The sequence below is a fragment of the Eschrichtius robustus genome, chromosome 3 (genome assembly GCF_028021215.1).
Source record: "Eschrichtius robustus isolate mEscRob2 chromosome 3, mEscRob2.pri, whole genome shotgun sequence".
Classification (NCBI taxonomy): domain Eukaryota; kingdom Metazoa; phylum Chordata; class Mammalia; order Artiodactyla; family Eschrichtiidae; genus Eschrichtius; species Eschrichtius robustus.
Window position 1 is genome coordinate 117,065,330 of NC_090826.1, and position 122,725 is coordinate 117,188,054.

The 122,725-nt window shown below is 44.9% G+C and overlaps 4 protein-coding genes and 1 pseudogene across 10 annotated transcripts; 4 read left to right on the top strand and 1 right to left on the bottom strand.

The window, feature by feature from the left end:
* The first annotated feature begins 8,071 nt into the window (after positions 1 to 8,071).
* On the top strand, positions 8,072 to 40,944 carry LOC137760690 (sodium/potassium-transporting ATPase subunit alpha-4-like). Its single transcript, XM_068537609.1, is given in 23 exon segments — positions 8,072 to 8,215; positions 8,399 to 8,458; positions 9,948 to 10,151; positions 10,747 to 10,860; positions 12,448 to 12,582; positions 12,808 to 12,925; positions 16,050 to 16,319; positions 17,040 to 17,062; positions 17,826 to 18,024; positions 18,261 to 18,370; positions 18,561 to 18,695; positions 22,627 to 22,816; positions 25,266 to 25,438; positions 30,428 to 30,564; positions 30,963 to 31,113; positions 31,425 to 31,593; positions 33,371 to 33,525; positions 33,682 to 33,805; positions 35,069 to 35,214; positions 38,002 to 38,132; positions 38,226 to 38,327; positions 40,542 to 40,633; positions 40,916 to 40,944. Coding segments are annotated over 23 exon segments (3,111 nt in total).
* On the top strand, positions 19,894 to 19,994 carry LOC137763142 (U6 spliceosomal RNA; annotated as a pseudogene).
* Positions 40,945 to 44,913: 3,969 nt separating the features above from the next.
* CASQ1 (calsequestrin 1) lies at positions 44,914 to 53,989 on the top strand. Its single transcript, XM_068538307.1, has 11 exons — positions 44,914 to 45,192; positions 46,961 to 47,045; positions 47,816 to 47,916; positions 48,130 to 48,241; positions 48,594 to 48,667; positions 49,015 to 49,145; positions 50,290 to 50,335; positions 50,749 to 50,803; positions 51,262 to 51,362; positions 52,154 to 52,228; positions 53,461 to 53,989. The coding sequence occupies exons 1-11, from the start codon at positions 44,914 to 44,916 to the stop codon at positions 53,593 to 53,595; spliced, it is 1,194 nt and encodes a 397-aa protein (XP_068394408.1). The 3' UTR covers positions 53,596 to 53,989.
* Positions 53,990 to 57,032: 3,043 nt separating this feature from the next.
* Positions 57,033 to 67,231, top strand: PEA15 (proliferation and apoptosis adaptor protein 15). Its single transcript, XM_068541094.1, has 4 exons — positions 57,033 to 57,189; positions 63,293 to 63,466; positions 64,854 to 65,009; positions 65,163 to 67,231. Exons 2-4 carry the CDS (start codon positions 63,295 to 63,297, stop codon positions 65,225 to 65,227), a joined length of 393 nt encoding a protein of 130 aa, XP_068397195.1. The 5' UTR covers positions 57,033 to 57,189; positions 63,293 to 63,294; the 3' UTR covers positions 65,228 to 67,231.
* Positions 67,232 to 69,076: 1,845 nt separating this feature from the next.
* Positions 69,077 to 111,492, bottom strand: DCAF8 (DDB1 and CUL4 associated factor 8). 7 transcript variants are annotated; one of them, XM_068541099.1, is made up of 15 exons: positions 111,385 to 111,492; positions 110,253 to 110,325; positions 99,251 to 99,399; positions 97,344 to 97,418; positions 93,121 to 93,791; positions 92,012 to 92,152; positions 90,818 to 90,912; positions 85,997 to 86,107; positions 77,179 to 77,251; positions 76,601 to 76,658; positions 75,981 to 76,088; positions 74,468 to 74,598; positions 70,708 to 70,827; positions 70,191 to 70,307; positions 69,077 to 69,566 (listed from the first exon to the last, which is right to left on the bottom strand). In XM_068541099.1, the coding sequence occupies exons 4-15, from the start codon at positions 97,390 to 97,392 to the stop codon at positions 69,450 to 69,452; spliced, it is 1,791 nt and encodes a 596-aa protein (XP_068397200.1). In that variant the 5' UTR covers positions 97,393 to 97,418; positions 99,251 to 99,399; positions 110,253 to 110,325; positions 111,385 to 111,492; the 3' UTR covers positions 69,077 to 69,449. The 7 variants fall into 7 exon arrangements, with proteins under 7 accessions (XP_068397200.1, XP_068397199.1, XP_068397201.1 ...); XM_068541098.1 differs by lacking the exon at positions 111,385 to 111,492 and adding an exon at positions 111,213 to 111,378; XM_068541100.1 differs by lacking the exon at positions 111,385 to 111,492 and adding an exon at positions 111,062 to 111,200.
* Positions 111,493 to 122,725: the final 11,233 nt, after the last annotated feature.

Consider the following 122,725-nt stretch of genomic DNA (forward strand, 5'->3'; position numbering starts at 1 on the left):
GCTTCCCCCTCAGACCTGGAAATCACAAATGGTGCCTCCTGGTGATGGCTAGGGCCTGAGGCCGGAAAGGGAAGCCAGCCCGTTGGAGACGCTGGCCCGTCTCCCGGTCAAAGCCGCTTAGGAAGCGCCAGAGCAGAGCTGGGCGGGCAGGTGGGAGAGTGGGCTGTGGCAGAGCAGGGGGACATGAAAGGAGAAAGAATGTCAATACCGGATGTCTGACATAGATCTCTGGGCTCCAGCTCTGTGACCTGCCCTTCAGAGCAGCGGTCCCCAACCTTTTTGGCGCCAGGGACTGGTTCCGTGGAAGACAATTTTTCCACGGGGAGGGCGTGGTGCAGGGGGATGGTTCAGGAGGTAATGCAAGCGATGGGGAGCGATGGGGAGCTGCAGATGAAGCTTTGGTCGCTCACAACCACTCACCTCCTGCTATGTGGCCCAGTTCCTAACAGGCTGCGGATCTGTATCGGTCGGAGGCCCGGGTGTTGGGGACCCCTGCTTTAGAGCACCCCGCCAGTAGAACCAATTCCAATGTCACCAGAGTAGCAGCAGAGGCAGGACCAGGAGGCAATCTCAGGAGTTTCACTGAGATTCCCATTCCCATGGTGTTCCCCACTGACCCTTGGTTTGTGGTCTGTTGGTCCCCGAGGCCTAGGTGTCACAGATGTTCCAGTTCTCTCCATCACGTGTGCTTGGTAACACACCGCCCTTTAGAATGCTAAGTCCTCAGAAGTTCCATGTGGTGCTGAGAGGGGGAGCTGCCAGCTCATTCCCTGCCCCTCCCCCCTTCTCCTTCATGCCCATCCGGATGAACCTGCGTCACTCCCAGGCACTGCCAAGCCAGCCCTGGAAAAGGAGGTCCCTGGCCATAAGCTGGAATTGGGGCAGAGAAGTTCCCAGAAACTTCCTCTCTTCCAGGGACATGAAGAATCAGCTTAGGTCGTGGATGTGGTTAGAACCTCTGGACAACAAGAGAGAGCGTTAGGAGACCTGCCTTTGACCTTCTTAGACAGCAGGGCTGTTCCTCCCAGACAAACGCCCTTCACGCTGGTGATCATTGTGCCCACTTTCCCCTGAGACGAGGAGTTGGTTTCAGGTTCCTAGAGGAAGATGCTTTTCCCTCCCTAACCCCCTCCCTACCTCCACTTTGCTCTGCAGGCAGCTCTGCCCATTCTCTAAGCCTGGCTTAGAAGGCTTAGGGAATGTCCTGTAGAGAGAATCCTAGATGAACCAAGCAAGTGTGAGAGACACCTAAGGAAAATGGAAGACCTAAGGCAGAAAGGAAGGAAGCAAAAAAGACAAACATCAGGCCCATAAACAACCTCCCAAGGGCTATTACTTCATTACACTGGAATTTTACTTTATCAGAAGTACCTTGAAATAATGAGTCATTGCCTTGGGCTTGGAAAACTAAATGGGAAACCATATTAATTTGGGCCTGATTAATTTGAGATTTATTGACCATGGACAAAAGTTTATCTTTGTACAATCAATAAAATGGCATTTGTTTAGTAAATTAAGAGCATAAACAATATTGCTAGGGTGGCATATGTAGTTTCCTAAAACAATACTTTTGGGGCACTTTAGGACTATCCATTTAGAAATAGTGAATGCATGGGCTAATTGTCATCATTTCTTATGTATTTGTTAAGAAACATCTACAAGACCTATACTTGGTGACCTTTTGTAAGACATTAGTTTGAGGCACTACATATGTACTTGAAAATAATAAAGTTGCATTTCTTTATGAAAGGAGAAATCCCTTCCATAATTCAGATTTCTGTCCTTAATACTTGCCTCCCTCCCAAACTGTGGTATTGAAGTGTGTGCTGTGGCAAGATTTGGCTTGCAGAGGAAGCAATAAAGAGAGGGCAGGAGATAAGGACAGGAGGGAAACAATCTGGGAACAGACGATGTCAGTGGAGCAAGAGAGAGGGGAAGAAATTAGGTTGCAAAACAACCTAGACGAAAATAGAGTGGGGCCTTCCTTCCTCACAGGTGAACCCACCCCAAAAACCATAAAGGTTTTTCTAGGACAGGGAACAGCCCATGAATCTATGGGCCCAAACCCTCAGGGCCACTTCTGCTTTTCTCTGCGCCAGACCAAAATCAGGCCACTCTCAATATGAGCAGGTAGGGGAAGGAGATGGTGGGCTGAGGGGGCCCCGATAGCCAACACCAATTAACAGTCTATACTGTTCTGGGTGCTGTCTTTAGCGGGGGATGGAGGGAAAAGTAGATGCAATCCTTGAAATTCATCTAAGTAGCAGACATCAAAAACCTTCACGGACAGGGTGTGATGGGCAGTAAGGAGGAATGCTTCCATGCTGGGGATGGAGGGGTGGCTGGGTGGTGTGCATTTCTCCCTAATAACTAGAGAAAGGAAGACACCAAACTTACAGCCCTGTGCCAGGATCTTGGAATACCAGTCAGGAGTCAGTTCTTGGCCCCTTTATTACAAGTCTAGCAGCGGTGGTGATGGTGATTGTAATAGGAGTTGTAGGAGAATTAATCTGCAGCTCACTCTGTGCCATAACTACGTCAGACCTTTAGTTGTATAGTCTCATTTAATCCCACCTCAGGACCTTTATTCTTGTTGGTCCCTCTACCAGGAACACTTTTCCCTAGTTACTCACATGCCTGGCTTCCTCGCTTTACACAGATCACTCCTTAAACATTACCTCCTCAGCAAGGCCCTCACAGACCTCACCAAATAAAATAACACTTCTGGCACCTCTTGCCCCATTCTCTTTGTTTCTAGTCATAAACACTAACTTCTGCAAATTTAGATAGATAGGTAGATATAGATAATATATTAAAATATATACATATAATTCATATGTATATAAATATATATATAGTTTTTTGCTTATAATTTATTTGCCTGACTCCTTCTCCAGAATAAGTTCCACGTACACAGGGATTTTTTTCTCTTCACCACCTTTATGTACCACCTAAAACGATGCCTGACATGTATTGGGCAATTAATAAATATTGGTTGGATGACTGAAAGAATCCTCTTAATCCAGTAAGAGGGAGACTATTATTATCTTTAATTTACAGATAAGAAAACTAGGGCTTGGAAAGGCAAAAGTATGCATTCAGTTTCAAAGATGGTAAGCATCAGAATCAGGATTCAAACCCAAGACCAGTCTGGCTACAGGGCAGCCCTCTTCACCACCATGCCATACTTATCGGCAACTGTGGGAACAGAAAACCTGTGGGCACGGAGGGAGCCTGATTAGCACAATGGTTTAGTGAACTGGGGAGGCTGCAAGGGGAGCCAGGAATCTGTGGACAATGAACATTTGACCAGTAAGGGGTGGGCAGACCCAAGTGGTTAGAACCAGAGAAAGGGAGAGGGTGTGACCTTAAGGATGCGGTAGGGGATTAAGAGTCAACCATCTTAGGGGATCTTACTGAAAAGGTGAGAGGGGGCTTCCCTGGTGGCGCAGTGGTTGAGAATCTGCCTGCCAATGCAGGCGACACGGGTTCGAGCCCTGGTCTGGGAAGATCCCACACGTCGCGGAGCAGCTGGGCCCGTGAGCCACAGCTACTGAGCCTGCACGTCTGGAGCCTGTGCTCCGCAAGAAGAGAGGCCGCGGTAGTGAGAGGCCCGCGCACCGCGATGAAGAGTGGCCCCCGCTCGCCGCAACTAGAGAAAGCCCTCGCACAGAAACGAAGACCCAACACAGCCAAAAATAAAATAAATAAATAAATAAAGTAAATTTTAAAAAAAAGAAAAGGTGAGACAATCTTACTATGGGATATAGTGTTAGAGGTTAAGGCCAAGCTCTGACCCAGGCAGACATGCTTTCCATGCCATTTCCTTTTTACCTACAGAATAGGAAATATGGTGATTCATCAGAGACAGGCAACAAGCTAAATATTCATAATGCTAAGAATGCAGGACGAAATAGAACAAATGATTAGATCAATATTCAAGGAAGACATTTAAAATAAAATGAGTCTTTCAAAGACATCCTCAGCTCCAGTGAATTCAGTGGAGAATTTTTTCCAAATACCTCAAAGAACATTCTTATATTATTTCAACTGTCCTACAATGTAGAAGAAAATTTTGTATGGCCCAGCCTATTTAATGAGACAAATAGTTCTGATAAAATTTAATAAAATAAAAACAAATATATATATTTGTTTACATATACATTTGTTTATATATATATATATATATATATATAACTTTATTACCAAATAGTGAAATTCAAGGACAGTATATGATACAGAAAACTAACCACGAATATTCACTAGAAGAAAGATTAAATAATCATTTCAAAAGATGTTAGAAGGTTATCAGCAAAATTTAACATTTATTCCTGATTAAAATGTTGGAGGAAAAAGCATATAGGAAACTGTAATCATGTTCAGAGAAGCAAGGAAGGGATGCATAAGTCTAGAAAACAATAATAACAACAACTATAACAAAAGCAATAGCAGCAACATTTGAAATCTTGGATAAGAAGTTTGTATTTACATGGTCTAAATAAAGAGACAAACTGGAAGAAACAAAAACATATTTTTTTGGTACAGGACATGATTAAATACCTAAAAAATCCACGGAAGTCAACCAAAACAAAGCAACAGCAGCAACAACAAAAAAAAAGTCCTAGAAGTAATGAGTTCAAAGTTACAAGGTACAAGATATCGATTTTTTAAAAATCAAATTTATCCCTAAATATTAGAAAATACAGTACAAAGAGCTTTTATTTACAACAGAACCAGAACAAATTATACTCAAGATTTAGTGTGTGTGACATATGGTACTTATTAAAGAAGATTAAAAGCACAATGAGGGACTTCCCTGGTGGTCCAGTGGTTAAGACTCCACAGTCCCCATGCAGGGGGCCGGGGTTCGATCCCTGGTCAGGAAACTAGATCCCGCAGGCCACAATTAAAGATCCCGTGTGCCGCAACGAAGATCCCGCACGAGGCAACGAAGATCCCACATGCCGCAACTAAAAAAGATCCCGAGTGCTGCAACTAAGACCCAGCGCAGCTAAATAAATAAATAAAATAAAAATATTAGGAAAAAAAAAAAAAAGCACAATGAGAGTACTAAAAAAAAATACAAGAATACATGGAGAGCTAAACTTAACTGCTGTTTGGGAAGACAGAATGTAGTAAAGATAAAAATAAGTTACTATAAAGAGCCAATCCAGTATCAATTAAAAGCCTCATTGTATTTTTATAAAACATGACATGTTGATTGTGACATTCCACAGCAAGTGTGATGACGCAAGAATATCAGAGGTTTTTATAAGTGATTATGAAGCAAATGAGTAGATAACTGTGATGCTAGCATATTTACCCTAATAGGTTTTAAAACATAGCAGACCAAAATGATGGGTATCAAACCTTATAACATTAAGATAAAACCTGAAAATTCATCGTTCAACTTATTTTTAGGAACTATTTGTTGATGAACCACTCTGTGCTATTCTAAGGGCTGGGTGTAAAGCCATGAATAAGCCAGAAAAGGTCCCCACTGTCATGGAGATACAGACAACAAGTCAACAGATAAATGGGCAGGATAATTTCAGAGGGTAAAAAGTGCAGTGAAGCCCACAAGTGATGGATTGAGGGCTGCGTGTGAGAGTGGCTATTTTGGATTTAGCAATTAGAGAAGGCCTCTCTGAAGAGGTAGACTTTTGAGCTAAGAACTGTGGAACAGAACGGGGTTTCCAAAAATAATTTCACTTGATTTTATGTCAATAAAGTTGCCTTGAGGGATCTCTTACGTTCAAGGCTGGGCTAAATGCTGTTGTCACATAGATGATGCATAGATTAACTTAACAATTTTAACTTTAATCCTAACCTTGTTCTTAGGGATTTTATGATCTACATTAAACACAAAGGCTGGGAGAAAATATTTGTAATGTATATGACAAGGCATTGGAACCCCTTCAAACACATCAATAAGGAAAAGAAAACAATGGAAAATTGGGCAAATGATAAGAACAACAATTCAGAAAAAGGAAAATGAAGTCCAGAAAGCCAATAAATATAAGGAAAAAAATGCTACCTAGACAATAAAGAAATGCAAATTAAAACTGTAAGATACCAAATTTCACCAATTATAATAGTAAAAATGAAAACGGTCAAGGTCATCCAATATAATCAAAGGTGTGGGGAGTGGACATTTTTGCATCTTGTTGCTGAGATATGGATAAGAAAAGCTCTTTTGAAGAGCAATTTGGTAGAACATTTTAAGGTTTTAAACAAGAGGATCTTATGATTCAGCAACAGGAATCGATTCTACATAAACTGAAGCTCAAGTGCCGAAAGGTACTATATATAAGGATGCCACTGCAGCAGTGCTTTCAGTGGTTAAAAAAAAAAAAAATGGAAAATATCCTGTAAATCCATCCGTAGTGAGAATAATTGAATAGACCGCCGTCAATACAGAATATGGCATACCTTGTGGCCATTAAAAAGCAAGTCTTTACATAAATGAAAGGGGAGCTGAATGATGCTGTAAAAGGTAAGACTCCACCTCCTTATAGATACTGTTGGTATAAATGTAGAAAAAAGACTGGAAGGATACCCAGCACACTGCCAACAGCAGTAACATCAGTGGTGGGGAATCTGAGTCTGGGAGGAGAGAAAGTGGGACTTTCTGTTTTTATTTGGTACACTTTTAATAGAGAAGAAAAATCTTATCCAATCTATTAAAGAAACAGACTATTATTTGTCCCAGCTGGGAAGGGAAAGTTTCTATTTCTGAATACTGAAGGAGGGTTACATCAGCACCAAGATGGATGTTTTCTGATCCAGTCATATTTTTTAAAAGCATGCCAAGACAAAATGCAATTAAATAAATACCCAAAAATAGAGAGGGAAAATGTATGTGACATGCATAACTGGAAAAAAATGTGTACATTATAGAAATATATAGCTGCTTCAGATCCTTTTTCAGAAGGAGGGAGAGTATAATTTACATGTAAAACGTATAAAGTTAATACAGTCAAACCACTTACTGAGATGTCAAAGAAGGTGAATGGAAGAGAGAAATACGTCATACTAAAGTGAGGAAATTCAGGGTTATTACATGAAAAGCGTAATTTTACTCTCACTGAGAAGAGCTGCACATTAAGCTGCAAGTAAGACTTATAATACTTAATTCAAGCTATATATTGAGCCCATACTATATGAGTCAGACATCGTGTTTTACATGGAGCACCCCGCTTTAATCCTTACTTTTACCACCTTACAATGTAGATGGTATCCCCCTTTACCAATGAAGAAAGAGAGGCACAGAGAGGTTAGGTAACTTGCCCAAAGCCACACAGCCAGTAAGCAGAGGAGTCAGGACCCAAACCCAGGACAGATTCAAAAGTCCAAGATCTGGCCTATTCTGCTATCTGATCTCCTACAACCAAAAGCTCAAAGTCAATGTCTGTGGGAAGGGCACCTCAGCAAAAGCACACACACACACACACAGACTGCCTGCTTTATTTTTTGAGTCAGCTATCTAGGGTACCTCTGAGTCTCAGAAGTCAGCAGGACCAGACTGGGACTTTGTTCTAGCCTTGCCGTCAGACTGCAGTTCTCTCTGTGGCAGAAACTTCTCCAATCATTCTCAGACCCAGAGACTGAGACTCGTGGATTCTCAGTTAGAACTTTCCTGAGGCCTTTGTGACAACAGGCCTGGGTGTTGCCTCGGTGCTGGGGGGCGCTCCCAGCGTGCCCTGAAGCCCACTGCACTTCCCACCTGCTCCGGCCCCTGCGGCATCTTCATCACTTAGGCACACAGTACTCTCCACACTTCATTTCCTCGACTCCCTCTCTTCACCCCTCTCCTTCCTGTACCTCAGGCCCCAGGCTCCTCTCATCCCTCCGTGCCCTCCTTCCTGACACCTCCTCCTCCCCCATCTAGGGCTTCACCGCTGCCCGCCCGCCCGCCCTCCCTCTCTCTCTCCTTCAGTCCTCCCCCCACCCCTCAGCCATTCTTCCTCTCATCCCTCTCCCCCTCCTTCCACCTGATTCCCTCACCCCCCTCACTCTCTTTGCTTTCTTCCCACCAGTTGATCTGGGGCAGCCATATTCAGGGAAAGCCATGGGGCTTGGAGGGAGAAAAGGGACCATGACACCTCATGAGCAGAATCCAAGCCCAAGACCTAAGGGTCCTAAAATGAGTAAAAGAAAGATGAAGAGGAAAAACAAGAGAGAGATGGAGGAGCTGAAGAAGGAACTGGTCATGGTAAGAACACCCGAAATGGGTGCTGACAAACTGCCCTCCAGAAATCTCTCTCAACCCTCAGGCTTCTAACGTCTCACCTTGAAAACTGATCACACAGGCCAGTGCCACCTCTCTTCCCCAAAATGTTTCCCCTAGAAATGATGCGTCACCCCCTGTCCCTCAATGACTCTACTGTCCCCTCAGGATGATCACAAATTAACCTTGGACGAGCTGAGCACCAAATATTCTGTGGACCTAACCAAGGTGAGTGAAGGAACTCCCTGAGGGAGGCAGAGGGCCTCCATTCCCGACCTTGAGGCTGCCAGGACAAAAGCAGGGCTAGAAATCTAACCCCTAAATTCAAGGTCAATGCTCTTACCCTTAACCTGCGCCCAGCCAAGGGCACACACTCAGAAAAAGATGAAATGGTAACTACCCAAAGAGAGTTCAGGATTAGATGAGAGAATGGGGATGGGTTAGGGCAGCACTTCTCAAACCTCTGTCCTCGGGACCCATCAAGGACCCCAAAGAGCTTTTGCTTATGTGGATTACATCTGCTTATATATTTATCATATTAGAAATTAAAATTGAGAAAATTAAAAAGTATTTCCTAACTCATTTATAAACAGCCATTATATATTAGTACAGATAATATTTTTATGACAAATAACTATGTTTTTCAAAACAAAAAAATATTAGTGGCATTTTACATTTTTGCAAATCTCTTTAATGTCTAGCTTTTTAATAGAAGACAGCTAGATTCTCATATATTTTCAGCATTAACTCTATTGTGCTATCATGTGCCCTGTAGCCTTGGGAAAACTCTACCCTGAAAGGGTCTCAGGACCCCATGGGTCCCCAGACCACACTTTGAGAACTGCTGCTTCAACAGCAAAATGATTTATTACTGCAATTATCACTATTACTGCTGCTGCTGCTACTATAACCACTAATACAATGACCACAAATAAACTTAAATAAAAGCCCTCAAAATGTAAGTTCCTCTTAGCTCTGGAATTTCTTCATTGGAGGGGCTTGGGATGACCATCTGGTAACCAAGGAGGAGCATGGGAGACTGGTCCGGTTTTTATTAAAATTGCATGTTTTTCCGGGGGAGGTTGGGGAGTGACTGATGGGAATTAAGGAGCGTTTTGGTTGTTTTTTTTTTTTTACTGTCCTCTGGTAGGTTCTACTCTCATTTTCACTAAGAGGAAAAAGCACACAAGCTTATGCACAAGGCTAGAGCGAGGATCTACACATTCATGTTGGATTTAGTTGGTATTTTTTTCCTATTTCTAAGTTAAAGAGTCAAAGTGTGGAGGTCCATATGTTATCAACATTATGTATCGTATCTCATCATTCCATTAGCCTGGCACATTATATTATAAATCGTTTATATGTATCTCCTCATTAGAGCTGGAGCTCCATAAGGGTAGGGATCATTCTTACTCGCTTTGGTACCCTACCACAGTACCAGGCTCAAGACAGGTGTTCAAAAGATTTGTGAGTCAACCCATAAACTAAAAATTCTTCCTGCGTAAGGAGGCTAAATGAGATCCTTCTATAATGCAAATTTTAGAATCCCACTTATGTAGGAAGAACTTCCAGGATGACCTTCAGAGAACTTCACTGGTCTCTAGACTTATCCTAGCGCAATAAATGGCAGACCTGAGTTTTGAAGCCAGGTTTTCCTTTGTTACAGTTGCTTTTCTTTTCATGGTTCTCCATCCATTCCTATTTCTTTTCCACACAGGGCCATAGCCCTGAAGAGGCACAGGAAATCCTGGCTCGAGATGGACCCAATACACTTAGCCCACCCACTACCACTCCAGAGTGGGTTAAGTTCTGTAAACAACTGTTTGGCGGCTTTTCCCTCCTACTGTGGACTGGTGCCAGTCTCTGCTTCGTGGCCTATGGCATCCAGTTATATTTCCATGAAGACCCTACCAAAGACAATGTGAGTCTGTTCAACTACTACTGCCAAGCCCAGTGTCTGCTTAGCCCTTGAAACTCTTCTGCTCAGCAACCTAGCACTCCTGAAGTCCTCTGACCCAAATCCCTATACTCCCAGGATTTTCTAAGGAAGCTTTGGTCCTTCCTGGTTTCCCTCTTATCTAGATAGCTCCTGATTCAGCTCCCTGAGATATAACGTTCCCCCCAGAAACTTGCTGTCCTTTGGTTATCTTCCCAACTGGTCATCAAAGCACTTTGCTGTCCATTCTCTTTCATAGAATTTTAATCTCTTCCTATCCTTCCTCTCCATCTCCCTCAATAGCCACACTCGACCCCATGAATAGCCTTCCTGGAGAGGAAGATATAGGCTTCCTCGGGCCTGGGATTTTGCTGGCCCCTCACTGTAGCTCCGGGTTCCTTCACAAGGAAGCCCAGAGAACCGGGCCCGTCTCAGACTCTTCTCAGCCCCTGTGCTCTCCCACCAAGTCCCATGGTTTCTTCCACCTGGAAAAACGGCTGTTACCCTTGCAAGCTGACTTTCTGAGGATGAAGAGGAAGAAAAGGACCTACTGATGAGCCCTTTGTTTCCCAACCCCCAGCTGTACCTCGGCATTGTACTAACCGTCGTGGTCATCATCACCGGCTGCTTCTCCTATTACCAGGAGGCCAAGAGCTCCAAGATCATGGAATCTTTTAAGACCATGGTACCTCAGGTAGGATTCATGTGGAAGGATACAGTGGGAGGATGTGTAGAATGTAGCCAAATACATGATTTGTATGTCCCCTGAAGAATTATTTCCTACGGTGAGTGAACTGAGTGAGGCTGGTAATGAGGGTGACATTCACTTAGGTTTTACTCTATCAGGCCTTAAAAGTACCCTGAGAAAAACACAATAACATCCATGAAGTGGTCTGGTCTGGAATGCATGATCTGAATCTAATGAGCATAATCTGACACCTCAAATCTTTTGGGGTTCTATTCCAAAAAGGGGGGGTGGGGGCAAAGGGAGGGTGGATTCTTCAAATGTGGATGGCCTTAAAGACAAAGAACAGCGATGGAAGTCATCCAGATTGAAGGAAGCTAAAGAGACACGACAGCTAAATGTAATATCTGACCCTAGACCAAATCCTGTGCTGGAGCAGGAAATGATGCTGTAAAGGATATATTGGGTCAATTGACAAAACTGGAATGCAGACAGCAGGTGAAAGTATTGTGTCAATGTGAAACTTACTGAATTTGATAACTGTATTATGGTTATTTAATATCCTAATTCTTGGGAAATGCACATTGAAGTATGTACAATAAAAGATCATGATGTGTGTAACTTGCCCTCAAATAGTTCAGGAAAAAGAGTATTTACATACACACATATATAGAGACAGGGAACAAACGACAAAGCAAATGGGGTAAAATGCTAACAGATGAATCTGGGTACAGGTTATATGGGTGTTCTTGGTACAATTTTTATTCTTGCAACTCTTTTGAAAGTTTAGATTTTTTTCAAATAAAACTTTTCTAAAGAACCTGGAAATAATATGACAGTAGAAGGGGGTTCCTAGGCACAGGGCTTGAAAACTTGGAAAGGGATAGGCTCCAAAGTTTCCCAATGACACGATCATGTTCTAGCATTATAGCTCAGGAGCTTCTTCTCCCTTTGGTGTCAACATATCTTAATTCCTTCCCTGGGTAAGAGTTCAGTGGGAAACGTTTTGGTAGAATGAAGTAGGAGTTTGGAGACTATCAGTTTTTGCTGCTAAACAAGCCACCCCGAAACATAGTGGCTCAAAACAATGAACATAGTATTTCTCACAATTCTGTGGCTGGGCTGTTCTTCTGATCTGGGCTGACCTTGGCTGGTGCTGGGTGGCCTTGGAAGACTTCATTCCATTGTCTGGGGCCTCAGCTGAGACGTCATGGACAGCTGGGGCCTCTCTCCTTATCATCTTTCTCCCTCCAGGAGGGTAGCTTGAGCATATTCAATATGGTGGCAGAGGGCAAGCCCCAGTGTGCAAGCACTTTCTATGCGCCTGCTTGCACTACATTTGCTAATGTCCTATGGGCCAAATCAAGCATACAGCCAAGCCCAAGTGTAGGAATGGAAAGATAGACCTCATAGTTTAGTGAGAGGAGCATCAAAGGGCCCTGTAGACAGCGATGGTAAGAATTTGCAATCTACCCAAGAGACCTTTGAGAATGATGTGGTGACAGTGTAAGAAAGGAGAATCAGAGGGAAAGAGACCAGGAACTGGATGAGGGGAGCAAAAAGCTTTGGAAATGACCCTACACTATCTTCCCACAGCAAGCTCTGGTCATCCGAGGCAGAGAGAAGATTCAGATCCCTGTACAAGACCTGGTGGTAGGAGACCTGGTAGAAGTGAAGGGGGGAGACCAGATCCCTGCTGACATCCGGCTTATCTCTTCACAAGGATGTAAGGTGAGGGGATGTGAAACACTATGGAAGGGGGCCAAGTATGGTCTTAGAGCACTGCAGTGACCTGGACTCAGTTCAAAAAAATATGATCTTATTGTTCAGAACCTTGAGAAGTCACAAGTGCAGATTTGAGGTTACAGTGTTGTGTAAGTTTATGCTTCTCTCTGCATGTCAATAATGATGATGCTGGTGCTTTTTTTCCATAACCTGTCCTCTCTCCCATCCCAGGTGGACAACTCATCCTTGGCAGGAGAGTCAGAGCCCCAATCCCGCTCCTCTGATTTCACCAAGGAGAACCCTCTGGAGACCCAAAATATCTGCTTCTTCTCCACCAACTGTGTGGAAGGTGAATATCGCATCATAAGTAGCCTAGATTCAAAAGCAAATATTGAAACAAAGATTTCCAGACCTTTCTATCTTCTAAAGGCAGAAGGGAAGGTAACAGCCAGTAAATAGTCTACGTTCTTCATCCCTCATGAGCTATACAAACTTTGATGAAAGGTCAAAGCCATCATTTCCACATTTGTACACTGATGATACTAAAAGTCACTACTCCATAGATTTTTATGTGGGCTAAAGGAGATAATACATAATAAAATGCTTAGCGCAAGACCTAACACACTGTAAGTGCCCTATAATTGTAGCTATTTTTATTCTATCTAGTGAATGGACTATGCTCTATGAGCTGAAAATAGCACAGAAGGGAGGAAAATTATTCAGCTCTGCTAGGTCACTCTTCTCCTGAAGTAAGCCCTAACTTCTCACTGTCCCAAGAGAGGGTACTGGCATTGGAAATCTGAGTTAGCAGAGGTGCCACTCACACCTTTGGCTTTGTTCCTAGAATCTAGGGCATCCTTGAACTGGGAGGCAGCGCTGGCCAAAGTGGTACCAATGGGCTCAATATCATTATGTCAACCTCTCCTTCATCCTTTCTGCTTAAGAAGGCCTGCAAAACTCTCTGGAACACACATGAAAACCATCATTTATGCTTAAGAATAAATGTTTGGGTGTCTAAGAAATAGCTATTCTTTAATTGAATGCCTAGTATGTGTCAAGTGCCACAGAAATCTCTGATTCTAACAAGACTATACAACAGATATTATTCCTATTTTACACATGAAAGACCAAGGTTCAAAGAAATTAAATGCAGCACCCAAGAGCACAACTCAACAGAAAAAAGGGGGATCAAGGATTCTAATGTAGGTCTGTCTCCAAAGCCCATGCTTTTTCCACAGAACCTCCCCTGGAATAAAGCTTGCTAATGACCCCTCTGGTAATAAAATTATTTAATTTGGAAATAGCTTAAAGGAGTAGAGTACCATTAAGACTGAAGAAGAATCCAACTAGAAAATAAAATATATATTAAAAAAATTTTTTTAACTTCATTGAACAGAAAGATGCAAGTTAGCAAGCTTCCTCCAAAAACATGAGATTCCTATTATTAAATCTGAGGAAGAAATTTGCTCAGATTTGTCCTTCCAATGTAGGCTTTTCATCAACAAATTATATGCTTCAAATAACAGGGAAAGTGGATGATGGAATTCCATCTAAGAAACAGCGATCTGACTAGAATAGAGAAGGCTTTAATAGGAGACTAGAGGGACCCAAGACGTGACCAAGAGGGTGGAGCTAGGTTGAAGGAGCTCTTGACTCTTAAACTGAGGAATCCCTGTGCAATCTGCAAACAGGTAGCGTCACTTTAACCTTTATCCTAGGCCCTTGCCTCTCTGCTTTCATCACTGTGGCCCTTGACGGGGCTGCTGGTACAAACATCTCTCTTTGGGTTCTCATGCATCTTCATGGGGGGTAGGGGGGAGATGGTAAGCTATTTCTCTGGCATTATATAGAAGGCATAGGAAGAAGTTAGTCTAGCCTGGAATATGGGAGGCTTGGCCTTCTTAACCTTCCCCAAAGTTGACATCAACCTTCCCCCTCCCTAGACACATTGGGATTAGTTATTAAATCCTGTCTCTCCAAGCATGGGGAAACCATAGCAGAAGGAAGAAAAATGAAGAACTAGATTAAACCATGGCACAAAATGACTATAAGTGACACCATACCCTAACCACCCCTACCCCCTGCCAAAATAAACCCTCTCAGCACCTCTCAATTATTTTAGTATCTTCCTGCTCACCTGCAGAGTGCCTCATACTGTGAGGCGTTCCAGAACCACTCTTCACATAGCAGTGACCTCACTCGTCTGCTGTCGGTCGGAGCAGAACCTGCTCTCAGACTCATAATGCTGAAGGTGACTTTGAAAGTGGACTGGCCGCTCCATGCTATGATGTTCGTGGGAGCTGCCAGATTAGAGCTACCCTGCAAGGCATATGTGTGATTTTCTAGCCATCCTTCTGGAGACCTTAAATTCATCTAAATGGAGAAAAGAAAGAAACAAATATTTGAGTGCCTACTATGTGTCCAACCCTGTTCTAGGCTCTTTTAAAAACATTTAATTCTCACAGCTTTGTAGATGCTTTTATCCCATTTTAAAGATGAGGAAACCTGAGTCTCAGAGGGTTTAAGTAACTTGCCCCAGGGTGAACAGCTAGTACATTGGAAGTTGAACTTCTAGCCCTGAGTCCTTCTGATACGAAAATAAGTGCTATTTTTATAATATGTTGATTTTCTGGGTGATTCTGACTGTAACTTTAATGGTAGGAATTTCAGCCATTATGGTAAAGCAGGTAGAATTATTTTGAGCAAAGAACCTTGTGGGGCCCCTCATTTCAAGCTACACGAGTGTCCTACATCCTGGGTGTGTCAAGTTCCCCTTCTGATTCAGGGGCCGTGTTATGGCGTGTGCCACCCAGCAGGGGGCAGACTGGCTCCAGCCAGCAAAACAGGGAAGAGGCTCGGTCAGAGCAGAGTTTCTCAACTTCGACACTACTGACAATTGTGCCGTGTTGTTCTTCGTGGTAGCGGGAGAGGAGGGCTGTCCTGTGAGTTGCAGGATGCCTGGCAGCACCCCTGCTCTCTGCCCACTAGGTGCCAGTAGCAACCTCAGTCGTGACAACCAAAAATGCCTCCAGACCTTGCCAGATGTCTCCTGGGGATGGGGGCGGCAAATTGAGTAGCCCTGTGTTAGAGGACGGGGAGATACTGGAACACAGGATTCTAGCAGAAGGGTAACCATCATTCCTGGGGCTCGAGAAGCTCTTCAGCTGCTGAGGACAAAATAAGAAACATATAGGCAATGGAAGAGATTTAAATTAAGTGTAACAAAGACCTTCTTGACAGTGAAGGAAATTAGGCAATAAAATTGGGTATCTCTGGAGAACTGTGAAACCTCTTCAGAGATTTTTCAGATGAGGAGACCTTCACTTGCATAAACGAAATGTAAAGACCGTAGAACATTATAACCTCTCAGAGGACCTTGAGTTTCCACCTTGTTTTTGACTGTTGACAGTTTTCTCTTTGTAGGAACCAAACCCAACAGCCTTTCCAATTCAGACTTCCCCCTTCATCCACAGGGACAGCCCGGGGCATCGTGATTGCCACAGGAGACTCCACGGTGATGGGCCGAATTGCCTCGCTGACCTCCGGCCTGGCAGTGGGCCAGACCCCCATTGCTGCGGAGATCGAACACTTCATCCATCTGATCACAGCAGTGGCCGTCTTCCTCGGTGTCACTTTCTTTGGCCTCTCGCTTATCTTGGGCTACTCCTGGCTGGAGGCTGTTACTTTTCTTATTGGCATCATTGTGGCCAACGTGCCTGAGGGGCTGCTGGCCACCCGTCACTGTGAGTAGCTAGGGTGGAGTGTGGCCCCAGGGCAGACAAACAACCCCAAGGGAATGAAATCACTAGTACCTCTTTCGTGGCTGAAACTCTCCAGCGCAGAGTACTCTGATGCGTATACAAGATGTCAAATCATTGAGCTCCCAAATTACACTGACTTCCTTCACCCCTATTTTCTGGTGCCTTCTCTCTTTAATGAGAAAAGAAGTGAGTTACGATGCAGAAGGCATACATTATCAATCACCAGGAGTGAGTTCCAGTCCTGGGTGTACTGGCTGGAGAACCTGGCCAACTCACTGCACTCCGGGCCTCAATTTATTCATCGGTTCAGAGAAGAAGATTAATTTAGGATTATAGAATCTTACTGGAAAGGACTTCCAAGCCCATGTAAATTCAACCTTTCAACCAATGCCAAATATCCTGTATAAAATCTGTAGGCGATGATGATGATTTCTAGTCATGGGAAGCCCACCCCTTTTTATCTGACCTCATTCCATTGTTGGATTGCTCTAGTTAGATTTCATTATGTTGGGCAGACATATGATTCCCTGTTTGGTTCCAGTTCTCCCATCTGAAGAAATACAAAATAAGTCAAATCTCTCTCTTCTACAAACCTACCCTTTAGATCTTTGACAGTAGCCATTATGTCCCCTCAAACTCTCCAGGGGAGAGGTCATATAATCCCTTTTCCCTTAGCCCTTCTTCCTGTGACACGATCTGCAGACCCCTTGTCTTGCGGATCACCTGTTTGGGGTATGCTTTCCTTTATCAATACCCTTCTTAAAATGGAAATGAGAATAATACCCAGGGTGTGGTTGGACTAGCACAAAAACATTAGTACTCATGATATTGTGTAAATAAATAATAACTCCATGATTAGAATTCTGTACATAACCGCAGCCTAAGAATTCATTCGTTTTTAAAATAACCTTGCCCCACACCTGACTTTCACTGGATTTATGGTCAACAAAAATCTTTTGGTTTAAGTGACTTCTCAAGTCATTTTCAGCGCTGCAACAGTCCTTCTCAGTTTCATCATTCTCTCCTCCCCATTCCTTTTTTAAACTACTGGTACAACCCTCCTCCACACAGAGCAACTTATGCCACAATCAAAGGTTAGCTCTCACCGAGGTCCCTGGAAAGACTGGACTTGAGAAAGAAGTGTGGCTTGAACTTGAGTGGAGAAGAGGCTGCAGAATAGAAAAGATGAAAGGATCGAGGGGGAGAGGAATATTCCAGGAGGAATAGGAGATCATTCTCTATGATACCCTGGTAAAGGAAAGCACTCTTTTTTTGAAACTCTGCCATAAAGTACAAACCGAAATCACTTTCCTAATTTCCTTTCCCATAGCCACAGATGGGGTTTCTAAAGACTAGGTGGTAACAAAAGGGAAATAAATATAAAAAATTAAAAGAGCAGTAAAAACGATCAGATTTCCAAAAACACAAAGTGCTGTGAGCAGCCGAGCTCTCCTCTCCGTGTCCCCTCTCCCCTGTTCACGGCCTTAGGTGTGTCTGACCCTGACAGCCAAGCGCATGGCTCGGAAGAACTGCCTGGTGAAGAACCTGGAGGCGGTGGAGACACTGGGCTCCACCTCCACCATCTGCTCCGACAAGATGGGCGCCCTCACCCAGAACCGCATGACCGTCGCCCACCTGTGGTTCGACAGGACCATCTATGAGGCCGACACCAGCGAAGAACAGACTGGTGACTAGTGGCGTTGGCGGTCGGAGAGTGGAAGGATGTGGGGAATGTGATGAGTAGCTGAGAGGGCGTGGTGAGTCCAGACAGCAAGAAGGTAGCTGCAAAGTGAGAGGAGAGCAGGGGGGCGTGGAGGAGATGGAATGTTGTCTCTGAGAAGCATCTGGGCGCAGAAGGGGTGTGAATAAACTCCTGCTTTAAGCTCTCCTATCCCTGCTCACTGTTCTGTTCTCTCTCCTTAGGGAATTCATTTGCCAAGGGCTCTGATACCTGGTGTATCCTGGCCCGAATTGCTGGCCTCTGCAACTGGGCTGATTTTAAGGCTAATCAGGAGTACCTTCCCATAGCTAAGGTGTCAGGCCCAAGGGAGTAAAGGGTACCTCAGTGTCCAGGGTATAACCAGCCCTCTCCCCTCAATATCTCTTTCCTGGCCCTCGGTGATGCCCCCAGCACCCCTCCCCATTCTGTTCCTCTCCTTGACACCACCGGCAAGCCCAGGTGCCTTGCCTCTCGGGCTCATTATACCAACCCCATCCCTGCAGCGGGCAACAGCAGGGGATGCTTCTGAGTCAGCCCTCCTCAAGTTCATCGAGCAGTCTTACATCTCTGTGAAGGAGATGAGAGAGAAAAGCCCCAAGGTGGCAGACATTCCCTTTAATTCTACCAACAAGTACCAGGTGCAGAACCGACAAAGGTAGGAAAATAGCAGCGGGGGATGGGCTTGTCATCTGGGGAAACGGGAGCTTTGCCTTTGCCTTTATGTCTGAGCTGTAGAACAGATACGGTGGATAATCAGCACCCCAGTTAGGAGGAAGGTTCACCTTAAGGGAAAGTGGCAAACAGGTAAATGCAGGCATAGATGATAAAGGAAGAGGCATTCAGTCGTAAGCAGACTTGAGGCTACGCCACTTGTGCAGAGCGCAAGTCGTAAAGTGCTCTCTGAAATGTCCATAGGCAGCAAAGCCTGGCTGGGGAAAGTCACGTTAAAGGCTAGCTGGGGAAAGTCACGCTAGAGGCGTCTCTGTGGCAACTGTGAAATTTGCTGCTGCGGAGTATGTTGGATTTGCCGGCCACTTCCCTGAGGCATCTTATCTCACTAGTCATCAAATATTTCTTTTCATTCCATGCCTGCAGTTCTAGCAGCTGCCGTCAGGTAGGCGGTCAGGGCTTTCCAGAGTGTTTGCGAAGCTGTTTTCCCAGGGCCATTTTGTCCATGATCCAGGGAGGACTGACAAGGGAAGGAGAAATGCTGAGGGAGGGACAGTGGTGGCCCTAACAGTAAAATCCATGTGAGGGACAAGAAACCCAGTACTTCCCTCCCACGTAAGAACCCTGGCACACTGAGGAAAGTGTGGAAAGGAGGGAACGGTGGCATCACCATGATGGGAGCTCTAGCAGCTAAGCTTTGACTCGTACGGGACAATCATGATTTACTTAGGGTAGTGGAATTCTCCAAATTCATGCACTACCGTAAAGGTCAGACATCATGTGTGGGTAACAGAGAAGAAATTCAACTCCCAAAAGTCAGTTTTGGTTTTGTGTCTTTTTTTTTTTTTTTTAAATTTTATTTATTTATTTATTTATGGCTGTGTTGGGTCTTCGTTTCTGTGCAAGGGCTTTCTCTAGTTGCGGCAAGTGGGGGCCACTCTTCATCGCAGTGCGCGGGCCTCTCGCTATCGTGGCCTCTCTTGTTGTGGAGCACAGGCTCCAGACGCGCAGGCTCAGCAACTGTGGCTCACGGGACTAGTCGCTCCGTGGCATGTGGGATCTTCCCAGACCAGGGCTCGAACCCGTGTCCCCTGCATTGGCAGGCAGATTCTCAACCACTGCGCCACCAGGGAAGCCTTGGTTTTGTGTCTTAAAAAACACATAATAGTGCTCACTTCAGCAGCACATACACTAAAACTAGAACAATACAGAGAAGATCAGCATGGCCCCCGCATGACAGGCAAATTCATGAGGCGGTCCATACCTTTATATTTGAAAGTTGCTTAAGAGAATAGATCTTAAAAGTTTTCGTCACAAGAAAAAACAATTTTTGTAACTAAAAAAAGCCATAATAATAAAAGCTATATAGATCTTTTTAAACGAAATTACCTATATTTTCACCCTGAATGCTGAACGAGTAAAAGTTAAAGAAACAGATTCATAGTTTTTTGTCTCATCTGACTTTTCGTCAGTGTAATAAGATAGGTCCCCTAGGCCCAAACTGCCAACTTATTTCCACTTTTTCCTGACGTCTAGTGACCTCACTAACCAGACAGGAATTTTGTGCTTGGCAGGGCCCAATTAAAGCCTTCGACTGGAAAGAATTAGGTACCTCTCCTTCCACAAGATTCAAAATAAAAGTAAAACATACCCATGACATTTGATGGGACGTCCAACAAAATAGCAACCTTTCCCCCAAATGACAACGTTAGTGCCTTTTCTGAGCTATTGAATATCAAGTTCAAACAGCAAAATCCTCCTCTGCACCAAATGTGCTCGGCCAGCCTGCAAGCTACCCAGCTCTGGCGGGGCTTGCTTAGGGGGCCAAGAAAACCCCTCTGGCTCCTTTTGCTCTGTACCCAAGAGCAACCTGCCTTAATCAGCTTGTTCATGGGGCAGTCAGAGGCTCCGGTCTGCAAGGGACATCTTAGCCTGGCGGTCGTTTGCACGGCCTGGTATCTTTCCGTCTCTGAGATCAAAATGAAAGGAAGAAGTTTCTCTGTTCTGATATTTCCAGATTTCTCCCATCTTTTTCACCTGTAATTTTCTATCAAGATGTGATGTTTCTGTGTCCAAATTACTAGCTTAAGCAGGTCTTGCTGTCATCTCTGATAATCTCCAATAAATAGTCAACAAATAGGTTTTAAGTGCTCAGAAAATTTTTTTAAATTTTTTTTACAGATTTCTGCTTACATGAGTTAAGGTTTTCCCTCTTAACTGCTTAAGCATATTTTGAATATAACAGTTTTGGGAAAGTTTCCAAAGAAGCCGTTTTAACCACATTTTACACCCAGGTTTCCCACCCGGCTTCTCCTTGGGCCAGTACAGTCTGGTCCCCTTGGTACCACAGGCTCCATTCCTCTCAATGTGCTGATTTTGTTACCCAACAGGCTACGTAGCAGGAATTTCCTGTCGATCATAAGAGGAAACCCAGAGACAGTTCCTTTTCCCAGATCAGAGATCACAGGAAAATGAAAAATGAAACTGATCTTATTTCTCTGTCCTCAAGTGGTCTCCTCTGGTTCCCTTCCTGACTACGCCCTCCCCTCCCCAGCTGAGCCACAGGGACCCCCAACTTGCACCGTCGAGCCCCTCTCAGGGGCCGTGCCGTGTTTCCAGGAGACAGGGGGCTAGAATGGCTAACCAATTTTTGCATTGTGCTTCACAGTTTTCGATATATTCTTTTTTTTTTTCTTTTGGTTTTGAGACGTGTTCTGTTTATTGGTAAAAAAAAAAATTCATAAACACAAAATAACAGTACATTCAACATATAAACAAAATCATTAAAGATGTGATTATACAAATTCTACTGGCAACACTTGGAAAACAGTTTATTCATCAGTCCCAAAAATGAACATAAAAATATAAGAGGCAACCACAATTCAGTGTCAAACTAAACAAGTCAGAATGCCTAAAGAGTTTGGTAACTCAAAGTGAATAGATAACTTTATTCTTTTGGGAAAAAATAAAAGACAGTATTAATAAAAACAAAGCAACAATCATAAATTTTAAGTAGACTTCATCACTAAATATGTGATGACAGAGTTAACAAAGAACTTAGAGCATAGGTTGGTTAAGAGAGCGTGTTCTAAAGTGAGTCTATTTGGGTTCTTTCCTTGACAGCCTCTACTTTCTAGCTGTGTGATTCTGATCACAGCTTAACCTTAGTTTTGTCATCGATAAAATAAAGAAATTGATAGTACTACTACAGGGTAGTAGCTGAGAGGATTAAATGACAATTCATGTAAAGCACTTGGAACAGTGGCTGGCACATAGTAAGTGCTCAATAAGTGTTGTTATTACTATTCGTCCTAATCCCATCCTTCAGGCTCAAACAACCATGGTAAAGAACTGTCAGTGTTTTTCAATATATTCTTTACAAATACTGTCTTTCTTTTATAAAAACCCAATGAAGTGGGCAACGCAGAACCTTTTACATTTTATCAAAGGAGCTAAGGTTTGGAGAGGTTAAGTGGACTGACCTGAGGTCATAAAGCTAAGAAAGCATTCCTGCTGGCCCTAGAGAACAGGTGTTTGACTCTAAGTTTTCTTTCCTGTCTACTCTGCTGTCTCTGTGGCCCCATGACTTCTGCTTCTAGCCACCCAGGTAGAGAGGAAGCAGGGATGGGAGAGTGCCTGGGCTGCCCTTAACTTCCAGTCTGGCTGAGAAGATAACGATTCCTGTACAAATAATACCAGGCTGGGGGTTCCTCCAAGGGAGGAGGGGTGGGCTCAACCAAAGGTCAGATTTGGCTGGAGGGAGGGGGGCTGCTCTGGTTTAGGGGACAAAGGAAATGGAGGTATGACACAGCTTGCCTGTCGGCTTTACCCTCAAAAACCTTACCCTTGCTTTTTTGCCCCAACTCTCGCTCTCTCCTCCTTTTCCTCTCCTCTCCCTAGATGTCCATCCACCTTCGGGAGGACGGCTCCCAGACCCACGTACTGATGATGAAGGGGGCGCCTGAGAGGATCTTGGAGTTTTGCTCTACTTACCTTCTGAAAGGGCAGGAGTACCCAATGGATGATGAAATGAAGGAAGCCTTCCAGAATGCCTACTTGGAACTGGGAGGTCTGGGGGAACGCGTGCTAGGTGAGGGGGCTGTGGGAGAAGCCTTTGAAGAGTGGCATCAAAACAGTCATTATTCCAACATTGTCCTCAATGGTGAAAAACTGAAACCATTTCCACTAAGATCAGGAACAAGACAAGGTTGCCCACTCTCACCAGTATTATTCAACATAGTTTTGGAAGTGTTAGCCACAGCAATCAGAGAAGACAAAGAAATAAAAGGAATACAAATCGGAAAAGAAGAAGTAAAGCTGTCACTATTTGCAGATGACATGATACTATACATAGAGAATCCTAAAGATGCTACCAGAAAACTCCTAGAGCTAATCAATGAATTTGGTAAAGTAGCAGGATACAAAATTAATGCACAGAAATCTCTTGCATTTCTATACACTAATGACGAAAAATCTGAAAGTGAAATTAAGAAAACACTCCCGTTTACCATTGCAACAAAAAGAATAAAATATCTAGGAATAAACCTACCTAAGGAGCCAAAAGACCTGTATGCAGAAAATTATAAGACACTGATGAAAGAAATTAAAGAAGATACAAATAGATGGAGAGATATACCATGTTCCTGGATTGGAAGAATCAACATTGTGAAAATGACTCTACTACCCAAAGCAATCTACAGATTCAATGCAATCCCTATCAAACTACCACTGGCATTTTTCACAGAACTAGAACAAAAAATTTCACAATTTGTATGGAAACACAAAAGACCCCGAATAGCCAAAGCAATCTTGAGAACGAAGAATGGAGCTGGGGGAATCAGGCTCCCTGACTTCAGACTATATTACAAAGCTACAGTAATCAAGACAGTTTGGTACTGGCACAAAAACAGAAACATAGATAAATGGAACAGGATAGAAAGCCCAGAGATAAACCCACACACATATGGTCACCTTATCTTTGATAAAGGAGGCAAGAATATACAGTGGAGAAAAGACAGCCTCTCCAATAAGTGGTGCTGGGAAAATTGGATAGATACATGTAAAAGTATGAAATTAGAACACTCCCTGACACCATGCACAAAAATAAACTCAAAATGGATTAAAGACCTAAGTGTAAGGCCAGACACTATCAAACTCTTAGAGGAAAACATAGGCAGAACACTCTATGACATACATCACAGCAAGATTCTTTTTGACCCAGCTCCCAGAGAAATGGAAATAAGAACACAAATAAACAAATGGGACCTAATGAAACTTAAAAGCTTTTGCACAGCAAAGGAAACCATAAACAAGACCAAAAGACAACCCTCAGAATGGGAGAAAATATTTGCAAATGAAGCAACTGACAAAGGATTAATCTCCAAGATTTACAAGCAGCTCATGCAGCTCAATAACAAAAAAACGAACAACCCAATCCAAAAATGGGCAGAAGACCTAAATAGACATTTCTCCAAAGAAGATATACAGATTGCCAACAGACACATGAAAGAATGCTCAACATCATTAATCATTAGAGAAATGCAAATCAAAACTACAATGAGATATCATCTCACACCAGTCAGAATGGCCATCATCAAAAAATCTAGAAACAATAAATGCTGGAGAGGGTGTGGAGGAAAGGGAACACTCTTGCACTGTTGGTGGGAATGTAAATTGATACAGCCACTATGGAGAACAGTATGGAGGTTCCTTAAAAAACTACAAATAGAACTACCATACGACCCAGCAATCCCACTACTGGGCATATACCCCGAGAAAACCATAATTCAAAAAGAGTCATGTACCAAAATGTTCATTGCAGCTCTATTTACAATAGCCGGGACATGGAAGCAACCTAAATGTCCATCGACAGATGAATGGGTAAAGAAGATGTGGCACATATATACAATGGAATATTACTCAGCCATAGAAAGAAATGAAATGGAGGTATTTGTAATGAGGTGGATGGAGTTCGAGTCTGTCATACAGAGTGAAGTAAGTCAGAAAGAGAAAGACAAATACAGTATGCTAACACATATATACGGAATCTAAGGGAAAAAGAAAAAAGCCATGAAGAACCTAGTGGCAAGACGGGAATAAAGACACAGACCTACTAGAGAATGGACTTGAGGATATGGGGAGGGGGTGGGGTGAGATGTGACAGGGTAAGAGAGTGTCATGGACATATATACACTACCAAACGTAAAATAGATAGCCAGTGCGAAGCAGCCACATAGCACAGGGAGATCAGCTCGGTGCTTTGTGACCACCTAGAGGGGTGGGATGGGGAGGGTGGGAGGGAGGGAGATGCAAGAGGGAAGAGATATGGGAACATATTGTATGTGTATAACTGATTCACTTTGTTATAAAGCAGAAGCTAACACACCATTGTAAGGCAATTATACTTCAATAAAGATGTTTAAAAAAAAAAAAACAGTCATTATTTGTGGGGTGAAAAATCTAGGAGGTTGGGGCAAGCAGGATAGAGACATAGACAGTGGAATGACGACTGGTCGGTCCTTTCTTCTGTCTCTCTCCAGGGTTCTGCTTCTTGAATCTGCCGAACACTTACTCCAAGGGATTCGAGTTTAACACCGATGAAATCAATTTTCCCATGGATAACCTTTGTTTTGTGGGGCTCATCTCCATGATTGACCCTCCCCGAGCTGCAGTGCCTGATGCCGTGGGCAAGTGTCGGAGTGTCGGGATTAAGGTAAACACTGGAGCATCCCAGATGCCCCTCACTTGTCATAAACTGGATCAACAGTAGAAAACCTCAGACAGAGTAGGTTCTTGGTTTAACTGAACTGATTTCTGCTTCCTGAGCTTGTGAGTTGCAGTCTTAAGAGAGAACTTAATAATAAGTGTCCTCTGCCACGGAGCAACTAGGCCCCTGAGCCACAACTACTGAGCCTGCGCGTCTGGAGCCTGTGCTCCGCAACAAAAGAGGCCGCGACAGTGAGGCCCGTGCACCGCGATGAAGAGTGGCCCCCGCTCGCCACAACTAGAGAAAGCCCTCGCACAGAAACGAAGACCCAACACAGCCAAAAATAAATTAATTAATTAATTAATTTTTTAAAAATAAAAAAATAAAAACATACAGAAGACGAGGAAATCTCGTAAGATAGGTTGGGAGATAAGACTGAGACAATATCCTAGTGAATAACTGGCAAAGATGTAGAAAATAGGAGAGAAAACAACTCAACTGAATTTGTACCTGAGCAGTCACAGTCAGTACCATATCCACGTTGTGGCAGGCTATTTCTCAGTGAATTTTTCTGTCTCTTCTACCAGACTCTAAGCTATAAGAGTAGGGCTGGTGTCATATTTTGCTCACCACTGTGCTTTCAGTACCCACCCAAGTCACAACATCTGCTCAATAAATATTTGTGGAATGAATCAATGAAGCAAAACATCCGTTCCCTTAATGTTATTTCAACTTTACTGGTTTACAGTTGTATAAAAACTCTTCTATTTTTATATACTTAAATAACGTTACAATAAAAATAATTTAAGACAAAAAAAAATAATAATAATAAGTGTCCTCTGTAGTTAGAATCCTGCCTTGCATTGAACATTAGAATCACCAGGGGACGAACACAACATTGTAGATCAACTATACGTCAATAAAATTAAAAAATAAAATGGGATCACCAGGGGAGCTTTAAAGATCTGATGCCTTGGCCATACTCCAGACCCATTCAATTAGAAACGCTCAGGGTGGGACCCAGGCATCTGTATTTTTTAAAACCTTCCTAGAGATTCTGATGTGCAGACAAATTTGAGAACCATCACCTTAGGACAATGCTTCTCAAACTAATGTGCATGTGAATCACCTGGGGGTTTTGTTGGAATGCAAATCCTAATTCAGTAGGACTAGGACACCCCAAGATTCTGCATTTGTAACACGCTCCCAGCTGATGCCATTGCTGCTGGTCTGCAGGCCACACTAGGAGTAGCAAAGTGGTAGAAGGTGTCATATAAATGTACTGCTGGATGGGTTGTAAAAAGGGTGAGGCCAAGAGGGCTGGGGGCCTAGAGCAGGCACTAGTGAGAATGAGAGATTGAGAGCTGGGGGCCCTCAACGGATCTGACTTCAGTGTGAGCAGCTGCCCTAACAGGTGTACGTCCAGGAGTAAAAGCTAGAAACCAAAACGAAGTGGTCCAAGAGTAAAACGCAGCTGCAGAACAAACCCAGAGATGGGAATTCCTCTTTAATCAGAGTGGGCTTTGGACTTCATGGGGTAGCAGCAGTAAAATCCCTCTAATTCTGAGATGTTCTGTATCCCACATTTCAAATTCTAAGACTCCCGTACATCTTCATAGATTAGGTATTGTCACCTTCCCTGCTCATACTTGATATTCTGGGAATATCTGGGAGGGCAGGTTGGAGGGGGTGGGGCTAGATGTATTTAAGGAGAACTGGATGCTGTCTGTTAGAGATGGCTTCATCTTGACCTTTGACTGTTGGCAGTTTGTCTCGGGGCAGCCTGGGCTACACTAAGTACAATGATTGGTCACTACAGTGGGAACCAAGACATGGATATAGGAAATTATTCTGAGTGAATTCCCTAATTACTACAAGATGTTTGGGGTGGTACAGTTCTTTGCGGAGACAGCATTATTATAACACGTCTGCATAGGATAACCACATATCTTGATACTCCTCCGTGGTTCTGTAAGCTACCACGTCATACATACTGTGGGAGATAAATGGAGAAGGGGTTCATTTGCATTTTCTCAGCTTTGAGGTGGGCTGCCAGCATGAGGAATAACACTGTGGTTATTATTGTGCATTGTGTTATTGCTGTGCACATAATAACACAGCCTAAAATTTATCTCATCTGGGAATTTATGGATCCCTTTAGCAAGAAGGAGAGTTACAATTGTGTCTACTGTGGAGGGGAGGCCCAACAAGGAGACAAAGAGGTGATTTGAGCCATGTGGCCTGCCAGAGCAGGACACTGGTCACGGCCTGAGGCAGAGTGAGCTGTGATAGGTAACGGTGGAGGAGGATTCCGGCTGGCCTGGAGCTGACACCTGAAGCAGGAGGCCTGGTGCTTTCTGGGCCAGCCCTTGTTCTGGGCACAGGTTTACATTTTAATTTCTTACTTCTTCTGGACCTGAAGCTGACAGAAATTTGGCAGACTTGGTGAGGAATTTTGAATCACCCCCTTTTCCCTCTAGGGAACTGTAAGACGTACACATGAGGCCATCCTTCAAGGAGGACAAAATGTAATGGTTATACAGGGGGTTGTCCCATAGGGGAGACCCTTCCAAGGTCAACTCCAAAATGGTGTTGATGCCAAGCTGATGGATATGATGAGGCTGCTGGAAGAGGCTGGCAAAGTTTTTACAATTGACTGTGGGACTGGTATTTCTCAGAGCCACGTGTTCAGACCTTTTGGAATAAACTTAATTTTAAAAAACTAAAATAGGACTTCCCTGGTGGCGCAGCAGTTAAGAATCCGCCTGCCAATGCAGGGGACACGGGTTCAAGCCTTGGTCCGGGAAGATCCCACATGCCATGGAGCAACTAAACCCATGTGCCACATCTGCTGAGCCTGCACTCTAGAGCCTGCGTGCCACAACTACTGAGCCCACGCACTGCAACTACTGAAGCCCATGCACCTAGAGCCCATGCTCTGCAACAAGAGAAGCCACCACAATAAGAAGCCCACGTACCACAACAAAGAGTAGTCCCTTAAACTTTATTCTTAAACTGTATTGCAAAATTGTCAATCTTTCCTCAAGTAATCTATAAATTTGATATGATTTCAATAAAATCTCCACAGGAAATTAAAAAAAAAAAAAAAACTAAAATAAGGGACTTCCCTGGCAGTCCAATGGTTAAGACCACCCTTCTAGTGCAGGGGGCGCGGGTTTGATCCCCGTTTGGGGAACTAAGAGCCCACATGCTGCCTGGAGTGGTCAAAAAAAAAAAAAAAAAAAACTAAAACTAAAATAAAATGATGCCATCCTATTTGCCACTACCTGAGGCCCTTAGTAGTACGAAGATACTTGGCCCCTGCTATGAACGCAGCCCCCTCTAAGAACTGCAGCTGAGCCGTGAGGGCCTACAGAATGGTCACCAACACTGGAACGTTTCTCTCAGATGGGTCTGATCTGGGGGAAGAGAGTCCAAGGGAACAAGAGGGCAGCTGGCAAGACTGCGTGGGAACACCAGAGGTACAGTCAGCACCGAGAAGTTGGAAATGAAATTCCTTTAGTACTTGACAAATTCCAGAAACTACTAGATGCTCTTTACTTCAAAGGGAGCCATTCTTTGTAGAACTGCGCTTCTATTGTATGTATGCATCTCAATGTTCTGTGAAATCGTGTCCTAGGAACTCACTCTTGGGGTGACTGACTTTGTTTTTATTTCTCCGGCCTGGCATGGAGGTGATACTTCCAGAAACTACTGTAGATCGGCCCATCTGAGTGGTCAAGCTGGGCTAGCTACCACACATGTCCTACAGGTCATTACTGATGAACCAGTAGGAAACGTTCAGGGCACTGTAAGCCTGGAAAGGCATCACTGAGGGCTCAATCTGAACCACCTCTGGAATCTTCTAATCTTCTGTGCAGTTCCCTCTAAGATCCTCACCAGTTACCTTGTGCCCCACAGACCGAGCTTGGTGAGGCCCCAGTGCCCCACAACCAAGCCAGGGCACTTGAAACCAGTGGTGTGGGTAACTGCTCACAGCACACCTTTCCTGAGTCTCTGGTAATCCTAGCTTAGTTAGCACTCCTTCCAGCAAGCCCGCTGTGCCAGTGTGGAATGAGGAGGGCTCATGGGAAAACTCCTTCAAGGCTTATTTCCACGCTCTGGAAGTAAGCAGACTGACCTTTCCAGGACCTCTGCTCTTAGTTCAGCCACAGTCAGATAGTTCCCTTCTCCCTCCCACCAGAGCCTGAGAATTATGTGCTTGGAGGGCACTTGGGAACCATGGGCAGTGGTTCCCAGGAAGCGATCCTTCCTTCATTCTGTAATTGCTTGTTGATGGATTACTATGTGCTAGGAATTACGCTAGGGCTGGAAACTTAACAAGGAATCATAGGCACAGCCCCACTCTCTCCAGCAGGGGAGAGAGACAGACAAGCCATCACACAGAGATGTGAGGAGGACTAAAAGAACAGAAGGCTAGAAGAGCACAGAGCACGAGCATCTGATCTTTGGGGAGGAAAGGGACAGGACTAGGGCTGGCCCCAGGTATCCAGAAAAGGGCTGGAACCCAGGGGCACGAGGAGGCAGTGGGAAGAAGAGAGGTAGACTGAGGACCGAAATGCACCTGGGCCTAGATGAAATTTTGCTAGGCAGATGGATTATTCCAGACGTTCCTTTATTACCACTGTTCTGCAGGTAGGTGTTTCTGTCTTTGAGCTTAAAGAGGCAGAATAGCTTCTGGAGCAATTAAATGAAATTCTGAATACAGTAAATACACCCAAATCCCTGATTTATTCCTGGGAAAACTAGAGCTCAAATTGTCCTATGTTTTATGGTCTGATGGCCCTGACCCACTCCCATGGGTTGAAGCCACCGTAGCAAGATTTTTGATTGACAGCACAAGTTCTTGGGAATGAGCTACTTAAACCCCTGTGGAATGATAGCAGTGATCTGTTAGTTCTTAGTGAGAGAAGTGAAGGACCCGGGACCTCCCTGAAGATGATTCTGCTCCTTTTCCCTCCCCTTCCAACCCAGGTGATTATGGTAACAGGGGATCATCCCATTACAGCCAAGGCCATTGCCAAGGGTGTGGGCATCATCTCAGAAGGCACCGAGACAGCAGAGGACATTGCTGCCTGGCTCAAGATCCCTGTCAGCCAGGTCAATGCCAGGTGAGATCCCTGAAAGAACTCAGATCTGCCATTTTTTCCCTCCATCCTTAGCCTGCCCCACCCACTAACATTTTCGGAGGTTCTTTCTATAGGTAGGATGTGCAGAGTTTACTTACTGCAAAGTAAATCATAATAGGAAAATGACCAAGCAACTATGTCAGTGGGTTTTCCGATGAAGGTGGGACAAAGAAGGAGGTAGAGAAGAGGGAGGAGGAGGTGGGAGAGGAGGGAAGGAATGCAATGTGCCAATCTGGGGACAGTGCGTGGCTGGGGACAAGTGAGGAGATGGGGTTGAAAGGAGAAACAAGGTTATAGCAAAGATGGCTTAGAGGGCACCAGGACACCTGGTGAATTCTCAACACTCTGAACTAGCCTTTTTTGAAATTCCTCTCCCTCAGGGATGTCAAAGCCATTGTGGTACACAGCTCAGAACTAAAAAATATGAACTCAGAGCAGCTTGATGAGATCCTCCAAAACCACACTGAGATCGTGTTTGCTCGGACCTCCCCCCAGCAGAAGCTCATCATTGTAGAGGGATGTCAGAGGCTGGTAATGGAGACCAAGGAGGCTTGGAGAATCTGGAGGGAATCACGTGGCACAGCCCAGCCCCAAACCAAGCATAGGAATGTGTGGGCTGGGCTAGAGGAGGCTCCAGAGAGCATCCCATCATGAACCCCTGAGACAGGCATCCATCTGGGGGCTCCCTGTGAGTTTTGCTATCTCAGGAGAAGGAAGGGCCAAGAGGCCTAAATCAAGCATGATTACACCAAGAAACAAGGGATGATGGAATCAAACTGACCTTTGGGATGGGTCCTGAATCTGACACAATAGTTATTTCACTCCCTCTGTGCTTCACCCAGGGAGCCATTGTGGCGGTGACAGGGGACGGGGTGAACGACTCCCCCGCGCTGAAGAAGGCGGACATCGGCATTGCCATGGGCATCGCTGGCTCTGATGTGTCTAAGCAGGCAGCCGACATGATCCTGCTGGACGACAACTTTGCCTCCATCGTCACAGGAATGGAGGAGGGTGAGGAAGCAGGGTGCCCAGGGTAGGGACTTGGCCCTCAGACTCAGGTGAGAGTTGGTATACATTATTCTCATTCCCTTTGCCCATCCTCCAACCTCCTGTACAGACTGGGAGAAATCACTGTAAGTCAAAATTTTGCAAATTAGATTCAGCTGGTACTTAGAACATCACTATCTGGAGCCCTGATGAGATTGGAGGAAAGTCCAGATTTTCTAGGAAGAGTGGGGGCTCTAGTGCAGCATAGCATTGTTTTTCTTCTCTCATGGGGATTCAAGTGGGTCTACAGTAAGTTTCAGGGTGTAGCTATACCGTGAGACTACTCTGTACTCCACAACCTCAGGAGGACTTTCTAGCAACCTGTTGTCTGAATGACGTTGACATGTCAAGATCAGCTGGAGTCTGATCTATGAATTGACTGCATGAGCTAAATTAAGCCCCCTCTTTCCCAGAGACAATACCCATTGGCGTACAGGAGAACCCCAGAATTCTGCTTCCCAGGCTCCCTGATTTCTGATTTCTGCCTGGAGCTATGTTATTAAAATCTGTGACAATCCACATAACAGTAATAGTTAACATTTTATTGAGACCTTGTATGATCCTCAGTATTTTATATCCACTCAATTCAGTAAACTTTCTGAGTATCAACTATGTACCAGGCACCATTCTTGATGCTGGGGATACTACAATTGGGAATAAAAACACACATCCCTGCCCTTGTGTAACTTAATTTCCAGTGGAGACAGACAGACAATAAAGTAAACTGAACAGTATAATAAAAGAAGACAAGTGCAATGGAAAAAAATAAGTAAAGCAGGGAGTGGAGGGAGGGATGACAATATTAGAAAAGGTTGTCAGGGAAGGACTCAAGCCATCTTGCAAGGCAGGAGGAATGAAGGTGAGGGGTGCCCAAGATCACAAGCTAGTTATGGCAGAAAATGGAATTGGAACCCAAGCCCAGGCTCTTTCCACTTCAGACTTTATTTAAATTGAAGTATAGTTGATTTACAATGTTGTGTTGGTTTCTGGTGTATAACAAAGTGATTCAGATACAGATAGATAGATACATACATATATATGTATACACATATATATACATATATATTCTTTTTCATATTCTTTTCACATTATAGTATATTACAAGATATTGAATATAGTTTTCTCTGCTATACAGTAGGACCTTGTTGTTTTTCTATTTTACATACAGTAGTTTGTATCTGCTAATCCCAAACTCCTAATTTATCTCTTCCCTGCCTCCCCCTTTTCCCCTTTGGTAACCCTAAATTTGTTTTCTATGTCTGTGAGTCTGTTTCTGTTTTGTAAATAAGTTTATTTGTGTCATATTTTAGATTCCACATATAAGCAATACCATATGATATTTGTCTTTCTCTGTTTGACTTACTTCACTTAGTATGATAACCTCTAGGTCCATCCATGTTACTGTGAATCAGCCTTAATCTTCTAATGGCTTTTATATTGGCATTCTCAGATATCTCTAAGTATCAACAGGCCCCACCCTGCTTAATTTTCAGAGATCAGATGATAGTAGCCATGTTGAACCCAAGAACAAAGAGTATACAGATATGGCACGTTAATAAATCATGGCTTTAATTAATAGTCACACAATTTAGAAACAATACTGGGGCTGCCAAGGCCTGAGACCTTCGGACCCTTTCATGGACCGCGACACTGCTTTGTAGTGGTCTCTCTGTCCAGGAGCTGCTTTGTGGGAGGTGTGAACTCTCTGTGCTTCTCACAGAAGGTTGACCATCCTTCCCAGGCCGCCTGATCTTTGACAACCTGAAGAAATCCATCGCCTACACCCTGACCAGCAACATCCCCGAGATCACCCCCTTCCTGCTCTTCATCATCCTCGGTATCCCCCTGCCTCTGGGCACCATAACCATCCTCTGCATTGACCTGGGCACTGACATGGTGAGGACTAAGCTGGGATCCAGCTCATGGAACTCCTGTGAAACGGACTGAGGATTAGGAAAAATCTGTGTCCAGGGAGAGGGGCAGAGCTCGAGTTACTTCTGAGTTTCCTTCTGAACTGTGTGTTCCCTGTCACTTCCACCCTCCATCCTCCAGGTCCCTGCTATCTCCTTGGCTTATGAGTCAGCTGAAAGTGACCTCATGAAGAGGGCTCCACGGAATCCAAAGACTGATAAGCTGGTGAATGACCGTCTCACTGGCATGGCCTACGGACAGATTGGTGCGGCCAGAGGAATGAGGGGTGAAGGGAACGGGGAGAGGCTGCACCGGCGTGGCCACTGGACCAATCTTGGTTTGGAAGTCAGGGAGATATTTTCTTAACAACAAACTGTGCTGGGCCCTGGGACACAAAAAAACATTGATCTCTGATCTGCCCTTGACTTAAGAGTCTAGTCAAAAAGGAGCAAAAATACATAAAATGATGGCAAGTTGTTCTCCAAGTGCCAAATGAGTATAGATAGGACATACTGCAGGAGTACAAAGCAAGAGGACTCACCAATCTTGAGGACAGTTGGAGAGGCCTTATGGAGGAAACAGGACTTAAACTTGGTGCTGGAAGATAGGGCTTAGACTAGTAAATGGATAGTCCAGTGTGGGGGACCAGAGGACACCTGATTGTTGAAGAGTGAATAAACCAGTTAGGTGGAGCACTTATTCCTGATAAAGAAGTAGTGGAAAATGAGGCTGTGGACACAGGTAGCATTTATAGCGGGGCCAGCCTTGAAAGACATTTGAGAGCCATTAGAGGTCTTTGTTCTTGAGTTGCTAGATACGATAGGGGTACAGGAAAGAGATGGGGACAGAGGAGACAATCCAAATATCTAGAGATGGAAACACAGAGAAAAAAAGCACAGATTTAGGAGCCATACCTATGTTTGAATCCCAATTTCAAGACCTGTATGATCCTGGACAATGACTGAGTCTTTTTCGTGCTTCAGTTTTCCCACTTACGAAATGTAAATGATAGTGCAGAATTGTTGTAAGAATCAATGTCCACCGGTACCTACACAGTGCACAGATCTGTGGTCAGTAGGTAAACATTAACGTCAGCCATAGCCGTGGTCCAGGCATGAGGGGGTGGAGGTTTTGACCAAGGGAGAGGCAAGTGGCAGATGGGAGAGATGCGAGGGGAGGAGAGGACTTGATGAGTGTCCTGGTGTCAGAGAGAATGGACAGGGAGGAGCCCAGCACTCACTCAGTAGGGAGAGGGAATAAATCCCATCTAAGGTCCTTTCCAGTTTTAAGCTTATATGATTTAAAGATGACTCTAGATTACAGCTTAGAAAGAAATGTCAGAGTTTGGAGGCAAGTCCTATAGAGATGGTGGGATCAGATCATTAATGGCATGAATCTTCAGCAATACAGCTCAGACACACATCAACCCTGCTAGAAGCAAGCCCCAGGCACCACCCCTTCCATGATCTGCCTTTTGAGATCCTTCTCTGAATCAGGTTCCCCTGACCTGTGACTCTATCACTCACAGGGATGATCCAGGCTCTGGCAGGATCCTTCACCTACTTTGTGATCTTGGCTGAGAATGGTTTTAAACCTACTGATCTGCTGGGCATCCGCATCAGCTGGGAAAATCGATACCTCAATGACCTGGAGGACAGCTATGGACAACAGTGGGTGAGTAAAAGGTAGGGTAGTAGATTGTGACCAGTAAGAGTGAAGAAGTAATGAGGAAGAGTGAGTTTAGCAAGTTTTTGCAGAGTAGGAGAATGGAGGCACCAGGCAGACAGAGATGATCATCATCTCCAGTCCTACAGGAGCTTTCTAACATTTGTCCTCAATCTCCAATCACATCAGCAAATATTCTTCTCTTTGTTTACGATGACTTCATTTCTGTTAATTCCTACTGTCTGTTGTCTGTCCTTATCTTCCTGGGTCTTTTTGGCTTCCTTGGACCTGGAAGTCTACTTTGTCAATCAACTTTTTGGGGCTGATTTCTGGTTTTCCAGGTTCTAATCATCATTGTCCCAGAAATGAGTGCTGGGTCCACTTTCTCCTGTTATGCTCTTTTTCCAAGGGTAGTCAAAGAGTATGATTTTAAATCTGAAAATGTATTTTCTTTGTATATCTCTTCCTTGTTCTTCTAAACTTTTTAAACTTAGAGGATGCGTCTCTGTATTAGTCATTCCTAACACCCAAAACGAATAAGGTCCAAACCGAAGCCCTCCAACCAACAATATTTGTTTAAGAATTTTAGTGAATATGCTTGTTTGCATCTGTGAACACTCCCATCCCAATTTCTAAGACAGTGGGAGATGTGACGCCAAGTTTTGCTAGAATCATAGGACCATAGAGTTCACACAGTCTACAGAGGATATTATGGTCTACTGGAAAGATTTAGTGCCTTGCTTAAAGTCCCGCAATGAATCTCTATAACAGTTGGACTAGAGATCTGGACTGATTCCTGCCCAGCACTTTCCCACTTCACCATGAGGTCTCCAAACCAAGCTAACTGCAGGCCTCTCAAAAGTATGTTAAAATCGGGGCTGTTGGAACATTGGCCCTCATACACAGTAGGCTTCCACTGTCTGAGCCTCATGAGGCCAACAGATGTCAATGTTCCCAGCTACCAACACTGCTCCAGGGTCCAAAGATGCCCAGAGTCCTCATTGCTATGTACCTTGTCAACATCTCCTCAGTCCTCAGATCAAGCCCCTTGTTAGTTTTATATCTTGATACCATCTCCCTGCTACCAAGATGAAGCTTGACACATGTTTATTTACAATAAATTAAAGATAATTAACTTGAATTAACGTCAAATTACATCAGCAACGTCTTGAGATATTGCAAAACGGGTTGAGAACAATTGCCCTGCGGAATAAATGCCATAAAGGCAAGGTCTCTGCCTCTTCCACTGCTGTAATCTTCAGATAATCGAATATGGAGCTGCCCACCCAGGGAGTACCCTACATACTGCTAGATAGCTCCTTATCTTCTAAATACCTCTAGCAGTAATTCCATTGATCACCATTCTTTCATTCATTCATTCAGCAAGTATTTGTTGAGCATCTTCTATGCACCAGGTACTGTTTTGTCCCTGGAATATAGTAGTGAACAAAAATGGCCAAGTTACTGCTCTCATGGAGCTTATATTCTAGTTAGGGGCACAGAGTGGGAGGGGAGAAAGATAATAGCCAAATATATAACATATTGGTTCCATGGATTTTAAATCCAAGTCCAAGAAGTGTTGGAATTGGGATACTAGTGTGGGTGAGATGGAAAGATAAAGACAGTGATCAGAGAGAAAAGAGGTGCTTGAAATTAAAATCACAGAAAAATTGTGGCTATTGGAAAAGACAATGTCTGGAGTTTAACCATGGAAGTAAGCAGCTGGGTGGGGAGTAGAGGATACAGTTGGAGGAGAAGATCAAGACTGTGAGACCATGGTACGGGAAGGATCATCAACATGTATATTTAAATCTCCAAAACCGAGGACAAAGTAGTTAGAGTGACGGTGAGTCAGGAGATAAAATTTTCAAGTGATGTTGGGAGTGGCTCAGTTTTGGTAGCTGGCTGCAGGGGATAGTGGTGGTATGATCTGATGCACAGAAATGTGCTGACAGGTCTCATTCTAAATTCAATGCTTGGCTCATCGATTTCCAGCCTTTGTTTTCTAATTGTTTAGGGCTCTATATTTCCCTCCAAGTACAACATTGACCACATCCCATGAGGTTCTGTCTGTACTATCTCATTATTGTTTAGTCCTACATATTTTCAAATTCTTTATTTGATCTACAAGTTATTTATAAACATGCTGTTTTATTTCTTTTTTAATGGGCTTTTTCTCCAGTCTAATTTAGACGCTCCTCTCCTGTGTTTCCATAGCCCTCTGTGATCTCCCTCTTGTAACCTACCTACTGTGCTGACATAGCATATTTATCTTCCCCACCGGACTCTAAGTTCCTCCTGTGTAAAATGTGAATGAAAGAATGAACACATGGATGAGTGAATGCCTCCCATCTGGTACCACTCTTCGGGTATCCCTTTCCCCTCTGCATGCAGATTCCCCTCTGGCCCCATCTTCCTTACCTATTTCTTCTGACCCTGTTTTCCGCCTGAAGTCCACCTTCTTCTCCTACACCACCCTTCTTCTTAGTAAATATTTATTGAGCCATAGTACCTGCCACTCACTGAACAAAGCATGGGGAGAGGAGACACAGAGATAAATAAGACAAGGTGCTTGCCCTTGAGGGGCTCTCAGTCAGGGAAGGCAAACATATAAACAACTCACAATTACAACATGGAAAGTGCTAAGACAGAGATACATGTGAAGGGCTGCAGGAATCTAAATAGGGGACCTATCTCAGCCTTGGGGTCCGGGGAGGCAGGAGAAGGAAGAAGGCTTTGAGGCATATTTGAATCCCTCCTGACACTGACGGCTCCCCTCTGCCCACCCTCCCCCAGACCTACGAGCAGCGCAAGGTGTTGGAGTTCACATGACAAACGGCCTTCTTTGTCAGCATCGTGGTTGTGCAGTGGGCTGACCTCATCATCTGCAAGACCCGCAGAAACTCTGTCTTCCAGCAGGGCATGACGTGAGCACCGCCCACTGGCCCCAACACTCTCCCAAACTGCACCCCTAACTCTCCCTCCTGACCCCCAACACACCCTTAAACATTTCCTCTCAGAAACAAGATCCTAATATTTGGGATCCTGGAGGAGACGTTCCTGGCTGCTTTTCTGTCCTACACTCCAGGCATGGACATGGCCCTGCGAATGTACCCACTCAAGTGAGTAAGGGGAGGGTTGCAAGGCGGGGCATCTCTGGGCACAGGGAGAGCACATGGGAGGAGGCGTGTTTGAGCGGGGAAGTCAAGAGGGGAGCAGGCCCCACTCAGTGATGTAGAGAGAACAGCCTGTGCTCCCACAAGCGCATCTTATCCAGGGAGGAATTAGGGACTGTACCAAGTGATCGCAACCCACTAGACATGCAAACTTAGCAGATTTGCCAGTGCTTAACAGAGTGGTACCTTTTCTTTGATAATGTGTGGTATAGCTGTCCCAGGCTACACATTGCTTGGAGCTGGTGTAATCATAAAACAGCCTAATCTATGCATGGCTAAATCTGCTGTACTTCTGCAAATCCGTTTTAATGTGCATATAGGTGGGTGGGCATACTGAAATTCTTATTGTCTGCTACCTTGTTTGGTTCAAGTCCCAAGTTTTTGTTTCTTTGTTTTTTACATTAGTATATGCTTGTGAAACTTTTCCATTTAACATTTTTATAAAGAAAAAAGCAAAACTCCCATTTCATTCCCACCCCTCCCCCACCCTGCATTGGTAACCTCTATTAATAATTTAGTGTGTGGTCTTCCAACTGATTTTCTATGTGCTTACACACTTTGCTCACCTTTCTGTCCCTTGCGGTGTTTTACACAATGCTTTGTATTCTGTAGCTTCTCAATTAATGTTTAATAAAAGACATCGGTACTGCCCTTAGATACCGACAATTCCAGGTTGGAATTTTGGCTGTACTGTATATTATTCTATGACCTTGGACAAGCTGGTAACCTCTCTGAGGCTCAGCTTCACCTGCAAAGTCTCGATAACACACACCTGGCAGATTGTTCTGATAATTACAGGTAGAAATGCATATAATACATGAAGCATGGCATTTGGGTCCTGGTGGGCACTTTGTTAATAGTAGCTCAGTTGTTGCTGCTATTAATGTCAACATGTAAATGATAGCAAACGTGGTTGAGCATTAACTGTGCTCCCAAGCACTCTTGTACATACCTTGACCATAAAACTCATCACCTAATACTGTGATTATTTATTTTGTGTGTTTATCTAACCTCTTTTCCCTGATTGCTTGAGCTTCTCGAGATCAAAGACCATCATGTCATCATTTTTATTGCCCCAGGACCTAGCACATACACAGAGTAGACATGATAACTGTTGTTGAATGAATGCATGACTGTATGTCTATAACTGTTTATATTGGTTGAGGGGTGTGTGTAATGAACCATGGCCTAGGCCTGCCCTGTCCAATATGGTAGCCACCATCCTTATACAACTATTGAGCTCTTGAAATATGGCTAGTGACACTGAGAAACTGAATTTATAATTTTAGTTAACTGAATGTTAAAAACTAAACCAGTGTCAAATATTTTTCAATTAAATACAACTTTATTGTTTTGGTTAGACTACATTTTCCTTTAACCACTGAAAATTTAGTGTCTGACTTGAGATACGCTGTCAGTGTAAAATGCTCACTGGATTTCGAGGACTCGGGATAAAAAGAAGAATGTAAAATAACTCATTAATTATGTTTATATTGATTACATGTTGAAACAATAATATTTTGGATATTTTGGGCTAAATAAAATATTAAAATTAATTGCACTTGTTTCTTTTTACTTATTTTCATGTGGCTACTAGAAAATATTAACTATCACATGTGGCTCACAGTATATTTCTATCGGACAATGCTGCTCTAAGCCATCTCTCTATCATCCAAGGGACAAATGTGGTCCTGATTCAACCCCTCCCCAGAGTCCATCTTCCTGGTCTATAGAGGAGATTCAGGAAGAAAAAGATTTCCCCATCTTTGCAATATGGAAGAGTGTATATATTCCCTGGCAAGATATACCCCACATCTAGTCTCAGACCCATCCTGCTTGGAGTTTGTGGGTGCAAGGTCTAGAGAACCCAGAAAGCAAAGGAAGTCTCCCTCAGCGACTCCACAAAAGCTGGTAGACAATCTCTGTGAACACCGCATGTCCCTCTAATATGGCATGTATCCCTTTCTGTTCTCACTGGCTTTTTATGCTCCTGTCTTGGGCCCCTCCGCCCTCACTCCCCAGGCTCTGACCTCCTCAAAGGTAGGGATCAACCTCCCACACAACAAACGAAACACTCGATTCCCGGGCGCTGTTCTCTGCACCTGCCTTTCACTGGCCCCTCTATCTCCCCTCCCGCCGACCAGCTTTTGCTCTCTTCAGGATAACCTGGTGGCTCTGTGCCACTCCTTACAGCGTCCTCATCTTTGTCTATGATGAAATCAGAAAACTCATCATCCGTCGTCATCCTGGCGGTGAGGGTCCCCTGCACCCCGGCCTGAGAGTTCGCCAGCCTCCTGACCAGCTCCCCTATTCCCCCTGGCTCCTCCAGGCCCACTGCCTTCTCCCCAGCTCACTGCCCAGCCTGTGCTGTGCCTGGACCCTGCCCTCTGGTCCTTGACCCCAGCACACTGCTCCTTCCAATCCTCAGGGCCCTGCCTTCCACCCTCAAGCCTCCCACCTTGTCCGGGCTCACCCTTCTGTTTTTCTCCCCTTGATGCCTTCCCCAGTTCACTCTGGTCTCTTCTCTTCCACAGGCTGGCTGGAGAAGGAGACCTACTACTAAACTCAACAGAGGAAGATCTTCACATGACATCAGGGTGTCCTGAGCGCCAGGTGGGGGAGGGTTGGGGTAATGAGTTTGGGAAAACATCTGAGAGTGCACATTAGTTGGGGCAGGGAGATGCCAGGAGGAAGAACCTTGGATGAGAGAGACAGATGATCCTAGGGCTGGGTTGAGGGCACCATGGATAGGAGATGTGGTGGGTTAAGGGGAGCCCTGCCTGCATCTGACTGGAGCCCAGCAGGGGGCTCAGTAGCCAGTCAAGAGAGTAAATGTTTGCAACAGCCCTTAGCTCCTGGATGTGTCGCATCTGATTTTCGGAGAATGGGGATTACTGTGACGCTCTCTCCCTAGATCTTCATGGGAGCCAGGCAGGGGAAGTCTTTCAGGGACCAGAGTCGAGGCTGGGAAGGGATCAGAATCAAGCATCCTTGCCCCTTGAGGGCTACCCCCTCAAAGTCACTCTCCAACCCGACAGAGAGCAAGGACAGGACAAGTCCTGGGATCAGAGAAACAGAGGAGGTGAGAGAGGAGCAGGGGAGCCACACCTTACAGAGGGGCCACAGCACCCACTCAGTTCCTCAGATCAACTTGCAGACTCATAGACTTTTTGTGCTAGACCTTATTTCATCATGAAGAACCTGAGGTCCAGAGAGGTTAAATGACTTGGAAGGGGCCACGTGGTGAGTGGTGAAAGTCGGGCCGCTGCCCCGCCTCTGAGGAAGGGATTGGTGTTCCCGTAGCCCCAGTCATTAGGGCATCTCGACCCCATCCCAGCCCTCAGCTGTTTTCTCTGGCGTAACCTTGAAACAGAGGCTGGAACAACGTTGAATGGATCCCTGTAGCCTTTACTCTAGGCAAAGCACCCGCCCCCTCATGCCCCAGCTCCACACAGGTGATGGATGATCCCCAAAGCCTGGCCTCCGAGCCTGGGCCCAGCACTTGCTGCGTCTCCCGCAGGTGAGGAGTCCCCGGGAGCCTTTCTCTCCTGCCCACCCTTGGCGGCAGCTCTTCCTTCCTCTTCACCCACTCGCTGGCTTTTGCTCTGTGAGCTGGTCCACTTTACCCTGTAGATCGGTTCACTCTCAGGCTTCTTTTAGAGGAGAGGGCTGGCTGTGCCGAACAGCATACAGAGAGAGAGAAATGCTGAGAAAAGCTGGTGGAAATCGTAGACTGTCACCAAAAACAAAGCACATGTGTTAAGTGACTGCACATTCTGTCTGGCGGTAGACAAAGGCCTTACTCACACCATCCATTAATCCATACAACAAATACATTCTTACCACCCCGCCCGGTTTTATAGATGAGGAAACCAAGTTCTGTCTGACTGCAGAACTTGTGCCCTCAACCACTTTTCAGGCTAGTCTTACGATGAAGGCTGGGCCAAAAATATACAAATGCAAAAGAAAAAAAATATAGGTTAGTGATAGAGGAAGGGCCGTGGGCGAGTCTGGAGGATGACAGGCCATGAACTAGCAAAGGGAAGGCTGTCGTAAGGTACACCAGCCACTGTCCCCCTACATCGGGCCCTCCTAGACGTCTCTCTCCCACCTGCTCCCCTCCCTCCTCCAACACAAGGTCTCCTAGGGACAGGGCTATATCAGTCTGGGGTCCTTCCCCGATGCTGACAGGGCTAAACCAACCCTGGAAGACGGAGGGGCCAGGGTGTGTGTGAGTGAGGTGGGGAGGGGGAGAATGGTGGGGCCAGCTCCTCAAGTTTCAGTAGCAGGAGCTTTGGGTGTCTGGTGGGTTAAAAATACAGAGGCCCCAACTTAGGGTCATTTGATATCGGTGGCTGAGACTGAAGGCAGGGGCCTAGAGGGAAGGATTTGAATAGAAGTATAGAGCAAAGTATGGGAGAGGAGGACAGGGAGGAGGGGAGGGGTGCAGCTGCTGGAAAGGATCCGGGTGGCTCTGGAGAGCCAGGGCCAAGGAGAGGGAGCAGGATGGGATGAAACAGCCCGGTAGCTGCAGAAGAGGAGAGGGAATGGAGCAGGCCTGGGTCACCATTTCGTCCCATCTCACACCCTGGGGGTACAAAAGGTCAGATTCAGGATGGAACGAGTCTAAGGTCCCAATGTCTCTGTCCCAGTGTTCCCCCCTCCTCCAGAGTGCAGCAGAAGGAGTAGCTGGGGCTGGACGTCATCTAGGTCATATATGTCTGGGTGGGTCCACCTGTCTATCCTGCTGTCTTTGCTCTGGTCATGGGGCTGTGGGCATGTTGGTCGCTCTCTTGAGATGGGTTCTGAGGTCTCTCCAGCTCCAGCATGCCCTGCCTAGCTACCTCTGGCCTCTCCTGTGCCAATGACAGCTGTCTCTCTTGGACCCACTCCTGCCACGTTCTTGAGATTTTCCCTGGCCTTCCTTGCTTAGCCGTTTAAGGTCCGCCCTGTGGGAGTGCGGAAAGGTCATTCCTCTAACATAACTTCATGGTGCAAAACACCCGCTGTGCCTCCAACATCGGAGACACCTCAGGGTGGGCATGGGGGCTTCTGACTCTGATCTAGCCTCTCTCTGGTCTCCCTCGTGCCTCAGCTTACCTGTGCATGAGCCCTGGAAGGCCGTGAAGAGGGTCCTTGAAGGTACCCAGAGCTGAGCCCATCCACTCCGCCCTCAGCCCCAAGCTGGGATCCAGGAAGTTAGAGCCCCTCCGCACCAGCTCTGCTTTGGCTCTCAGTGCACAGAATTAAGCAGCATCCTTGGTTCAGGGCACAGGGCCCCATCTCTTCATGTTTCCCAGTGTTAATTTTTTCCCCTACCGTTGATACCTGATCCTTTTTGTCTCGTCAAAGACGTAGGAATGAATAGTCACAATGCGCTCTCCTTGGAATCATTCAGCCAGGGGAATCCTCCTTCCCACTGTGCCCCAGAAAACCAGTCCCATAGGATCAGAGTAGAGAGTACAAGCAGGAGGCAGCAGCCGAACGACTTTGTCCTTCTCCTCTCCGGTCTGTGGGCAGAGAAGCCCCAGATGCGCATCTCCAAGGATGGATGTGGGCCAGCACTTCACGCCCCACGCCCCGTCCTTCCTCTGCATACTCCAGTTAGGAGTGTTGAGTGAAGCAAAGGAAACTGGCTGGAGCTGAGCCAGGGCGCCAGTCCTGGACTCGGCTCCATCTTTTATTCAGAGAATGACCTCATCCTTGGTCTTGGTTCTTTAAAGGGAAGTGCAGGGGGTCTCTTTCCTGCAGCCTGGATTGCATTTGTACTCCCCCCCGACTTCCTCCACAGGATCAAAGAAACAGCCTTGACCTAGAGGAGAGTCCCAGGTTTTAGGACTTAGAGGCAATACCACATTTGCCCCCCTTTTTACAAATGGACTACAAATTTAACCTCTGACCCAGAATACCTCCTCCTCTGCAGCCCCATTTCCCTCTCTCTGAGTACCCTTGCCCTCCCTCAACTCTCCCTAATTACCCCCAAACCTCCCCTCCCCCAGACCCAGCTTCATTTACCTCCGACTCATCTGGTCTTATTTTTAGCTCCAGCTTTTTCCTTTCTTAATATGGCGATGAGCTCCTAGGCCGGTGTGGGGACAGGGGCCGAGGAGCCCTGGACATTGGGGGGGAAGGGGAGGGGGGAGGCTCTGGGAGCCTGGGTGAGAGGTGTTGGAGGTAGGAGGATCCCGGCCCTCACGGGGCCATCCTGGCCTCAGAAGGTTATCCATCTCTCCTGCCAATCCTGGAGACATATTTAGACAGGACCAAGTGGGGGCCAAGGGGTGTCAACCTCAAGGGCAGCTCCGGTTGCCTCCCCGCCCCCTGCTCCTATTCCTCCTCCTGACCCTTTTTCTCTTGGCTCTGTCGGCAGTTTCTCCAGGACCTAGCAGTGTCCTCTGTCCACTGCTCTGGGCCGTTCCCCACCCCACCCCCACTGTGAGCCCCTAACTCAGGATTTGGGACCCAGGGGCCCCTCCCTACCCCAGCTAACCTCTTCTGGACCAGGAGAGCCGACCCAGATCCCACTACCTCCATGAGTGCTGCAGACAGGATGGGGGCCAGAGCTGTGCCCGGCCTGCGGCTGGCACTGCTGTTACTGCTGGTGCTAGGGACACCCAAGTCAGGGGTGCAGGGGGAGGACGGGCTGGACTTCCCCGAGTATGATGGTGTGGACCGTGTGGTCAATGTCAACGCAAAGAACTACAAGAATGTGTTCAAGAAGTACGAGGTGCTGGCACTGCTCTACCACGAACACCCCGAGGAGGACAAGGCCTCACAAAGACAGTTTGAGATGGAGGAGCTGATCCTGGAGGTGAGTGGCGGGGTCTGCAGGCCTGCAGAACAGCCCAGTCCCTCTCTGTACCCCCCTATCCTGCAACTCCATGTAGATCTTTAAGAATGGGATCTGGGCGTGAGGGGCAGGGCAGCAGGACCCTGTCTCGACCAACAGGACCAACAGGACCCAAGTGGCATATGACCTTAGCCAGAAGAGAAACAGAGATTCAGGAACCCCCAAAGTACCACCGTAGTCAGGCAATTTTAGGAGGGAGGGGGTGCTGCAGGGGGAATCTCTCCTCCATGCTAGAGGAGGGTGGTAGTACTAGGTTTGGCTAGGACTGGGGTGACCTTGGAAGGGTGACAAAAAAGGAAAAGAGAGGTTCTTCAGGGGAAGGTGAAGAACTGCAGTACACCCCCAAATCTACTTTCCTAACCAAAACGTACCCTCTCTCCATACACTTTAGGGGCTGCACCCCAAAGAGGTCCAAACTGAGTATAAATTTAAATGTTATTGACATTTTACTTGCAAGTCATCGATTTAATGGCTAAAGGTTTAATAGAGCCCACCGTGCCTCCCACTGGCCTCTCAGATCAAGCTGGGCACCCCGATTGGAAAATTCCTGTGTTTGGAGGAGGCTTCACCATGCCTTCCCCAATTTGTCTTTGTGGGAAGATTCTCCTCACCCCCAAGCTGACCTCGGGCGCAAAGGAGAGAGAGAGCCTATTGTTACAAGAAAAAAGCCCATGTTTGGAGATGACTGGAAAATGTGGTCACACAGCCCTCCAGGAGCCGGGATGTGTTGGAGTTTCCTTGTCCAAGCTGCTGCAGCCCCTCCTCTAGTATGGCAGGACAGAGAGGCCCCAGCTTGCCCAGAGCTTGGAGTATTTCAGGGCAAGACACCAGGACTGTAGGCTCTCATTTCTGTGTGCCCCTGCCGGGTGCTGGAACCCGCCGCCTGATTAATGAGCTGAGTATTTTTATCCTGAGTGCTCAGCATCTCTGGCCATCCACCTGTCCCAACCTCCTGAGAATCCGAGCGCCCCGAGCCTGTGTTAGATGGGGTAAAGCTGCAAACCATGCCCAAGGCAGAGTGCATCAGGGTTGAGAGCCCCGCTGGGAGACCCATGAGGACAGGGACCTAGGGTGTGACTCTCCATAGCCTAAGGACAGCTTGAAGTAGAGAGTGAAAGGGAAAGTCCCACCCCATTGAGGAAGACCGGGCCTATTTCATCTCTAATCTCTTTGTCAGTCTCTCTGCCTCTGAGGGTGACCAGTGGTGGCCACGGTGACCTCTACTCTCAGCTCTCCAGCTCTCCCTGCTCCTCAGCAACATGAACAGAGCCCCACGCCCCCCACCCTCTTGCCCTTCAAAATTCTCCCCATTGGGACTCACTCAGAAGAACCCCAGGGACGTGTAACATCACCCCCACACTGAGCGTGGTCTTTGATCAGTATGGAGTACAGGGCTCAGCTCCAAAGGAGGAAAGAGCCTCAGTCATCCTGAAGCTAGACCCCTCAGCATCCCTAAGGAACCTGGAAGTACATGCACAGTGCCTTAAAGTTCAACATAATAAGCACATTGTAAATGAGCAATAGGTGTTCAGGAATTAAAATTGGACCACAGACCAAAAGGGTGGAGGGGGGCGTGGCAGGGAAAGTGGAGATATCCTGCATCCTAGCACAGTGTCAAGGTTAACTCATATTCCCTGCATCCCAAATGACCCAGCTCGAAAGCATGAGATCGGGAATAGTGGTTACTAAGAATTCCAGAGGCTGATTTTAACCCTAACTCTCCCTTCAGTTAGCAGCCCAAGTCCTAGAAGACAAGGGTGTTGGCTTCGGGATGGTGGACTCTGAGAAGGACACGGTTGTAGCCAAGAAACTAGGTAAGGAAGGGGTGGGAGGAGCAGGGAGGGGAAGGTGACAGGTGAGAAAATACTGAAATTTGGAGGGTTATGGCTGGGGGTTCCAGCCTCTCCTTTATTCCTTATAGAGACCCATGCTCAAATCCCAGAAAGAGGTGAAGGTGGCCTTCTTTATACCTACCTAAAAAACGGGGCTAGGTTCTGGAGGAAAGGGGGAATCAGGGAACACAAGTGGGGCTGGAGAGACCTCTGCAAACTCCTCTTCCAACCCCTCCCCCTCCAGCGCCGGGGGCTGGGTGTTACAGCACCAGCCACCAGGGGGCAGCACAGGCCTGAGACTGGACTCCGGATGTGGATGGGGGAGGGGTGGCCAGTAATGAAGTCATCTGGTCAGTAATAGCTGAAGGTTAAAGGGCTGGACTGGGAATCAGCAACTAGAGTCCTCAGAGGAGGTAACAGGAAGATCTGTCTCTGGTTATGGCAGGCAGAGAAAGGGGGGAGACATCTTGCTAGGACCTATATCTCCCTGCGTCCTCCCCTAGCATCCCCACCTGACCCCAGCTTCCCCCTGGAGAGCCCCTGGGGCCAGACTAGCCACCTAGGCTAAATCCAGGGGCACAGACACCGGGGATGTAGGGGCTGAGAGGCAGTGGAGGTGAGCAGGGCCAGGGCCAGGGGAGGTGAAGGATGTGGGGTCTAGTGGGATTATGAAATGGGCTGCAACCCTGGATTTGGACCCTTGGACCTGTGGGAAGGTTGCAATCATGGCACACCTCTGGCTCACTCCCTAGGACTAACTGAAGAGGACAGCATTTACGTATTCAAGGAAGATGAAGTCATTGAGTATGATGGCGAGTTCTCTGCTGACACCCTGGTGGAGTTTCTGCTTGATGTGAGGACTCCGCTGGACCTAGTGGCCTTGCTTTAAGACCTCACGCCCTTCCGACCAACTGCAGCCTCACACACACACACACACACACACACACAGGCAACAGAGAGCCCCTTCCTCCCCATTTCCCAGCCCTCTTTTCCCTGATCCCTCTCCTTGCCTCTACCACTGAGTTCAGAAACTCACTCTCTTCCTTCAATGTCCTTGCTCTTCCAGGTCCTAGAGGACCCTGTGGAATTTATTGAGGGTGAACGAGAGCTGCAGGCGTTTGAGAATATCGAAGATGAGAACAAACTCATCGGCTACTTCAAGAGCAAAGACTCAGAGCGTGGGTAACCCTCAGACTCCACTGTCCCCTCCGCTGGTCCCCCACTTCACCTGTCCTCCTACCTCCCCACTTCACCCACTGGCTCAGCATCCCTACCTCCTCACTCCTCTTGCCATGGTGGGTCCATCGACTGCTCTGATCTCCCTGCACTCTGCGGGTTTCACAGACAGGCACCAAGGCATTCCCCTTCCCCCCAGCCCACCACTGTATGTAACCACTCTCAGAGGACTAGAGGGGGTGAGTCTCAGAATGAACCCCACCTGCCAAAGAAGAATTGGGGAGAGACAGAGGGGGGATGGTTCCCTGGAAGACCCTGGTTCCCCCAGAGACTGACGCTGCATTCCCCCCTCAGATTACAAAGCCTACGAGGACGCAGCGGAGGAGTTTCATCCCTACATCCCCTTCTTCGCCACCTTCGACAGCAAGGTTCTCCTCCCTGCTGCTGCATTGGGTCTCCCTCACTCCCCTCAGCTGCCCTCCAGCCCCCTCTCCCAGAATCGATGGGGGACCTCCTCCCTCCCTACACACCAGTAGTCCCCAACCCCACCCCACCTCGGGCCTCCCCCACCCCACAGATTTTAAATTATCTAACCCACCCCTCTCTCATCTTCAACCAAAGTCCAGAGAAGTTAAGACACGTGTCCAGTGTCACAGAGGCAGTGACGAGGGCCCAGGTTGTCTCACTCCCTGTCTGACATCTGCTCCCCCATAATACTTCTTCCCACCATGACCCCGTGTCCCCTGCCCCACTCCCCCATCCCCTCCCCCAAAAGGTGGCAAAGAAGCTGACCCTGAAGCTGAACGAGATCGATTTCTACGAGGCCTTCATGGACGAGCCTGTGACCATCCCGGACAAGCCCAATAGTGAAGAGGAGATTGTCAGCTTCGTGGAGGGGCACAGGAGGTGGGGGGCAGGGGCAACCCTCTGGGCAGGGTAGGCGCCTCCCCAGGCTAGAACACATGTCTGCGAGATGGGCTAGGGGAATCTCAGCCAACCAGGAGGCTGGTCTCTCCTAGAGATGAACACACTTCTGGTATCAGTTCTTATTGATATACTGACCATTTTGCACAATATTTTGCACCCCAGCACTTAGCCCAGAGCCTGGAGCACATAGAATGTGTTCCATCAATGTGTACGGTTCATTGTGATGTGGACTGAGACCAGTGTTGAGTGCCTGTGGTCTGCCAGGAACTCCGAGGTGCTATCTCTCTTATTATATTTAATCCTTTTAACAGCCTCAGTTAAAAAGAGCCCACGAGTAGTGTCAGAACTGGATTCTAATCCAGATCCGGCCTGTCTTCTTTCTCATACATTACCTACACCAGTGGTTCTCAACAGGGGTGGAGGGAGTGGCGACGTAGGGGGAGGATTTTGTCTTCCGGCGGATATTTGGCAATGGCTGGAGACATTTTTGGTTGGAGAGAGAGCTACTGGTATTTAGTGGGTAGAGGCCAGGGGTGCTGCTAAATATCCTACAGTGCACAGGACAGCCCTCCCACAATGAGGAATTACCTGGCCCCAAATGTCAGTAGTGCTGAGGTTGAGAAACCCTGCCCTATGCTCACACATAATTCTCTTCCTTCACAGTACTCCACAACTGGAAATACCCATTCATCAGTGTAAACACTACTTCTCTCACTCTCTCCCGCTAGATTATGGTCTGCTTCATCAGGACAGGAGTATGTCTGCCTTGTCCAACTCTGTCTACACAGCACCTAGCACAGCGCTTAGATCATCTCCAATGCTCAGTGTTACTGAATGAATGAGTGAATGAAAGAATGAATGAATGAACACCCAGATGTCCAGTTCTTTCTCCCGAAAGTCTCTCTTCCAGTCCCCTTGCCCACGCTCCTCTCTCCTACCTGCTTTAACCATGCAATTATCTGGGCCTGGTGCCCAGAGCTTAGACTTTGCCAGATGGCTTTGTTCAGGGCTGCAAGCTGTCTATGCCCTAGGCATGACCCTGTGGCAGCCTCTGCTATGGGGACCCTCTGAAGCCACGGGTGTCCTTCTTGCCCACTGAGTAGTGACTTTCTTTCTCTTCTAGATCAACCCTGAGGAAACTGAAGCCTGAGAGTATGTATGAGACCTGGGTGAGTGCCCTGGATGGGGCCCAGGCCCTTGCAGGAGCATGGGAAAACTCAAGTCCCAGAAACACCCAACCCTGCTGCTCCTCATGTCTTGCTTATAGGAAAGACAGTGCACCAGCAAAGGTGGAGGGTTTCTGTTCTGAAGAACGTGTCAGGAGTTGGGGGACACACATAACTTGATGACGATGACAAGGGAGGAGCTCTAAGCTCTGGGGCTGAAGGGTTTGCCAGCGGAGGTGTGCGGACCCTGGAGTGAAGGGGGCAGTGTACTTGGAAAAGGGTCACCACCACAAGAATACACCCACTCCAGAAGCTGGATTTCCACAAAAGTTAGGTCCAAGGAAGATCTAGGGCCTGTTCTGGGCTCTCTAACTTCAGTGAGTATAGCTAAGGTCTCCCCTCCCTGCCCCCCACAGGAGGACGATCTGGATGGAATCCATATTGTGGCCTTTGCAGAGGAAGCTGATCCTGGTGAGGGAGGAATACTGGATTGGATTTGGGGCAGGGGCGGGGGCACTGGTGAGAGAGGGAGATGGGGTATTTATCAGAGCATAGGCCTTTTTATTTATTTATTTATTTATTTGGTTGTGCTGGGTCCTAGTTGTGGCAGGCGGGCTCCTTAGTTGCAGCACATGGGCTCCTTAGCTGTGGTATGCGAACTCTTAGTTGTGGCATGCATGTGGGATCTAGTTCCCCGACCAGGGATCGAACCCGGGCCCCCTGCATTGGGAGCGTGGAGTCTTAACCACTGCGCCACTAGGGAAGTCCCCAGAGCATAGGCTTTTAACACATAAGATGGGTTTTTTTAGAGCACAGTTTACAAGCAGCCTGGGGCTAGACATGCGGAGTTGTGGGAGGCGGGAAAAGAGAGCTGGACTCCTGTTTCCTCTGTGCCCCACCGTGCATTTATCACCTGTGTTCCCTCCAAGATGGCTATGAGTTCTTAGAGATTCTCAAGTCTGTGGCCCAAGATAACACTGAAAACCCTGACCTGAGCATCATCTGGATTGACCCTGATGACTTCCCCCTGGTAAGAGATATCACTCAGGCACTGCTATCCGAGGCAGGGCACATCCCAGTGGGGAGCCTGTTTCAGAGCTCCTATCCCCATCTCCTAGTGAAGGAGCCTGTCGCATGCCCAGGGGCACTGAGCGCATCCTGAGAAAGGGGACACAGGATGATGGGAAGTGTGGGAACAACAGGATTCCCAGAGCAGAGGCTGAGCAGATAGCTCATGTGCCCAGGGCTGGCTCCTTCTAGAGAAATCCAGAGTTTGGGGGAGCAGAAGGGCACATTAACCCTGCATGTGGGTGTCCACAATCACAGAATCAAAGCACAGAGATTCCATGTCTCAGGGCACGGCTCTGTTCCCAGCTGAATCCCCAACACCTAACACTCTTCGTTGAAAGAGGAACTAGATGAACAAACAGAAATGTGAGGACCACTGGCAATTACAGAGTATAACTACCTTAGTTTAGAGATATAGAAACTGAGGTCCAGGGAGAAGTGATTGCCCAAAGTCACAAGGCCAATCAGTAGCAGATCCAGGATCAGAATAAGGTTTCCTATCAAGTTTTCCTCGGAAAGGAGGGACCAATGTCCCCAGCTGACCCTCTTGATAACTTTCCTTTGGGGATATCTACTCTTTAACTGCTTAGTTCTACCCATTCCCTTCAGGCACTATAGCTGGACCTATCCACCAATCTACCGTGGGTTCAGTGTCCTTCCTCTACCCCTGGCTGACCCGCACACTCACACGCACCCTGCTGGACTCAGGTGTTCCTAGCCTCCATTAAGTTGCTATTTGTGGTCTCTCCACAGCTGGTTCCATACTGGGAGAAGACGTTTAACATCGACCTGTCAGCCCCACAAATAGGAGTCGTCAATGTTACTGATGTGAGTTTCCTTCCCTCATCCCCGTTTGACCCCCAACTCTCCTTCCCAACATAGCTAGTCCTCCTCTGCTCTGCTAACTAGGAATTGAGCCCTCCCCAGAGGAATTAGACATGCCCCGTCTAATGGCTGGAAAGAGGGAGAGATTCCTGCCCTGAACACACCCCTGCCTCTACCTGTTGGAACTGGCTGCTCGTCCTTCAAAGCCCAGTTCAAATCCTCTCTTCTCCATGAAGTCTTTCCAGATCTCCCATTTGGAATTGTTCCCTCCTTGGCACTCCCAGAGCCCATTTGGCATTGAGAACATGACTTTTATATGGCTATTTATGTATCATGTCTGTCTCTTCCAGTAGACTTTGAGCTTTTTGAGGGCAGAAATCTTCTCATTCACACACAGATAGATGCTTCAAAAATATTTGTTGAGTTGAATTGAATAAGTCACAGCCTGCTTTCATATAATTCTCAGTCTAACTGAGGAGGTAGGTATTCCGTTAACTACCAGGCCAAATCTGATAAACTCTATAATAGAGATACAAATAAAACACCAGGAAGGCACAGAAATCAAAGTGACTTCTGCTTGAGAATCAGAGAGGGTTTAAAAGGAGTAGAGTTTAAAGTGGAGAGTGTTGTAAATCAACTATACCTCAATTTTAAAATATAAAAAATTAATTAAATCTAAACAATTAAAAACATTAAAACACACTGGAGATTGTACCGTGTGTAAGAGCTCTACAAGTGAAAATTATATGAGTCATTTCCAAACTGATGGAAAAGTTAGTGCAAAAGGTCAAAAAGTAGGAAAATGAATATCAGATTTGGGAAAAGGCAAGTCGTTTCTGATGGCTTGAGAGTCTAGAAATCTCTGAGGATGGTGCTAGAAAAGCAGGTATTGGAAAGTCTTGAATGCTAAAGAGTTGCTGACTTTATTCTCCAGGCCATGAAGAGCCACCAGTGGTTTTGCATTAAGGGCATGATAGAGAGGTCTGTTTTAGGAAGCTCAGCATGGCAAGAGCTTGTAAGAAAGACTGAAGGGAGAAGGTCTATTTGCTGATCCAGCAATTCTTTCTACTCCCACTGTCACTATTCCAACCTAGACCCCCACCTGGACAGTTTTCCTGCCCCGCTGACAGATGAAGAGAAGGGACAGAGGATGTACAGAGTCCAGTGAGTGGGAGGACAGGTCTAAAGACCTGAATCGGGCTTAGTTCTGATCCCTCGTCTGTGCCATGTCCTAGGCGGACAGCATATGGATGGACATGGATGATGAAGAGGACCTGCCTTCTGCTGAGGAGCTGGAGGACTGGCTGGAGGATGTACTGGAGGGCGAGATCAACACAGAGGATGATGATGACGATGATGACGATGACTAGTTGCCGTGGCAGCCATCTCCTAGCCCCACCTGCTCTCCTCCTGCTCCCTCCTCCTTCCCTGTCCTTCCCTGAGCTCCTCCAGGGACACTAGGTCATTCTCTGACATGGGGCCCATTGGGGTCTATATGCTGGGTGCTGAGATTCAAGGAGCTACTTTTCCCTACACACCAGCCCAGCTATCTCATCTGACTTCTGTTTCCTGTCCCACCATGCCCCTGTATCGATTATTTGTTTCTTCCATCACTCCCTACATGCTTTCTTGTGACTTCCCTCTTGCCGTATCTATGGGCCCCCATCTCTCTTCTGCTCCCTCCACCTGAGCACACTCTTCCCCCACTCTCTCAAGTCCTCTACCCTTCTGACTGTCCTATCCCTGGCCAGGGGGACGGGAGGGTACTGTGTTTGGGGCTATATCTTAGCAATCTCTTGTTAATGTACTTGGGTCAAATGAGAGACCTCAATAAAGGATCTGGGGCAACAGGAGCAAGTGTCTGCTGATGAGGTCTCACCCCTATGGCAGGAGGGAGGCAGCCAGAGGATGGGGGATTTAAGGGGTGGGTACCTCGTTAGGGGACTGTGATAGCAGGGGGGTGGGGCTCCTCCCTCCAGGCAGTTATCCCAGAGAAGCTTGGATTATTTATCTGCTGCAAGTCAAAAAGGCTTTTCTGAACACATGGTGTTTGTCCAGCACCACTGTCAGGCTTTGGGAGAACAGAGAGTGCTGGGCCTGTCCCTGCTCTCAAGCTGATTAGCCTCACTGGGAAGTCAAGACAAGCACACTAAAGAACTGAAGAAAAATACAAAGCAATATATAATTAAGTGATTATGTGCTGCTTGATAGCACCCTCCCTTGCAGCTCTTATTTGAACGGCAAGACTGAGCCCAAAAAACACTTCCTCGGTGCGGCCTTCCCAGAGGTGGCCCCTCCTGCAGCTCCCTCCTCTGGGCTCCCACTGCACTCTCTCTGTCCACCTCTATTCTAGTACTAGCTCTTCATTTACATGTCTGTCTTCCCCACCAGACTGTGAGCCCCTTGAAGGCAGGACCCCAGGCTTTTTCTCTGTGTCCACAGGGCTTGGCACACCAAAAGTAGTCCCTAATAAATGTTTGTTAAAAGAAGGAACAAATGAATAGAATGGCCTCAGGAGAGAGAGATGAGAGTGGGCTTTGATGGCTTCATAAAGGAAGTGAGCATTTTCTAGGCCTTAAATGAATAGTGGGATTTGATTAGGGCAAAGGAATTGGGGAGGAGACATTTCAAGTGGTGAAAACATCAAAAGCACTGCCAGAATGCATGTGCCATGTTAGGGCACAGAGGAGACCAAAGAGACAAGAAGAGAGGTTCAAGTGGTGGCCACGAGGTTGGGTGGGCATCCGGGGCTAGGTCGCAGAGGTGTTTGGATTTAGTCCTGTGAGCTGGGGAGGAAGGGCAACGTTTAATCTGGCAGTGATGAGCAGGATGGATAGAGGGAAGGAAGCTGATGGAGATACCAGAGGCAGGGAGTCCAACTCTTATCAGACAGTTATAATAATCTGGTGGAGGTGGGAGAACACGGATCAGAGTGGTGGTCATGGGAATGCAGAGGAGACGCTGAGTTTTGTTCAAAGGGCATCCCCCAGACCTGAGCCTGCTGGCGATCTTGGCAGGAAGGACCCACATTCTCTCCAGCACAGGCCCAGGCTGGGGTAAGTGTAAAGGAGTCAGGAGTAGGGGGGGAGGAACCAAACAACTGAACAAGCCCATAACTAACAGATGTTACAGCTTTCATGGATTGGGTGTAAACGTGTTGCTGGACAACTTAGAGGATCTCTGAGTATGGAAGAATGAGACCTGAGGTGAGAGAAGTTTTCACCCTCCACAGACAAATCCAGGAAGTCTTCCTGGAATTGGTGGCAGGAGTATAGAGTAGAAACCACATATTCATCCAACTTGCACCCATTTAATAAATGTTTAATACATAGTATGGGCACTGGGCCAATACAAAAATATTATGGAACTTACTGTCTAGCGTAGGTCAGTGGAAGGCCCCAGACTAAATAATAGCTCCCATGTTTTAACCACCCATCTGTGCCAGTCACTGGAGACTTACAATTTCTAAAACTCAGACGAACACTGTGAGATAGGCATCAGTGTCCCCGTCTTGCCCTTAATAAGGCTCAGAGGCATAACCTGCCTAAGAAAGGAGCAGAGTCAGCATGAAGCCCAAATCCCCTGTACCTGAAAGACCTGGACCTTTCACTGACTGTAGATAAGTCATTCAGCTTCTCTGAGTCTCAAAGATGGGTCAACAAAATGGGTTTTGGCCCTACAACTCAGAACAAATGAGATATATGCAAAGGCAAATTATGAGGGTGTGTTACTATCAAAGGGGCAGTGACATGGCACACTGGGGGAAGAGGATGGCGAAAGCAAAGAGAAGGGCTGTGAAATCCAAAGCAGCAGCAGCCTGAGCCTCTTCTAGGGGCAGTGTAGACTCAAGAAAGGAGGGGCCCACCTGAGGCTTCCTGAGGGGTCTCTGCCAGGCTGGAACTGAAGTGAAGCAGGGGCGTTCCTGGAGGTGGCACAGACACTGATGGGGCTCAGACCTCGTCCCCGGGCCAGGCTCTGCCAGAGTTGAGGAGAGACCTCTTAGGCTGGAGATGAAAACAGATCATTTTCTTCCTTCCCTCTTTCAGTCTGGCTGAGAATCTGGGGGAGGAAAGTCCCTGGGGTAGAAGGGAAGTGAGAGCTGCCATGCTGGGCCTGGGCAGAGGGGCAGAGCTAGGAGACAGAGCTGAGCGTGGCTCTGCAAGTTGTCTATAATTTGCATGCTGAGCTCACCGCTGCTCTTTTTCTCCCCAGAAATAAAATTACATCATGGTGGGGGGAAGGCGGGAGGGTGGTATATTTGGGAAAGGTGAGAGGAACACAAGGGGCCAGATGGCATCATCCAGGAGAGAGAAGATCTGTGGCTCCAGGGCAGGCGAAAAAGGCCCCCATTTTGCTTCTTGCCCCTACTCCTCCCTCCCCCCCCCCCCCTTCCAAGGTGGATAAGTCTGAGCAGTCATTTACTACGGCTCCCTTGACCCATAAGGGGAAAAGGTTTTTACAAATACTGAGTCAAGCACCTACGAGGATCCAGAGGCCAAAGGACTTCCAAACCCTTAAACCCTAACTTACTCTTTGCCTCCCAGGGTCCCAGCCACTGTGGTCACCGAAGGGTCGTAAGGGGAGGAGTGTGTCCCTTTGGGAGGAACTAAATCTGAGAATTGGGGTTCGCTGTTTAGGGGAGGAGGCGGCGTCGCTACTCCAGCCCTCCCGCACTTCTGCCCCCGTCCCAGGAGTCTTCCAGAACCCCAGCCCCCTGCTGCCTCCCCTCCCCCTCTCCCACCGCTCCCCGCCCCCCGCCCCTCCCCGGCTCTGACATCACAGGCCAGCCGGGTGGGGTGAGGCGGCGCTGGGCTCGGGCTCTGGCTCCGCGGGCGGAAGAGGCGGCGGCGGCAGCAGAAGCGGCGGCGGCGGCGGCGGCGGGAGCCGAGGAGGAGGTTCCGGACGCTGCTCAGGAACCGGGGACGCCGGAGTGCCCGCTCCCCGAGCGCTCAGCCCCGGAGGCGGTGAGAGGGCCGAGAGGGGACGTGTCGCGGGCAGGGGCAGATTTGGGGGTCTGGGCTTGGAGGGGCGTCGATCCGGGACGCCTGGGGACAGATGCAGAGCGTGGGGGCCCCGGAGGGGTCCTCTCCGTGTCAGGGCCCACGGGCTCCGTCTCTGTCGGTGCGCTCCGAGCGCGGTGTGTGCTGGAGGCGGCGTGGCTCCGGCCGCCCGTTCCACTCTGACCAGCAGTTCGGGAGTCGGACCGGGGCCTGGGGATTAGGATGGAGCCTGCTTCCCGCCCAGCCGGCTCGGCCGGGCCAGCTCCCGCCCCTCCCTCCCGTTCTCTGGCTTCGGACTCGCCTCGGCTGGCGGTCTCCCGGCCCAGCCCTGCCTCAGTTCCGCCGGCAGCCGCCCCTGCTCCGAGGGCTCAAACCTGGCGGCTGGCACCACGTGCCCTCACCCAGTCCTCTGCACCTGGGGTAGAGGTGGGATTGTCGAAGGCTTGTCCAGAGGGAAGGAGTCGGGAGCTGGGGGGTGTACAGGAGAGAAGTAGCTAACGTAAAGCCCCTAATTAATTTCATATAATCTGTGTCAAAACTGACAGGGACACACACACCTACAAGAGACACGCCCGCACACACGGTGACACACACCCATGTGACTCTTACACACATCGACTGCACACAGCAAATCACAAAGGGCCCTGCACTACGCATCCAAGCCCCCCACCTCACTCCCACTGTCTCCCATGTGCAAGTCTCCTGATAGAATATCAGTCTAACGGGACAGCTGAGTGGGGGCCACCGTCCCCAAGTCCACCCTGATTTCCTGGGCATCTTCTCCCAGCCCTGGGCTTCAGATCGCCCCTCTTTAAAACAGTGAGAAAACATGGTAGAAAATCCTGGTCTCAATCCAGGACAGGGAGACAGGATCTTGAGGGCGAGTGAGCCTGGTGCTTTGAAACGGGGTGAGTAGTGAGGGTAGGGGTTGCTGGTGGCCTCTCTTGCTGGGTCCAGTTGGAGCTTAGGGTGCTAGGAGTGGCTGGCTTCTGGGCATCTGAGTGGCCAAGGGATGGAGGGGGGATGGAAGAAAGGGAGAGAGAGAAAAAGAAAGAATGACTATGAGTCAGCCAAGGATGGAGGCCCAAGTCAGAGAGAGAGAATGAGGGGAATGTGTGTGAGAGGCAGACAGACATCAAGAGAAGGACACAGAGGGACAGAGAGATACAGTCAGGGAATGGGGAGGGGAAGGAAGTGAGAGTCAGAGATGGTCAGATGAGTGGGGAGAGTGCTGGGGAATGGATGACAGAGGCTCAGAAATTAGGGAGGATGAAAGCAGGATGGTGGTGAGACCACTGGGAGTTAGGGGAAACATGCTGAATATGTGTGTTTTGTTGCCCTATGTGTCTGGTCTCCAGGCTGTCAGAGCGATTAGCTTTAATTGCTCTTCCCTTTGTGGTTAAACACTCCGTTGGGGAAATTGCCAGAGATGCCCTAGGCTGCCAGCTGCCCTGGTTGCCTACTTCCTCACTTCCCTGACACCTGTGCCCATCATGTGTGCATGTGTTGTCATGCATGAAGAAGAGGACCAGAGTCACACCCTGCCATGCCATCCCCTCACTCTCTCACACAGAGCCTCCACCACAGTGCAATGGTGGACATCACCAACCTGTACGCAGCCAACCAATCCAGGCCCCTCCTCACTAAACTTACTCTATCTCTTTATAGCAGGGACACTCACTCCTTCCTAGTATAGCTAGTATAGTAGCTCTGAGGACTGAAATGGGGACACCAAGTCACAGAACCCAGGAGTCCTAAGTATTCTTGGCTACCACCAGGTGGGAAAGGATGAAAGCCCATTGAAAGGAAAGGAGGAAAAGAGAGACTGAAAGACTATGGAGAGAGGTAATAGATGAGGAAGAGATAGAGAGATGGGAAAGAAACAGGAGGAAGACAGAGAACCAGATGAGTAGAGAGCAGTAGAGGCCCCATTCCCTCTCCTCTGCCCGGCCTGATCCAATGCCAGGTTATCTTCTGATGCTCTCATCCTGGGTCCGATCCTTCTTCTCTTGACTAAGGGCTTAAAGCTTAACCCTGTCTTTGTAGCCAGGGGTAACCCATTTTGCTTCTTGGACTGAACATTTTGAGGTCCAGGTGTCCTATCCCACCCCCTCATTCCCAGGCTGACTCTGGAGCCTTAGAACCCTCTTCCTACTTTATAGAAAAAAAGGCATCCTCCCCCCACCCTCCCCCCAAAAAGCTGAATAGAAGCTATGGGAAGAAGTCAGTTGAGTATGATAGTAAAGGAATAATTAGGGACGAACTACAGGACTGCTTGAATTTGGGGCCCAGATAAAATTTAAAGTAGGAACCCTGCTCTCTCCCTTCCCAGCCCTCTGCTTTGCTGTGATTACCACCCTCCCACCCCAAACCCCAGGCAACAAGACTGACAGACTTGAGTGCCTACAGGCCGCCTCCTGCCCACTGCAGGGATCTCCAGGTCCTTGCAGTTCCCTTCAGCCTTAGGCAGCTGCAGCCGATGTGAGGGAGGGAGGAATAGCACCTCCTAATCCTCAGGCTTCATTAAATTTACTGAGGATTTGGAACCAAATGCTAGGGAGAGGATAATCATAAATTAATGTCCAAATGCACAGAAATTCTTTTGGTGCTACCACCTCCTCCACAGGTGGTTATCCCATTTTGCTAGGCTCTCGAAGTGTTCCCAGGGCCCGCCCCTTCCTCCCCCAGTGCCCATGGAGCACCCACCTGTCATGCTCCCAACTACTACCCTAGAAGGTCAGAATATAATCCTTACCTCCTGCCCCTCTTCCTCAGCATCCTCAGTTGGTTTGACTTTTGTGAGGGCCCCACCTGGGGCCAGCTCGGAAGGAGAGGGAGGAAGGAAGGAAGGTGTGAGGAAGCAGTGAGCAGAGCACAGAATGATCTGGGAGGGAAGGGGACTGACTTCCTGGCAGCCTCAGCCCCGGTTCCCGGTTCCTGCCCAAGTATCCTGTCCCAAGAGTGGCCTCCGCCCAGGCTGCCTGGTGTTCCCTGGGCAGCCTCTGCACTGTTCCAGAGATCAGGAGGACTCTTCAGAGCTATGAGGGCAGGAGACTTCTCTATAGGCCCTATGGAATTCTAAGTCTTAGGTGAGGAAAGCAACATGGAGGGTGAAGGAGCCAAGCTTCTGCCAAGCCCCACCTACCATAGCCAGACTACAACTGGACAATGGTTGACCAGGGAAGCTTGAGAACCAAGTAAGGAAATTTCCCCCAAACTCCCCTGCCCTTGGCCCTGCTGCCACACCCAGGCCTGGGCAAATGGGATCTCTCCAGGGAGGCAGGACACTAGGTTGCCTTTCCCTGCTCCCTTACCGGGCCTTTCTCCTATCCCTTCTGTCTCTTCTTACTCACCACTCCCCACATCCCTCCTATCCAGTGGTGTCATTGTCCTGACAACTGAATGGGGGGGGGGGCACCCAGAACTGAGGTTGCCATGGTAACCACTGAGCTGAGGCTGCAGCCTTCTCATCGTGGACTCTGTGTGCTCCCTGTGCGCCTCCCCCCCACCAGGATTCCTCATTTGCAGCCTCAGTCTCTTTCCCTCTCCCAACACCAGTTCTCTTCCTCCATTCTGTAGGCTCCCCTTACCCTTCCTCTTTTCTCTGGATGTGAGCCTATGATTATCTGCCTTCTTACACATACTCTCAGCTGGTCAGACACAAACACACAGACCACATACACTCAAAGCCACACATCCAGCCCTGGCACATACACATCCATTACCAGAACATCCAAACACACCCACAGATAGCAGCACTGCCTCCTCCCTGTACCTGTGCCCACACCCAGGGATCAGCATCCATACAGAGGATTCTGGCACACACACATTCCCACCCCCATTTCTCTTACGGGCCTCACTGTATCTGTTTCACTCTCACAGAGAGCTCCTACTCACCGCCCCCAGCCTTTGTGGGTGGGTGTCTAATACACATTAATCCCTTCCCGCCCACCTCCCCTGTAAGTCTGTGTTTTCAATTCAGAGTCCTAAATCTTAACTCCTCCCAGGAGATACACACACACACACACACACACACACACACACTCTCCTCCCACAGGATCTCTGTATTTACAAACTCTTCTTCTATGTGAAAGCAGGGCACCATGGTCCTAAATCCTGTCCCATTTTCCAGCTAAGGGCTTGGTCGCAGGGTCTCCTCGACTGAGGCAGCCTTCTTGAGGGCATCTTGCCTCCTTCCCATGCTGGCCTTTTCTCTTCAGCTCTCTTCACACCCCCCCTCCATTATTATCCCCATCTCTGAAGCCTGTCCCCATCATTCCCCTTGTCTACATTACCCACCCACCCCCCCCACCGCTTTTCTGTCCTTGGATTATCAGTGGAGGGGGGCGGGGGCTGGGCTCCAGAGCCTGCTGCTGTGACCTAGATTTCAAGGCAAGACGGTTCCTGGTGCTGACAGTCGGAGAGCATTGTTTCTGGCCCAGACTGGCAGGGCCACCGCTGGGCCCTCTGTCTGGTTGCACCTGGGTGTGCAAGTGAGCATGTGTATAAATGCCTGTTTCTTGTGGGGCTCATGCTGGCCCTGCTGCCTGGCTTATTGTGTGTTTGTGTCACAGTGCCTGCCACCAAGGGAGGCTTGTTTGTTCTGGTCCAAGTAGGGGGCTGGGAATGGGGCCTCCTGGGTGCATGCTTCTCTCCCTCAGTTTCCCTGCATGTAAGTGGAAATAAGGAATATGGGGTGTGTCAACTAGTCCCTTTCTGCTATATTCCCAGCCCATTGTTGGGGTGATTTGTGGGCAGTCTCAGTCAAGTACAAGGTCATCTAGCTCCTTGCCCCACCCCTTAGTCTAGCCACAGAGTGTTTATGGCATAATTTACTTTTTAAAATGCTTTACTTTTCTAATTATAAAAGAAATACATAGTCATTGTGGGGAAAAAAAGCCCCTTTTTAAAACTCACCACTAGAGTTTCACATTTTATCAAATCCAGAAAGTTCATTCTAAGGTCTGACCTTCTTTCTTCCTGTCTTAGCCACAGTCCCTATCTTAGTGGAAGGAGGGCCTTGAATGTCCTCTCCCTTTTCACCTAAAAATCTTCATAGAAGAGGGATGGGGTGAAGGCCTAGATGAGATCCAGCCTTCCCCAGCCCCCTGTGGGAGGTCACGCTGAAGGTAGTGCTAGCCGGATGTTGATGCAAGCAGAAGTGGCAGCCCCCTTCCTGACAGACTTTCCCTAAGCTGCATCTGAACCCCTTCTCCCTGCCACCCAGCCAGCCTGGGAACTGGGCAGGGGGCCAGAGCCAGCCGCTTGGTATTCTTGGGCGTGGGGGCTGTAGGCATAGCACAAAGGCTAGGAGAAAGGGCTGTGTAGAGGCCCAGCAGCAATCAAGGGAGAAAATGGGCTCCGCAAAGGTGGGGGTAGCCCACTGCTTCACCCTCCCCACCCCCATCCCGAGACCTAATGACTGAATACAGGGCTGAGCACGGAGGGGCCAGGGGACCATTTGACCAGGCAACTAGGCATCTATCCAAAATGAGTCATTAGTGGGGTGGTGGGGAGTTGAAGTGAGGGACCCCCTTTGCTTCTGGAAAAGAATGGAAGCTAGAACATGAGCTCCAATCAACCTCCCCCAGCCCCTTCTTTTTAGCTTCTCACTGCCACAGCAAGCCTCTCCCTGGTCGTCGTTTTGGTGTGTTTTGTTTTGTTTGACAGGGGGAGGGGTTGCAGGTGGGTGGGGCGATTCTGGGGGGGACTTGGAGACTGCGGGTGAGAAAGTCGGGAGCAGGTTGCTATGGTAACCGCCTCCTCAGTCGGGGAGCTGTTGCCAGGGTTACTGTTGGGGGGGGGAAAGGAAGAAAAAAGATGGTGGGGAGAAGGAGGTGTGACTTTTCACTCTAGACTCCAGCCTGGGCCCTAGCTTCCCAGTTTCTTCCTGTCTACTCCTACCTCCCTTAGGTCTTCCTTTTCTCCCTTCAGTCCTAGCCTCCCCAACCTCTGTGTTCCAGGCACTTGCCTGGTAGGGTAGAGGAGAGGTGGGTCGTGCCAGTGAGTGAACCAAACCCTGAACCTCAAGCTCAGCCTCCTCTCCCTTTGTTCCCCCCAACCCCAGTCATGGCTGAGTACGGGACCCTCCTCCAGGACCTGACCAACAACATCACCCTTGAAGATCTGGAACAGCTCAAGTCAGCCTGCAAGGAGGACATCCCCAGTGAGAAGAGCGAGGAGATCACTACTGGCAGTGCCTGGTTTAGCTTCCTGGAGAGCCACAACAAGCTGGACAAAGGTGGGGGAGGGGGACACAGGCATCCTACCATCAGCCATTCAGGCTCAGTTCATTCAGCAAATAGAAATGAGCTCAGAGCTCCTATACAAAGTGCACTCCTTTCTGACAAGGCAGGATAAGAGGGGTGCTCTAAGAGAGTAGAGGGGCTCTAGGGCAGTGGTCTTTACATTCTTCACGGTGCCCTTCTCAGTAAAAATATTATTCAGCAAAAAATGTTACTCAGATCCTACTGTGCTATCATATATATAATAGAACATTAAAATAGAACTTAAAAGTGATAAAACTTTAAAAAGTTCTAACATTTTCTTATTCACTTTTAGAGACCATTGCTCTGGAAAGGCCTTTGGGGAGGAACTGGTATTTAAGATGGCCCAGAAGGGCAAGTGGGATTTCAAAGGCAGGATCCAAAGGAGGACATGCTAGGCAGAGGAACATAGTATGTTTAGAAGTGGCTGGAAAGGTAAGTTAAGACTGTGTTGTGGAGGGCCTTGAGTGATAGGGTATTTGATAGGTGAGGTGAGTGACCTGAGAGCGCTTCAGAGATACTAATTTGTAGCATGGAATGAAGGGAGGGAGGCTGAAGGAGGACATGCTACACTTAGGACAGGGGTCCCTAGCGGTCCTATTAGGAACCAGGCTGCACAGCAAGAGGTGAGGAGCGGGCGCGAGTGAGCGAAGCTTCATCTACTGCTCACTCCCCATTGCTCGAATTACAGCTTGAACCATCCCACACCCCCCGCCCACCCTGTCCATGGAAAAATTGTCTTCCACGAAACCGGTCCCTGGTGCTAAAAAGGTTGGGGACCGCTGACTTAGGGGACTGCTGTAGTAGAGGGGAGGAGCCAGGCAAGAAGGCATCTGCAATCTCCTAGAACTGGCCAACCCATGGACATCATCCCTCTGGTCATGTCTGTGCCTTCTCATTCAGAATTACCCTTCTCACTAGGCCCAGAATCTCTCCTGGGTTGTCTACAGATCCCACCCTTCTGGTCCCACATGTGCTGCTGGGAAATTCTGATGCTTGCTTGGAGGAAAAGTGAAAGAGGGACAGGGTGGATGTTGGGTATTTGGAAGCCCGGTTAATTTTTCTCTTCTCCCCTCCACTCAATGTGGAACCTGGTATTTAACCTAAATCCCTCATTCTAAATCTGTAATCTAGAAACCTCACTCATCAATGATCTGCCCTTCCTGGGAATAGTCCTCTGTACTGTTTTTTGGTGCTTTAGCTTTCTTTTCCTGGCTTAGTTGCCCCTCTTCTTCCAGTGTTGCCTCCTCCAATAACCAATGTGAGCAACTCAGTCTTGGTTCCTGAAGCCTAATCCAGCAGTGTAGGGGAAGCTGACCTCTACAGCCTAGCTCTGACCCTCAGTCTCCTGCCTTCCTCCAGACAACCTCTCTTATATCGAGCACATCTTTGAGATCTCCCGCCGTCCTGACCTACTCACTATGGTGGTTGACTACAGAACCCGTGTTCTGAAGATCTCTGAGGAAGATGAGCTGGACACCAAGCTAACCCGTATCCCCAGTGCCAAGAAGTACAAAGGTAAGAGGCCATGCCTTTAATATGTACCTCTGCCCCTCCCATGGATTATCTGGGGAATACCTGAATTTGGGGAGAACAGAGGCTTATGCTCAGTTAGCCTGCCTGCTGCCTCCCATGACTTCTGTCCCTGGACACATCCCTTTTTGCCCCCAGACATTATCCGGCAGCCCTCTGAGGAAGAGATCATCAAATTGGCTCCTCCACCGAAGAAAGCCTGAGCAAGGGGGAGGAAGAGGAGGAAGGTTGGACCTTCATCAGACCATTCTCTTCCCCCATCCTCCAGGGGAGGGGGCAAGGGCATCCCCCCCCATCTACCCACTTACTAACCTGGTCCTAACCCCCTTACTGTGCGCGTGTGTGTGCGTGTGCGCACGCTCTGGCTGTCTGTCTATATGTCTAGCTCATCTAGTTCCTCCTCCTTGTGAGGGGATGGGGGTCAGGGGCTGGGGGTCGGGGAGCTCAGTTTCCCCACTCTAGGGGGAGTTGGGGGCTATTTCTATGCAAATAGAAATGGGCACATTCCTCCTACTTCCCTTTCCTCCACTCTTCCCCCACCTCTCTAAAGTGTGGGAGCAGAAAAGGGCCTGTATTTTCCTACAATGAGGCAGCGAGGTAGGAGTGAGGCATGGGAGAGGTGGGTGAATCTAATGAAAAGCAGTGAGAGGGAAGATGAAGAGGCTACCCAACCCCCACCTGGAAGGGGCAAAGAAAAGCCAGAGTTTGTGTTTGTACCCCAAAGCTGGACTGGCTGAGGAGTCCAGTTTCCAGTTGTTCCTCAGGTTGGAGGGCCTGGGCACCAGCAGGTCCCTTTTTGCTCCCCTCTCATGGGCCTACGGTGGGTATGAGCCAGGGACCTAAAGAGAGAGGATCACTGGATCCTTCCCTGGCCCCAAAGTTCAAACCCCATGGAGAACCCAGCATTAGATACCCTCCACCCACCTCTGCTCTGGAGAGACTGTGCTGGGAACATGCCCCATCACTGAGCCTGAGTGGGGATGAAGGCAGAGAGGAGTTCCCTGTTCCACTCCTTTATTCCTACTCAGACTGTTGCACAGGAGTCCCCTGAACCTAGGGAGGTTGGGGGATCGAGATCCTTAGGTTTTAACTCCAATCCTGCTCCCACTTACAGAGTCCCAACGTGGTTATCGCAGGCAAACTTCCCTCTCTCCATGATCTAGAACCCCCTCTCCCCCAAGCCAGAAAGAAGGGAAGAAGCTAACTACAGTGTTTTCCGTTGCACTGATCCCCAATTCAGTCCAGGAGGGGACTCGGTAACCCCTCTCCCTCAATATCCTGGCACCTTGGGCTTGTGAACGCCTCCTAGCCAAATCACTGGAGTACAGTGACCCCAGCCTCCTGCCTGTCCCAAGATAGCCCTCCCCACCCTGACCGTGCTAACTGTGTGTACATATATATTCTACATATATGTATATTAAACCCGCACTGCCATGTCTGCCCTTTTTTGTGGTGTCTAGCATTAACTTATTGTCTAGGCCAGGACGGGGGTGGAAGGGGAATGCCACAGTGAAGGGAGTGGCAGAGTCAAATTGCTACATAGTCAAAACAAAAAAAAACTTTTTTAAACTTTAAATTCACATGCAATCTCAAGAGGCTATTTAGAGAAAGTTTAAGCTAGGAGCTTCTAGGATGTGGGAGCAAAACTTTAGTGGAGGGGAGAGCTGGCTGCTGGAAGAGGGAAGAAGCCAGACTGGTTGGAGAGCACCCTCTAATCCTAGCCTAGCCCAGCCCAACCTGCCTGTCCCCTCTGGCCACTGCTGCGGACACCTGCCTTAACACATACACCTCGAGTACTCCACAGTTTTGCCTTAAAGGACCTTCCCAAGTTTCCCCAGTCCTGTCTGGCTTCTCCCTCAAGGAGAGAGAGATACTTGTAGAATTGGGAGGGGGGAAATAAGCAGGAATTATCCTTCCAAGCCAGGATATGTTATGTGAGAACAAGTCTGAGAGAGAAAGGGGGTGGAGGGAGGGAATATATAAAGAGCCTTCCTTTGAAGAGAGAAGAGGAAGAAATGGGAGAAGGGAGACAGGGTCATTTTCAGCGGAGTCTAGCAATTTCTCTGTAAGGCAAAATAATCTAAAAAGACTAACCTGCCCTCCCGCCCCCTATACTGCTGTGAGATTGCCCCTATCCTGTGCTCCTCTGTCTGCAGTGTGCACGGCCTTGTTCTAACCCTGGAATAAAGGTGATTGATTGTACTGTACCTAACTGATTCTAAATTTGTGTGAATGACCGGGATTTTTAAGCCTTTGGATGACTGGGGAGGGAGAGCAAAATTTACCCCCAAATCCTTAACTGCAGCCTGGAACAGAGGCCAGGAAAATACCCCTAGTAGGATCTCTGCCCTCTCTCATTTTCTAAGTATCACTGAACTGTGGGGCCTATTCCAGTTACACAGTCTCCCATTGGAACCCAACCACTGGAAACATGGATATCCCAGACTGGACTTCCTAAAATTGTAATAAGACCAGGGCCAGGCACCTATACTGAAAGGAACAAAAATAGCCCATCATGAATGAATGGCTCACATATCACACACACAGCAGCAGTCAGAAAAAAAAAAAAAAAAAAAAGGCTTTACTGAGAGAAAATACACAACAAATTCCAGAGTGCATGGTTTCAGCCCACTCCATCACCCCACCAGCAATAAGAATACAGACCACTCACGGTCACCACACATCCACTACCTCAGGGAGGAAGTACAGCAGCTAACATCTGGTCTGAGAGCTGCTAGGAAAAGGGGCAGGAGGAAGGAGTATCTGAAATTCCACCCTTTCACTCCTCCCTTCCTTCCTGGCCTGTTCTAGTAGAATCTGACTGTCCCAGGATGCAGAATTCCTGGTTGGGGGCAAAGAAATAGCAGCAAAAGCATTTAAGGGCAAGAATTCAACTGGGACTTTCATAATTAGTGACCAGTGATACAACAGGTGTCTGAGCCCCAGCCACCTTACTCAATCCTGAGATTAATGACTTGTCCCTTCAATCCCAAGATAGGAAAAGGTAGACAAGGTATAAAGTCAAACCCAGGAGGTCTTTCGCTATACTCTTCCATTAGGAAGGGAGCTGGTGTGGAGTTGTATAGTTTAAAGAATCAAGCAGCTAAAGGTAAGAGTGAGTGTGTCTTCTGTCACACACAGTATTAGGAGAGACGGTCTGCAGTGGCAGAACCCTTCCTGAAGTCACAGTTCAGTCAAGTTTTGAAGATGAGCCAGTCTCTGGTTAGCAGAGCCATCCTGGGAACCCCCACAAGACTTAAGCAGAGGTAGGATATCTGGAGCAAAGAGATGAAAGGGGCTTCCCAACCCTGAAACCATGGTAGGAAAGCAGGAAAGGGCAGAATTCAGGATCCTTCCATTCTTGAGCCTCCTAAAACGTAAGGGTTAAGCCCTAATCTCCAGTGGCCATGCATAGAGGGTAGGCCGACCCCAGGTGATACCTCCACATCATTACTCTCACTCACTCTCTCCTGTAAGTCCCTTTATTGCAGTCATAGAGAATATATAGGTATTTAAACTTCAACAATAATTTTAACGTGATACATCCAATTTTGACTTGCTTTTTAATATATTTATAGATATAAAATTAGGCCTCTAACAGTGATAGGGACAGGGAGATTGCTGCCACCAAACAACTTTTTTTTTTTTTTAAGTAACAGAAGAGGTAATGACCTTCCTATTCTTCCACTTCTGTCCCTCCTCCCACCTCCCCCCAACCTCCCTCACCAGACCTACTGAGGGGGTGATGGGATGAAGAGAAGAGAGTGAAGGATACATAATCAAGTGCAAAACACTGTGATAAGTACAGAGAATGAATGGGGTGGAAAAGAAAGTGAAGAGTGTGGGATGGTTAGGGGCTCTAAGGACTCCCCAGAAAAACAGGATCCTGGGATGGGGTTGCTCAGGGGGAAGAAAAAACAATGCAACTGTCATAGAATTTTAAAAAATAAAGGAAATAAAGTCAAAAACCTAAACCAAAGAGAGAGTGGCATTTCTACCACCCCCAGTCTGGCCCCTTGGTACTGAACAGCCAGTTATCCCCCCACCCCCCACCCAAGAAACAAGGGAGATCAAAGAAAAGGAAACCCCGTTCCCTACCCCAAACCAGTTAACAAAATAGGCTCCCCCCTGCCCCCAAAAAAAGGCTTTGGGGAGAGGCCATTTATGCCAAGTCCTATGCACCTCTCCATGGAACCCCATTCCAGGGCTCAATTCCCACTTCTAGATACTCTGTAGGTTTGCTCCCCTCTGGCTTGTCCTCCTGGGATGTCTTTTTTTTTCTTTTTTTTCTTTTTTTTTTTTTTAAATCTAAAGCAAAAAAGTCCAAAGTGCGTTTCTGCTGAATGTTAGAGCCTGGGACAGGAAAGGGCTGCCCAGGCAGGATCGGGTTGGCAGCCCCAGCCTGCCCCTCCTGGGTACGAGGCCTCAGGATGGCATGCACTGCACCCGGTCAGGGCCCTCCTCCTCGTCCGATGTATCTGAGGAGCTGGGAGACTCATCCGAGTCTGCGTCTGTGGCCCCAACCCCAGGTTCTCGCCAGCGCTGTAGGATGGAAAGGCTTATTAGTAATTTCCCTGGAACAAGGACAAGCCTGTTAGGTCTCAGCTATAATTTACATGCTCTAGGCCAGGGGTCAGCAGAATTTTTCTTAAAGGGCCAGATAGTAAATATTTTAGACTCATGGGCCGTATCTCTGTCACAACTATTCAACCCTGCTGTTGTAGCATAAAAGCAGCCAGACAACACATAAATGAATGGGTGTGGCTGTAGTCTAATAAAACTTTATTTACAAAAAGCAGGCACTTGCCCAAACTGCCACAGTTTGCTAACCCCTGCCCTAGGCATCTTCTGGCACAAGAGAAAAAACAGAAGACACCTGAGATGACTTATTTCTTCTCAACTCCTTCCCCACCCTCATGCCTTTGCCTTCGTGAAGACAGCCCTGCGCATGCGTGGTGATGGAGAACACAAAGCAGACACCACCTATTTCTGCTAGTGGCTCTTCCAAGGCTACATCAAAACTCTGATGGGGATGGGGAATAATGGATAGGAAACCCAACTAACTCCACCTGATTCCTCCTAAAGCAGTGAGAAGTATGCACTGGAACATTTTACCCTCTTGAGAGGGTCAATGCCCTTGGGAGCTCACTTCCCACTCCAGCTTACCCGGTGATGGCGTCTTTGTCTCAGGTGATGCATGAGGAACCAGAGCATGTGGCTATCAAATAGGTCGGTGTGGTGTAAGCTATCTTCATCCCGTTCCCGCTTGTTCTTCTTAATCACCTGGAACCAAAAAGGGTTGGGGAAGTGGGTAATGAATAGGAACCCTGGACCTGATCAGAAAAGGCTGGTGTTCTAGCCCAGTAAAATCTTCCCTTAGAAACTACTGAGCTGGAGTATAGCTAGATTCCATTAAGAAAGGATGCCCCAGGTTCATCCGTTGAGAAGATGGATGATTCTTCCTAAAGATGTCCCCTCTACCATAAACTAGATGCACTTCAAAGCTGCACCCTGGACCCCTGGACTGGGACTGTTCCTAGAGAGGCAATGACAGGAATGTGGGGGAGGTTAGAGCAGTGCCTTTAAAGAACTGTACAGCAAGTTATTCCTTCCTATGACAATGAAAACTCCTCTAACAGTATGTGGATAAGCAGAAAGAAGAAATCTATAGTCAGCTACTTACATCCTTTAACCCTGTAAGTTCAGTGGAAGTTTCAGCTGTGGGTGCCCAGATCTTGACATCATGGTCTAGGCCACTGGTTGCCAGCACAGGCAGGTGAGGGTGGGGCTCAAGACAGTTTACCTGGTCAGGAGTAAAGGAAAACATAGGCTCAGGGGTATGTGGCAATACGGTTTAAAAACCACTACTCACCTTGAACCAAACAACTGTCCTTGATAAAAGTTAAGGCAGCTGCTGGGAAGACAGGCCCACCCATCATAAGCCTAGGCCAAAGGGCCCTCGGGGTGAAAGAAACACTGGACACAGACTGGGTATAAGACCAGGCCTATCTCTCACTTCCTAGGTTTAGGTAGGGGTGGCCTCATCCTCAGACATAGCTCTAGGGGTGGGCGGGTGACTGGCCAAGCATACTGCTGGCTTCACAAAAAGGCAGTGAGGTTCAGATGACCTCATTCTCTCCAGCTTCCAAAGCTCCAACTTGCCCCAGTCTGGAAAAAAACATCTCAGTGGCTTTCACCAAGTGGCAAATACATTTTTAAAAATGAAGAAAGCAGCAGCTGCTGCTGAGCCCCCAGAGAAGACTCAGAGAACAATTACATTCCACAGTTTACTAGAACTGGAAGAAGGCATAGGCTGGGAAGAGGCTGAGCCTGAAGAGTACTGGGGTAGTGGAGACACATATCTGCTTGAGAACCCTGCACACCCCAGGAGACAGCATTCTGCTGCCTGCCATGAAAGCACAACAGGCTCAGCTATAGGACAGCACGGTACAGTGAGGCAGCTTCCTGGGGCACCCACAGCCTCAAGCTCAGCCACCCTCTGGATATATTCACTGAGCAGGAGGAATGAACTGCAGCAGCCGAGGCAAAGGCCTTCTGGCTTAGGCAGCCTCCTTCTTTCCAAAGGCACCCATGCCCCCTGCTGTCTGACTTGGAAACATCAGCCTTCCTGGCAGAGCAGGGCAGCTACCACCCCCGCCGGAAGAGCTGGTCCCAGATCTAGCTGCTAAAGCATTTTTGGGCTTTTAGTCAGATGAGGAATAGATGGCAAAAGCATCCAGAAGGAAGGTGTGGTCCTAGCCACTCCTCACCTCACCCCACCCCACCCCGTCTTGCAGCTGCAGTACAGTCCAAGAAAACAACCCCTGGCAAACAGCCTCTTAGTTCTCTCTGGACCAACCTTCTCTGCCTCGCCTGCACATGCAGAGAGCAGCTGATGGGAAGGCAGGGTCAGCATGGAAAATAAAACTGACATACTGACTTCCAATCTTCTTTGTCTTCCATTTTACAAATAAATTCTCAGAAAACACTGAAGCTAAGTCTGAGTCTAAGAGTAAAGCAGAAACCACATTTCCCTTCTTTCTTCTTTTACTCCACATATCAGCTCATTTCAAAGTTTGTATTTGGGCTCTTTTAGGCAGTGTGGAAGAGGTTCCAGCATCTGGAGCAGAGGTGGCACTAGAGAGAAAAACTCCATTGCCAGAAAATATTATCAAAAGATATGTGACAATGGAAATATGTATGGAAATATGTTAATATAAATGTTTCAGACATTAAAAAAAAAAAAAAAAAAAGATATGTGACAACCTAACACATACAAACTTGAACTCGTTCATCCATCTCCAGATAAGCCCTTGCTACCCTTCTAAACTCTGACCTAGCTGTGCTTGACAAGTCAGCAAAACAAAAAGGCACAGGGGAGAAATTCCTTGGAACTTAAGACTAAGGACAAAGCCAATGGCAAGAGAGTAAGTTACATATAGTACCTGAGTTGGAGCTTGCAGGAGAAGCCAACAGAGAGCTTCTGAGCCAGAATACCTGGTCACTTCACCCGACCTGTCTGCATGCCAGGACTTATCCTGTCAATAATGCCTGAGCAGAGAAAAGAGCTCTGGCCTTAGACGACTGGGCTGAGGGATGCAGGGGATGGGATAAAGGAGCAAAGTGCTTTTGGGAGACTAAGGATTGTCCTTTGACATCATCCCCCACCCTTGTCCCCGAATGGAAACAATGAAAGGACTAGAGTTTGAGCCAAAAACAGAATCGAGAGACCTGGGCAAGTTGGATGAGAATTTCAAAGATCCCTTCTGGTTCTAATAGTCTACTTAATGATATAGTCTGCATTCAGGCTGGCGCTGGTGACCCCACTGCTGGGAGGTTAGCACAAAAAATCAGGAGCCAAGTGAGGACCACAGAGATCATGCAGCTTACACGGAGGCAGGAAGAAGCCAGGAATCTCGCTGCAGGGTGCAGTCTTTATACCTCTTGTTCTAGTACCTCACTCTTATGACCACTAAAACTCAGGCGTGGGGCCCACCCATCCTACGCAAATGCCCTCCCAACCTGAGCACCTGGATTAATTATCAAACCCTGACACTGGCTAAGCTGAAAGGAGATTGGCCTGTAGAGTGATTCTGGACAACAGACAAGTGCTGGCCTGAGGGAGGGCATTCAGCCCTGCATCTCTCTAGAATGCAATGCAAGACAATAGTTTATGATCAATAAAAGATTCACTGGCCCCTTTTGGCTTTCTTATGACTACATGCCTACTGCAGAATTCTCATTAAAACTCCAGTGTTTTGGGTTTGTTCACTACAGATGATAGAAGAAGACCTATGGAAAAGTAGGAAATGAAGCAGGCAACAGTGAGACACACCTTCAAGTTCTAGACTCTTCTCCACTTATATTCAAGCCATAGAAGCCTTGGGTCTATACTGGTCCCAGGTCCCCAAAATTTAGAGGAAACCAGAAGAAAGTTTGAAATAGCCTCACACCAGGATAAGAGACACACAGGAAGAAATGGGATCCCAACTGCAATGAACCATTCTAAACTCTAACACCACTCTGGATAAACCTCATCAAGAGATGGCTGGGTTCTTTGTAGCTCCCCACAGCTTAGGAGGAATGAAAAGGAAGAAAGCATAAGCATCTGAGCCATCCCTTAGAAGCTCTTAACAAGACTATCTTGGGTAGTCAGTAAAATGTAGTTGCCCAAACTGCCTCTTTCTTATCTTCTGCAGTCTGAAAACCTTGTAATAGAAAGCTACTGAATCCTTCTTGACTCTAGGTCTCAAAAAAAAAAAACCAAAAAATTTATGGTTAGCTAGATGCATCCTAAGAGCTGACCACCTTTCACTCCCCAACTCACGATCCTCAGGCTTTCTTTTTGCCCTATCTCTATGGAGGCTGTCTGTAGAACTCAAAGGACAGGCAGACTATGATATGATCATGGGTTGTATAGCAGTCAAACAACAAAAATGGTCACGGGGCCGGGAGCATATTTCTCTCTCCCTATATATGCATACATATTATGTGTGTTTGTATCAATATACAGACCATATTCTGATTTTCCCAACTGTCAGAAAAAATGCTCCTTCTAGCTTGTATCCGCTAATCCAGGATCTATTCAAGATCACTACTTAGCTACCTACTACAGTGTGTAGGATGGTGTGCCCTGAACACTAATGCTTTTGTTTTGGAAAAGGTCCATGCCTAAAGATACCTCACTCAGGCCAGAGGTTCTTCCCTAAAATCCCTTTCTCCTCTTAATAAACCGTGCTGTAGAGGGGCAGAAGACAGGAAAGGGAAGAAAATACTCCATTAAAACCTCAGCACCCCCAGACTATACTGTCTTTTTATTTAGCTGTTTAGAGCTCTAAGATGTGGTATTACATTGTCAGAGTGAGAATTCAGTGGCCCTGTTAAAGCCTACCTTAATGACTGGAGAGAGTAGGAAGCCAGCCAGCCCAGCACACCATACTCACCACGCCTCCCTTGTCCCCCTCCATGAACTGAATGATCTGGCAGGATGATTTCTCCCAGAGGAAGATGTGCCCGCAGTCACTACCGCTCACCACAAACTCACTCTTGGGGCCATAGAAATTGACGCCTTTCACTGAAATGACAAATGAAGGAATAAACCACATGAGAGTTGGCATCAGGCCGACATATATTTACCTCACAGGAAATATAGTTATTCACAAATCTAAATCAGCTAAGAGCCAAAGAATTTCTTTCACTTTCACAAAACAAATCAAGGGATTATGCATGTATAATAGACAGAATAAGAATCACACCAGTTCCAGAGACTATTTATATTCTCCTAAAGAGGTCCATAGAGCTGAGGAGTTTGCAGTCCTTAGCAACAGCCTCAGTCTCATTAGTTTGCACCCTACGGAGCAACCATAGGCCTCACTAACGCCTCACCTGTCCCAACCTGAATGGCCCCAGCTCTGCCCACTCCTAGGCAGCACTGTCCTATGCCTTAGGATTATCCTTGGTATGTGTGCTTCACTGGTACCTTGTCAATGCTTCCTGGGTCATTAGGTGACCTAAGACTGATGGAGGCATATGCCACAATTGCCTATAAGAAGCACCTGAACTGTGCTTGTTACCAAGACTCTGAACAACAGGGCTCCACCCTCTGAAATTAGTAAGAGAAGCCAGGAGTCCCAACGGCTATGTCCAGTTCCATACCAATCATGAGACTGGAACACTTTCTTCTGTATGCCCAAGGACTAAGAACCAAGTACAGGTTTTTCCCTCTCCTCTCACCAGCTCAAGAGAAAAAGGAAAACTAACTGCTCTCCCCAGTCAACATTATGACAGACATCTGATAGGAGCACTAATAACAACAAAGAGCAGTGATTCCAACTTTTCTGTATATTAGAATCAAAGGGAGCTTTTTAAAAATCCTAATCAACGTGCACCCCATACCAATTAAGTCAGAATGGATGGGTATGGAAGCCAGGCTTCAGTATCTTTAAAAGATTGTCAGGTGACTTCATTGTACAGCAAAGTTTGGGAAGCACAGACAGAACAAAAAAGGCCAATCGTCACTGCAAACTTGGGTGAGGTGCTATCACCATTTCTCCTCTTCTGCCTCATTCAAAAGAATTTCCTCCTCTTCCCTATAAGTACAAGCTCACCCCCTTATTTTAGGCAATTCAGTGCCACTAACTAAGGAGGGCTTTCCCAAACTCCCTAATAAGTCTTTTAATCCTGAAGCTACCTGAAATCATTAAGAAAAATATAGTCAGTCTAGTCTCCTTACATCCAGACCAAGTAACATCACTGTAGTGGTGAGAGATGCTCCTGAGCCCTCTCTCCTCTAGCACAGGAGGGCCTATGAAAACTCCAGCCCAATTAGGCTTGTTGTCACTTGGTGACAGGTGGCCTACTCCTTTAGGTAGTTCTTATTTGCACAACCTGCATGAGATACTGTGGTTCTTCAAACCAACAGACTTGGGGTACAGAAACCTAGAAAGACAGCCTCACCTGTGGCGTTATTTCTGTGGCCCTTATATCTCTTAATATACTGGGCCCCATCACTGTGAGAGGAGTTGAAGAGGTAAATGTCTTCATCATTGTAACTGGCCAGGAGCTCTGCCAAGAACAAGCACACAGCAGTGAAGGCAAAGGCTGAAAAAAGCTAGGACCAGGAGTTGGGGGTTGGGGTGGGGCTTCTTGCCAGTAGTGCCCCCTCCTAATACCCAGGTATAGCACCCATCTTACTCAGTTGGAACAGCAGGCAATTCAGGTGTCTAGGGTAGACTAGGAACACGCTGCCAACCCAGGGGTAGCAGAATGCTCAGGAAGATCATACCCATTTATTCAGGAATGAGTCAAAGGCATAAGAACCTGCTCAACCAAATAGTCTGGGCTTTAGGACAAGCCCTGCCAAATATCATCTGCAGCATTCTGCAAGTGCCTGGCATCTCCAAGGGTCATCTGCTGCATCCTCCCGCTGTGTGCTCACCATCAGCAACTACTCCCCAGCTGCTCCACTCGGAGCTATAGCACAGTGGTGAGCACTGGAGGGCACATGCCTCACTGGCTCAGCAGCTCCCTAGACAGAGGGGGCATGCCAGCCTAGGAGCTGGGCCCTGCTCACGTACCTGTGCCGTCGTGGCTGTACACAAGACAGGTGATGTTTGCTTTGGACTCACTGTTCACCTGCAATAAGGAGCAGATACTGACTGATGCCCCACCCCCCCATTTGTTATACCACCTTCAGGAAACAGGTTTTCCTTCCAACTCCCCTATATCTTCTCCCAGAGATAGATAGACAGAGATAGAGACAGAGATAGAGAAAAAGAGAGGGAGAGAGAGAAAGATAGACAGAGAGATAGAGACAGGAGTACAACTGATGAAACTTGACCACCTTGTGGGGAGAGGTCTTTCTACTGGTTGTCTTCTGTGTGCTAGCCATTTCATATATACATTATCTCATTAGGCCTTACCATCGTGGTACAAGGCAGTTATCTGTATCTCTATTTTGTCAGTAAGAAAACTGAGGCTAACAGAGGTAAGGTGACTGCCCAAGATCACAAAACTGGTAAGTGGCAGAGCCAGGATTCAAATCCAGGTGTCTGACTCCAAAGTCCAAGCTCTTCCCACCATACCAACAAGTTTGGGGGCAGGCTTGGGGTTGAGTCAGGGAAGCCTGGAGCCACTGGCCCTTCATGAATCTTACCAGGTGATGAGGGCAGAATTTCTTGAGTACTCCATTGTTTTCATTCTCATCAATTTTCCTCTGGTCATAAATCCTACGGTGGAAGAAGCAATGAAAATGTCAAAATTTACAAACATCCCCTGAAGAGTTGCAATTCGATGCAGTGGCAGGAACACCAGTCAGCTGGATGTCAGGACAGATAAAGGACATTCCCCAATTAAGCTTCTGGCTCAGGTTCTTCCTCAAAAATCTTCTTCTCCCACCCCTCTTCCAAACCAAAACTCTTATCCAGGTACTTCTCATTTCAAGTAGTAATTCTAAATTATATTATTTTGAAGTGGCTTATCTCTTCTCTCAGCTTTTGTATCATTTACTGTTTATCTGCACTGAAATAACATTATTATAGAGCCTTTTGCATGTATGTTGCCTCCCCAGTACGGTTTATTACTCATGGGCAGAGACCATGCTTTATGTAAGTCAGTGGGTCTTCAATCCTTTTTTGAAATTTTATTTGGCTAGTTCTTCCCACAACTATTACAAACCAACAACTATATCTCAAGACTCCCTCTCTCCTTCCTTCATTCTCATCAAGCATCAAACTACCTTCACCTTCCTCATCTTACCAATCCAAACTTTAATCATTTGTGCAACTATTTATGACACATGGATTAGATGCCAAGTATTATGCCAGGTGCTAGAAATATAGTGAGGAACAAGACAGATCTAGTCCCTGTCTTCACGCATCAGTCTCCTCCAACCTCAGAGTCTCATTCCTCCACAGCTGCTCTTAATCTCATCCCTCCAAGGACCTTGTTTGATTGATTAGTCCATTTCTCACTGATTAGTCCTCTTCCTCACCATTGTCTGCCCATTTTCTAAAAATCCTTCCACTGACTTTTCCTACTCTGGCTTTTTCTATCCTTCCCCCCTGTAGTAAAATTACTGAAAAGAGCAATCTGCATTCAACATTTTCACTCCCTCACCTCCTATTCATTTCTCGTTCCATTCTAATCTAGCTTTGGCCTTCAACTCACTACTGAAACTTCTCTGGCTAAAGTCATCAGTAACCTAACTGCCAATACCAACAAGATACTTTTTTAGGCCTTTCTCTCTTGTCTTGACATTGTTCATTACTCCTTCCCTGAAACACTTTCTTTCCTTGATGTCCAACCACTCCTTAATGTTGTTCATGGGCTTGTCTTTGTCTACCCCTTAAATGCTGATGTTCCTCAAAGGTCTGGTCTTAAGTTCTCCTCTGATTCTACATAAAGAAATTTTAAAACCTAGAGTTCAAGTATATGTGAATGCCCAGAAACTGTGCTTATGTGTATTTTTCCTGGGAGAAGGGATCATGGTTCTCCTTATATTCTCAAAGAGGCCAGAGACTCAAAAGGGAGGAAGAATTCTGCTCTATACTTTCTTTTGGTAATCAAATTCCATTACCAACACTTTACCACCTATATGTGGATATGTCTCTTAAATCTGTGTCTCCAGCCCACACTTGTTCTGAGTGAGCTCTAGATTTATATCCACATGCCAAATGAATGTTGTAACAGAATGTCCAAAAGTAAAATCATTCTCCTTTTTAAGCTAAGATCATTCTAGACCTACCCTTTCCCCCAAATCTTTGTTAATGGCACCATCCTAAATTCAGGTGGCCAAACCAGAAATCAGGTCCTTTCTCTCCTATGTATCTAGTTTCTTTCCTGTCAATTTGACTTCCTGGGTATATTTCTTGACTATACCTGCTTTCTCCACCCTTAGGCATTTTTTGCCTACATTATTTATAGTAATCTTCTGATTTCCTTGCTCATACTGTCACCAGAATTATGTCTAAAATGAAAAATTTAATGTAAATTCCCTGCTTAAATCTCTTCAGTGATTTTGTACTTTCTACTAAATAAAGTCCAAACTACTTAGTATGGCTGCCTACCACTTCTCAAAGATCCTATACATTATACAGAAAACAAAAAAACTATGCTTCCTTGAACATACCATGTCACATCTTGTTATCCTAATTCTACACATATTGTTCCCTCTACCTGAAATACTTCCCATTTGTCTTTAATATTTCCTCTGTGAGAAAGAACAGCATAGTGAAATGGTTTCCACCATATTTAAGGCATCTGAACTGAGTTCAGATACTATGCTACTTACTAGATGAGCAGTACTGGGTAAGTTACTTAATATTTTTAATCCCTATATATATCTGCTTCTCCCGAATCCTCCTTGAAGGCAGAAACTATGTCTAGTCAAGTGTGTACCTAGCACACAACAAATGCTCAGTAAATGCTGGATGAATAAACGAACAAATCAATGTATGTTTGTATTCTCCATAATCCATTAATATCTTGCATAAACAGACTATCCAGGAAATGTTTTTTAAATGAACCAATAAAAAAAGAAGACAAATAGGAGACTGCTGTACTACCAATTACTACTCTTCAGCAAATATAGCAGCTGATAATCAGATTTTTTTCCCTCTAAACTAAGTCTAAATCAACAGCTCTCAAATGTCACTAAGCCATCATTATCTTCCCAAGTCATCAAATTAGTAAAACATTTTAAATATTCAATATCTTGTTGTATGGACCATTCCGTGTTCCTCTGTATCCAATGCTCTTCTTTATGAGGAAATCCTTACCTACCCTCCCCTTTCTTCCATAAGTATTTATTAAGAACCTACTATATTCTAGATATGATGCTTGAAACTAGGGGTTGGCAAACTTTTTTTTTTTAAATTTATTTATTTTATTTAATTTTTGGCTGCGTTGGGTCTTCATTGCTGCGCGTGGGCTTTCTCTAGTTGCGGCGAGTGGGGGCTACTCTTCATTGCGGTGCGTGGGCTTCTCATTGTGGTGGCTTCTCTTGTTGGGGAGCACGGGCTCTAGGCACGCAGGCTTCAGTAGTTGTGCACAGGCTTAGCTGCTCTGCGGCACGTGGGATCTTCCTGGACTAGGGCTCGAACCCGTGTCCCCTGCAATGGCAGGTGGATTCTTAACCACTGTGCCACCAGGGAAGCCCCAAACTTTTTCTTAAATGGCAAGGCAGTAAATATTTTAAGCTGGCAGGCCATCCAGTCTGTGTCACAGTTTCCAGACTCTGCCACTGTAGCATACCATGGATATATGTGAACAAATGGCTATGGCTGTGTTCTAATAAAACTTTATTTACAAAAACAGGGTAGACTGCCAAGCCCTGTGCTAGACAGTGGTGATACAAAGATAAATACAAAAAAATTCCCCTATTATCTGTGCATAGGACAGGACCTTGACATTAAAAACATTTTTTTTTTTAATTTTTAAGACTCTGTTTTCTTAAAGCAGTTTTAGGTTTACAACAAAACTGAGAGGGCAGTATAGAGGTTTTTCATACACTCCCTACCCCCACACATGTACAGCCCCTCCCATTATCAAAGTCACTCAGCAAAACGGTAGGTTTTTTTTTTTAAACCAAGGATGAACCTACACTGACATATGATAATCACTCGAAGTCTACAGTTCACCTAAGGGTTCACTCTTGTACATTCTACAGGTTTGGACAAATGTATAATGACGTATATCCATCATTATAATATCACAGAGTACTTTCATTGCCCTAAAAATCCTCTGTCCTCTGCCTATTCATCTCTCTTGCCCCACCCCACCCCTGGCTACCACTGACCTTTTTCTTATTTCCATAGTTCTGCCTTTTCCAGAATGTCATACTGTTAGAATCATACAGTATGCAGCCTTTTCAGATTGCTGACTGGCTTTTTTTTTCACTTAGTAATATGCATTTAAGGTTCCTCCATGTCTTTTCATGACTTGATAGCTCTTTTCTTTTTAGTGCTGAATAATATTCCATTGTCTGGATATACCACCATTTATTTATCCATTCATATACTGAAGAACACCTTGGTTGCTTCCAAGTTTTGGCAGTTATGAATAAAGCTGCTATAAACATCCACGTACAGGTTTCTGTGTGGACATAACTTTTCAACTCCTTTGGGTAAATACCAAGGAGCTTGACTGCTGGATTGTATGGTACCAGTGTGTTTAGTTTTGGAGAAACCATCAAACTCTCTTCTAAAGTGGCTGTATCACTTTGCATTCCCACTAGCAATGTATGAGAGTTCCTGTTGCTCCACAGTACTCACCAGCATTTCGTGCTGTCAGTGTCCTGGATTTTAGCCACTCTAATAGATGTGTAGTGGTATGTCACTGTTGTTTTAATATGCATTTTCCTGATGACATATAATGTGGATCGTCTTTTCATACACTAGTCATCTGTGTATCTTCTTCAGTGAGGTGTCTGTTAAGGTCTTTGGCCCACTTTTTAATTGGGTTGTTTTCTTGTTGTTGAGTTTTAAGAGTTCTTTGTATATTTTGGGTAACAGTCCTTCATCAGATGTACCTTTTGCAAGCATTTTCTCCCAGTCTGTGGCTTATCTTCTAATTCTCTTGAAAGATAGTGTCTTTCACAGAGCAGAAGTTTTTAATTTTAATGAAGTCTAACCTATCAATTACTTCTTTCATGGATGTCTTTGATGTTGTATCTAAAAAGGCATCACCGAGGGACTTCCCTGGTGGCCCAGGGGTTAAGAATCCGCCTGCCAATGCAGGGGACACGGGTTCGATCCCTGGTCCGGGAAGATCCCACATGCCACGGAGCAACTAAGCCCATGTGCCCCAACTACTGAGCCTGTGCTCTAGAGCCCACGAGCCACAACTACTGAGCCTGCGTGCCACAACTACTGAAGCCCACGCGCCTAGAGCCCGTGCTCCGCAACAAGAGAAGTCACTGCGATGAGAAGCCCGTGCACCACAACGAAGACCCAACACAGCCAAAAATAAATAAATAAAATAAATTTTAAAAATAATAATAATTAAAAAATAAAAATAAAAAGGCATCACCGTACCCAAGGTCTTCTAGGTTTTCTCCGATGTTATCTTCTGGAGTTTTATAGTTTTGGGCTTTACTTTCAGGTCTATGATCCATTTTGAGTTAACTTTTGTGAACTGTGTAAGGTCTATGTCTAGATTCCGTTTTTACACGTGGATGTCCAGTTCTTTCAGCACCATATATTGAAGAGACTATCTTTTCTCCATTTGTTGCCTTTGCTTCCTTGTCAAAGATAACTTGACTGTATTTATGAGGGTCTATTTCTGGGCTCTCTATTCTGTTCTTTTGATCTATTTGTCTATTTCACCAATACAATGCTGTCTGAATTACTGTAGCTTTACAGTATTGATAGGTCTTGAAGTTGGGTAGTATCAGGCCTCCAGCTTTGTTCTTCTCTCTCAATACTGTTTGGATATTCTGGATCTTTTGTTTCTCCACACAAACTTTAAGAATCAGTTTGTCGATATCCATAAAATAACTTGCTGGAATTCTGATTGGGATTGCACTGAATCAACAGATCAAGTTGGGAAGAACTGACATCTCCACATTATTGAGTCTTCCTATACCCTGGACATTTTAAATCAAATAAAGAATGGTTTCAGCACTGTCTCAACACCCTTACTGCATTTCTCTCCACAGGCCTCCAGGTGCCCACTAATTTGTTACCTTAAGCCTCTCTCTTCCCTCCTCACCTCCTCTTCCCCCAACTTGCCTTTAATCTAGTGTTCTCTCAATGTTGCTGATAAAGATAGAGGAGCAAAGTGACTATTTATTGACTGTGTTTTATAAACCAGGGCCTATACCAAATCCTTTAGCAATAAATTTACATGTCAACCAATCACACTGCCAAATCTATCACCACAGGATTCATTCATCCGATACATTCTCCTTTTCTTAACTCCTGCAAATTCTTAAACCAACCTAAACAGGATTTAGTAGCAGAAACTCAAATCTATGCCACCCTCCACTTGCCTACCTTTTTTCTTTCTCCCTGCCCATCCCCCCTTTTTGGTCATATTCCAAAAAGCATGACTCTCTAAGGCTTCCCTTAAATGCTCCTTCACAATCCTAAACTAAAATTCAGTATTTATGATGTGAAAGCCTTGAGGATGAGTAAGCTATTTCTCTGTATTCCCCTAAAGGAATTCCTTCAGGCTAGTGAAAGCTAATGGTGTTATGATATAAAATACTCAGCAAAAATATTTTCAAATTTGTACTGGCAGGTGAGCCTAAAGTTCTTTCAAAGAACAAAACAGAAAAGAGGAATTCCAAAACATTCAACTGGCTGAACTGAAGAGGTGCCAGAGAAATTGAGGATGATCAGAGAAGAGCTAGGGTGTGGAAGGGCCATCTGCTCATAGGCGATCAGTGTGCCTCAAAATCTACACGTGCTTCTGTCGAGTAAACAGCCTATTACATGCTGAGAATTTGGCATGTACAAAGGGATAAAGGATATTGAGGCTGATAAGAAATAGTAGATCTGAGTATTTCTCCTTGTGATGAAATGCTAAAACTAATTTCCAGCCCCACTCTCACCCTGAGAAAGTATTAGCTCTGGATAAAAGCATTATCAATTGCAGTTCTCAATACAGCCAACGCCTCCACTCTCCTCCAAACATCAAGGTCCTAGTGGTTGAATTATCTAGAGACACAGACTTTTCCATGAATCCAGAGCTCTAAGCAGGAAATGCAAATTAGAAAATTCAGTAAATGCTTGATTTGGAGGAGGAAGCACCTGGAAGTTCTGACAACTGCAACCCCGTTTTGGATCAACAACTTATCTTAAAAAAAAAAACTACTGCTAAACATTTGCTATTGGTGAATAGAGGAAAGGAATTTAGAAGGCAAGGGAAACAGGGGAAGAAGAAGAGAGCAACAAAGTTGCCCAGTTCTCTTGTGGCAGGATTCTTCAACAAGTTAAGATCATCTCTCAGGTATTTCTAAAAATTTAGTCCCATCCCTGTGATTATTAATAAAATTAATTACAGAATACAGTTATAAAAATATCCTCTTATTTAAAAAGGAAGATGGGACTTCCCTGGTGGTACAGTGGTTAAGAATCCGCCTGCCAATGCAGGGGACACGGGTTCGAGCCCTGGTCTGGGAAGATCCCACATGCTGCAGAGCAACCAAGCCCGTGCGCCACAACTACTGAGCCTGCGCTCTAGAGCCCACAAGCCACAACTACTGAAGCCTGCATGCCTAGAGCCCGTGTTCCCCAACAAGAGAAGCCACTGCAATGAGAAGCACACGCACCAAAACAAAGAGTAGCCCCTGCTCTCTGCAACTAGAGAAAGCCCGCGTGAAGCAACAAAGACCCAACGCAGCCAGAAATAAATAAATTAAATAAATAAATTTATAAATAAATAAAAAGGAAGATAATGCTTTTCATCCACCATCAGGAAAGCATAAAGTCATTCATTCTTCTAGTGATCCTTTCCTTCCTCCCTTTCAAACTGATGATCTCTTGGAAACCAAAGAAATATACTTAAAAATAGGCCAATTGCATCATCAAAAAATCTACAAACAATAAATGCTGGAGAGGGCGTGGAGAAAAGGGAACCCTCTTGCACTGTTGGTGGGAATGTAAATTGATACAGCCACTATAGAGAACAGTATGGAGGTTCCTTAAAAAACTAAAAATAGTACTACCATACAACCCAGCAATCCCACTACTGGGCATATACCCTGAGAAAACCATAATTCAAAAAGAGTCATGTACCACAATGTTCACTGCAGCACTATTTACAATAGCCAGGACATGGAATCAACCTGTGTCCATCGACAGATTAATGGATAAAGAAGATGTGGCACATATATACAATGGAATATTATTCAGCCATAAAAAGAAACGAAATTGAGTTATTTGTAGTGAGGTGGATGGACCTAGAGTCTGTCATACAGAGTGAAGTAAGTCAGGAAGAGAAAAACAAATACCGTATGCTTACACATACATATGGAATCTAAAAAAAAAAAAAATGGTTCTGATGAACCTAGGGGCAGGACAGGAATAAAGATGCAGATGTAGAGAATGGACTTGAGGACACCGGGAGGAGAGGGAAGGGTAAGCTGGGACAAAGTGAGAGAGTAGCACTGACATATACACACTACCAAATGTAAAATAGATAGCTAGTGGGAAGCAGCTGCATAGCACAGGGAGATCAGCTCGGTGCTTTGTGACCACCTAGAGGGGTGGGATGGGGTGGGGGAGGGAGATGCAAAAGGGAGGGGATATGGGGATATATGTATGCATATAGCTGATTCACTTTGTTATACAGCAGAAACTAACACAACACTGTTAAAGCAATTATACTCCAATAAAGATGTTAAAAAAAAAAATAGGCCAATTGGATAGGGATGGGATATAATTGTGACAAGGGGCCAGAAGGAAACTAACTGCTACACATGGCGACTGAATCCATGAACTCTGTTTTCCTTAGGATATATCTCAATAGACAGTGTTACAAGAAATGTTCATAGTAACAAAGATATCACTAAAGATAAAGAAAAGTGGTTCAGGATCCCGGGAGCCAAAAACCCAAAGTTCATAATGAGTACTCCCAAGTCAAATTATTTCTGTATCTGAAACCAGCATTCAAAATTTCTAGTACGTGTTAATTTATATATGAAAAATGGTAGAAAATATTTACTAATAGAGCACTTGCTAGTAAACCTGGGTTTATGCCTAGCTGCTAGGTGGAGAACTTGGTCAATTCATCAAACTTCTTTAGAACTTGATAATATCTATAACATGTTAAGCCATCCCTCAGAGATTGCTACATTAGGGAACAGAATATGTCAGAGGAAGTTTAAACTCTTTGGAAGATGGCAAAAAATTAAAGATGGTGGTTAATGAACTCCTAGGCAATTCATAGCCTTCCATAAGGGACAGCTGGTAGTACACAATACATCACAGTCTCAAACTCTCAAAGACACAAAAGAGCCACAGACTCACCTTACAAACTGATCTCGTCCACCCACTGCAAACTGGTGGGTATTGGCAGGATTCACATAGATTGTATACAGCCCCACCTTCTTCTCCTTTTCTTTTGTCACCACCAGTTTCCTTCAAGAGTAGAAAAGTATATAAGTTATATTCTCCAAAAGATCCAGATAGTCATGGCAAGTGAGAACAGAGACAGTAACGCACACACAGCTAATAAGAAACCAAACAGATTCTCACTTGGAAAGAAAGAAAGAAGTGGTTTTGTTTGTTCGTACATTGGAACAAGAAAAACAAAAAACCCACCACCATATATATTTACTAAATGCTACTTTGGAGATGGAAAAAACGTAGTAATTTTCTGGTGTTCCTCAAGAAGTATAAATTAAAGGTGTATGAAAGTATTGCTCCTCAGTAGCCTTAGCTTGAGTCCAATATGATGACAACCAATCATTAAAGAGACAATACTACCCACATCTTCCCATCCTCTACTTGTAAGTACATCTTCCCAATCATCTGGGAACAGGGAGTGAGGGGAGGATGAATCACAGAAACAGTGGACAGAAAAGACCTTAAGGGGGACTTCCCTGGTGGTCCGGTGGGTAAGACTCCGTGCTCCCAATGCAGGGGGCCCGGGTTTGATCCCTGGTCAGGGAACTAGATCCTGCAGGCATGCCACAACTAAGGAGTCAGCATGCCACAACTAAGGAGTCAGCATGCCGCAACTAAAAAGTCCAAACGCTGCAACAAAGATCCCACATGCTGCAACTAAGACCCCACGCAGCCAAAATAAATAAAAATTTAAAAATAAACATTAAAAAAAAAAAAAAGGAAAAGACCTTACGGTCAGAATCTATCTCCCAAATTCCAGAGAAGTATCACTTAAAACCCAGCTTTAAAAATGCACGATGAAAAACGACAAGCAACGGTTAATACAAAGGAAAACAGTATTAGTCTTCCCTTATTTGAAGCAAATTAGGAGCAGAGATTCTTGTCAAGACAGCTGTTTTTAATGCTGAAAAATTATTTCTAAATTCTTCTTCTGGTTGTACCACAAAAAAAGGTGATTCTTAGGAGGGCATGGGACCCCGAGGAAACCTCATAAAATTTCAGAGTTTTAGCCAGAAGATTTTGGCCAAAGAGCCATAATTTTGTCCCACCTTAAGGGTGGCCCTATAAATACTCCTCCCAGATTGAAGCATTCAACCTGTCAAATATGACATCATAAAGATTAGTAAATTTATAGGAAAAGGAAGACAGGAAAGGAAGGGACTGGGCTTTAGCTTGCTTGCTTTCTTTTTTTTTTTTTTTTTAGTGCTGAATAATATTTCATTATCTGGATATACCACAGTATACCCATTCACCTACTGAAGTACATCTTGGTTGCTTCCAAGTTTTGGCGATTATGAATAACAGCTTTCATTTTTAATTCTAAGCTTTTGCTCATTTCTGGTGCTTACAGAAAATGAAAGAACTATAACTATGACAATAAGTTTCTTTGTAAATGATGTCAGCATCCTCTCTGAATGGTCAAAGTCACTCCATCCTAGACTGCTCTAGGCAAAGGAGAAATTTAATTTTAAAATCTCTGCAGCCTTCCATTAAAAGAATAGTGTACAAAGGTCATTAAAAATAAATGTCATTAGGAAATACACACATACCCAAAACACAAGGCAGAAAACAAGTCAAAAAAGAGTTTCAGGAACAAAACTAGCAATGGAGAAGAGGCAGCTCTAATTGGGCTTTAGATATGGAAGAGGAAGAGGAGCAGCTGCTGCTCTTTTTCAGAGAAACATCTCATTTCCTCAGCAATTTGGATTTTTAGAAGGAGAGGGTCAGACAAACATAACAGTTACCATGCAGAAGCAAAATGAAAGAAGTGAGGGGATAGATTATGAAGTACTGGCTCCACTGTCATCTAATCCTGACAAAGAACTCAATCTTCTATGCCTCCATTTATTCACCTAAAACAAACAATTCTCTCTCCTAATGCATAAATGCACAGAGCACCTTGAGCCCTGTGGGGAAAATGCAGAGGTGCTATAAAAATGATTGATAATGGCAGCAGGAAAAAAAAAACCGTTTTGACACCAGAGCAAGGCAGCACACAAAGCCATATGAAACAAATTTACCAAATTCTGCCTTAAAATTTGCAGTTTTTAGCGAGCTGGTATGTTCCAGGAAAAAGGGAAAAACAATTACAGATCAAACCAAAGGATTCCTCTGAAGAATATCTCAAACTAGCTTCCGCTGCCTAAATGAATATCCCACCCACAGCTCCAAATCCAACTCCTCCTATGATGTTAGCCAATATCACCAGCTTCCAGAGACTCAGCTATTATGTATACACAAAAGAAAAATTCCCCTATGCCAACTTCACACAAAAATGCCTCTGATATACGCAGATGTTCAGGCACCAGCTTAACACATACGGATACACATTCTAGCCATGACCTTCACATTCAGTCCTCCCACCTCATTCTAGCCTTCCACTAATTCAACCCCTAAAGCAAAAACTTTCTTAAGGTCAGAATCTGGACCTCCTCCTACTCAAAGTTTCTCCTATGTTCCCCCTTTTAGTTTCTATCCCACCTATTACTGCTTGCACCTAGATCCATTGATCAACTCTCAGTCAGATTTTCTGCTTACATCTTTTCATTACACATTCAATAATCTGCCAGTCATTTACTCTGCCCATTACTTGAACCAGATTCCCAATTTCTTGTGGCCTAACAGTAGTTTTCCTCTGAACCTGATCCATAGGATTTCACTCAGCTTCACAACGCTCTACCAGAGCAGACCAAACAAACTCATATCATTTTTTCCATCTCTGTCCTTCCACTACCCTCTGGAAAATTTGCTAATGTTCCATTATCATCACAGAACCATGGAACTTGAGAACTGAAAATAACAAACATCATTCAGTTTAAGAGATTAAATGATTTTCTCAAAGCTATATAACTGCAGGCTAGTACTAGGAGGCAGATCCCTTGTCACCCAGGCCTGTTCCCTTTGCAGGAGAAATCCATTCATTATCTCTCAATCTTCATCCTCTTAAGTTTTATATAAATAACCAGTATATCCTTTCCACAAGCCAAAAACATTTCCATCCTTTAACCACTATTTTAAATTCTTCACTTTCTAGACAACTTTTTGTATACTTATCTAAAAATAAAAGTCTAATAATAATCAGCCTTAAGATTATATTCCCTAAATTAACTTATATTTTACTTGTATGCTATGTAAATCAGTGACACCCCTTACTCAATATTGGTATTGACATGTAAGAGTTAAGATAATTTTTAAGGGGGGAGAGTTCTGAAAAGTTGAAATCTTGAGTTCTTCCTCACTTTGTGATCCTAGAATAAACTTCCAGAATGCCATATTAAAAAAAAAAAAAAATAGTTTTTAAGACTAACAATACAATAAATAATGTAGATAATCTATCAACTAGGTAGTCGTTAAACAAACTGTGGTACACCAATGCTATGACACAGATGTCATGGTTAAAAATGAGGTAGGCCATAGGGGCTTCCCTGGCGGTTCATGGTTAAGACTTTGCCTTCCAATGCAAGGGGCAGGGGTTCAATCCCTGGTCAGGGAGCTAAGATCCTACATGCCTCTTGGCCAAAAAACCAAAACATAAAACAGAAGCAATATTGCAACAAATTCAATAAAGACTTTAAAAATGGTCCACATAAAAATAAATAAATAAATAAAATGTTTAAAAAGAAAAAATTAGGTAGGCCTTTTTGGTCTGACGTAGAAAGCTCTCCAAAATACATCATAATGTGAAAAAAGTAAATTGCAGGAACATACGTATATGTAAGTTTATATATACGTACAATTATACCATGTTGGAGGGAAGAGTGTATATGTATATAGTAAGATACATAAATGTATACAAAAAGGACTGAAAAGGTATTCAAAATTTTTAACAATGGTTATCAATAGCTAGAAAAGTGGGGGGCAGGGGAGGTATACATGAGGGAGCATTTACATTTTGTCCACATACTTCATTATTTGAGTTTTTAAAACAAGATATATTTGTTTATTATAAGCAATAAAAATGAAAAAAGGAAACTGAAATAATTAGTAGCTACAAGTCAGTATGTTCCAACCATGGTGCCAGACGCTATGCTGAGGTATCAAACACATTTATCAATAATCCTCACAGAAACCAGAAAAAGAGAGAATAAGACTGACTGATTATACCCATAGTGAGGCTGAAGAAACTGAAGTTCAGAAAGGTTATATAGGTCATTACTAGTAGTGCCCAAGTTGAGATTTGATCTAGGTCTGCCTGGATCCAAATAAGATGCTATGCTCTTTCTATGATATCACACAGCTAAAAGGGGATATAATTTACCTATGAGTCTCTGATTCATGTAAAAATAAGCTGTGACATGATAGAGTTCTACTATAGCTACCAATATTTTTGTTCAAGAATTATCATTTAATTTTTACATTTCTACACAAAATTGAAGTGAAAACTACATAGGAGCTTATCTCTAAGTTGCTAGTAACGTGCTTCTTGTGGGGAAGTTGAGTGGCACCCAAGTGAATGGAGAGTGGAAGACTATCCAGTTATTAAAGCCCACATATAATAAGATAACTGAACCCTGCTTTAGAAATGAAGATAGGTGAATAGTATTTTACTGCTGAGAAACAGACAACAAAGAAGTAAGGAATTCCCCTAAACTCATCTGTTTCTTATCATAAATACAAAGGAACCATTCTGATGGACCAGAGAGTTGAGCATTACCTAGGACACGTGCAATATTTTCAAAGCCAAGAAATCCAATTCTGTAAAAATACTACTGCTATACTTACGAAGCTGGCCGGTCTTGTCTGAGGTCAATGGTGAAGACAACTGCATCTTCACCTGCAGATAGGAACGTACAGGGAGAGTCTGGTTCCAGGGCCAACTGAAGGAGAAAAAAGGGAAAGGATGAGGTTTCTAAAGATTAAAATTAGAAGTTGTCTAACTCATTCCTTTATCTTTACGAAGGGCTGCATTTAAAATGTCTCAAAAAAAATAATAATAAAATGTCTCAGCAAGAGAAACATCTACCTTTTTTGTTGTAAAATCCCAGGAAAGAAGATAATAAGCCCATTCTCTCTTGCTCTGTGTGAATTATTCACAGCTTATTTATTCTATACAAGTCAAAAGGACAGGTGATTTGCTATTTTAACGAAGTATCCAAGGGATATGAACAGTGATACCAAAGGAAAACACCGCCATTAGGGCTCATCCTCAAAATCAATTCCACACCCTCAGGTGGGGAGAGAAATGGCACCCAAGTTTCATTCCCTACAGCTTAGTTCTAAAAGTTAGTTATCTAGTGGTTGGGGGTAGTCTTAAGAATCAAAGAAATAGGTAATTTTCATATTTCTTGAGCCATGGGCGAGGAAAGCATACTCCAGGTCCACCTACATATTTGTTTAGGGTTTGTAAAAAAAAAAAAAAAAAGAGGACCATCCTCTTTCCGCGGCATGGAAGAAAACAGTGCCTACTCTGAGACTAGGCAGTTCTTGGCTCCTCACTGGCTGCCATCATGATTATTTGGCCTATATCCCCAGCTCTAAATAGGGCTTCCAGAAATAGTACTGTTTATGGCACTGAGAGTTGTGAGCAGAAAAGCTGGCGCTCTCACATATAAGAAGCCAACAGCCAGCACCTTAGAGCTGTTAAAATGTTCTAAATACAATAGGAGTAAATTTTAAAGGTTTGGAAGGCACAGTAGACCTCAAGGATCTCCAAACCAACCATGTTTCAGCTTAGGAGTTAAGTATTATCAGGTGAATGTTGCATGTGCAAGATCTAGAGCTCTCTCAAATACTTGCCTTCTGAGAAGTTTAGTGTGGCTGCTTTTTCTCCCATCTTACCTACAAATCCTAGGACTGAAAGAAGTGATGCAGGTGACCACAACAAAGGGGACACAATGGACAGAGATACTGGAAGGCTTTGGCTGAGATCCACAGAGGAGCTGAACTGCACAACCTTTGGGGCAAGGGCTTACTTACCTTGTGGGATGCTCCCTTGTGCTGGGCCACACGCTTTGTATTCTTGCAGCACTGTGTAGCAGACAACTCTGCTACCCGAACCTGCCCATCACGGGCACACATGGCCAGGGTGGAATCGCCACTGTTAGGAAGGAACTTGGCCTGGGATGTTAAGAATAAAAAAAAGGACAAGAGAAATTGAAGAGGTGAATTTGAGAGGGAAAAACATGATGACAACCCCAAATCATCCGCTTTTGCTACACAACAGCTGGAAACTTAGACCTCCTGCTCTTATACAGTTGGCTCAAGTCCAATTTCTCCCAAGGGTTAAAGGAGAGGAAAAGAAAAAATTTCTGATATGAGAGGATTTCTGTTGATTCTGTAAGGCTGAACTGGTATGAGTGCTCAGGTGAACTAGGACTATACCCAGAAAGAAAGAAAGGTAAGGGAGAAAGGAGAAAATCTTCCTTGATTCAGGAAGTAAACATAAACTTGCTACAAAGAAAAAGGAAACTAGAGGGGATATTGGGGAAGGAAAGAGAACATGCTTAGGGATAAATGGCTAGTACCATATGATGGATGGGGCTGGTAAGTAAAACTTCTAGAGAATAACAATATTAACTAATATTTATCAAATGTTTATTAAGTACCAGGCACGGTTCTAACTGCTTAGCTTCTACTGTTATTTAATCCTCATGACCCTGTATGTTATTAGCCCTATATTATAGGTAAATAAACTGAAGACAGAGGTTAAATAAACTTGCCCAAGATCACACAGCTAGTTAAGGGGCTGGACCAAGATTTAAACTCAACTAGACTGGTTCAAGAGCCTCTGCTCTTGTATTGTACCGCCTCCTAGCACGGCATTTAGCGCCTTCCTGATGATTTCCAAGCACCCTTCCTATTATAATGAGGCTTCTTACAGTCTCTGTGCTCAAGGAAACAAAAGGTTGCCATGAGTCTTTCAGTGTATTTAACTCCTCTAAGTCATTATGGGAGCCAAGGAAGGACGGAGTCCTGATATCTAATTCCTACCACAACTCACTATCACTCCTACTCCAGGCAGCAGCTCAGGTTTATCTAACTCGTGCCTGATTTTCTCAGTTGCCAATCTGCTCCCCTTGCCTCACCTGGAAGACATTGCTTTTGTGGCCGCTCTCAAAGTCCAATACTGGCTGTCGCCGCACCCAGTCCCAAACGACCACTTTCAGGTCATCGCTGCCACTGGCCAGCCAGGTGCCGCGCTGGTTAAAGTGCAGGGTATTAACACAACCAGTATGGCCCTCAAGCCCATGCTGCAGGCGGAAACGCTGCACAAAGACTCTTGCCCCACAAGCCTCATACACAAAGCGGGCACTTGAACCCAGCTCCCGCTCCCGAAGGGCAGGAAGGGCTTGCCAGCGAGGTCGGGGCAGGACTGAGGTCTCCGAGGACACCCAGTCCTCCAGGGCCCGCTCATCATCTGATGAGTCCTGGTCACGGTTGGCCCGCTTGCGCTGTACGCGACGACGAGGATGCTCTTCCTCCTCCTCTTCTTCCTCCTCTTCTTCCTCTGAGTGGTCATGGACTTGGTTTTCATCATTGATGGAGTAATGGCCAGTGTCCTCCATGCTGTCAGAGTCCTTGTCTTCACCTGAGCTCTCTGTATCTGTGCCTCGACTTTCTGTGCTGGTGCGGTTGGGGCCACCATCATCCCCGGTCAAGCTCAAGCTCAGGTCTGAGGCCTCCACTTCAATGCCTGAGGATGTCTCCCTCCCCTCCTCAGCACCAGACATCTCCTCTGGACTGCTAGACAGGCTTCCTGCATGTTAGTGAGGAATGGGTAGGTGAGGGGGAAAAATAAGGAAATAAGATAGTGACCAGAAGGATTCCCACTCCTTAGTCTAAAAATTCATCCCACCAAAAGACCCAGAAACCAACTTTGGTCAAAATGTTTTCATTACATATGCTTATAAACAGTACCTTCTGAAAGGGAATCTTGAAAAGATGAAAACCAAAGTCACACACAAATAAAGAACTGCAGGACAACCAAAGATTATAATAAATTCTCAAGAAGCAAAGCACTGGCAGATTTTAAAAAAGTATGCCTGATACAACTACCTTAGGCTCTATTTTGCTAGATGGGCATCCATTAGTTATGGCACATAATTAAGCTGAACATAAGAAAAAAGAACAGCTTCCCTGGTGGCACAGTGGTTAAGAATCCGCCTGCCAATGCAGGGGACACGGCTTCAAGCCCTGGTCCAGGAAGAGCCCACATGCCGCGTAGCAACTAAGCCCTTGTGCCACAACTACTGAGCCTGCGCTCCAGAGCCCGTGAGCCACAACTACTGAGCCCGCGAGCCACAACTACTGAGCCCGCATGTCGCAACTACTGAAGCCCGTGCGCCTAGAGCCCGTGCTCTGCAACAAGAGAAGCCACCCAATGAGAAGCCCGTGCACCGCAACGAAGAGCAGCCCCCGCTCGCCACAACTAGAAAAAAGCCCGCGCGCAGCAACAAAGACCCAACACAGCCAAAAATAAAAATAAATAAATAAATTTTAAAAAAAGAACAGCCATCCCCAGCAAGAGTTGGACTATTTACCACTTCGAGAAAGCACCACTACCTCCCACCTCTTAAACCCTGAAGTTTCTTCCCCCGAGGTTTTAAAATCCACTAAGAATCCAGAAGGAAGTGCAAGGGACAAGTGGAAATTGTGACCATCTGAGTGGCTTCTTGCTCTCTTTTTTGCTGATAAATGTATTCTGCCTTACTTCCATTAATTTAATAATCGTAATACTAGTTTTAGATATAGGAATGCTAGTGAGACAAAGTTTTATCAGGAAGCATAAATGAAATTGATAAAAATCAGGGCTACTACAGTGGGACCTGAAAAGTTCATATTCTAGGTCTGCCATATTGGTAGTTATAAAATAACTGGGTCACTGTGAGCAATATAATCCCCAAAATTAGATACCGAATTCTCCTATCTAACAGCCAAATCATATTCTAGTGAGCACTTTGGCAATGTTCTAGGGCCAAAAGGACCAAAACTTCCAAACTAAGGTCAAGATGTAAAGAAAGGAAGGGGGTGAATGAGGATTTTAAACCCTGCTCATGGCCTCCTTTCCTCAGATGACAATAAATTTTATCTTGCCAGAAGTAAAGGCTATTAGGAAAGGCTGACCAGCTATGTGTGACTCTGGTATAAGCTATTCAACTCCAATACCACATTGATGTTTAAGGATTCAAAATGGGAATATCTTCTTGCTTAGTCGTCTGGATTAGAGCAGTAATTTCTGAAGATCTTTGAAGCAATGGAACGTCTTTTCAATGAACTCTTAGGCAAAGCCCAATAAAGAAAACAGATAAACAATACACACACTTTTGGTTCAAGTAGTGACAGAATGTTGGGAGACACACAAACAGCTCTTTTCAAAAAGCACCTCAACTAAGAGCACAGTGTGAAAACGACTAGGAACTGGAAGAAAAAGGGGAAAACTGCAGCAATTTGCTCCCAGGAACTACATTTGCTGAGGCTGCTGTATATGCTGAAAAAGATTAATAATTGTGGTTTTTGAAATGAAATTGGGTTTGAGATTGGGAGTGGTGAGAAGGGATAAAATATCACACCCATCACTTCTGTGAAGAAGAAAAAAAAAAATGAAACATCAAAACTCCTAGCATTTATTGTTAAAATTAAGATGACTTTGGGGGCCTTACCACATTAAGATAAGGGCCAGAGCATATCACAAGCTCAGCAAGAGGACACTAACAGTCAGTGACCAAGATAATAGCTAGGGGTTGGCAAATTTTTTCTATAAAGGGCCAGATAATAAAAAGTTTAGGCTTCTAGGGGCTTCCCTGGTGGTGCAGTGGTTAAGAATCTGCCTGCCATTGCAGGGGACACGGGTTCGAGCCCTGGTCTGGGAAGATCCCATATGCCGCGGAGCAGCTGGGCCCGTGAGCCACAATTACTGAGCCTGCGCGCCTGGAGCCTGCGCTCCGTAGCAAGAGAGGCCGCGATAGTGAGAGGCCCACACACCGCGATGAAGAGTGGCCCCCACTTGCCGCAACTAGAGAAAGCCCTCGCACAGAAACGAAGACCCAACCCAGCCATAAATAAATAAATAAATTTAAAAAAAAAAAAAAAAAAGTTTAGGCTTCTAAACTTTGGACCATATGGATGTATGGCACAACTACTCAACTCCACTGCTGTAGCACAAAAGTAACCATAAATACTATGTAAATAAATGCAGCATGACTGAGTTCCAGTAAACTACAAAAACAGCAGCCCGCAGGCCTGTGGATTTAGCCTGCAGGCCATAATTTGCCAATCCCTGATCTAGCTAATGGCCAAACTCCAAATCAATTGTATACCTCCAACCCCTCTAGAATCCTGTGCCTTTCAACTAAGCCCAGTGAAAACGCTGAATCACTCTCCTTTACAGAAGATAAATGAACACCAGTGGTAAGAAAAGAACAAAGGGGCAGTAAAACAGCATGCTGAAAGTCTCGCTCTCCCTTACTCACTTCATTGCTCTACCAAAGACGTCAACTAGAATTTAGACGATAATCTTAACCCACAAGGTGCTGAGGAATGCTGAACACTGTGCTGTCCAATTATATCCATTTGAAGGACCTCCTCTAGTTGGAAGTTGGCTCAGAGTGGATGCACTGGTCAAATAACCCAGGTAGTAGCTATACTCTACCAGAATCATGATATTCTGCCTTCAAATCTGCCGTAGACCCAGTGATTTAATACTTGGCAGCACTGGTGGAAGGAAGGAAAGGAAGCAGGGAGGGAGGGAGGGAGGGAAAGAAAGAAAGAAAGAAAGGAAGGAAAGAAAGGAAAGGAAGGAAAGGAAAAAAAGGAAGAAAGAGAAGAAAAGAAAAGAAAAAGAAAGAAAAAAGCCCCAATTGCATCTATTTATAACTTCATCTCTTATCTAATATCTCTACTGAACTATGATCTACCATGAAAAGAGACCTCTCCTTATAACTGGGGAGCCTTGCCTTCCCAACAACTCCCTTGGTTCCACCACCAATTGGATCTTCTTTTTCTCCTTTATTAACAGCATCTCCTAGGTTTTGTCCACCCTTACAAAATTCCAAACCACTTGACCTCTTAGAGGGACAACTCTATTATTGATCTTCTGAAAACAATCAGATAAAAGCTGAAGGAGCAAAAGTACCAGGTAGTCCAAGGTGTTTCCTGTGTAGTTTCCTACACTCAAAACAACACAGGAAGAGTTCACTCTTAGGAAAGATTTCCTTCCCTCCGCTAAAATCCAGGTCTCCACTCTCTTTGCGGGAGGAGGAGAACCTCAGTCGATAGCAAAAATAGCTTCACCTTCATTATGGCCCCTTACCATTAGCTAAGTCTGTTTTGCCATCTGTGCTGCTCCCTTTGCTGGACATCTTGAATGACGTTTACTGCAGCCAGCCTGGATTGAGGAGAGTAAGAAAATGAAACAATTAGGAAACAATCTGGGAAAGATGACAAAAGGCACCAGGAGATTTAACAATGTACAGCCTTTGTCATTTTTACAAAATTGATTTTTTTGTGTGTGCTCAGCAGGGCTTCTCAGCTGCTGAAAATTATGCCAGATAGTATCCCCCCCATGTCTAAATTCCATAAAGAAACATATCTTTGGGAGGCTAACTGCCATCTCTTCTCACTGAGTAACTGGCAGTGATTTTTAAGATGGGAAAGAAGGAACTGAAATAAATCCTGGAACAGCAGGTCTATATCAAGTGACATGTATTGCAAGCAAGCAGAGAGTCTTAACTCAATACAAAAAGCTAGCTTCAGCACACCCTCTAAAGCAAAAACCTTCTGTTGTAAATAATCGTCGTATGTATCCACAAACTCTGTGAAACACTTGTCTTCACAACATGAAGAGGAAGGTCAGACTCTGAATATCATTTCACACACAAAACAGCAGAGATAGAAGAAATTGAGCTCTTGGGATAACAGCCTGAGCTTTATGGTCATTCAGATGCCTAGCTTCAAACATACAGGCACAGATATTAACTAAGGATTATAAGAAGCAGAGTCAAATTAGAACTCAGGAGTATCCTACCCCTAAAAAAGAACCTAAAAGGTTTTTTCTTCCCTTTTATGACTAGTAAGTCAGTCACCAAGTGCAAGGCTGGAGAAGAAAGTGCAACACTTCCATTAAAACCATCTCAGTCCATTTCATAAAATGGCAAACACTATTTCACCTAGTTCCAAGAACTTTCACCAGGTTTGTCTGTTTAGCAAAGCCCTAACTAGGAGTCAGGGTACCTAGCTTTATTCCTTTTATACCACTGTAATACAGTCATTATTTTTTCAGGGCCTCACTCCCACCTCAAGCAAATTCCAAAGAGCAAAGAATAATATTATTCAGACCAGAATTCTGTTAAGCCCTTTCAGTGCCTTGGACAAAAGGCACTGAAAAGACAAAGTATGATTATGACTCCAGTCCTTGTACCCAGGCACACTGGCCTCTAATCTTTCAACAGCCCTTTCATTCCCATAACAATTATCCCAGAAGCAGCCCCATCCTTATCTTTACCCCCTTCTCTCCTCTACAAAAATCCAAGTTGCTTCAAAAAAATTTTTTAAAAAGTGTCCTCTGCCAAGAGACAGCTGCCCAAAGCTTGCTCACATTAGGCCACGGCGGGGGAGTAGAAATAATGCAAGAGGAGGACTGAGGCTGAATTTGAGGGAGGGACACCTGGAAGGGTGATGATGAAAGACAATGCCAACAAAAAACAGATCTGTGAAGCCACATAAAGAAAAACAGTGAAGAGCTGTTTGCAGAGCAGGCTGTTTTCCTCCTCCTACTTCAGTGATGTATTTTTGTACAGCATTCCTCACACAACACTTGTTTTTTTCCTCTCAGTAGTCCCTGTTTATATTCTTTAGTAGCTCAGCAATATCTTCTTCCTCACCTAGGGCTTAAATTAATTACATTAATTGCAAAAGTTCTATGAAGCAGGGAAAACAACTGTACTACTTTAAGATTAAAAACTAAGGTCATAGGCATACCTTATGGTCAACTGAGAACAGAACTGATGTTTTCTCACCTCCAGAATCAAAACTGTCAACCACACCATACTTCCCATCTCACTGTTATCCACTCCTAGAGAAGAAGTATTGAGCAGCTCCAGAGACCCTTTCTCAAAACTGAATCTCATCAACTTCTACAGAAGCCCAGACTGCCTGAACTTTAGACTCACAGTGGCTCTAGAAAACACATTTGCTGGGCAGGAGGCGCCTAATGCTTACCTAGCTCTGAGAACCTCTTCTCAGAAAAGGAGAGCCATGAGGTTGAACCTATACCCAGAGGTTGTAAAGCTCATCTTCTGGGAAATTGGTTTAAGGTTCTTGCAAGAAGCGATCTTTTCTTTGAGGAAAAAAGTTCGCAGAATTTATTCCTAAATTCAGAAACAGAACAAAACCTGTGAATGCTTATGTCAACTCTGTTTAATCACCGAGCTGATAGGCAGAGAGCTTCTAAAAGTCACATTTTAGGGGCCACAGAGTTTAGTAAAATTAGTCCTAGGCTGAAAATTGGAAGTCCAGGGTTCTAGTACTAGCTAAGTTATTAACAAACTTTGTGATGTGACCTTGGATGTGCTGCTTAATCTTCTCTGGGCTTCATTTTCTTCTTTTGTAAAACAGTATTAGTAATTCCAGAGATGGTACAGTTAAGCAAAATTATATGTTAAAACTTCTGAAGAAGGACACTCTTAGAGCAGTGATCTCAAAACTGATTATGAACTTCTATCAGTGAAAACTTTTGATAGTTTCATGAACCCACATTTAATCAATTCACATTAAATATTAAGCTTGATTTTTCCAGAAAAAACTTAAAATTTCAACATTCCCTCCCTATACACCACTGGATCATCTTCCATACCCCTTGGAGTACATACATTCCCATTCTGGGGGACCACTTCTCTAAAAAGCCAAGAAACTTCGATGACAGTGATAAAATACAATTACTTTGGGGATGAGTTGTGATCGTATAAATGTCTGTCAAAATGAAAAAACTTAAAACCATCTCAATTCTGGGGTAGAAATTAGAGTAAGTGCCCAAATTAAAGCAGGCTAAGGTGCTATGACTGTGCCCTAGGTCTTAATTAAGCATAGGAGTCACTCTAGAATTTCTTCCATCACCAAAGAATACAACCTTATTTTATAATTTGAGGTAGGGACCATATCTGACCCAAACTTAAATTACCTTCTTCACTCTTTAATGCACTCCATTCCCAACAAATCCACTGTTTTTACCTTGATCAATTTCCATGTAAAATCCAGTCCAGAGCAAACCAAACTGAGCCTGGAAGAGCTGATGAGCTCACTGCCCCAGGTAGCTGGGGGAGTTTAATTAGATTAGCTCTACTGCCTGTACTCTAAAAATAACCATAACCCCTGCCAAAGTGAAGGTTAAAGAGTAAACTATTGGGGGATGGGGAAAAAAGACCCAGGTGTCATTTTAATTTCTACCTAAGAAATTCCAGTGACCTAGATTTCTCCTGTCTTAATAAGAAAAAGGCCTTAAATTTTAAACCAAATACATGACAAAATATTAACTAAAAATCAAGCAGAGGGGGAGTTAAAACAGGATGTAAGAGTACTTTGTGGCAGAGGCACCAAACATCTCTTGTTTAAAACCAATGGGGCTGCTTTCTTATCCTAATATTGATGAAAGATTTATACAAGAAACCAGGTATACTAGAACAACAGGACATCCAAATTTAAAAAAAAGAAACTCGACTTGGACATTGTACAATATACAAAAAGTAACTAACTCAAAATGGATCATAGACCTAAATGTAAAAGCTAAAACAATACAACTTTCAGAAGAAAAACAAAATAGATAATCTTTGTGACATCAGGTTAGGCAAGTATTTCTTTTTTTTTGGCCACACCGTGAGGCATGTGGGATCTTAAGTCTCCCGACCAGGAAACGAACATGCACCCCCTGCATTGGAAGTACAGAGTCTTAACCACTGGACCGCCAGTGAAGTCCCCATGGCAAGTATTTCTTAAGATAGAATGCAAAAAAGCACAAACCATGAAAGAAACAATTAATTAACTGGACATACAAAAATTAAAAATCTAGTCTTCAAGAGACACTTAAAAAAACGAAAAGACAAGCAATGAACTACAAGAAAATATCTACAAAAGACATATTTGACAGCAATCAGAATATATTTAAAATCTCTCACAACTAAATAACAATCACTTGAAAAATATGATCAACATTATTAGTCATTAGCAAAATACAAATTAAAACCACAATGAGAATCCTCTACACACCTATTAGAATAGTTAAAATTTTTAAAATAATAATAAAAGTTTACTTTATCAAGCGCTAACAAGGAGTAGAGCAACTAATGTCTCACACACTGCTCAGAGAAAGGTAAAATGGTAGTTAGTCACTTTGAAAAACAGTTCAGCAGTTGTTTTTTTTTTTATAAAGTTAAACATACACTTACCATACAACCCAGGAATCCTACCCAGGTATGTACTCAAGAAAAATGAAACTATATATCCACCTAAAAATCTAAATGTAAATGTTTTAGTGGCTTTACTTAGATCCATCAAAAACTAAAAACAAGTGGTTTTCAGCCAGGTCATGTATAAAAAAATTGTGGTCCATCACACAATGAACTACTGACATATACAGCAACATGAATGGATCTCAAATGTGTTATGCTAAGTGAAAGAAGCAAGACTCAAACAGCTACATAGTATGACTCCATTTGTAGGACATTCCAGAAAAGATAAACTATAGGGACAGAGAGCAAATAAGTCATTGCTGGGATTTGGGGAAAAGGAACTAACTACAAACAGTCACGAGAAAACTTTCTGGAATGATGAAAATGTTCTATGCCTCCATCACAGTGGTGTTACATGACTATGCATTTGTTAGAACCCATAGAATGGGTCAGTGAAACAAAAGGTAAATTTTACTGTATGTAAATTATCAATCAATCAATCAATCAATCTGGCCAGAAAAGAGAATGAGAGAGTGGGGGGGGGGGGGGGGGAGAGAATCATGCAAAGTGTTAAATGACAGATACAACCCAACAATTAAAAATACTAGATTCTCAAGCCTGCGATTATTAACAGAAGTTAGCTAACACTGGCCAATAGGGCACAATAAATGAGAGCAAAATGTCCGGTCTTCTTGCTTGAAAATTAAAATGTGGAAGAATTTTTGCTGCAAACAAAGCTGCCTTATCAGAACCACATTAAAGGCAAGATGAATCCTGAACTCATAAGAAGTCTTCAACCCTACTGTCTAGGTGACAACTAAGAATACCAGAAGCTTAAAGTAGTCCAAAGTAGTTCTAACGGTTGTACTACTAATTTGTATACATATGCTTTTTATTTTTATCTTTAAAATTTCTCTCAAGTTCATTTTAACTCCTTTGGACTCTAGGGTCTATGGAAACTGGTCTGATAACTCTACCTTACCTCAGGTTCAATGGAAACATCAACTTGTAAATAATATTACTGTCCTTGATCCCTTTACTAAGACCTGAACTCATGCTCAGTGAGTTCCCTTGAGTTACATAATCTCAGCATTCTCTTGGGTCAGTCCAGCTGGGTCAGTCCAGCTGTCTCGTTTGGCATGTCTCATTCTGCAACTGAAGTGCCCGACTCTCTTACACAGACACCCATGTTTAAATGAGACAAGGTTTCAGAATTTCCTCTTAAAGTGAAATGCGATGGTAGAAACTACTTCAATTATTAGTAAGACATATCTGAGAGCCACACATCCCTGGTTCCTCTTGGGAGGACAGATGTCCCACACCACTCATGACTGAACAGCTGTTCAGGGTTGATCTCCATCCAAAGTACAAATTTGCTTTTCAGTCTTAGGTCCCACAGTCCATCTGGAATCAACCAGTCCTATTTTCTCCATCCCCAGTTTTTGCTTTCAAGCTGAAATGGCTCAATTTAAATTCATTCTCCTTACCTTATTGTTTTTCTACTTCACAATAAACACTTCTCCAAGCCAACTTTCCCAACTCCTGCTGCCAGCCCCACTCTAATAGTACAGTGTTTATTAATCAGACAGAGAACTTCAGACACTGAATTCAAAGGATGACCCCAAGGAAACTGAAACTCATACTATATAAACATGTTTACAGGGGGGCAGGCCTTTAATTCTGGGCTACTCTCTATTAAAGTACTCGGAGGAGTTAAATATACTACACTGTCTCCTCTGGTAAACGGGACAGAGGAGCAGAAACTATAAACGTTTCTGGATCAGGGAAATTAATCTCTATTCCTATCTTGCAGAAGATGTAACAGCACTGGGTAACCCAACTGTATAGCAGCTCTAGCCTCTCTTTTTTATCTAAATTATAGGCCTCTGGCACCACCCAGTGGCCCATTTGTACTGAGACATGCTAGTAATACAACAATGTACAAGGCAATACAGAATCTACAAATATAAATAAGGCAGTCATAATACCTTTTGTAGCCAATAAGCAACTAGGAAAAACAGGTATACAACTATGATACAAGAGACACAAGTGCCAGTACCATTTAAAAAAAAAAAAAAAAAAAAAAACGAATTTCCTAGCAGTCCAGTGGTTAGGACTCAGCTCTTTCACTGCCATGGCCCGGGTTCAATCCCTGGTCAGGGAGCTAAGCTACTGCAAGCCGAGTGGCGTAGCCAAAAAAGGAAAAGAAAAAGAAAAGATAAACAGAATGTTGTTGTAGTTCAACAGAGTAAAGGATTATGTTTAGTCAGGGAGAAAGGAAAAGCTTCCATGGAGAAATTAGCTTTTAAACTGGACTTTGAAGGAAGGAGAGGATTTCAATGGGTAGAACTGAGGAAGCTATTCCATCAGGACCACGATGAGAAAAGACATGGAAGATGAAAAACCTGATTATGTTCAACAAAATACGTGGGTAGTCTGGCTTGGCTAGATGCTGGGGTATAGTTCATTAGTTAAGAAGTACAGTAGAAGGTGGTGTGTGTGTGTGTGTGTGTGTGAAGTATAGTAGAAGGTGTGTGTGTGTGTCATCAGGAAGATTTTAAGGATAATAAGATGGACTGAAATGGACAGTTGTCAAAGTTAAGAAGCAATGAGACCCTGTCTTAGGCTGATGGCAGAGAAAATTAAAAGAATGGGGTCAACGTGTGAAACACTGTAGAGGCAGAATTGATAGAATTTGGCTCAATGAGCAGTAACAAAGCTCAAAAAATAAAAAAGACAAGTTTGAGTCTGGGTGCCCAGAGGAAATCAAGTGCCATAAATGAGAGACTGGCATGTGGGGGAAGAAAGGAATTTGATTACGTTTAAAATCCAAGTTGACATGTCAGGAAAGTAAGTGGAAAATCAATGTATGTCTGAAACCTGAGAAATAAATTAGGGCCAGAGATACAGGCTTGAGAATTATTTGTATAGATAAGCTTCAAAATAAAATCCCTTGTAAGTTATACCTCACTAAAAAACCAAAACAAATAAATTAAGGACTCGAGAAAGGAAAAAAATCTTGGGGAATACCTACCCTTTGAAAAAAGAGGGAGAGAGATGCCCAGGGAAGTTGAAAGAGTAACAGTTTTAAATGACTTGGAAGTCAAGAGATGAAAAGGTTTCAAGAAAGTGGGGATGGTTCTTGTTTCAAATGCTACAGAGTACAGAAAGGTGCAAACTGATAAAAGGCTGTAAGACTCAGAACTGCTTTTCCATGGAATTACCTCAGGAATTGAGTGAGAATGCTGGTTTTCTCCCTATTCAAGTATCATAAAATAAAAGGATTCAGCTATCTCTTCAGTTAAGTCCATTAAAATTATTCCCATAAAAAACTTATTAGGCTACCAATTAATCATAACCTGAGACCCATGTTTAAACAATTCAAAAATGTGTTCATTCATATTGTCATTTGGACAGACCTTTTATACTTTAAATACACTTTTATAAGAAATACTGATGGACTTCCCTGGTGGCAGAGTGGTTAAGAATCCGCCTGCCAATGCAGGGGACACGGGTTTGAGCCCCGGTCCAGGAAGATCCCACATGCCGCGGAGCAACTAAGCCCATGCGCCACAACTACTGAAGCCTGCGTGCCTAGAGCCCATGCTCCGCAACAAGAGAAGCCACCGCAGTGAGAAGCCTGCGCACCGCAACGAAGAGCAGCCCCCGCTCGCCACAACTAGAGAAAGCCCACGCGCAGCAACGAACACCCAACACAGCCAAAAATAAACAATAAATTAATTAATTTTTTAAAAAAAAAGTACTGAACTCTACCTTTCAGCTCAATTTGCTTCAGCACTTGGCATTGAAGAGCCCTGGTTTTTAAAGACAGCATATGGTATAATGGAAAGAAAAGGGCTTCAGTGTCCGTCAGACCTCGGTTTGAATTGTACTTCGACCATCTACCCTTGAGTTTGTTTCTTTTGTAAAATGGGACAATATCATTACCCTGAAGGAGCTGGTTTAGAGGATTAAACACAACATTTGCAACTGGCTGTCTGTACGTGGTAGGCATTTATATTATTTTTCTAGCTTCTCATCTCTGATTCCAGACTGCATTTCCTAGAGAAGCCTGGGCTTCTTCACCACTCAACAATGATCCTCCAAACATTGTACACAAATCAACACACAGTTCCAAGTCTATGAAATCTGCTTACCTACTCTCACTGGCCTTTTAAAGAATTCAGAGAACTCTGTTAATACCTTCTTTTGAGTACATTCGTGTTCTATGAACTGGGGTAAAGCAATATACCCAGGAGCCCACAGCATAAGTCTCTTTAAGTCTTCTCCCTTTCTAAGGTTCAGAAGATAGCCAAGATGAGAACTTCAAAGCAACCATCACAAATGATGATGAGGAAGGTAAGAAGTCCTACATCAACTATACTACAAACAAGGAACTCTGTTCCTCCATTGGATGAATGCCTTCTCTCCCTGTTGGTAGTACCAAATGCCCTGTGTTTATAGTTTATTGGCTTTAATTCTACTAACAGTATTTCAGAGTATGTTAGGAATGAACTAAGTGCTATCTCCAGCAACAGAGCTAAGGAATGTTTTATAATAACATTTAAGCACATTCATCTCAATTTAAATCATTTTAAGGAAAACCCATTTCTTAGGAAATTTCATTGTGTTCCCACTATGAAATGATTTATATTTACATCAGAATCCAGTCCCCATTACCAGTTTTTGCCATTCACATTTCAAATTTTTCTTAAATTGTCTGAAAGGACACTACAGAGATGAAAGGGTACAACTTACGATAAAACAATAAAGAAAGAGAGGCTAAAACATCAAGAAGTGCCCTCCTATCTGCACGAGACTAGAGGACAGAGTATAAATAATGTGGGTCCTAAGTAAGGTTAAAAACATACCTGATAATGTGGCAATGCTTAAAGTGCACCAGAGGAATATAGCCTCTTGGCTACCACTAGAGGTAAATCCTATAATAGCTTTCCAGATGGCTAACAACAACAAAAAAAAAGACATGTGAGGCAAGCATGGATGCTTCACATTAGAACTTGCCCAGACCTCCTTAAATAGTATCCTCAGAGAATAAGAGCAAATATCTAACCTCTCAGATACAATAATGAAAACTTTTGCAATAACCCAATCCATTTAGACACACTACGTTTCATTAATAAGATGCCATCTTTGTCAAATTAATCATTCACCATGCCCTATTTGCAAACTCAGGGCAGCCTTAATTCATTAGTTTATCTTTGGCATACACATTCCTTGGGTTAAGGCAGTACTTGAGAAACTGGGCTTCTGGCCCAGAAACTACGTCCTGTAGAGGTAGAGATAAAGACTGCTATAAAGAAGTGACCAATTCATAAAACGCATCACACTCTAATTTTTAAAGACCTTTCAAGGACTTTCTTCTCACTCCAAAAATAACTGAATCAGTAAATAAGAAGAGGTAGCCCCTTTTTCTGACCAATTTTAACAGTGATAAAGTTTCTTGGGTATACTCACAAAAATGAAAGATGAACAGTTTTCAATATTACTGTAAAGCTAATCTAAAATCACCAGCATTTGGCTCTGGAACTAAGATATACATAGTCACTACGTCCATGACTGTTGCTGATTCAATTCTTTCAGTTGCCTGGGTTCCCAATGGCTGAGAGTAAATAACAGATTATCTTGGCTCACTGATAATCTGCTTTAAAACAAAAAAACTAATTCAATCTTAAAAACTAACTTTAACACCAATGTGATGCAATAAAAAGCTCTGTTTGGATAATTCTGTCTTTTATAATCTGGACACTTCCTAGACATGTTTAGAATAACTTTTCTACAGCAGAAATAATCCAGAAATAAATCTATCTACTGAAAACAAAGGTCAACCCGTCACTTCATGATTTTTAAAGCCTGTAACTCACCTGATAGAATACAGGACCTAGACCATGAAACTCTGAAGATCTCAGTCTCCCACAACAGGGCATACTTCTATAAAATGTCTTCTACTGGAGTCCGTTTGCTTTTGAAATGCCAGTATTGTTTTAAACTGGCAACAAAAAGACATTTCTTTTAGCTTTCTCTGAAGACAAGCTTCTGTCTTAGGTTGATCCTAGTCAAAACTAAGGATCATAGCACTGAGACTGATTCTTATACATTTAACAGGCTGCTGAATAAAATGCCCTGTCAGGCTGGTGGTGGGAACTAAGGTCATAAGCATACCGAGCCTCCCACTGCAGCCACGGTAGGTAATACTTCTTAGTAAGGTGCAACAATTCTTATGCAACACCCTGAAATATAAAATATCTTCAGAAATATAAGAATTTTACAGTTGTGGTCTACAGACTAAAAATATTGATTCACTGTATACACAGGTGTCAACCTGGAGCATAAAATGTGAAGCCCTTCTTGGTAGTGGTGATGGTGGGAGTGGGTTCTTCCCAGCACATACGGTAATAAGGAACAGTCAAAGTTATGCCTCTTTCGACATCTTGCCTTTTCTCCTCCCACACCCACTCTCGCCCTGCTGAACACAGAACTCTAGACCTCATAAATAACACAAATAATAAAATGCACCTCACTACCCTCCACCCCAAGAGTCTTTACCTTTGAACAGAGAGAATTTAGACCCTAGATGGTGGTAATGAAAGTTGGTCAACTCTAAGTTGATCACTGGCCTGAATGAACACAGTTGCTTTCACAGCAATGTTATCAACACTTTCTTAATTTTCATGTGCCCTTACCTCCCTCAAAAAGATGTGAAAGAAAAACCAACAAGAGGTTAAAAACTTTTTATCTGTGCTGTCGTATTATTAAGATGGTCCAGCTGGGGAGATGAAATAAAAAACTCTGCATTCCTAACTCCCTAGCCCAGATTTACTTCAGAAAGAAAGGAGACCTTTTCATGGTCTAGTTCTTTGATTAACTATTGATGAGGACCACTGCAGAGCCCAACAACTTGGGAAAAAAAATGTATTCCTTCTATGGCAAAAAGGAAAAGGCATAAGAGGTAGCTAGAGCTGAGGTGGTAAACAACATTGAAAGCTGGAAGGAAAGGAGTTACAATACTTAGGTCAACTCTGATTAGGTGAGCTAAAAGAGAGACCAAGAGGCAGGAGCAAAGAACAAAGGAAACTTATTGATGTTTAATTTAAGAATGCATTTAGAAATATACATACATCAACATCTAATATTCCTGCTGTCCTCTGGTCTGGAACTCCCACCAGACTAAACTGAATCATGTTCAGAAGACAACCCTAGGTGGGCACCTACAAAGAACACATCTAAGCTGACCAATTAAAAATGAATCTGAAGGGTTTCCCTGGTGGCGCAGTGGTTAAGAAGATCCCTGGTCCGGGAAGATCCCAAATCCCGCGGAGCAACTAAGCCCGTGCGCCACAACTACTGAAGCCCGCGCACCTAGAGCCCATGCTTCGCAACAAGAGAAGCCACTGCAATGAGAAGCCCGTGCACCACAACAAAGAGTAGCCCCCGCTCAACACAACTAAAGAAAGCCCGCACACAGCGACAAAGACCCAACGCAGACAAAAATAAAAATTAATTAATTTAAAAAAAAGGAATCTGAAAAATTAACCAGAAAAATGTGTTCAAAAGCAAAATGCAAAGAAGTGTAAACTAACGTATAACTTATTCAAAGCTATATCAATGATGTGCAAAGAAAAGAGAAAATATTTTTTTAGTGTCCATCTTGGGCTAGGCATAATGTAAGACCTTTATATAAGCTTCCTCATACAATACTGACAATGACCCTAGGACGTAAGCAGTATTATCCCACTTTTACACATGTGGAAATTAAGACTCAGAAAAGTTTAAGTAACTTGCCCAAGGTCACATGGCTAATAAATCTTAGTACGGTATTTAAACCCAGACCTACCCAGTTCTAAAGACTGTATTTTCCCCTTTTTATCTTATTGATACACATACATACTACCAATAATAATCTTATTCTAGTTCATAATGAGCCGTGTGGAATAAAACTCACCAATGTCACACTCAACCTCTTCCTACTACAAATCATAAAGATATTAAGAATCAGCCAGGCCTACCTTCCAGAGCCACTCAGCTCTTCCGTCACAGCCTATGAAACTCAACCACAGCACTATTCTCTGCTACCAGAAATCTAACACCCTTACAAAAATTACGTTTACAAGTATGTCCTAACTCCCTCTGTGGGACGGGCCCATGCTACTGAATGCACAGGATGATTCCTCTGCTAACCAAGAATTCTTCAGACCAGATATAAAAGAGCACCACTACTTTTTTTTACCAAAAATTTATCACTGTGTCCTGAAAAGTTGGAATTCTGAGGTGGATTGGACTCAGTCACCAACTAAAGGCAGCACCACTCATCACTCACTAGCTTTTAGTTAAAAGCGGCTAAATATTCTCCATAGCAAGAAATGACAATTTAAAGTCCTGAGAGGCAAAGAGACTTGATTTGACAAAAAGCTAAACAGAACTCAGGCAAACTAGTTCCCAGCTTTTAACAGTGTAAGAAACACGATCCGCACAAAGGCAAAACACAAGGCAAATGAATAAAGAAAGAGGGAGATACATTCACTTCTAGGCTTAACTGTAGTCATGTGAAAATATACAGCAATAGTTTACCACAGAAAGTCAAGAGGCGCAGAGCCAATTAAACTTGTAAAAGTAATTTAACCAGAGCTGGAACAAAGCCAAGAACAATACCCAACTCTTTGGGAAACTGTGGTAGGAATTTTATGACTAGTGGTCAGCACTTGAGCACCAGGGTAGGGTCTGTCTTGCACTCAGGAATTTAAATGCCTTCAACTCCTACTCACCTTTCCTCCTTTATCACTGAAGTAGGGCCAGGCTGAGCTCCTGAGAAAATAGGTCTGTTGATTCACTGAAGGACTGAGAAAAGTTAAAAGTTTAAATGGCAAAGGTGTCTCTTCTACTAAACATAATAAAAAATATTTATGAATACGTTAGTATTTTTTAGACCTCCTCAGAACTATTTAGAACCACCGTAATTTATCTAATTCTGACTACTGAACAAATAACTTACAGTTACAGAAATTAAAGGAACCAGGCAAGTAATCTCCCAGCTCCACTAAAACGTAGAAGTCATTTAAAAGGAAAACCTGAATCTTTCCAACGCTAACCCCTAACCAAACCTCTCAACAAGAAGCCACAGAGCAGCGGGGAAATCCCGGAGAGAACGTGATAGCGCTAATGCCGGTTTGTTTACAGAGAGTCCAGCAACAATCATATGAGTCAGAAACTCAAGCCACCAGATGCTTTCCAACTAACAGGGACCAAATGGGACCGTTCTACGGTGTCCTGAACGATTTAGGGGTGGGGGGAGGCAGGCTACGAGAATTACATTACAAAAGGTACAGAAACAGACAGCAACAACTGACTGCGGGGTAATCTTGGACCTCGGCCTTCCGTACAAGGTGCTGGGCCCGAGAACTCGGGATGGGGGAGGGGGCACACTGCGCGGTGGTCCTGAGGTGACGGGGAAACGCAGGGGGAGCCACGTCCCCAATCTAAAGGGGGGAAAAGCGCACACAAATGGGTCACCCGACGAGGCAAGACGTCCCTGAAGATTGCGGGGCAGGCTCCTGGGGGCAACCCTGGGGCTGACCTGAGGGAAAGGCAGCCAATCCTCCCGGCGGTGACTCAGGTCAGGGGAAGAAGCCCTGAGCCCTGGGAGCTTGGGAAAGGAGTCAAACCTATCTTGAAGAGGAGTGGGCCAGGGGAGAGGGGGGCAGGCCAAGCCGGAACGAGACACGGACCGGGTAGGTCAAGGGGGGGGGGTGTCCGGCTGGGGCAGTTACAAGCACGGGAGCCGGCGAGGCTCAGCAGCCCGCTTCCTGTCTTGGGTCATCCTTCTGCCAGAGGCTGCTCCGACTGTTCCACGCCCAGCCGCCCTGTCCACTGCCGCCACCACCGCCGCCGCCATCTTACACTGGCCAGCGGCCGCCACCACCACCTCCTCCGCTCTCTGCGCTTGCGCCTGCGCCGCCACGCTTTCCGGCCCCGTTTGCGACGATGTGCTGGAGAAGACTGGGGGAAGAGCGGTCGCGCGAGCTCTCCGCTCCCAGCCCTCCTCGAAGGACGCATAGGGGGCGGGGCTTAAGACCAACGGAAAACGGAGCGAGGGGCGCGTGCGCAATACTGAGGAGGCAAAGTTGTTTTCGCAGTGTTCCGGGCGGCTGACTTTGATGCTGAAAAGAAATACGAATTAGACGTCTCCCGGAATTGTGGTAGAAATTAGCTTCATTTCTAACAGACTGGCAGGCAACCTCCTGGGCGACTTCCATTTTTGCCCTGTTTTTTTATACTGAGAACAAGCAGTTCTCTCCAGAAGGTTTCTTCTGAAAACCCCATTTCCTTTGGGGTTGACCTTGTTAAGTGGTTTCTATACCCACGAGAGCCATTTACCCCCGAGACCTCCATTTTCCCATTTTTGAATAAGGGATTCAGAAGCCTGAGGTGCAGCTAAGCTGTTCAGGAGGTTCTTTCTGTGAAGAGGGGTAGTGTGTGCAAGTTGCCCAAGAATTGGACGGGGTATGTACACTCTGCCTCGTTCTGACGCCTGAAGGAAGAGTGCAGAAGGCCCCTGAAAAGGTTACTCCCAGCTGCCAGGCCAGGGGGTTTCTAACCAGTAGGCCAGGGTGAAAGGCTCCGTGTCACCTCCTCTACCGCTACCATCCTACTATAAGTCATTATATATTACCTAGACCATTGCAATAGACGCCTAGCTGGTTTGTGTACTTCCATTATTGCCCTGCTAGTTAAATAAAGGCAGCCACAGTGACCTTTTAAAATGTAAGCCAGGTCATATTATTGCCCGCTGAAAACCTCCAAAAGCTTCCCATCACACAATAAAAATCAAAATGATCAAAAGGGCCTCCAAGGAAGGCCCTACATGATGTGGCACCTATTTCTCTGATTTCATTTTCTCCCATACTACCTAGCACTGCTCTAGCCCTTTTGGCCTTCTTGTTGTCACTCCAACCAAAGCATGGAAGCCCCAGGGCTTTTGCACTTGTTCCCTCTTATTGAAATGTTCATCTACCATATCTTTACGAGACTTGTTCTGTCCACTTAATCAGATATCTACCCAAATGCTACTTCCTCAGAGACACGGCTCTTAACTATTCCAACTAAAATTGTACACTACCATCTTCCTCTGTTCTCTCACTCTGCATTTTTTCATACCATTTTTTACCTATAACATTTAACCTATAATTATATATTTGTAATCTAACAATACTATTAGAATATAAGCTCTGTAAGGGCAGGGGCTATGTCTTTTTTCATCTTTTTAACCCCAACACCTAGGAGGGCTAGGACACAAAGTTAACTATCTAGTGCCCTACCATTCTATTCATTCTTTCATTTACTCCGTCAACAACTATTGGATTCCTGCTACGTGTAAGGCCCTCTTCTAGGTACTGAGGCTGCAGCAGTGAACAAAACAAACCAAGATTCCTGCATTCATGGAACTTATTTATTAGCGCAAGGGTTGGGAGTGTAGGGGGAGGAGAGGGGCACACAGACAATATTAAATTACGAAGAATACTGTAAAGGAAAATAAAGCAGGGTAAAAGTGGGTTACCTGAGTAGGTGTGCTCTTCTACATACGGGGTTCAGGGAAGGCCCCTCTGCTGAGGTGACATTTAAATAGAGATTTGAAGTGAGAGAGTAAGTCATACACACTAGGGAAAGATTCTTCCAGGTAGAGGAAACAGTAAGGTAAAAAGACTTGAAGGTTGAGTGTATGGTGTATTCAAAGAACAGCAAGAAAGCTAATGTGGCAAAAGAGCAGGTAGGAAATTAGTTTGGAGAAACACAATGGGAGCCAGATCACTTACGGAGTTATAGACCAAGAAGGGGACTTTGGATTTTATCCTAAGAGTACTAGAAAGCCATGGAGGGCTTTGAGTAAGAGTGACATGATCTGATTTATAAATGAAGAGATTCATTCTGGTTGATTCTTTGAGAACTACCGGCAGGGAGGCAAAATAGAAGCTGAAAGACCAGTTAGGAAGCTATTGCAGAAGACCTGCAAGACTACTGCTGCAGTTGAAGTGGTAGGAAGTGGTCGGATTCAAGATGTACTTTGAAGGTGGCAGAGGTGATTTGCTAATAGATTGAATATGGGGTACAAGAGAAAGAGTCGAGAGATATCTCAGGTTTTTTGACTTAAGCAACAGGACAAATAGTAATGCCATTTACTGACATAGAGCTCAGGGTGGGGGCGGGGGTTCAGAAGGAGAATTTTTGGGGGGAAAATGTCCAGTTCTATCTTAAACAGGTTAAACTGGAGATGCCTATTAGATTTCCAAATGGAGCTACTGAGTAAACAATTGAAATATGAATCTGAAGCTCATAGGAAAAGAGACAATTGGTGGTATAAATTGGGGAGCTATTAAGGTATAAATGGCATAGATAAGCACTAGATGGGGAACATTCACTTAGTTAATGTGGAAGAAAAGAGAAGCACTCTATAGACTGAGCCCTCTAATCCTGAGGCACACCAACTAGTAGGGGTCAGACAGAAAACCCGACAAAATTTATTTAAAAGGAGCAACAAGGAAATAGAATTTAAAAACCAAGAGAACAAGGGATCTTAGAAGACAAAATTTTTAAATGTTTCAAGAAGGGCACTATAAACTGTCATTCCTGTTTAAGAGTTTGAGGCTAAGATGACTGAAAGTTGACCACTGGATTTGGAAACATGGAGATTATTTAAGATCTTGACAAGAGGGACTAAAGTGGAGCTATGGAGATAAAAGACTCCCCCTCTGTGGTGTGGTTTCTGTGCTCACTGCTTTGATAGGCACCATTGCTATTACCACCAAATCAATTGCTATTACCAAATCTTCTTTTTCTTATTTTGGGCTTTCCTATTGCGTTTGAGGTTGTGATAATCATTACCCCTTCTAGATATTCAATCCCACTGATTTCTGTGACACTACATTCCATAGTTCTATTTATATCTCTCTGACCATTTATTTCATGAGATTCTCTTCCTCTTCATTCTACATTTTTTTCCAAAGTGATCTTATCCATTCTTACAGTCCAAACTACTATACACATAATGATGACTCCTACGCCTTTATTTCCAAATCAGGATTCTCCTTCAAGCTTTAGACTGACATACCTGATAGCCAATGGCACTTTTTAAAAAACAGCTTTGGGGGACTTCCCTGGTGGCGCAGTGGTTAAGAATCCGCCTGCCAATGCAGGGGACACGGGTTCGATCCCTGGTCCAGGAAGATGCCACATGCTGTGGAGCAACTAAGCCCGTGCGCCACAACTACTGAGCCTGCGTGCCACAACTACTGAAGCCCGTGCGCCTAGAGCCTGTACTCTGCAACAAGAGAAACCACCGCAATCCGCAATGAGAAACATGTGCACCGCAAGGAAGAGTAGCCCCCACTCGCCACAACTAGAGAAAGCCCATGCGCAGCAACGAAGACCCAACGCAGCCAAAAATAAATAAATAAAATTTAAAAATAAATAAAAAACAGCTTTATTGAGATGAAATTCACATACCATACAATTAATCCATTTAAAGTGTACAATTGAATGGCTTTTGGTACATTCGCAGATATGTGCAACCATCACCACAGTCAATTTTCAATCATTTTCATCGCCTCAAAAAGAAGCACAGGGGCTTCCCTGGTGGCGCAGTGGTTAAGAATTCGTCTGCCAATGCAGGGGGACACGGGTTCGAGCCCCGGTCCGGGAAGATCCCACATGCCGCGGAGCGACTAAGCCCGTGCGCCACAACTACTGAAGCCCCCGCACCTAGAGCCCGTGCTCCGCAACAAGAAGCCACCGAAATGAGAAGCCCGCGCACCACAATGAAGAGCAGCCCCCGCTCGCCGCAACTAGAGAAAGCCCATGCGCAGCAACAAAGACCGAACACAGCCAACAATAAATAAATAAAATAAAATAATTTATAAAAAAAAAAAAAAAAAAAAAAAAGCAGCACAGTCCTCTTTAGGTATCACCCCCCCCCCCCATTTTCCCATCCCTCACCAGCCCTAAGAAACTAGTAATCTACTTTGTCTCTATGGATCTCCCTATTCTGGAATTTCATATGAATGGAATCATATAGTATGTGGCCTTTTGTGACCGGCTTATTTCACTTAGCATGCTTTCGAAGTTCATCCATTTTGCAGCATGTATCAGTACTTCATTCTTTTTCATAGACAAATATTATTCCATTGTATGTGTTCATCCGTTTATCTGTTGATGGACGTTAGGGTTGTTTCTGCCTTTCGGCTATTATGAAAAATGCTGCTATAAACGTTTATGTATAAGTTTCTGCGTGGACATAAGTTTCATTTCATTTCTCTTGGGTATATACTTAGGAATGAAATTGCTGGGTCATATGGTTAACTCTATGTTTAATCACTTGAGGAACTGACAGACTGCTTTTCAAAGCAGTTGTACCATTTTACATTCACCAGCAGTGTATAAAGGTTCTAGTTTCTCCCCATCTTTGCCAATGTTTTTTAAGTTTTTGACTCTAGACATCCTAATGGGTGTGAAGCGGTATCTCACTGTGGTTTTGATTTGCACTTCCCTGATGACTACCAATGTCAAGCATCTTTTCATGTGTTTATTGGACGTTTTTGTCTTCTTTGGAGAAATGTCTATTCAAATCCTTTGCTCATTTTTAAATTGGGTTATTTGTCTTTTTATTATGGAGTTATAAGAGTACATATTCTAGATACAAATCCTTTATCAGTTACATGATTTGCAAATATTTCGTCCCATTCTGTGGGTTGTCTTTGCAATTTTTTTTTTTTTAACTTTTGGGTTTATTTTATTTATTTTATTTATGGCTGTGTTGGGTCTTCGTTTCTGTGCGAGGGCTTTCTCTAGTCGTGGCAAATGGGGGCCACTCTTCATCGCGGTGCACGGGCCTCTCACTATCGCGGCCTCTCTTGTTGCGGAGCACAGGCTCCAGACGCGCAGGCTCAGTAATTGTGGCTCACGGGCCTAGTTGCTCCGTGGCATGTGGGATCTTCCCAGACCAGGGCTCGAACCCGTGTCCCCTGCATTGGCAGGCAGATTCTCAACCACTGCGCCACCAGGGAAGCCCTCTTTGCAATTTTTTGATGGTGTCCTTTGAAGCACAAACTTTTTAATTTTGATGGGGTCCAATTTATTTATTTTTTTCTTTTGTTGCTCATGCTTTTGGTGTCCTATCTAATCATTCTTAGCCAAATCCAGAATTATGAAGGCTTTACCCCTATGTGTTATTCTAAGATCTTTATGGTTTTAGTTATTACTTTTAGGTGTTTAAATTATTTTGAGTTAGTTTTTGCCTATGGTGTGAAGTAAGGATTGAACTCATTCTTTTCCATGTGGCTATCTAGTTGTCCCAGCACAATTGTTGAAAAGAATATTCTTTCCTCATTGGATGGTTTTGGCACCTTTGTAAAAACTCAGTTGACCATAGATGTATGGGTTTATTTCTGGACTCTTAATTATACTCCACTGGTATCTATGTCTATTCTAGCTATGTGCCATCACCACATTGTTTTGATTACCATTGCTTTTTTCAGGATTATTTTCTTATCCTGAGTCCACTGTGATTCCATATGAATTTTAGGATTAGCTAGTCAATTTCCACAAAGAATTCAGTTGGGGTTCTGATAAGGATTGCATTGAGTATGGAGATAGGGAGTACAGACAGTCCCCAACTGACAATGGTTTGACTTACAATTGTTTTACTTTATGGTGGTGTGTATGTGTTAAACATTTAGTAAAAACTGTATTTTGACTTTTGATCTTTTCCTGGGTTAGCGGTATGATCCTCTCTCATGACGCTGGGCAGCAGCAGTGAGCCACAGCTCCCAGTCAGCCACGCGATCACGAGGGTAAACAACCAATACACTTGCAACCATTCTTTTTCACTTTCAGTACAGTATTCAATAAACTACATGAGATATTCAGCACCTTATTATAAAACAGGCTTTGTGTTAGCTGGTTTTGCCCAACTGCAGGCTAATGTAAGTATTCTTAGCATGTTTAAAGTAGACTAGGCTAAGCTATAATGTTTGGTAGGTTAAGCGTATTAAATGTATTGGCTTAAGATATTTTCAATTTATGATGGGTTTATCAGGACGTAATCCCATCGTAAGTCGAGGAAGACATGTATGGACATTTTAACAATGGTAAGTCTTGTGCTCCATGAACATGGGGTGTTTTTCCATTTATTTACATCTTCCTTCTTTCAACAATGTTTTGTAGTTTTAACAGTATAGTTTTGCACTTCTTTTGTTAAATGTATTCCTATTCTCCCCCTCTCCCAAGTATTCCTTTTTTTTTAAAAAAAAATAATTTATTTATTTATTTATTTTGGCTGTGCCGGGTCTTAGTTGCGGCACGTGGGATCTTCCTTGTGGCATGCGGGATCATTAGTTGTGGCACGTGAACTCTTTGTTACAGCATGCGAACGTTTTGTTGCGGCACGCGTGTGGGATCTAGTTCCCTGACCAGGGATTGAACCCGGGCCCCCTGCATTGGGAGTGTGGAGTCTTACCCACTGGACCACGAGGGAAGTCCCCTCCCCCAAGTATTCTTTTTGATGCTTTTGTGAATGGACGTTTTCTTAGTCTCACTTTTGGATTGTTCACTGCAAATGCATAGGAATATAATTGATTTCTGTATATTGAACTTAAGTCCTGCAACCTCGCTGAACTCATTAGTTCTAATAGCTTTTTAGTGGCTTCCTTAGGATTTCCTATATCATGCCATCTGCAAATACAGTTTCATTTTTTTTTTCCCTTTCCAATCGCAATGTCTTTTATTTCTTTTTCTTGCCGAATTGTCCTGGCCAAAACCTCTGGCATAATGTTGACTAGAAGAGCTATATCCTTGTATTGTTCCTGATCTTTAAGTATGATGTTAGCTGTAGATTTTTTGTAGTTGCACTTTATCAGGTTGAGGATGTTCCCTTCTGTTCCAGCCAATGGCACCTTAACATTCCCAAATTGAACTCACCTTTGCTCTTTGCTCTACCTTCTGTCAAACTCAAATCTCTTAGTTGCCGCCACTATTCTCCTGTCTTAGGTTGGATTCCCTAGAAGCAGAGTCCAAGAAAGGAATTCTGTGCAAGTGGTTTATTGAGGGAGTGCTCTCAAGTAAAAGCTGGAATGGAGTGAGGGAAGCAAGATAGGAGAGGGGGCAAGTTAGGCAAAGATATGGGTTCAGCAGGTAAGTTTAGCCTCCACTGGGAACTCTTGGCACATAAATGGCACATTTGTCCCACCTTGAGGAAAGCAAGAAGGAATTTTGTACCCCAGTACCATTTGCTGATAACACAATTACTGATTACATATCATCACTGACAATGCAATCCCTATCAGAATCCCATCTGACTTCTTTGCAGAAACTGACATCATTCCATTGGCTGTGGTGTTATCCCTGGGAAGGCACAACCTTCCAGGAGTTTCCAGAAGTTGGTCCTGTTGGCAGAGGGTGATTCTCAAGAAAATGCAGCAGTGAGCTATTAGCAGCCGACACTCACTTCCTGGTAAAGGGGATCTGGACAGGGTACCAACAATGTCTACTACAGTTCACCTCTAGCACCGCTCAGATCCATTTGCTTTGTACATTAAGTTCACTCTCTCTAGGCAGTTTCTCCAGCAGTCAAGTTAGTCACAATTTCTGGAAACACAAGTTGCTGCAGTTGGTCCAGAAACTGCAAATGATATTCATCATCTTCATTCTATGCCACCCATTCCAGATTCATCTCCCTCTTGACTACAACTTCTGTTAGTCTAGATGGCTTACCTAATGGGGTGATCCCTCGGGGTTCTGGGCCCCTGGAGATCATGCCCTATCAGGCCATAATTGTTTACTTATTCACAGTTAAAACTGAGTACAGTAGGACCAAAAGATAACCCAGGGATCACATGTGCATCAAACACTTTCCTCCTTGCATTCATAATGTAGCAGCAATCCTACCTCCTCATAACAGAGTTAATTATCCCAGACAGTATGGCAACTTCTTTCTTTGCCTGATAGTTTGCTGACATTAGGAGCCCAGAGTGACCAGATGACAGCCATACCTTTAAGTTTATGGAGATTCTTATGCTGTGCCTGGTAGAAGCATCCCCACGCTGAGAAACAGGACCTCCAGACCCACAGAATTTAAAGTTGCAGGGACTCCTAGGAAATACAAATTCCTCAAGTGGATCACTGGAAGTGATGTTGAATAGGGTCACTCCTATTTCCACCCCTTGGTTGCAGAGCCCATGAATTCTACCTCTTGGGGATAAAGCACCCTATTATGGTCATATAGGTTTATACTGTATTGTGAAGGACAGCACTCCATCCTTGCTGGCACCACAAATGCACCTTCAAAAGACCATCTCACTACTGTACGAGGTCAGAGGCTTCTGGGTGATAAGGTGTTTGGTAGGAACAGTGGATCCCACTGTCATGTGCCTGTTGCTGTACCTGCTTTGCCATTAAGTGGGTACCTTGTTCCAAGGCATTATTATGTAGGACCCAGTGCTGGTAAATCAAACATCTCTGAGTCCTTGGATGGTAGTACTGGCTCAGGCACTTATAAGCAAAGCAAAATACATATCAGTCCTGATCAGAATAAACTGTTGTCTTTTCCAGAATGGAAAAGGTTTGATGTAATCAACTTGCCACCAAATGGCAGGCTGTTCTCCTTGAGTAGTGGTACTTAACAAGGGGATCAGCATTGCTCTTTGATGCTGACAAGATGGACATTTAGAAATAGCAGAGCTAAGTCAGCCTTGGGTAAGAGAAGAGTCCATGTTAATAGGCCAAAAAAACAGCCTCCATCTCTGCCACTGTGGTGATTCTATTTATAAACACACTGTGCAAGAACTAGGATAGCTGAAATTGTCCTAACTAAATTATCCTATCCATAGTTATTATTTAGCACCCTTCTGGTGAATACTTTCATAAGTCCCACTCTCATAAATCCACCCAAATGCTCTTCACCAGACCCCGTTTTCCTATCTTGCTCCTTCTGGGCCTCTGACCAACCAGCTCACTGACTGTGAGTTCATGTATATCCTTGCCTCCGGCCACTTCTCTCTCCAAAGCGGATGGTCGAGTAAATTGCCTAAAGCCCTACTCATTGAGAGAATTTCCCCTCATCACTGTCTTTCAGGACCACTCAGGAAAAGGCAGTTGAGAAGCAGTAGTCCATACTTGGCTTGCCCTAACATGATCAAGCCAAAGCATCCACAAACCAGACCTGGATTTTTTCCTCCTCTGTCAAATGGTTGAAGGAATTCTTATGTTGCCATAGGCATGAGCTAAGAGAAAGGTATTAGTGCAACAGATGTAGGTAATATGGAGGCCCGGGGCCCTTTGTTCAATTTAACTTACTTGTGCCAAATCTGCTTGGGCTTCTTCCAAACTGTACAATTTCCATTGTAATATATATTGCTATTGTATCCACCCAATCTTATGATTTGGCACATCTGACAATAACAGGCTGTTTATATGGGCAACTGGTCACATAGTCACTTGATATTTTGTGGTTAGTCACTGAATCTCTATCAGGACCTAACAGTATGCCAGGAGATGCTTTGCAATGGTGAAACTTTCTCTACTGCAGGAAGCATCAACTTACTCCAGAACCCGAGAGGTCTGTGCTGGAACTCTCCTACTGTGGATTGCCAGAGAATCCACACACGTATTTTCCTACCACAGATACCTCTAGTACCATGGAATTTTCCGGGTCTTATGGCCCAAGCAGCAGGACTGCTTGCATCATAGGCTGGACCTGCTGTAGAGGCCTTTCTTGCATTCCCAGGTTCAAAAATATGCTGCCTCCAAAACTGGAATATGCCTACCAAGGTATTGTGCTACTTTCTTATGGTAAAAGACACAAGATACAATAACTTATCTTTACTAGAGAGGATGTCCCAGAATGCTACAGATCACTGGACACCTAAAAACCTAACCAACATGGCAGGGCCCTGCATCTTTTGAAGAATTTCTCTCTCACCCTCTGGAGTGTATGTGTCTCACCAAGGAATCCAGAATACTTGACACTGCTAGTTCCTCAGATCTGATTAGCATATCCTTAATACTTGAGTAGCATAAGCTTAATAAAGCAAACAAATGTGATATTCTACAGAATATCCAGGTCCTTTTGGACTATACTGTGAAAGAGAGAAAACTTAACATAGCTCTAGATCAAAACTGTGAACACAGGGACTTCCCTGGTGGCGCAGTGGTTAAGACTCCAAGCTCCCAATGCAGGGGGCCCGGGTTTGATCCCTGGTCAGGGAACTAGATCTCGCATGCATGCCGCAACTAAGAGTTCGCATGCCACAACTAAGGAGCCGGCGAGCCACAACTATGGAGCCCGCCTGCCACAACTAAGACCTGGTGCAACCAAATAAATAAATAAAAATAATAAAATATTTTAAAAAAAAGAACTGTGAATGTATACTGTTGCCCATCACTTGCGACTCCAACTGCTTCTGATACTTCTTCCTGATTAGTATTGAAAGAATATATTCACTAGATCAGGAAACTTTCTGTAAAAAAGGCCAGATGGTACATATTAATAGCCACAGAATATACCAGAGGCTGTGTCACTCTCCAGTAAAGAAAATACATCTGGCCTCTGGCCTTCTGAGATGGCCCACACTCTGTCTGTGGAGTGTGTTTCTCTAAATAAATCCACGTCTTACCTATCACTTTGTCTCTCACTGAATTCTTTCTGTGATGAGACATCAAGAACTTGAGCTTCCTTAAGTCCTGACACCAGGAAAGAGAGCTGATGTTTTCTCAGACTGAGTGTGGGCTCAACATATGTTTGCAGATGAAGAGTCTCATTATCTACACAGGCCAGAGATGAAACTTGTCTGATGTAAAATTGGTTGTGTTCAACAGAAAAATATCGAGACCTAGTTGTAAGGGCCAGAACAGCTCCTACTTGCCAGTGGCTGCTTTTCTATTCTATTTCTCAGAATAAATGTATAAAATCATATTATGAAGTTACAATGCAAAAAAAAAAAAAGTTAAGAAAAAAAGAAAATACATCCATCACAGGATTACAATCAGGACTACTAATTGCTTAAGTTTACAGCAGTCCATTGTAGTCCACTACATCCCACCCAATGTTTGCAAGCACCAGAATGGTGAAACTAAATGAGGATATGATGGGGACCAACACCCCTGCATCCTTTGAAGTTTTTAAGAGTGTAACGAATTGCTGCCATTTTCCCCAGAATGCAATATTACTTTTTATTTACTATTTTGGCACAGGTGC

Bases quoted from the DNA above. Each gene is read 5' to 3' on its own strand.
- CASQ1 (XM_068538307.1), top strand. From the start codon at position 44,914: ATGAGTGCTGCAGACAGGATGGGGGCCAGAGCTGTGCCCGGCCTGCGG. The intron at 48,668-49,014 runs GTTCTCCTCCCT...CTCCCCCAAAAG, and splicing joins TCGCCACCTTCGACAGCAAG to GTGGCAAAGAAGCTGACCCT. The intron at 51,363-52,153 runs GTAAGAGATATC...GTCTCTCCACAG, and splicing joins ACCCTGATGACTTCCCCCTG to CTGGTTCCATACTGGGAGAA.
- DCAF8 (XM_068541096.1), bottom strand. From the start codon at position 97,392: ATGTCCAGCAAAGGGAGCAGCACAGATGGCAAAACAGACTTAGCTAAT. The intron at 92,153-93,120 runs GTGAGGCAAGGG...TTAACATCCCAG, and splicing joins ACAAAAGCAATGTCTTCCAG to GCCAAGTTCCTTCCTAACAG. The intron at 70,828-74,467 runs GTGAGTATGGTG...ACTCCTGACCAG, and splicing joins AGGGGGACAAGGGAGGCGTG to GTAAACTGTCTTGAGCCCCA.
- PEA15 (XM_068541094.1), top strand. From the start codon at position 63,295: ATGGCTGAGTACGGGACCCTCCTCCAGGACCTGACCAACAACATCACC. The intron at 63,467-64,853 runs GTGGGGGAGGGG...GCCTTCCTCCAG, and splicing joins CCACAACAAGCTGGACAAAG to ACAACCTCTCTTATATCGAG. The intron at 65,010-65,162 runs GTAAGAGGCCAT...TTTTGCCCCCAG, and splicing joins CAGTGCCAAGAAGTACAAAG to ACATTATCCGGCAGCCCTCT.